Here is a 118,910-nt window from a genome sequence, read left to right as displayed (position 1 = left end):
TGTGTTTCTGTTCTGCACCTTGGGGGGGGGGTGCGGTTGGAAGGGTGCTGAGCAGAGGGAGTGATTTCCTGGGGCTCCAGAACAAGTCCACCTGGCCTTTTGTGGGGCAGGAAGGACGCTCTGGTAAGGGCACACACCTCGGCTTCCCCCATTGCCACACTCACAACGCAACCTTCCGGCCACAGCCCAGACCCTTGCCCTGCCGCACTCGCTTGGCCCCGGCAGCCTAGCACTTGACCCCTGGGCTTGCATGTATGTGGCTGGATCACTGCCCGTGGCAGCCCTAACTCATCCTGTGGCCAAGACGGAGCAAACTCACCGACTTACCAAACTTTGGGCCTGGCAGCCCCAAATTCTGCAGGGGCCAGGCAAGCAAACGCTTCGGCTGCAAGCAACTTCTCTGTTCTTACCGACAGGTTCTAATCCCAAAGAAGGACCCAAATTGGACTCAAACCATTCGTGTTGCTGCAGATTTATTAGCCACTGGTAGAAACCCAGCTGGGCCCATATGGGACACATGCGTAACTGGCACACATCTGGAGAAAACCTCCCACCTCTCGCCCCTCCCCTCGCACTCAGAGCCGTTCATTCCCAGAGTGTCCCGCTGTGAGCTATGTTAGTGGATCTGCCCCTTTGGGCTCCCTCTCCTGAGGCACAGCAGGACATGGAAACGTTGGCCAGAGGGCAACAGAAAGCCTAGGACCTATTCTACCAGGGGCTCCCCTCCTGCAGAACAAGGTGCAGGGCCAAGGAAGCAGCCTATGCACCGTGGAGGACATGTCTCACCCTTGCACGTGCAGGCTTCCCCATCTCCGGGAATTCCCAACATACTTTCTCTTTTAAAATGTATTTCTAAGTAATCTTTACACCCTATGTGGGGCTCAAACCCACAACCCCGGCACACTCCACCGACTGAGCCAGCCAAGTGCCCCCAACTCATACTATCACCTCCAAGAAATTCCAGGAGGTTTTTGCACAAAGCCAGATTTCTGGATTCAGATGATGGGGCAATGATAAGGCTAAGGGCCAACATTCATTCCTTCAAGACACATCTGGAAAGGACCAACTATGTGAAAGCTCATGCTGGGCACTGCGTGGGGTGTAGAGTTCAACATCTGGTCAGAAGCTTGGCAGGTAGACGGATGATCCCACCTTGATCCAAATGCCCCACCTCCTTCCCTCTGGGGGAAGCTATGGGTAGACTCTCTCCTGCGTGGAGGGATCTAACGTTAGGGCTGCTCCCCTGCAGGGTGAGAGGCAATCACACCAAAGCAGAAGTGTGGGTCCTTCCTCCATTAGGACACGCAGGCCAAGATGGCAGATGAGATGCATGGATGTTTCTAGACCCCAAAGTGCATGAGATCTCAAACAGAGGATTTGGGGGTGAGAAGGGGTAAGTTTGGAGGAGTCCCCATGGGTCTTGTTGATCCACATGAGAGGCTTTCAAGAAATGAGGACTTTCTTCTTGAGAGGCCAACAAGAATCAAGCCTGAAAACCAAATGGGTTGCAACACTTCCAGGGAAAAGGCTTCCAAGAGAGACAGTCACCCTCGGCGTGCTATCTGGAACCTTGGGGTCTCTTGGCGCTTATTGTTCAGGGCCCCCCGATGTCCCACCCCAGGGGGAGACGACAATGGGGGGGGGATGGGCTCAGGGCACCATGTTCCACCACTTGAAGGAGAAGGGCTGCCGGCGCACGTTGGTGCCGCAGTGCACCTCCCCGTGCAGCATGTGGTACGGGGTGAAGTCGTCGATGAAGGTGCAGTGGAGGCCCAACGGCTCCAGCAGGGACCGCACCTTCTCCTCCAGGCAGCAGCGGCCGTTGATGATGGGCCCAAAGGGCTTGGGGATGCCCAGGTGCTTCCCCAGCACCAACATGTTCACCTGCGAAGAATAGGGGTCCCGGGTCAGGGGCGACACTTCCTCATCGGCTCCATGTCAACACCTGCACCATACCTGGCCGGACCTGCGTCTGTCTTCCAGGCGACCCTGGAAACAGCTCCTCACTCTTGCACGCAGGGGAGAGGCACCGCGGTGGGGGAGAACTCTGGCCAGCTGTGCATTGCCAAGGGAGCAACCGCTGAGCTCCCAGGGACAGCTTATTTCCCCAGCGACCGCCCTCTTCACTGGTGGATCGTGGCCGCGGCCATGTTTGTACCGCAGAAGCCCAGCTTCCTACGTTGGAGCTGATTGGACCAGGGCAGACATCTGACCCACGCTGGACCAATCAGATTCTCTCTCTCTCTCGTGTTTGAAGATGACCCGAGTGGGCCGGCTGGGTAGATCTCTGCCTACCTCTGTATCTCTGTGTATGTTTATATTCCTCCCCAGGAACAGAGAAGCAAAGGAAGCCAAGCTGGGGCAAGGGAAGGGGGAGGGAGCGGATGATGGAGACGCAGAGATGAGAGATGGTCCCAGGCCCTCCTGAAGGCGCCACTGCAGCCATCCCTGCCCTCAGCTTTCATGGCATCCTTGCATTAGACCTCCTGCTCTGGCCGAAGCCGGCTCCCGTGGCCCCGTGTCTTGCAAGCACCAGAGGCACTTGCATAATTGCAAGCCTGCCTTAAACATGAAAGGAGGGAAAACTGAGTTTTGCAAATTGGGAAATCGAGGAGGGCGAAAGGTCAGCCAGAAAGGGGAAGGGAGATGGGGGAGATGAAGCAAGGGTGGTGTGGACAGGACCCCAGCGAGGCCCTGATGATGGGCGAGCTGAGTTCCTCTGTGGGGGGGGGGGGGTGTGGAGGTGGGTGGAGGCTGGAGGAGGGGAGTGACAGGAGGGGAGGGGAGCTGGATCATCTACAGCCACGCTACTCAAAGTGTGGTCCCCGGAGAGCAGCCTGAGCGCCACCTGGGTGCTGGTTAGAGGAGCAGCAGTGTCTCAGGCCCTGCCTCGGACCTGCTCAATCAGGACACATGGGGTGGGGCCCCAGCAGTCTACCTAGTCCAGAGGCAAAGCCCTCAGGACTCAACGGAAGACCACGGCTTCCACGAAGCCTTCTTGGATTGCCAGTCCTACCTCTCAGGCTGGAAGTGCTTTGTCCCACCTCTCAACTGCCACTTGGTTTTATTATACAAAAGACATCATTGGGATATGCCCTAAGAGAGGTGGAGAGAGTTTCTCTCTCACTAGATCAGACTCCCTCCTTGAAAGCAGCAAGCAGACTTAATCGTTTCTGTGTCTCTAACAGTGTACCCTAAATATATGGGGGATGGGGGTACAGCTGCGGGCTCAGAGAGAGAACACAAGGGACATCTGAGCTTTCAGCTGACCTGCACTGCGGGGCACACACGACCTCATGCGATCATTGGTTCACTCCACAAATATCATGTAGGTCCCTGGGGGAAGTGAAGGGCCCTTCCCTGATGGCCCCTGAACAAAGGGCTTCGCCAGTGAACATTCCATAGTGGCCAGGACAGTCAGCCAACTAGAGCCCTCCTGGGGCCCATCATGGGACCCCTGATTCTCTCTGCCACCCCCATCAGTCACCGTAATCCCAAACACGGCAGCAACCAAATGTCTTGCCCCTCTGGGGAGCAGAAGCGTGGAGCCTAATCTGATGAAACAGATTTAAGTCATGAACAGGGGCCTCACCAAGTCAGGGAAGAAGGCCACTGCCTTTCTCCTCTCAGTCTTGAAAAGCTGAGGGATGTCGATGATGTCCTGCTCGGTCAGGCCCAGCTCCCGCTTGAGTACCTCCCGGTTCCAGTCGATGCAGCTCTAAGGGGGGTGGGTAGAGTTGGAGAGACCTTGCCAGCGTGCGTCGGGGGGAACCCAAGAGGTCATGTCTGGTTAAGGAGACAGGCTTCCCAGTTGCCCGTAGACCAGCTCTCCACACAAAACGTACCTGTCCTTGGGTCCCACCCCTCACAGGCCCAGCCGACTTGCTGGGCCAGCTCCAGAGTTTTCCAGAGCGTTCCATCTTTGGCCCTCTTCCCTTCTCTAGATCTTTCATGCTTTAGGGGCTCTCCTTCAACCTCATGCTTGAAAATACCATCTAGACACAGACAACTCCCAAATGTCTGTGTCCCAGCCACTCTCTAGAGCTCTCTAGAGTTCTCTTTCCAGAACTCAGATTTACACATACAACCACCACTTGGCATCTTCGCCTGGATGTCTAATTGGCACATCAGATAGAACGCGTCCAAAGACAAACTCTTCATTTCTACTCCCCCCTCCAGGCGCCGCCCCCCCCCCCCGGGTCCTTCAGCTCTGTCATTGCAGCCAGCTGCTTGTGCCAGAAGCCATGCTGTCGTGCCAGTGACTCCTTTCCCCTCCGTTCACACCCATCTTCAACAGGTGCCACGGGCTCCACCTCTAGAATCTGTCCCCACTGTGACCTCTTCACATCCCCTCCACTGCATCCACCTGGTGACAGCCACCCCAACCACTGCCTGGCTTCCTAATTGGTCTCCTTGCTGCATCTGCTTTGGGGCCGCGTGGCAACCATCATAATGACCTCCAGCTGCGTTAGTAGACTTGACCAAGGGCCTTGCTGCCCCTCTGAAACCCTTCCTTTGTTCCCGCCCGAGGCCACACCTCCCTCCAGTTGCTAACAGCCAATGGCGAGTACAACAAGGACACTAAGGCAAACTATTTCTGGGAGACAGGGGACTCCTCTGCTGGCCAACAGCAGCTTGGGGAAACCTCCACGGCTTTGCTAAACTTGTCTGAGACTGCACGGCAGTACAGGATGTCCCCCTCAGCCTTCCTCCCCCCGCCCCCCCCCCCACACTCAGGGTCTGCTCTCCCAGGTCCCTCCAGCTCCCTTCCTCTTTCTCGGGGACAGGCACTGTCCCTAAAAGGATCTCTGCATGTTGAACCCCGTCTTGGCATTTGCTTCTTAGAAGAGAGTGTGTGGGTATTCTGTTTGTCCTTCCGGAACCCCTACGTACCCTTCTCCCCTGCTCTGTGCCTTGGGAGGCTGGTCCTTGGCAATCAGGGGCTCCCATGCCCTCTGGCTTCTGGTCGGATTCGGCCAATGGGGCACTGACAGGAGGTGGGGGTGATAGAGTGCAGTTGGGATATTTGCTCCTGCACCTACCTCACTGCCAGGTCACTGCAGGCTGGCCAGGATGGTCACAGCTCCTGTCTCACAGCCCTCTTTTCATGGTGACCCATCCCATCCCAGTTCCAGTACCCCCCCCCAACTAATTCCTTCAGGTCTAGGTGTCACCACAGCTCCCCTCCCCTTAGCCTGGGGACACTGCACAGTCCCTTACTGACTTCCTCCAATCCTGCCTGTGCCTTTGTAAATATTCCCTTGGTAAAGCTGTTCCACTGTTATCCAGCTTGAAGCATTTCCTGCCGGGATCTGATGTCACCCCACCCACCCCTGCTATGAAATATTGCTATATTGTCAACACAGCAGCGGAGAGATTCTTTCAAAGCATAAATCAGATCGGGTCCCTCCTCTGCCCAAATCCCCTGGCGGCCTCATATCTCTGAGCCATAGCCAAAGTCCTTGTGGTCCCCTCCATCACTTGATGACCCAGCCTCCCCTCACTCCACAACCGCCTGGCTTGTCCCCAGACAGTCCATGCCCCTGCATTCTACCTCAAGGCCATCGTGTGGGCTGTTCCCTCTGCCTGAATGCACGTCCTTCCCACATGCACACAGCTTACCCTTCATTTCTCCAGGGGCAGAGGAGGGACTGGAGCCCCTCTGTCTGGGCCAGTTCCAGCCTGGGCTTTCACAGACCCCGAGCCTCAGACTCTGTCCCCGTTGCTGTCCCCAGCCACACCCACCTTCCGCTCACAGCCCTTGGCCCTGTACCTGCACAAACTTGTTGTAGCTGATGAGGTTTGCATTGGAGAGGACCTGGTTGATGGAGACGGTGTTGATCTGCTTGTCACCTGTGAGGGAGAGACCGACACTAGACGACGGGCAGGAACAGTGCCAGCGGTGAGGGTCACCTGCTCTGGGAGGCGGCCGGGCAGAGGCCAAGTTCACAGCTACTGGTCTTGTGAGACCAGCTCTCTGGTCTTTCTGGACACTGGGTAGGCACCACCCAGCAGAGCTCAGCCTGGCCACTGAGCGAGCCTGGGCGTGGGAGGGGTGGGAGGGACAGGCGACCACAGCACCGTGCACTTTAGACCTTTCTTTGAGGGCACGGGAAGTGGTGATGACTTTTACTGGAAATGCCCACCTGCTCCAGGGCACTGGGTGGCGACTCCTTTCGCCAAGGGGCGGTAGCGGGGCCGGTCACCCACCTGCCCATCAGTGCCAGCCCCGATGGACACCACTGGACCCTGTCCCTGCCCTCCACAAGGCGACCGCCTGGCAAAGGGGCTTCCTGGAGGCCCAGCTTGGGGTCAGCCAGCTGGGGTCCGGTCCCAGCTCCGTCGCGTTCTTGCTGAGCCCCCTGGGCCAGTGACTTCCCCGACTTCCCCATGTTCTTGGGTATGTAGCGGGAGGGGACAGTAATCTGTGAGGTCAGCAGGGGAAAGGGCATGGAGCGTGGCCTGGGGCGTGGCACACGGGGGGGTGACTGACGAGCTGTGCTGGGCCTCCACGGCCACTGCTCCACAGGATGGGGCAGCACGGTGGCTGCGGGTGGCCTGACGGCTGTGAACGGCTGCCGTCTCCTTCCTAGCTGGGCGGCTGGAGTAACCGCTCGGCCCGTTCCTGGGTCTCGTTCACGGTCAGTGTGGTCCTTCCAGGAAAGATAAACGTGGTCTTGCCTCCACCTGGTACATAACACCTGGATTTGAGGCTTTTTAAGGTTTGGGCTCAGAGGCATTAACCATGGTCCCTGTGGGAACAACGGGGCGGGGAAGACTATTTCTTTCGTCTCACGGCTGGGGCTCCGGGGTGGTGGCGGGAAGGGGATGAGGATCTTAAAATGCAAAGAAAGGGACTGGAAAGTTCTACCTGAGCGCTTCTGAGTTCTGCAGAAGCTTTTCTCTTGGAGGTAGGTTTGGCCCAGGATATCATTTACCACCTACGAGGCCAAGAAAATCTATGATCCACCCCTGCCCCCCAGCCAAAGGTTTTTGCCCCGAGACCCCCAGGGACCCTGTCAGAGAGGAAGGCCCCTCTAGGAGCCACGTGGTCTTGGTGGGGAAAGGAATTTGAGCCAACAAGCTTACCCATCCACTGTGGCCCACGCCAGCAAGCTCTCCCAGAGCTCCTTCTAAGCAAAATGCAAATGCGGGGCCCTTTGCTCAAAGAGCAGAGGAAAAAAAGTATCACCAAAAGTACTAAAATATAACTTTGGCTTTCCTCCGCGGTCTCCCTCCTGCCCTAGCAGGTGGGGTGTTTTTTTTTTTTTTTTGTTATTGTTTTGTTTTTATCTTTATTTACTTTTGAGAGAGAGACAGAATATGAGCAGGGGAGGAGCAGAGAGGGAGACACAGAATCCGAAGCGGGCTCCAGGCTCCGAGCTGTCAGCACAGAGCCCGTCGCGGGGCTCGAACCCACGAACCGCGAGATCGTGACCTGAGCCGAAGTCGGACGCTTAACCGACTGAGCCACCCAGGCGCCCCGCGTGTCGGTTTTTTACTTGCTATCGGATGTGGCGCTCCCTCGGCTATGGGACGCCCGCGTGGTGGGCACGGACCCTCGCGGCAGCACTGGGAGCCCCACCTGGAACTTCACACGTGCTGCCACACATCCCAGCCCGTGAGCCACAGACGGAGCCAGACAGCTTCCCTTCCCACAGGCCCAACATCCCGAGCCATGGCCAACAGGTGCTCTCCAAGGGCCAGGGCAGCCTCTGCGTGGTGGACAGGAGGCTCACCCTTCCAAGCTGCCCACCACATCCCCTGTGGCACTGCTACTTCAGGACAGGGACAGTTAATGCCAGCACCCCCCTCCCAGATGCCAAGGGGTGTGTGCATCCAGGCCTGCCCACTCCCGGGCTCCTGCTGCAGCCATCAGTGGGCAGGGGCAGGGAGGGGGAGGCCCGGTAGGCCGGGGCTCCGGGGAGCGAGGGTGGGTACAGAGGGATCTCATCCCTGGGAGGCAGCAGGAGGATTCACACACAAGGCACAGATTATTAAGAATTTCAAGAGAGTGAGAGCAGAGCATTAAACCTTCTGCGGGGAGGGCCCTGTCCGGTGACACTGGTCACGCACCCACGAAGCTGGCCACATCTCCGCCCCAGCCCCGGGCAGTGGGGGCTGGTGGGGCAAGGCGCACCCAGGTTTAGGGGACGGCCCTGCTCTAGAATTTTCCATCCCTCTCTCAAGCCCGATGACGTGTCCTGCTTTAGGTGAGGGGGCAGGAAGGCTGGGCTGAGGGACACGGCCCTGGTGCTTACCGACAACCCCTTTGAACAGGAGGGCCCTGCCGTGGCCCCACTTCTGCTTCTCCTGGAAGAGCTTGAAGCAGGCGCCAGGACTGGCCAGGAGCATCCGGAAGCCCTGTGTGGAGAGGGCAGACGCGCCTGAGCTCCCCTGGCCTCCTGGAGCTCATCCTTTGACTCAGACACCCGGGGACAGGCCGGTAACCCCGCTCCTTACCTTCCCGTCGGGGGCAGGGACAAAGCTCAGAAACTCATCCACGTGGCCCACGGCCAACCAGTCCACAAAGAGCTCCACTGGGGGCTGCACCCTCTGCGCGTGGAGGAAGTCCCGCACCACCTGCGTGACCCGGCGGCCACTGGACCTGCGGCCCGAGGGGTTAAAAAGAGTTGTTTCACTTTAAAAAGTCTATGCAGAAATGGAATGAAAGAGTTCAAGGTTTCTGCAATATCTGAGCTTTTAAAATTGTATTTATTCTGAGAGAGAGAGAGAGAGAGAGTGCAGGGGAGGGGCGGAGAGAGAGAGAGAGAGTCCCGAGCAGACCACGCTGCCGACACAGAGCCCGACGCGGGGGCTCGAACTCATGAACCGTATGATCATGACCTGAGCCGGAGCCAAGAGCCGGACGTTTAGCCAACTGAGCCACCCAGGTGGCCCGCAAGGTCTGATTGTTGTTTTAAACAAAAAGACACGCACCGTTTTGTAAGCAGGAAAGACAACAAGCACGTATTCTTTCAATTCTGCTCGGGGTGAGCTCTTGTGCAGGGGCAGGACAGCTCGGTCCCAGTCACCCAGTGGGTGACCCACCAGGTCTTGCCATCCAGGCACATGCTCCGAGCCGCCCTCAGACCCACGCTCACGTTCTCCAAGAGCCTGATACTCAACCCTACCCCGTGCCCTCTGGCCAGGCGGCTCTTCTTTGAGTTTAACTTGGGTCTCTCTTGCTGGGGCCTCACCTTCCTGCACATCAGTGGGAAGAGAGGTGGACAAGGTCACCCCAAGAGGCCTCACAGCCCCGGCCTCTTATGCTCGCGAACGTAAACCCCGTTCTTCGTTTGTCCTTCTGCAGAAGTATCTACTGGCATGGCCCAAACTTCCTCTTTCCGTGGGATCCCGTGCTGAGGACAGTTAGTCCCCTCCAAAGCCTCTTGCTTCACCTGTTATTTGACCTCAAGTCTGTCCTAACTGCTTCGTTGAATTTGGTTGGCCCGATGTCTTGGTCAATGCCACAGCCAATAACCATTACCACATCATTCCTTTTCTTTCACATCCGTATCTCTGTCACATGTGGAACAACAAATAATCTGTTATTCTGTGTGTGTGTGTGTGTGTGTGTGTGTGTGTGGTATGACATCTCGTTTTCTTTTCTTTTCTTGCTTTTTTTTTTTTTTGGACATCTCGTTTTCCATGTCCTATTCCTTCCTTCTCCTGTTCTCAGGAAAATAACTGATAGTAGTCATTTACATCATAGTATGAACAAGCTCTTGAAATAGAATTTCCCCAGGACTGTTGAGACTTGAGGCTTCTTCTTCCATAACTATTAATTAATAGATTGTATTAGCAGTATCGTCTATTTTCAGAATCAGAAGACCTAAGTTACGTCCTAACTGTGCATTCTGTGTGGCCTGTACCAGGTCATTCACCCTCTCTGGGCTCACTCATGAAATGAAAAGGCTGGACTGAATGGTCTCTTCGGTCTACGCCCAGTTTGGCCTTTTCAAACTCCCCAGGGTGAAGCGTGGACAGTGTCTGGTGAACAGCCTGCTGTACCACCATCCCCACATGTAGAACTAGAATTTTATCTTTCCATTCTGGTTCTTTCCCAGGAACAGAATGGTCCCTCACCACCCCAGCCACCGTCGCCGCCCTCCACCCCAGGAACACCTCTCCCTGCTCCTCTCTCACCCAGGCAGGTTGCCCCCGATGAGGATCCGCCCCAGGGGGTACTCTTTCCCATTGGCCACCACTGGGGGGCTGACCTCCAGGTTCCCGAAGGAGTCCAGGCCACTCACAGAGCTGTCTTGTGGTTCCCGTGTCACATAGCCGAAATCTGGACCCTGGCGAGGGGAACGGAGTCAGGCCAGCGGTGGGGGTCACCAGAAAGAGCTTGAACCACCTTGCTGGGCTCTGAGCTCCTTGAGGATGGGGCAGGAAGTGGCTGCCCGTTCTTCAGATGGAAATACTGAGTCTAAGACTCAGTCTGACCTATTCAATATATTTTTTTAATGTTTTTATTTATTTTTGAGAGCTAGAGAGACAGAGCATGAGCTGGGGAGGGACAGAGGGAGAGGGAGACACAGAATCGGAAGCAGGCTCCAGGCTCTGAGCTGTCAGCACGGAGCCCGACACGGGGCTTGAACTCACGAACTGCGAGATCATGACCTGGGCCGAAGTCGGACGCTCAACCGACGGAGCCACCCAGGCGCCCCCTGAGCTGTTCAATATTTCACACACGCGCAGGGTCCTATGTTGGGAAACCTGTGAGGCCAGGGCTATAAGATCATTTTTGCTGATGAAGAAACTGAGACTCAGCGCGGGGAGGTGACTCATGAAAAGTCACATGCATATGAGTAACCGAGCCGGGTTGTTCTGATTGTAGAGCCTGTGTTCTTAACAACGGCACTGCCCGCCCCCCGCTCCCTTACCTAGGGCCGCCGGATTTAAGAAATAAAAATACGGGATGCCCAGTTACATTTGAATTTCCGATAAACAAATACACTTTTAGTATAACTAGGTCCCGTGCGATGCTTGGTACAAAAGGTTACTCGTTGCTTATCTGAAATTCAAATGTAACTGGGCATCTCTCGTATTTTTTTCTGGTCACTCCTGTCCCTAAAGAACGTGGTTCCCAGTGCAGCCCCCTAGACCCTATGCCCTACACCCCAGTGTGGCTCTTGGGTAATGTCCCTCGGCCCTCAGAGCCGGGCAGCAGCCTGCGGCCTGGACACTCACCAGGATCCTTTTGTAAGGGAAGTCCTGTAGTTCTCCATTCCTGGGGGAGTCAAAGACCACCGGGAAGGTCTTGTGTGGCGCCTCAACATAGCCCAGTTCCATCTCGTCCTGCGAACAAGAGAGACATCGTGTGGACAATCCGCGCTCGTTTGGCACCGAGAACCTTGGAGAAGACTGTTCGTGCGGGTCCTTCGTCTCAGGCCTGCCTTGCCCTTCGGGGTGAGGAGGGTAGGGGTGTATGATGCCTGCTGGCTGGAGGAGGGGCTGGAGGCTCAGAGAGGGCACGCTTTTGCTCCGGTCACACAGCAAGACAGGAGGGAATGAATGAGAAGGTGGATGTGACCCTGGGGGTGTCCCTGTGCCAGATCGGGGCAGAGTGGACACAGAGAGGAGCTCAGGGTGGCCCGACTTGGACAAATAAGTCACTGGACATCAGCCAGCACCTCTGGCCTCCACATGTAGTCGTGAAGGAAGGGCTGGCAGCTGGACAAGGCTGAGGGGACCCAAGGAGGTAGAGATCTGCCTCCTTCTCAGATCGCTCAACATTCAACCCAGTTCAATCCTAAGCCCTCTGGTCCTGGAGGCAGAGGTGGCTCAGCACCGATGAACTCTATATCCGATGAGAAGCTCACTGGTACGTACCTGGCCCTGCTCTAAGCTCCTTATAAATATTAATTCCAGGAATCCTCATCATACACCTGCACAGAGGCACTATTGTTACCCATGTGACAGATGAGGAAAGCGAGGACCAGAGAGGTCTAATTATTGTCCAAGGGCACACAGCTAGTCAGTGGCACAGCCGGGCTCCAAACCCAGCCCATCTTGCTCCAGACTCCTGCCCCGAGCTTCCACCTCACTGGAGGACCCTCCAGCCACGAAAGCTTCTGAGCTTGGCATTCAGGGTCTCCCGCTTCAGCGCCTCCCTTCACAGAACCTTGGCCCTGGCCCACAAGAGTGCCAGACATTCTTTCTCGTGCCTCCCCTCTCTGGGCCCTTGCACATGCTGGTCCTTGCAGAGGACCAGCATCGCGGAACCCCGGCATGGCCCTTACCAGCTCTGTGGCTCTGGGCATTTGCCCCCCGAGGGCTCCTCAGGTGGGTGACAGCAGGGAGGTATCAAGAAGGTGAAAAGGATACCACGCATGACCCCCCCATAAGCGCTTGATAAACGGCAGCACTCATTGCCCATCCAGTCCCGCCCAGGTGTCCCTCCTCCGGGAGGTCTTTATCCATCCCCCAGACAGAGGTGATGCCATCATCCCCCAAACCCTCTGGCACTTGGCCAACCCTGCCCCGCCCCCCACCCCACCCCCATCCCCGCTGCACCTTCAGCTACGGGAGCGGGGGCTTTGTTGCAATAATTCACCACATCAGGGCTTCTCAGCCGCAGCACAACTGACACTCAAGGCCGGATCATTCTTTCTTGTGTATTCCCTGCAGGATGCTTAGCAGCATCTCTGAGCTCCACCCACTAGAAGACAGTAGCACCTCCACCCTGGGTGTGACAGCCCCACATTTGCCCAGATGCTGCCAAATGTCCCTAGGGGGACAGAGCTGCCTCCCGTGGGGAACCACAGGACCAGGCTGCTGAGGGCAGGGAGTGTGTCCCACACCCCCGCCATCCCCTTCAGGGCCAGCCCCGTGCCTAGCCCACATCCTATGGGCGAATGGGAGTTCAATCTAGTGTCAGGGTGTGCCTGGGTCTCCGGAAAGTTCTGGAGAGAAGGAGAGAGCTCTAGGTCTAGAAGGAGAAAAAGGAGCGCCCTGGGGAGGACACTCACAGCCCCCAGGTCCTTCTAAGAATTCGTAAGTGACCTCCTCCCACCCCCGCTCGGGATACGCCAGCCTCAACCTCCAAGACGCTGTCCATGGTACCTGGATCCAGCGGTCATTGCGGTTCTCGTTCTGCGGGCAGATGGTCAGCTTGCAGCCAGCCTTCCTGGCCAGCTCCGCCACGGCGTCCACAAAACACGTGTTGTTCCCCACGCTGCAGACAAGCCCAGGGAGAGGGGCTCAGGACACAGCCAGGTCTGGAGACCAGAGGGGCCTCCGGGGTCAGAAGGACACCTGCTGCCCCACCCCACACACACACACACACACACACACACACTCACCGGCACACGTATACCTCCAGGGGCGGCAGGGTGCTGGGCGTCATAATCCAGGGCGCCACACGGAACACCACGGTGTCAGTGAAGATCGGGGACTCGGAGAAATCCTGCAGAGGGGGAGGAGCAGAAGGGGAAGAGCACCGGCCTTGGAATCCAGAGGCCCGGCTGAGTCAAGGACCACGTGGACCCTGGGCAAGCCACTGGCACCTCTTAGTTTCTAGAGAGGCACCGCGGGGTGGTGGAGAGGTCTGGGACCCTTCATGCCAGCGGAGCCCTTCCCCCCCAGGACGGAGCCCTGTCCCCCCCCACTCCTCCTTGGCCACCCCTACCTCGTTGGAGTCGTCCAGCAGGGTGACGTGGAAGGACACGAGCCCCGTGAAGCTGGCGTCAGGGAAGGAGAGCCCCTCCACGAAGAAGCGCTCCTCGTCACCGTGGAAGCGGGGCACCTCGTACGACACCTTGTTCTGGCCCAGCACGTGCCTGTAGGCCTCGCACGAGTCCTCGGGACCTGGGCGGGGACGGAAGGGATGGCCGTGACTCCCAGGTGGGCCCGCAGAGCACCAGGGGCGCAAGAAGAAGCCGCCGCGCCAACCTCCCCAAAGAGCCTCAAGCCAGACCGCAGCCCCCACCTCTGCCCTCCCGCCGGCAAAGGAGCGACAGGAGCTCGATACCCAGTGTGGGCACAGCCCGGGGAGAGGCCGTTCCTTTCTGAGATGGCTGTTCAGACCTTCCGCAGGACGATCTGGCAACCTCTCACAAAGTCCCGTCTACTCCTAAGCGAGCAACCCCGTGGCCAGGAGTTGACGGAAATCTATACGTACAAATACACGTACAAGGGCGTCCGCTGGTTCTTTATCCGGTCATTGAACTAATATTTACAGGGCACCTCCTCGGCACCGACAGGGCATGGTTCTAGACTCAGGAGCAAACCGGGAGCAAGGCCCGTGCCCTCGAGGCGCCTGTACTGTTGCAAAATCAGAACAACGGGATGTTCAGGGCACTGGATGTGTTATAGCACATCCACGCTTTGGAATACCACGCAGCTGTGGACAAGATCGAGGAGGAGCCGGATAAATACAGAAAGGGGTGTCGGGTATAGGATTCCGTGGGAGAAACCACTGGGGAAGCTGAAGACGTGCACGCCACGCACAGAGACAAGTGACGAAGAACACAGAGCGAATCGTTAACGATGAACACGTGTTAAGAGTCAGGTTTAGGGGTGAGGATAGGGAACTCTCATTTTTATTTAAAAAATTTTAGGGGCGCCTGGGTGGCGCAGTCGGTTAAGCGTCTGACTTCAGCCAGGTCACGATCTCGCGGTCCGTGAGTTCGAGCCCCGCGTCAGGCTCTGGGCTGATGGCTCGGAGCCTGGAGCCTGTTTCCGATTCTGTGTCTCCCTCTCTCTCTGCCCCTCCCCCGTTCATGCTCTGTCTCTCTCTGTCCCCAAAAAAAAAAAAAAAAAAAAAGTTGAAAAAAAAATAAGAAATTTTAATATTTATTTTTGAGAGGGGGGGGAGGGGCAGAGAGAGAGGGAGACACAGAATCCAAAGCAGGATCCAGGCTCCGAGCTGTCCGCACAGAGCCTGCCGCGGGGCTCGAACTCACAAACAGTGAGATCATAACCTGAGCCGAAGTCGGACGGGAGCTCAACCTACTGAGTCACCCAGGCGCCCCAGGGAACTCTCATTTTTTTAGCCACATACACTTCTATAGTGTTTGATCTTGTTAACAATGAGCATTTTATTACTTGCATGCGTGTGTATCTTTAAAAGATATTTTATGTCCTTGCTCGTACGGGTGATAAGAGCATCGTGGCTGTGTGAAGAAAGTCATTTTTTGGGGGGCACTTTTGGAAAGTCATTTTTTGGGGAGATGCACACTGAATTATGCAGGGGCACTAGCCATAGTGTCTAGGAGTGGCTTTAAAATACTTCAGCAGGGGCACCTGGGTGGCTCAGTCGGTTGAGCGTCTGACTTCGGCTCAGGTCACGATCTCACGGTCCGTGAGTTCGAGCCCCGCATCGGGCTCTGCGCTGACAGCTCGGAGCCTGGAGCCCGTTTCAGATTCTGTGTCTCCCTCTCTCTCTCTCTGCTCCTCCCCCGCTCACACTCTGTCTCTCTCTCTCTCTCTCCCCCTCTGCCCCTCTCCCCTGCTCATTCTCTTTCTCTCTCTCTCTCTCTCTCTCTCAAATAAACAAATAGGGATGCTTGGGAGGCTCAGTCAGTTAACTTCGGCTCAGGTCACGATCTCACAGTTCATGGGTTCGAGCCCCGCCTCAGGCTCCATGCTGACAGCTCAGAGCCTGAAGCCTGCTTTGGATTCTGCGTCTCCCTCTCTCTCCGCCCCTCCCCTGCTCACACTCTGTCTCTCTCTCTCTCTCTCAAAAATAAAACAAACATTGGGGCACCTGGGTGGCTCAGTCGGTTAAGCATCCGACTTCAGCTCAGCTCATGATCTCACAGTTCACGGGTTCGAGCCCTGCACTGGGCTCTGTGCTAACAACTCAGAGCCTGGAGCCTGCTTCTGATTCTGTGTCTCCCTCTCTCTCTGCCCCTCCCCATTCACGTTCTGTCTCTATCTCTCAAAAAATGAATATACATGAAAAGTAATAAAATAAAACAAAACACTTGAGCAAACAGGATCAACGGAGCGAGAGAGGCAAGACAGCGGTAATTGTCGAATCTGAGTGGTTGGCCTGTGGGGGTCCATTACTATTCTCTCTACTTTTGTGTATGTTTGAAAGTTTGGGTAATAAAAATTTCTGAACGTGCTTGAAATACATTTTTTAAATTGATCCATCCAATCAAATGGCCTTGGGCCACAGTTCACTGGGGACCCCAGCGGACCTGCTTTGAAGTTCCCACACCTGACTGTGCTTCATCTGACCCCCAAGGCAGGCTGGAAGCCAGAGCAGGGGCTGCCCTCCAGCCCAAGGTGGGGAAACTGAGGCCCCCCTCCCCAGCAGTGGGGGTGTGGGGGATGGGCATGAACTCACCGCAGGTGTGGAAGACCCGGGCCCACTTGGCATCATAGCTGGAGGTGTGGAGGATAAGTCTGTGGTCGTCAAAGAGGGCGGTGGGGCCTTGGGTCCGCAGGACCATGATTGACATGTCTTCCAGGTCTGTGGAGCCAGACAGGAGCGGCAGCTCAGGGGGCCTGTGACACTCTGTCTTCTCCTCCTGCCCACCGCGCCCCCTAAGGGCAGAGGGTGCCAGGACCCGGGTGTCCGAGCCCCAGCTCCGCCCACCCTGCGAAAACACTGGAAACCATGAAGACGCCTCCGTTTCCTCACCAGCCCAGAACTCTAGAAAGTGCAGAGGGGCCAGCCCAGTGCCTGGCACGTGACAGGTGAGAAGGTGTGGGGCAGGCAGGCCACCTGGCCGGGTGCAGGGGAGGGTTCTGGCCTCAGTGCCCCAGCCCGTCACTCCCTGCTGGCACGGACAGGCCCCTCCCTCCCTGAGCCTCAGCGCTCCCCTCTCTGAAACGAGGGACAGATGCGTCCACTTTCAGAGAGGCTGTGTGCACCCATGTGTAAGGCGCCTGGCCCGCACCCCAGGCAACCACCGAGGCCTTCCTCACGGGGCTGTGGCACGCAGCGTGGGACAGACTTGGAACTCGGGACGTCCTAAAATGCAGGCCAGGGATAGACGCCCGGCAGGGAGGCCGGCCTTGGGGGTCGGGAAGCTTCGGACCTGCCACAGGCGGGAATCCCGGCGGGGAGGCAGAGCGGTGACCCTGGGCTCCCCCTCACCTTGCAGGCAGTGCACGTGCTGGTCACAGTTGTCCTGGTCATAACAGTTCGCATCGTCCTTGTCACAGTTCACCAGCAAGATGGCTCCATAGCCACTGGGCCCCCAGACCCACTGCCGCTGTCCATAGCAAAGCATAGCTGCTGATGGGGCTCAGACCAGACCTGAGCCCCCACCCCGCAACTCCTAACCCCACCTCTTCCTCTTCACCCTCCCTGTGAGGGTAGGTCCACTCTCACTGAAGCGCTTCCTGCACCTGATGTGGCAATGGCTCCCTACTGCCCACACCCCCAAGTCCAAACCACGCAGTGGTCTTTCATGGCCAACTGTGATGTGTCCCCAGCCAACGTCCCCTTCCTCAACAGGCAACCTCCTGATTACAGATCCATTCCTGGCTCCAGGCCTTGGCTTCCACTATTCCCTCCACCTGGAATGCCCTCCCTCTTGCATTTACGGTCCACCTGGACCTCCTGCTTTGACCTCCCAAGGCATTGAGTGCCACCACAGTCCAGACCCAAGTCCTTGAACAGTTTCATTCTTGGCAGAGTTCCCTTCTCACCTAGATCAGAAGGTTGGCACGCCATGGCCTGTGGGTCCCAGCTGGCCCACTGCCTGTTTTTGCAAATAAAGCTTTATTGGAACAGTCACATCCCTTTGTTCTATGTTAACTATAGGTCTTTGACACTACAATGACAGAACCGAATAGTTGCAACAGAGACCCTTTGCAATGCCTAAAATATTTACTATCTCATGTTGCAGAAAAAGTTTGCTGACCCCTGACCTGGATTGAAATTCCCAAAGGACTTTTTGCCACAAAGCGAGGCCCAGCCCAGGCCTGGGCATCTATATAACTTGATACTTCTCGGTAACGTTTTTGTTCTCCTGGTAAAAAAAGATCCCCAGTCATGCCTGGCTCCCATTTGGCTCCCGTGACCTCAGCAGCAGCAGGGAGGCAAGGGGGATACCTGTCATGACCTCGCCCCTCTTAACCCAACCTAGGTCAACTCCAAACTCCAGGCCCCTTTCTGGGCCCAGATCGAGATGCCCTACCTTGTCCACGAAGCTCCTGTTCTGTCTGCCCTCACAGTTCAGGTCACAATCCAGAGCGATGTCTGCAAGGGGAGGGCGGAGATTAAGTTACTAGGGGGTGCCCAGGAGTCCAGCACAGGTCTGTGGCCTCTGTTTCTCAGCCTCAATCTCAGGACCCATCTAGAACTGGGCAAAGAAAGTCATTTCTAAGAAGACACTGTCCAGAGGTAGAAGCATCTGAAGTCCCTTTCCTTGAGCTGGGGAACGAGGCCTTGGGGAAGAAGGAGGGTAAGAGGAAAGGGCCAGGTCAAAGGGTGCCCCCCCTCCAGGAAGCCTTCCCCGACTCCTCCCTCTTCTGCATCCATACAGCCCTCACTGTCTGGGGCCCACCCTATACTGAGCCCAGGTTCTCCTGGACATTCTTGGTCTCTGTGAAGCTGGGGATGGGGCAGTGAGCCTGGTCGTTGGTGTTAGACGATGAAGATGTGAATCCAGGCTCTGGCACCTACTGGCTCTGTGGCCTCTCTGAACATCAGCTTTATCTTATACTCCCCAATCCCAGCCCCCATCCCACATTCTCAATGTTTCTCCCTAGAAAGCAGGGAGATCTTACAGCACAAATGGGGCATTCGAAGGAGAGAAAGAGAGAGAAGGAAAACTCGAAACGAGTTTTAAATATGCAAAAAGATACCCACCCACCATGCAACAGGTGGGTGAATCTCATAAACAGAGTGGAGGCGAAAGAAGCCCAACCCCAAAGAATATGTTCAATATGGTTCCATCCACGGAAAGCTCAAAGAGGCAAAAATAGACTATATTCCTTATATATACATATCCAAGTGAGAAAACCGTAAAGAAAAACATGGAAATACTTATCACAAGATAGTGGTTAGCTCCAGGGGAAGGAGGGAGTTATAATCAGATTTGGGGACTTCGGGGTGCCACTCATGTTCTAGTTCTTGACCAGGGTGATGGTTGTTCAAGTGTTTGCTCTGTAATTATTCGCCAGCTACACACGTGCACACGTGCACGTGCATCCACCCCCCCCCCCCCACACACACAGAGCTTTATGCACTTTTGTGCATGTATATTTTCCAGGGGATAAGGGTGTGGGTTTGGGGAGGGAGAGGCAGGGAGATACCCAACCTCAGTCCTAACTAAAGGAAGGCAAACTAAAGCCAAACAGGGTAACTAAGTTCTCAGCCCGGGCAAAATGGAAAAGGCTGACAATGCAGTGTTGGCGAAGGCAATCTCACATGCTGTTGGCAGCTGTGTGAGGTGAGATGGTCTGTTTGGAGAGCAGCTTGGCAGCCTCTACCAAAATTGACAAGCCCTAGTCCCAGCATAAACCCCCCAAATTTACAAGGCACATTCTGCTTCTAACAGCGCCTCCTGCAGACCGAGCATTTTCAACTTTCTTGCAAAGTGCTCTGCAGGGACTTGGACCCGCGCCAACTCCCACCCACCGTCAAGGAGCTCCCTGGTTCCATATCCTTGGCAACACTGAGTTAAGCATCTTTCCATCTGGGTTCTGATCACTGAGGCTTTCTCTTCTGCGAATTGCTTGTTCATATTTTTTTTGCCTGTTTCCATTAGGTTGTCTTTCTTTTTCTTAGGGATTGGAGTTCTCCGTAATCTATATGCACTGAATCAGCCATATGCTTTGCAAATTTCTTCTCTTGGTCCAGAGTTTGATTTCTTTTTCTTTTTTTCTTTTTTTTAAGTAAATTTAAGCCCAATGTGGGGCTTGAACTCATGACCCCAAGATCAAGAGTCTCATTCTCTACGGACTGAGCCAGCCAGGCGCCACCATAGTTTGACTTTTTACTTGTCCTCTGTTACATACAAGTTTTCAATTTTAATAGAGTCTAATGTATCAATCTTCTCCCTTATGGTCTGTGCCTTTGTTTTGCTTGTTAAAAAAACATCTCTCCTACCCTGAGGTTGGAAAGATATTCTCTTCTAAAAGCTTTACAATTTTGATTTTCATTTTAGGATTTTCATTCCATCTGAAATTTATTTTTGAGTATGGTGTGAAGTAGGGCTTCATGTCCTTTTTATTCACATGTGGTCACCATCTGAACACGGCTCTGTGTCCAAGTGCTCCTCTGTCCCACTGGTTTGCATTTAACCCTGCATCAATTTCATACTGCCTCAAGTACTATGGCTTGAACAAAGTCCTGATATCTGGTACCACGAATACCTCCACCTTGTTCTTTCTCAAAAATGTCTTGGCCACTCTTGCCCTTTGCTCGTTCATATGCCTTTTAGGATCAGCTCTATGAAGATCTATAAAAAAGTCATGTTGGAATTTGGGGGGCACCTGGGTGGCTCAGTTGGTTAAGCGTCCAACTTTGGCTCAGGTCATGACCTCGAGGTTCGTGGGTTCGAGCCCCGCATCGGGCTCTGTGCTGACAGCTCAGAGCCTGGAGCCTGCTTCCGATTCTGTGTCTCCCCCTCTCTCTGCCCTTTCCCTGCTCATTCATTCATTCTCTCTCTCTCTCTCTCTCTCTCTCTCTCTCTCTCTCTCTCAGAAATAAACATTAAAAAAAAAGTCATGTTGGAATTTTAATGGGCACATAATTGAGTTTAGATTGTTTGATACTGTTCCAGAGCTCTTACATCTGTTCTAATGTTTTGTTATACTCTTCTTTCCCCTCCCTTTTTGTTTCAGTTTAAGTAATTTTTGTTGCCCTATCTTCAAGTTCACTGATTCTCTCTTCGGCTGTGTCAGGTCTACCAACGAACTCACCAAAAACAATTTTTTAATCTCTGTTACCATGATTTTTAGTTCTAGCATTTCCATTTGACTCCTTTTTATAGTTTTTCTCTCTCTGTTGAAATTCCCCATCTATTCATTCACGTTACTCATCTTTGCCTCTAGAGCCTTTGACGCATTCATCAAAATGACTTCTCTTGTATGGAATTTATATATCAATCTGTGGATAATCAGCACAAAAAAATTTAAGGTGGAAAAAGCAAAGTCCAGTTCCATATCCACAGTATGCCTCCCTTTGCTTACAAAAAGGGGAATATACAGATATGTGTGCGTCCATTTGTATGAGCACAGCAGATCTCTGGAGGGATGCTAGGCTTGGGAATTAGAAGCCTTAGGTTGGAGGGAAGGAGGTTTACTTTTCAATATATACTCTTTTGTACCATTTGAGTTTTCTAAATGTACCTGTCGTGTTTTAATTTTTATTTATTTTTTATTTATTTTTTAACGTTTTTATTTATTTTTTGAGACAGAGAGAGACAGAGCATGAACGGAGGAGGGTCAGAGAGAGGGAGACACAGAATCCGAAACAGGCTCCAGTCTCTGAGCCGTCAGCACAGAGCCCGTCGCAGGGCTCGAACTCACAGACTGCGAGATCATGACCTGAGCTGAAGCTGGCCGCTCAACCGACTGAGCCACCCAGGCGCCCCTTAATTTTTAAAAGAAAATGAGTTGATTTTTATAAAAAGACTCTCGCTCAATGTCATTCCCAATCATTCTCACTCTCGGCCGAGGCCCCAGCATTCCCCCCAACTTACCAACACAGGTGAGGTAGAGCACCGCATAGGCCAGGGGAAGGGGTTCGTGGCTGGAGTGGTAGGAAATCTGAACCTGTAGAGAAATGGGCCCGGAGTCAAGCCAGCTGAAGCCAACAGCCCCCACCCCAAAGGACAGGTCTTGGGGAACCTAGCAAAGAAGAGAGGGAGTCTCGGGAACCTCTGTGCCCTGAAGTTGCGTTCACCAACCCAGCTCTTCCTTTAGCCTTCTCTGTGCCACTTATTCTTCCATGCCTTGGTTGGCCCATCTGTAAAATGGGAATCATCTGTGAGGGAGTCCCTGGAGACCTGGGTCCCGGTGCTACCAATGACTACCGTGTGATTTTTGGCAGGCCCCTCCTCCCCTTTGGATCTATGTCTTGCCATGTGCAAAATGAGGAGGTCTGACTGGGCAGGGTTTATGGATCCTCTCTTATCTGTGGGATTCAGACAGCCTTGGACTTGAGCCCAGCCCCTCTGGGTTCGGTGACCTTGGCCAAGGCCTTTCACCTTTCTGAGCTGTCTCGTTTCTTCATCTGCAGAACAGTGGCCATACGGGTCCCTACCATAGATGATCGTAGTGCCACTCAGAAACAATACACGTACAAGACTCGCCCCGTAGGTAGTGCCCAAGAAATGCCAGCTATTGTTAATAGCGGGCAGGTGGCATTGTGTGAGATGGTGCAGGGCTCTGGGCTCAGATTCTGAAGCACCACTTGTGAGTATCCCCGGAAGAGCCACTTGTCCTCAGGCCTCAATGTCCCCTGCTGTCAAGTGGGGATAATGATAGTTCCCACCCCAAAGGGTTGATTGCAGGGTGTGACCATCAAGGAAGGAAGGCGTGTGATGTGCTCAGCACAGCGCTTGGCCTGCAGCAAGGGCCCAGTAGCTAAAAGGCCAGGCTGACAATGGCTGAGGGTAACACAGTTCAAGGCCCATGAATCAAAGCCCCTTCCACCCACAGTCCTCCACTTGCACGTTCCTCCTGATGTGGGTCCCTCAGCTCAGCCAGAAGGTTCAGCCTCTTATAGAAGCCATTCACCCCTCAGTGCTGGGAGCCCCTAAATCCTGCAATTGCTGACCCCATGTGTCAAGCCAGAGCAACGATGCTGGCCTCAGCCATACAATTACCCGGCTCCAGGCCAAAGGTGCGGGAAGGGGAAGGACAGGACGCTCCGACCCTCCTCGATCCCTCTTGTCCTTTGCATCTACACAGCCCCCCAGCTCAGCCCCTCTTAGGCGCCCTCTCAGGCTGGCTGGTCCTCTGGCCCTGCCCCAGGGCCTCTGTCCTGACCCTCACCAACTCTGTTCCTCACTAGATCAGGCGCCTTCAGGTAAGCCGCGCCTCGTTCTCAGTTTCCTCGTCTGAAAAATGAGTTCCTTGAGTCCTGTCCACCTGCGTCACAGCGCTCAGCGGAGAGGCTCGTCTCCGATACACAAATGGGAAAAGACGTGGGGGTGATGAAGGGAAATTGCTGGCAGGTCTGTGTCGAATACTCGCTCTCTTACTGATGGGCTATGTGGCCCGGACAGAGTTACTCTGAACCTTGGTGGCCCCACCTGTGAAACGGGGATCAGACCCCGCCTCTCCGAGCTGTCGTGAGGGCTGGATGAGGTCATGGTGCCCAGTATGTGGCGTATGGTCAATGGTCTTAAAAGGATCCTTTCCTGAAACACTGCTCCTGACATGGGGTGGGAACCTGCCACTCTCGTGCCACAAGACCTGTCTCCCGTCACCCCTTTATGGGGGCATCAGCTGTGCCAAGCTCAAGGGCCATCCCATTTCTCCCATCTTTTATTCATTTTTTTAAAGTTTATTTATTTTAGAGAGAGAGTGAGAGCGAGGGGAGGAGGGACACAGAGAGAGAGAATCCTAAGCAGGCTCCCCACTGCTAGTCGGGAGCCCGAAGTAGGGCTCGGACTCACATATCGGGAGATCGTGACCTGAGCCGAAATCAAGAGTCAGACGCTTAACCAGCTGAGCCTCCCAGGCGTCCCTCTCGCATCTTGTAAATGCCCCCTGCCCCAGCCAGAGCACTGCCTACAGTCAGGGCTTGTTAAACTCGCCGTTGGTGGCTAAATGAGCCGAGAGGAGACGAAGGGAGGTTACGTGTCTCTGAGAAAGGGAATGGAGTCAGGAAAAGAATGGATTAGGAAAGATGAGGCACCCTGGAGAAGGGGGTCTCCCCAGGCGCCAGCATCCTCCTCCCATCTCTGCTCTCTCTTCCTTCATCCAGAGTGACAGAGATCACCTACTCAGCCCTCAGCCTGCAGGTAGGGAAACTGAGGCCCGACCCAGAAAAGCTGGGACATCTCCCCTCACAGGGGTCTCGGGAAACAAGAAAGGAAACCAACATTGGCTCGTGTTCTGCCCCAGACCAACACCAGGAGGAAGGTGCGGTGATCATTCCCATTTTACAGATGGGGAAACCGAGTCCCAGAGGGCTGATGTGACTTGCCAGGAGACACATAGCTTATGTCTGTAAGTCGCAGAGCTGCCTGGTTCCAGGGCCGGGTGCTTACCCATCATGCTACCCTGGCATCTGGGTAAGCAGAGGGTGCTGGCCCTTCTGGAGCTAGCTCAGCGCCCCACCCCCACCCCAGCCCAGGGACCTGCTCACATGGCTGTCATTGAGGTCATTGCTGGGCGAGTTCATGACCACGATGATCTCCAACCCCGTATCAACGTGCCACCGTCTGGCGTCTGCACGCTCCCGGCCCCTCTCCACACTAGGAGAGATGTAGACGTCCACACCGGGGGTCCCGTAGACCTCGAACATCTCTGTGCCCTCAGGTACCGACCTGGGAAAGACAAGAAGCCATGGGAAGGGCCAGAGGGGGCAATACTCGCTCAGATGCTTGAGCTTTGGCGCAAACTCTTGCTTCCTCCGGGAAGCCTTCCCTGACCACCCCAGGCCTCACATCCCCACAGCAAGTTCCTGGGAGTGAAGCCTGGACCCCACACAAGTGCATACACATTCCCACATTCTGTGTTTATTAACACTTCTCTCGGGAGCGTCTTTGCCTCCCAACAAAACTGCAAGCTCTTTGCAAGTTAGGACCAGTTGAATGCTTTATAATTCCCCGGTGCGGAGCTGGGCACAGGGAGCTCAGTGGACACCAGCCTGCAAACGGACCCCCTGCAATTCTGAGACCGTGGCTTTTAAGAAGATTAGTCTCCCTCCCCTCAGTCCCATTGCAGCCCTCTTTAGCAGGCAGGAAGATGCCCCTGGGCTCTTCTCCAGGGAAGGGCATCCAATTTTGTGCAGGGCCCGCTGTGTGCAGAACGTTGTTTCCTAGCTCCTTGTGTTCTTACAAGTCGGCCAAGTGAGTGGGTGGTATCATCTCTACTGGAAAGGTGAGAAAGTGAGGCTCAGAGAGATCAAGCCCAAGGTCGCACAGCAGCAAACGGCACGGGCACCTTTGCACTCAGGGCTCCAACACAGAGCCCGAATTCTTCCACGGCTCGGCAGGGTCACCGGGAAAACTTGGCCAGATCCAGTCAAGCAGGAGGGTCAAAAAGCCTATGTCGTCCGGCCCTGGGACGTGTTTCCCCCACTCCAGCTGGTCTGGCGGTCCTGTTCGAAATCATCCGTTCACCTTCTTACTGTCTATGGGGGGGTCTGGGGGCTCCCACTGTGCTCTGAAGCATTGCCAGGCTGTGGCAGATACATTCACTACCCTCCCCACCGTCCCGGAACCTTCGATCCCGCCAAGAAGTTAAGGACAGCACTGCCCAGGGCAGCCAGAGGGGGCTCAGGCTCATGAAGTCATTGGTCAGTGGGATCCCAGGTAGGGAGAGGCCACTGTGAGCCAGAGGGAACAGAGTGCTTCCTGGAGGAAGCAGCACATGGGAGCACGGGGGGATAGCAGTAGCTGACCCTTGTTGAGCTCTTGCTATACAGCCGGCCCTGCGGAAGGTCCTTACGTGCATGACATCGTGCAATCCTCTCAATAAACCCAGGAGACTGAGTACTATCACTGTCTCCCATTTGACAGATGGGGAAACTGAGGCTAAGTAACCTGTCCCAGGTCATGGAGCTAGTAAACGGCCGGACTGGGGTCCCAGCCCAGGCCTTCCGGCTCCTGAGCGCATATCCTCACATACCACCTCCCCAGGAGTAACGTCAGTAATCGTAGCCCCGGAGGCTGCACGGTTGCCAAGGCAGGTCTCGGCTAGGCTTTTCCAAACAGGATTTGAATCGCCACCGTGGCCCCGGGAGGAGGGCATGATTACTCTCACTTACATGTGACCGAACGGAGGCTCAGGATGGGCAAGAGACTTCCCCAAGGTTGCACAGCTGGCCGTTCAATTCCAGGCCCTTTCCTTGCCCTACTCCGCTTGGAGGAGAGCAGACCTGCCTCCAGATGCCCTCTTTGCTCCTCTACCGGCAGGAGCCGGCTACTTCCCAAGGTGGCTTTTTGAGAAAAAGAGAAACAAGGCGAGCCCAAGCTCTTCTTCATCAGGCGGGTCCAGTGCATGACCCTGCCAGGCGTCCTCACCAGCCGACACACCCGCTTCTCCTCCCAGGCAGGGCAGCTACGTTGAGCAAATAAAAATAGAGAACACCCAGGTAGACTGGAATTTCAGATGAGCAACAAATAATTGTTTTAGTAGGAGGATGGCCCGTGCGATATTTGGGATATGCTAAAAAAAATATATTAACTGCTTATCTGGATTTCAAACTTAACTAGGCATCCTGGATTTTATCTGATAACCATAGTTCCAAAGCCTGTAATTTCTGGGGCTGATGATGCCCTCTGCCCTGTGATGCCCCCGGGTGTGTGGGCCAGCCCGTCATGGGACATAGAGAAGCTGGACAGAGAGGCATAGGGGCACAGAGAGAGAGAGAGACAAAGAGATATGGAAAAACCCAGAAAAACGGGGAGCCACCAGGAGACACATGGAGACAGACCGGTGTGAAGGGACTCGGCCACCCCAGGATGTACCCTGAGCCCCACAGCCCGCGGTGCCTTGCCTCCAGCTCCCCGGGAGGCTCGTAAACTCTTTATGGAAATTCTCCTACCCGTCAGCTGCTGTTTGGACCCCAGGGGCCCACGAGCTGGAGCTGAGCACCTTTGATGGTCCTTCTGGTGTGGAACCCCACCCAGCTCCCCGGCCCCAGCCCCTGGGCTTGGGGTGTCTCAGCCCAGCCCCCTTGCACCTCCCTGGGTGGGGCACCAGGGGATCCCTGATGAAGATCCCTTCTGGCCCGGGGGGAAGAAGCTGGGAGCTCAGCGGTGCCAGGACCAGAGTCAAGAGTCAGGTCCTAGACCGGGCTGGGTCGCGTGTAAGCCAAGTGACTCTGAACAAATCACCTCGCCTCCCTATAAAGTGGGATAATGACACCGACTTGGTCGACCTTATGGGCAATTGCAAAGCTCAGACACGTTAATGGGAAGGGCTTGGAAAACCGCCCTCCCAGGACGGGGGAAGGGGTTCTTACAGTAAATTAGGAAGCAGGAAATGGGCAAATGGAGGCAGTTTGAGAGGGTGGGCTGGGGGTGGGGGGTGGTTCTGGGGACAGCCTCCTGGAGGGAGGCAGGGGAACCAAAGACAAGGAGGCGACGTGTCTGAGGGGAAGGCATTTTCCCGGTGGAGCCTTAGGAGGTCAAGGGTAAGTGCGGGCTGTGAGGAGCTCCTTTCATTTCATTCCTTTGTAACGAGGAGCCAGCGAAGGTTCTTGATCAGGAGGGACTAAGCCTGCAGTTGCTGAACGTTCAAATCCCAGGCCCACTACTCGCCAGGTGTGTGACCGTGAGGGAGAGGCCCGGCCTCCCCCTGCCTCAGCGTCTCCGTCTATAAAGCAGAGAAGATGAAAGGAGTCCGTGTGCATCCAAGATCAGCGGAAGTTGGGGGCGCCTGACCAATGCCTCACTTCACTCCGGAGAAACTGAGGCCCAAGAGAGAAGGGACTAGAAGGTAGGGCTCCAGACTCCTGGTCCAGTGCTCAGGCCCCATCAGGGAAGCTGTTAGGACGATCAAGGGGTGGCTGCTGGGAGAAGAGCCCGCATCGGACATGGGAGGGTCTGGATTTCCCATCGCACGGAGGACAGGAGGAGAAGCCAGAGGCTCACCCGGATGGAGTTCTTCCTCCGGTCGGGCCCCCTGCGCTGCCAGCACGCCGCTCTAGACAGTGCCCCAGCCCAGCCCTGGGGGCTTCGGGCTCGCCCCCGCCGAGGCCGTCCATGCCCAGAACATTCCAAGGCCTTTCCTCGCACACGGCGGTCCCGGCCAGCCCGAGGGCCCAACGACTCTGCCCGCACTGCCAGCCTGGAAGGTGGCGAATGGTGGGTAAAACGTTGTAGGGTGACCCGGGACCGGGGTGCTTCCTGGGGCACGGGACTTTCAGTGCTAAAATCTAGGTTTGGGGCAAACCGGGACAGCTGGTCAGCCTCACAGTGGCCAACCTCAGACCCACCCGTTGGAAATGCAGATTCCAGAACCAGAAATGCTGTAGGCAGGGCCCTGGGACCTGCGCTTTAAGCCATACTGATGCCCAGTGACGTCTGAGAACTATGGCTAAGGGTGGGCTGTGTCCCCACGCGTCGTGGGAATCACAGCGTGAGCCCACCCCCTCCTGGGAGTCAAGTCAGGTCTCCCTTGAGGCTCTGTGTCACCCCTTCAATGCTGAGGACACGGATGGTGACAGAGGCAGTCCCCACAGGCACACAACATCGGTACTATTATCCCCACTTTACAGATGAGGAAACAGGCTCAGAGATGACAGGAGATCTGCCCAACGTCACACAGCTGGTAGGTGACAGAGCGAGGACTCACAACCGACTCTGCCCCCCCCCCCCACCCCGCTCCCCTGCAAACCCAAGCCCATCCTCTCCTTTCATGGGCCCAGGAGCCTTGGCCTCTGCGAAAACAAAAGCAGACATTGCAGAGCCGAGAAACGGATGGGAGAGGTCTTTGGGGCTGGAAACAGGTGGACAAGATGACCGCCACGGTCCCCACTGACACGGCCCATGGGGGCAGAGGAGACCAAGGCTCGGACGGCTCAGACTCTGGTGGCGGCACCAGCTGCCTCACCCTGTTCAGCGGGGTCCCCAGATCCCACCTCCGACGGCCTCGCCACCACCAGGGTCAAGAAGACCACCTCCCCTCCTTAGTCCCAAGTCCGTGCCGCCCCTGGGGAATGGCGGCCACATGAACCCTCTTCCCAAAGCCCAGATGGTTAAGAGAGTCGATGATGCACCAGCCTCCCGGGGCCCGGCTCTGCCCGGGCAGGTCGGCACGCTCACCTAACACGAGCCAGTCAAAGGAGGAGAGCCGCTTTGTCAAACCAGGGGGGGCGCTCAGACGCCTCCACGAGTAGAGCTCGAAACCCACTGATCTGTGCCAGCCTCTTCGGGGCACATGTGGGGAAACTGAGGCCCAGGAAGGAGCAGAAAGTTGCTCAAGGTGACATCGCAAAGGGCGACAGAGCTAGGACGAAAACTCAGGGTACCTGGCCCCCGGGTGCCCTTTGCCTTTTCACTCCATTGAACTGCCTCTGCTGAGCCAGAGGTGACACGAGTTGTTGGCTGGTCCAACTAGGGCAGCGGTTTGCCACCCTGGCTGCACATTTATCCCCGGGGCACGACTCACCACACCCATGTGTCAGTCTTCCTTCCCTTTCCCCACCGCCCTCCCCCCACCCCCGCGCCGTGAAACCCTGCTCGGGAAAGCAAAGCCCCCTTATCGAGTCTGGGCCACCTCCAACTCAATGGAAGGCAAGAAGACAGAGTTTTGTCCATTGCCACAGACAGAGTGCCCCAGTGAGCGTTGCCTGTGTTCATCCTTCAAGGCTCTGGTTGGGACCCTTCCTCCGGGAAGCCTGCCCTGACCACTCAGTTTATGTTCATTCCTCTTGTCTCATCTCCCAGTTTGGTTCAGAGGTGGCTCCCTTGTCTATGGCAGGTCTGGGGACACTCGAGGCTGTCCAAAGGGCCAGGACAGAGCCTTAAAATGATGATGGTGATAGCGGTGGCAGTTACCATAAATGAATGTCCCCCACATGCCAGGCATCCCCAACATGCTCTACACACACGATCTCATCCCATCTCCCCACTCCCTTGAAGTGAAGGCCTAAGTGTTTGGGTTGCATCCTGGCTCGGCCGCTCCTCACAGGCTGTGTGACACGGGGCAAGTTACTTAACCTCTCTGTGCCTCCGTTTCCTCATCTCTGAAATGGGGATGATGATAGAGCATCCACCTGGCAGAATCGTGAGAATGAGTTACTATATATAAAGCGCTTGGGGCAGTGGCTGCTATGGAGCAGTCTGTAAGGATCTTCACTGATAATATTGTCTCCGTCCTCCGGAGGAGGCTACAGAGAGGTTAAGTGATGCTCCCCAAGTCAGACAGCTGCTAGGTCCCAGAGCCAGGGCTGAGCCAGCACACCCACCGCCCCTTCCCTCGTTGGCCCACGGTGTGGACACCCAGGAGGGCTGAGTCACAACCTCTCCAAGCCGGAAGGGACGTAGAGCTAAGCTGGTCCCGCTCCCCCTGCAAGACAGGAATCCGTCCGGGAGCGGTCCAGCCTCTGCAAGAACTCTGAAGGGACAGATTCTCAGAGAGCGGGGACCGCGCCTCCTTGCTCACCACTGTGTCCCCGTGCCCGGCCCACACCAGACGCCAAAGAAGTACTTGATGAATGTGTGAGCGAGTGAACTGACAGCTCTCCGCCTGTCCCCCAAGGTGGCCCAGGCATAGAGGCCCAAGAATCCTTCCTTTGAGGGTGCCCGAGGCTCTGCCTCGCACGCTGGGGCCGTCCCCCCCACGGCCTCCTCTCCGAACCCCAACACGGCCCGTCCATTCACAGAACCCCAAGACGCTGCTGCCTTTGCCTCCCGTGGCCCTGACTCGCCCCCCCTCCTCGAAGGAGGCCCTGCAGGGGAGGAGCCAGCCCTGGCCTTCCCAGAGCAGGTCAAACCGGGGGCACATCTGCCCGATGGGCATGAGGCTGCTGACACAGGTGAGTCACCCCCATGGGCACACGGCGCTGGAGGAGGGGGTGGCGCCAGGCAGCGTGGACGCCCATCCTCCCGTGTCACTCCTGACACGGCCCCTGTGGCTGTCCCTCCTCCAAATCCCCTTCCTAATTCTCACTCCCCACCCACACTCAACCAGGCTTCAGCTCCCGGTACCTAGCTGTGCTGGGCCTGCTCCGGACTTGGTTCCCTCCCCTGACCGGCCCCTCACCCCTTTACATCTAATGTCCTGGGACCGCCCCCGTCTCTGCTTTCAACTAAGTTCGCTCCAATTCGTACAGTCTTGTTCTGGGATACTGGTCCTCAACTGGGATCGGTTCCCTCCCACACACACACACACACACCGGGCACGTTTGGCAACGCCTGGAGACATTTTTCGCCATCGCAAGTCAAGGTGTGCTTCTGGCATCTAGTGAGTAGAAGCCAAGGGCGCTGCTCGACGGCTCACAGGGCAGGGTGGGAGACCTGAGACAAGGGAACAGTGACACGCTTCTGCCTTCTCCCCTCCCAGCCCCCTGACTACCTGTGTCCCCAGCTCAGCCTTGGAGCTGGGACCCCTGGAGACTCCCCAAAAGGCTCCCTGGGGGTTCCCAGAACCCAGGTCCTAAAACCTGCCCAAACTCTCCTTTTCTGCCTGAGAGAGAGAGAGAGAAGGTGGGGCCCCACCTCCAGCCACTGGCTCTAAGGACACGGCCATGGCACACAGTAGGAGCTTAACGTGTGGGCTCTGAATGGCTGGAGGAAACCAGATCCTTCCTCTCCAAGTGGCAGACAGCTAAAAGCATAAGACACTTGACCAAGGGGGTGGGGGGGGAGGGGGGTGTTAAATCCTGGCGTTGACGCTTAGTAACTGTTTGACTTGAGCAAATGGCTCGCCCTCGCTGTGCCGTAGTTTCCCCATCGGTCAAATGAGAAGCTAGTAACAAACGTAGCTCATGGGGTGTCGTGAAGGCTAGATTCGAGCGGCTAGATTCGAGCGTTAAAGTTCGAGAAGATTGCCAAGCTTAAAACAGTGCTCGGCACATAGGAAATGCTACGTAAGCATAAATGATTTCTTAAAAAATGACACTCGCTGTTTGCAGAGCTCCTAGGCTGGGGACCAGGACAAGGGGAATACACCTCTTCCTATTTGTATGTATCCAGCCTGCAGGGTCCTCCAACGTGCCCAGCACCCTCAAAGGCCCTTGGACCAGAGCTCAAACACTGCAAACCTCTCTGTCCCCCATGCAGTCTCCGACACTCAACTCCCCTGGCTTGGGGGAGGGAAGCCGAGCCAGGCCTGAGCCCCGAGGAAATCCTGCACAGCGCACCAGACCAGCCCAAGGGGCTCAGCACCAAGGGCCTGCAGACCCCCAGGCCTCTGGCTCTTACCCATAAATGTCCACGAGGGTCTCCACGCCAGCCACACACACGGCGCTGGTGGGATGCTCCAGGGACACACGCACAATCCTCTTCATTGACATGCTGGCCTTGGACCCGGACTTGAGCCACCAAAGCCAACACTGCCTCCCAGAGCCCTTGGCGAGTGGTTTAAAAGACCTTGGCCCCGCCTCTCCAGCCCGGGGTGCTAGCTCATTGGCTCCACTCCTGGAAGCCCAGCCCCTTCCCAGAGCTAGGAGCACAGGATTGGCCAGGAGGAAGCCATCGTTTGCATATGAACCTGTTGCTCCGCCCCCAGCACGGAGGCAGTTAGTTTCTCTAAGGGAGCGTGTCCCAACAGGCACCTGGCCGGGGCACCGGGGCACTGGGGGGGTTGGGGAAGGCAGAGACGTGGAGTATTGACCTGGGCCTCTTTCTCGACTTTCCACGCTCTTCCTCCTCACCCCCTTTCCTGCCTTTTCCGAGATGATACGGTTTAGAGGGGAGCTTCTCTACCCTGCTGGAGGAGCTGGTGCAAACGCAGATTCCCAGGCCCCGCCTCCAGGTCTGACAGCGCAGGTTAGGGGTGCGGCCTGACAACTGGATTTTTTGTATAAACACCCCAAAGCATTTTGAGAAACTGAGAAACACCGGCTTTTTTCTTACGAGCATGGAGCGTATTAGCAGGACTGGATTTCAGCCCTACGTCAACCACACATCCTTGCTGTGCGGCTGCGGACAAGTCACTTCATTGCTCTGTGCCTCACTTGTTGCTTCTGAAAATGGCTCTTGCGAGGCTTAAATGGACGACGTGGGTAGAGCTCTAGTGTGGAGCTTGGCGTTATTCTACTACCGACGTTGTCATTATTTTTACATGCCAAACACTTGTGGAAGGGGTGGGTGGTGAGGGTTAAATCCCTCTCTGGCCAGGAAGAGCTTAGAATGTGGGCGTAGGAAGGCTTATTTGTCAGGTGGGGAAACTGAGGCCAGAAGGGGCCATTCGGCCACCTGAAACAGCAGGAGCAAGGGCTCTGGGGAGAGGAGCCTTGGGTTCGGGTCCAGACTCCACCATGCACCGGCTCTGTGGCCTGGGGGGTGGGGGGAGGGTTACGTTCCCTCTTAAGCCTTGGTTTCCTCATCTGTGGAGAATGAGGCTGATCACTAGCCTGGTAGAGATAATGGCGGGGACACACCCTGCCCGGCCAGGCTCCAAAGGTGCTGAATAGAAACTTCCTCCCTTCTCTCTGGACATGCTGCCAGTCTGAGACAAGGCGGGGACCAGGACCTGCTCCCCAGGGTCCCCAGTGGGTGCACTCCTAGCAGTTCCCGGATCTCAGCGGGACTCTAAGCCTGGTGCTCTTGTACCCAAGAGTCTGGGAAGGACGTTCTCAAGGAAAGCTGTTGGGCTGCTGGCTTCAGTGACCACTTTACTTTTTCGGCTATAAAATGGCTTGCTGGCCAACTCACCTCTGGGCAAGAGTCAGGGCTCAGGAGGAAGCCCCAGTCTTCCTACCTGCTTATGAACCTAGTTGGGAAATAGATCCAGAAAGTGGAGGCTTCCCCCTGGCCCCTGGACCACTGTGCTGGGGGCCGGACCAGCCTCTGGCTCGGGGCCCTGTCTCTCCCTTTGGAAATAGACCCATGCCTTCACCTCCCCCCAGTTAATACCAGCGCTTAGAAACACATCTGGCATTCATTCAGACTAAAGTGTCAGTGGCTGATAGGCAGCATCTTTTTGCCTGAGTCCACAACAAAAGGTTGTTTTCAAAAGTGACTGAGTGAGTAAGTGAGCGACTGGCAAAGGGTACAATCGAGGTAGGAGCCAGCGTGTAGGATGCGAGGGATAATACTTTCAGGCCCCTGAGATCAGACCGCTGGGTAGCTTGGTAACTTGGGAGGCAGGAACGAAAGGCAATCATAGTAGCCTTTGGCCCTGGACACAGGTCCCACTGGAGAATCTCCCACCTCTGCCAATAGGGCCCAGCACACCTGTCCTCTGAGGGCTGGAAGAGATAGCCCAAGGAAGGGAGAAGAGGTGACGAGGTAGGACCCGCCCCTCGCCTGATGCCCATCTCAGCAGGGCAGTTGGCCTCAGAGCCATGGGCCTGTGCCAGCCATCCTGCTGAATCAGCCCGCCTGGCCGGCACTGGCCCCGGGGGTTGTCCCAGCCAGCAGAAGCTAAGCCAAGGAGCTGGCAGCTTGGTGGGGGGGGGGGGGGGTAGAACTAGGATAGGGCTCCCCTCCCCTCCCCACTCCTCCCCACAGCCCGACAAACAGAAGCTGAGGAGGCAGCCACTTGAAGAAACGCACGTTGACGTTTTTATTAATCAGGTAGGAGGCGATCTATCACCCGGAACATTCTCAGAGGGGACATCGGGCTCTCCGACAGCTCCAGAAGCAATTCCAGGGCTTCCCACGCTCAGCGCAGGTCCAGAAGGCTTGCTCCCCACCCTCCCCATCTCTCTGCAACCTCCCTCCACCCACAGCCTTTCCCTGGGGAACCTCAACCCTGGCCGCACGCCCGTGGGCCCCGAAGGGCCTCCTTGCCGTCTTGGCTCGGGCTGGGCTGTGGGTCATGGTTACGAGCAGAAAGTGCAAAGGTTAGACCAGGAGTTGGCACGTGGGGTCCCACAGAGTCTTCCGGAAGGGGAAGAACCCAGGTATACCCCCCCGCCCCCCGCCAGCCACCTGAAACCAGAGCAGCTCTGTCTTATCCATTTCACGCGTCGGGTGTCCACGGCAGCCTTGCCAAGTGTTCCGTGGCTAACAGAGTTTGACCGTGGCGGGCTGGCTCAGTCTCGGTCTTCCCAGGGGCCACTGAAAATCTAGGAGGCGGAGGCCCAGGGCTGATAGCCACCGCGATGGCCCCAGGGGCAATGGCGGGGAGAGGGCAGGCTGGCCACCTCGCGCCCCTGTGTGCCTGGGACAGGGGTCACCTCTCACCCGGCACTGGCCAAGCCCGTGCATGTCCCCGTGACCCCACCTGGGGCCAGGCTATTAACATCCCCTCACCCCCATGGCAGCTCTGTGCCCTGTATGGGAGGGGACACACGCCTGCCGTGGGGGTTTCCTCACAGGCGAAACCCAGGCTACGGGCAGGGTCTCCGGGTTCCTGAGAGCGACTGGGCGAGCCTTCCCTCCCACGGCCTGCAGGGCGAAGGGGAATAATTAAAGACTATTAAAGGAAATTAAACCCCACCCTCCGAGATAACCTAATGGCTCCCCCCCCCCACCCTCTTCTAACATCTGGGCTCCTATCCCCTGTGACATCTGGAACGGCCAGCCCCCTTCACATCCAGAGTCCAGAATCCGAAGCGGGGAGACCTAAGACACAGAGGCCAGGCCCCGCCGTTTGTCCTCATGCCTCGGCCCCCTCTACCATTCTGGCCTCCCGCCTGCCAGCCTTCCTCACGTGTGCCCTTCTGAGGCCTCTCTCTGGCCTCTCAGCGTTTCGGGGCGGAAGCAGCCAGCACTCGTAATTAAAGGCCTTCTAAACAGGTAACAAGCACCCTTCTGAGGACGGAGTCAGGTATTAAAGGGTTTTTGTTGCCTTTTCTTTTTAAAGCAGGCCCCCAGATGCTAGGTTTTCCCGTCCTTATTTGCCTCTATAAATATGGCTGAGGGGTGCTGGGAGGTCACATCTTGAGGGTCCCCTGCAGGAGAGGACAGCTGGTCGGGAAAAGAGGCTGCCTCGCCTCCCTGTGCCTGCCCTTACAAGAACCACAGATGGCCTGGACCCAGGCCCCTGCCTCTGAGCCCAGGCCCCATGGATGCCGTTCCCGGTGCAGACCCGCGAGAGGAATATCAGAACAGAGGGAGAGCGACTCAAAGTCGGGCACAGCTGCAGCCACGCACGGCTGCCCTTGAACGTGCTAAGGCCGTTGCTCTTTTCCAGAACCTCTGGGAGTGGTGGATCAGGAAGAGGGAGGGAGGAATGAGGACAGTCCCTCTCGGGCTGTGCAGGCCACTCCAGAGGTGAGGGTGTGGGCGTCTGTCGCTGCGTCCCGGGGCCTGCGGTGGCCAGCACGTTCGCAGGCACCCGAGGAGAAGCGCCCGAGGCTCCCCCACGAGGACGGGGGCCGGGTGGAAGTTCCTCGCCCCCTTCCCTGGTGGGGCTCCCTGGCAGGTGGGCAGAGGGGACGGCGGGTGGAGGGGGGCTCAGGGCACCATGTGCCACCACTTGAAGGAGAAGGGCCGCCGGCGCACGTTGGTGCCACAGTGGATCTCCCCCAGCAGCTCGTGGTAGGACAAATAGTCGTCGATGAAGATGCAGCGGAGGCCCAGCGGCTCCAGCAGGGACCGCACCTTCTCCTCCAGGCAGCAGCGGCCGTTGATGATGGGCCCGAAGGGCTTGGGGATGCCCAGGTGCTTGCCTAAGACCACCATGTTGACCTGTAGACGAGAGAAGGCAAGAGGGAGACAAGAGGGGACCCATCCCCAGGTCCGACCCACCCTCCCCAGCATGCCCGGGCCACCAGGACTGGCGCTGCCTCAAAAACTAGGGTCCATGAAGAGAAGAAATGGATTCACGGTTGGAAGAGAGGATTCATACCAGGTAGGGCTGCCAGTAACATGCATGGTAACTCTGTACGAATGAAAGTCACCCCTTCCTCCCACGCGGTCTTCCATCCATCAGAAAGTTGTCGGGACAATTCAGGGCAAGATTTTACCTTCCTCTGCCAGAAACCTTGTACAGCAGCTATCTACAAGGTCGATGGTGTGAATGTCTTTCTAGGTTTGGTGCACTTGTACAGTGCACAGCCTGCTTCACTCTCCCTGGAAGCCCTGATCGTCGTCATGGTTTACTGAACATCTCCTGCACGCCAGATACGTCATCACTATGCCTCACAGCCTCCCTGCGAGTCGGTGGCAGGGAAAGGTTAAGTGACATAATCCAGGCCACACAATCAGAGAATGCGGAGACTGAACTTTGACGTGGGGCCAACTCACGCCCAAACCCATGCTCTTCATATGCTGCCAGAGTGTGGCACGGTGGCTGCCTGGGGAGCTGAGGAGTTGGGACAAGGGGCTGGGAGCCCTTGGGGGTGCCTGTGTCTCCAGTGGCACGTCTGTTTCCCTGGCTGGGGGGCCCTAACACTGGGGAAGGGACGTCTCCCCGGGGCAGGGTATGGAAGTGTCTTAGAGAAAACCTCGGCCCCAGATGGGTGGCCAGAGGAGCTGTCCTTGGTGCTCAAAGGGGATACGCTGAACCTGCTGTCTGGAGGGGAGGGCTGGGTCATCTCAGCATGGGGTGGCCTGTCCTGGGCTCTGTGCCCTCACGCTCTCCATGTTCTGGCCCCTCACCCTCCAGACTGCCCTGCAGGGCCATCCACAGCTGGGATCAACATGACCCTGGAGGGTCCTCTGGGGTCAGTCCCATGGCCTCTGCCCTGAGCTACCCAGTTGCCCCCTAAGGAGCCAGAACGTGCTGGGTAGTAGTGGGACAAAGGGCAGGGAGGGGAGCCAGGTCCGTTTCTTCCCACATGAGGACTCAGGAGCCTGGAGGCCACTCACTTGCTGGATGACCTCAGGGGAGTCAACCACTCTCCTCTGAGGGCCCGTTTCTTCATCTGACAAACTGGTTAACTGAGTTCCCTGTGGGCTCTTCCAGTGAGGACACACCGGGCTCCTTCAGCAGGGTCTGGGTGGGAGCTGAGAGATTCCCACAGAGGGGGGCTTCCACCCGGTGTGGGCAAGGCCACCGCCCAGAGAGGGCCAGCCAAGGTCATGGGCTCTGGCCAGAACCAGAGCCAGGCCGCCCCCTCAGCGCCCCCCTGTCCAATGGGGCAGCCACTGGCCACACATGGCTGTCGAAATTTAAATTAAACAGAAGTATAAAGTTCATCCTTTGGCCACACTAGCCACATGTGAAGACCCCCATCACCACATGTGGCTTGGTGGCTCCCCTGTCCCATCGTGCAGATGGAGAACGTTTCCATCGTCCGAGAAAGTTCTCACAGGCAGCACCGCCTTGGAGGGTCGGTTCTCAACCAGGGCGATCTGGGCCCCAGGGCATTTTGGTTGTCACAGTGAGAGGAGAGCGGCTGACACCCAGCGGGCAGTGGACAGGGATGCCACCGCCATCCTGCGATGCACAGGACGGGGCCCCCACGACAAAGGAGTCAGGCCCAGACATCAGTAGAGCCGAGGTCCTGCCTTAGGGGCCTCTGCCAAGACCCCGCAGCGAGGAGTCAGGAGTGCAGGGTCCCAGCAGGGAAACGCTGCCCTGTCACCGTGCCTCCAATCAGGACCTCGGGACCCGCTCCCAACCCTTCGCTTGGCCGGTGCTGGTGCCGGGGTGGGGGGGGGGGACTCCAGTTACAGGCCCCAGGCTGAAGAGGGAGGGTCTCCCATCCTGGGGAACCAAGCCACGAGGGGCCAACAGCCTGACATCCCTTCCCAAAGGCGTTAATGGTTGTGCAGCCGATAGCATCACCAGGCCCCTCCCAGAGGCCACACGGGTGACATCACAGCTGTGCATCAACTGTCAGCTGCCTGACTTAATGACAGCCAGGGAGGCAGCCACCGTGGGCCCGCCTGCCCGCCTCAGGAGCCGCACCGAGGAGCAGCCGGTGGGGTGCGGAGCAGAGCAGGCGGCTGGGGCCCCCCGGGAGTGAGAGCTGGAAACACTGAAACCAAAACAGACTTCCTGTCTCGACTTGGGAGGGAAACAAAAAGCCCTCAGTGGTGGGGGCCGCCCTGGGCACTGACCCACGTTCAACAGCACCCCCGGCCTCCACCCACTGATGCCAGTAGCCACCTCCCTCCTTGTGGCAAGAAAAACAAAACAAGCAAGAAAACCTGGAAGGCAAAATCGCTCCGGTGGAGACCCCCCCCGGCGGAGATGTCCTGTACCCGCACAAAAAGCAAACACACACCGGGGCGCCCGGGTGGCTCAGTTAAGCGTCCAACTCTCGATTTCGACCCAGGTCGTGATCTCACAGTTCATGAGTCTGAGCCCCGCGTCGTGCCCTGTGCTGTGTCAGCACGAAGCCTGTTTGGGATTCTCTCTCTCTCTCTCTCTCTCTCTCTCTCTCTCTCTCTCTCTGCCCGTCCCCTGCTTGTGCTTGCTCTCCCGATCTCCCTCTCAAAGTAAATAAATAAACTTTAAAAAAAAAAAAAAAAAGGAAACACACACCTAGAGATCCGCCAGGCCCGCCCCGGTCTCTGTGCTTGTCTCTGCCCTCGGACAGGAAGCGCTTCTCCTCTGGAACCCCAAGTGACACCCTTGCGGACCCTGCCAGGGGGCCCCGGGGACAGGAAGTGCCCCGTCCTGCTTCTGTGCTCTCACCATGTCAGGGAAGAAGGCTTCCGCATGGGAGCCCTTCAGGAAGAAGAGCTGGGGGATGTCCACGATGTCCTGCTCGGTCAGGCCCAGCTCCCGCTTCAGCACCTCCCGGTTCCAGTCGATGCATTTCTGGGGGGGGCACGAGGAGAGGCAGCGGGCGCACCCAGTGAGCCAGGGAGGCTCTCACGCTCGCTGAACGCCGGCTGCGTGCCGGGCCCCGTGCAGAGCCCTCTCGCCCTCGTGCTCCTCAGGTCCTCCAACAGCTGGGTGCCACTGCCCACCCGCAGATGGGGAAACTGAGGCTCCGGTGACCTGCCCGAGGGCACAGAGCTAGGAAGCTGCACAGCTGGGATTTGGACCCAGGCAGCTTCTAGTTCCAAAAGTGTTTGTGGCCGCCCCCCCGCCCCATCCCAGCCACAGCGCGGCTCACACGTCTGTCCATCTCAGCCGTCTCGGAGAAGGTGCCAGGCTCCACGCAGGAGACGTGAGGGGCCTCTGCGCCAGGCCCTGCACCACGCCCATGGCGGGCGTCAGCCGGAGACCTCCTCCCACCCGGTCTCCTCCTTGCCAGATCCCCTTGACTCCCACCCACCCCCCCCCTCACCCCCACGGGGCCCCAATTTCTCATCTCACTCAGCTTCTCCGGAAACTCATCATTTCCCCCAGACCAGAGCTGGATCTCCCCTCACCAGACCGGGAGCTCCCTGGGGGCTCCTTTGTGCCTCCTCCATCAGACTGTGCGTTCACGGCCGAGACCTGGGGCTGAGCCCCGTACTCCCACTCCACCCCAGCGAGTCCTGGGGCTGCTTCTCCTGGGAGGACGGGGACCCCCCCAAGAGCAAGCAGCGTGGCCATATATCCTCACCTGTGCGTAGAGGCTGTCCCTCCTGAGGCGACTGTCGGCCAGCATCTCATTAATGCTTCTGTTCACTTGGTGTCTTAACCCTGCAAGAGAAGGAAGACAGTATGAGGGCTCAGGAAGGACCGCCCAGGGCTGCCTCCAGGGCCAGGGGGCTGAAGGATAGAGAAAGCCAGAGACCCAAGACCCTGCTGCGCCCAGGGTCTGACTGCCGGTACGGCCGGGAATTCCTGGTGATGGAGCCCAGACTCTTCGGGAAGGGACTCCCGACTCGGGGCCTAATGATCACGGTACAGCTGCCATTACTGAGCACCCGCCATGCTCTGGGCACCCTCCTAAATTATCGTTCATCTTTAAAACAACACCGGGTGGGGTAATTATCACCCCCCCCCCCATTCAGAGAAGAGGAAACTGAGGCCCTGAGAGGTTTAGAACGCGACCCTGATCTCCCAGCCATGAGTAGCGAGATCAAGATTTGAATTCAGGTCTCCAGTTCTCAGATGAGAACACTGAGGTCCGCGGTGGGGAAGGGGGAGGTGCTCAGGGGGGCCAGCCAGGTGCCGAGTAGGTCTGGCAAGCCCCAGAGGCAGGTCCCCAGAGGGGCCCCGACCACCCACCTGGCTTCCCACCCCTGCCACTCTCGAGCCCCCGGCCCTGCCACATCCCGGTGACAGCCCTGGGCACGCCACCCCTCTCTGAGCCTCTGGGGAAAGGGGTTAGGGGGCGGGGGCGAGATCCCGCGGGGTGTGCGCTGTGTCCAGTTGTCTTCCTCTCCTGGGGTGTGGCCAGGAGCCGCCCGCTCTTCCTGAGAACGTCACCTTCTGTGGGCGCCTGGGGCCATCCACCGGACTCTTGGCCTCCCGGCCTTGGCCCAGTAAAGGGACAGCGCTCATCGTTAGCTCCCAGGTGAGGGTGTTGGGAGAATTAGTGATGGCCGGTTCTGAGCTGAGGGATCCAAGCGAGGCGAAGGGCCCGTAAACAGAGCACAGCCATGAAAGGCATGAGAGGTGCTCAGGGCTGGCAATCAGAGGGCAGAGGCCCCACGCACGGGGTGACTGGGTCATCGGCACTCACCGTCAAACTGGGCCGCCTCCCCGTACCCCTCCTCTTTCTTCTGTTGGAACAGTTTGAGGCAAGCGATGGGGCTCGCCAGAAGCAGCCGGAAGCCCTGGCACAGAGGAAGGGAGAATGGCTCGGTGGACGGGTTCTCCCCCAGATGCAGGAGACCCCAAACTCGGGAGGAGGCCAGACCACGCAGGCGGCTCCCCTCTCCCGCTCAGTCCCACCCGCCAGCCACAAAGCACCCCCGGGCAGCATCCCCTAACCCCCCAAGCTGGTTCACACTCCTGGGGCCTTTGTCCAAGATAATCTCTTTGCCTGGATGCCCTTCCTCACTTGCCTTCCGGGGAACTCGGTCACTGGTCACTGGCAGGCCGCCCCTCCCGGGCTGCGTGCTCTCTGAGGTCTGGGCCCCTCTCTGTAAAGTGGTGGCAGCCGAGCGGTCCCAAGCCCTCTGTCTGGGTCTGGGTCTTACCCTACCAGTAGCTGTCCTTCCGAGCCTCAGTTTTCCCATCTATAAAATGGGGTCAGCGAGAAGCGTACCCGCCTCACGGAAGTGTCAGGAGATCAAATGAGTTAAAACACACGCACATCATAGATGCCGAATGTTACCAATTACTATCCGTGTCATTCCTGGGTCTAGGCTGAGAGGTTTGGATCAGGGCAAACACCCAGCAAGTGTGAGGATGGGTGTATGAGCAGGGGGGCCGACGAGTACCCTCCGGAGCTGAGCTCTGACCTCCTCCAGGAAGCCCCCTCTGATTAACACCGCCTGGTTCCCCGGGTGCCCAGACTCTGAGGTGACCACGGACACGGGCGGGGAGCTGATTTCAAGTGGCTTTGCCCTATCCCATCCCATCAGGTCGGGGAGGAGCAGAGGGGGCTCAGAGAGAAGGGACGCACCTTTTGGTCAGAGGTGGGCACAAAGCTCAGGAATTCGTCCACGTGGCCCACGGAGAGCCAATCGGAATAGAGCTCCACGGGCGCCTGCACCTGCTGGGCCTGGAGGAAGTCCCGCACCACCTTGGCCATTCGCCTCCCACCGGACCTGGCCCAGGAGGGAGACAGCAGGGTCACCAGTGCCTGCTGACTGCTGGCTCCCTGCAGGCCCCTCCTGAGCATCCCACCTCTGTGCAAGCCTCACGACAACCCTCTGAACGGGTCATCTTTGGGCCCCGGCCCCCAGGTGCTCCCAGCAACTCACTGTCCCTCCGGACCATCATTCCAGAGAGTTCATTCCCTCCTTACACCAAGGCTGGGAAGGCCCTGCCCGCTCCTGCCCACTAAAATGAGTCAAATGAGAGAGCTCCGCTTGTCAAAGACCCTCACTTCCCATCCCGGGACTCAGAGACATTGACTCTTTACCCAGGATGCCCAGTCTCTGGGTCAAAACATGACCAGCACCTGGTGAACCCCTCCCTTAGCCCAGAGTTTCCCAAAGTGTGGGGCCTGGACCACTCGGGGGGGCAGACTCGGGGGGGGGGGGCAGGCGGTGCTTGTTTACAAGGAGGGGTCTTGTGGCGTCTGAGGGGCTCAGTCAGTTAAGCATCAACTCAATTTTGGCTCAGGTCATAATCTCACTGTTCCGTGAGTTCGAGCCCCACATCGGCTTCCTCACGGATGGTGCAGAGCCTGCTTGGGATTCTCTCTCTGGCTCTCTCTCTCTCTCTCTAAATAAATAAATAAACTTTATTTTTTTAATTTTTTTAATGTGTATTTATTTTTGGTGGAGAGAATAGACAGAGTGTGAGCAGGCGAGGGGCAGAGAAAGGGAGACAGGATCGGAAGCGGGATCCAGGCTCTGGGCTGTCTGCACAGGGCCCGCCGCGGGGCTCGAACGCACCAACTGTGAGATCACGCCCTGAGCCGAAGTCGGACGCTTGACCGACTGAGCCACCCAGGCGCCCCTACATAAATAAACTTAAAAAAAAATAATAATGACTCATGCGCCAGAGAAGCCCTGTCGCCATCATTTTGTGTTCAACACGGTCTGTCTCGTCCCCAGCAGTTCCCGAAATGAGCTCTGGGTATTTGCAAACCACCCTTTACTAACAGAAGGAGGGGCTGGGGTGGCCTAGGACAGGGAGCGGGTCTCGGGAGCCGGGGTCCCAGAGCTGTGGGAGGAGTCGTTACCCAAAGCTGCCTGCGCCTGTGTGGAGCTCGACCCTGCCTCAGGCAAGGCCAGGTCCCCATTTCGCAGATGAGGCAGCTGAGGCCCCGGAAGTTCAAGGGGGTGACTTTTCCAAAGTCAGAACAATGCGTTGTATACTCTGGGCACTTTCCACCTGCCCCTGGCACAGGTAGCCATGAGGAAACACGCATACGTATGTATAGAGATTTCTTCTTTCAATATGTTTTACCAAAAAAGGCATCACATTCCTTGACCTTGCCTGCTTGTCATGGACAAGCTCCCCAGGCTGCATCGAATCTGGTGCCTTCTACCGTAAACAGAACACCATCCAGCCCCTCCCTCCTCCCCTTCTGCCACCGTCTGGCCCAGACACCCCCCTCCTCTAAATAATCTTAGCGGCTTGCCCCTTTCTCTGGTCTCTCTGCTTTCACCCTTTTGCTCCCCCGCAGTCTAAACGGATGGAGAGTTTTTAAATATGTCAGATCGTCTCCCTCCTCCGGACAAAACCCTCCCACCACTCCCCTCTCCCTCACTGTAAAAGCAAAGTCCTCAGGACAACCCGCACAGCCCCTACCCATCCCTACCACCTCCCTCGGTCCACCCTCCTCTTCTTCATCTGCTTCGTGCTGGCCATGCTGGCCTCCCGCTGCCCCTTGCACATACCAGGTACATTCCTGCCTCAGGGCCTTTGCACATGCCGTTCTCTGCACCAGGAATTGTCGCCCACTCCCCATCTGTCATGGCTCACTTCCATCTTTCCTCAGGTTTAACTCAAATGTCACCCTCTTTCTCTACGAGCCCTTTGAAAATTACAACCGTCCCTCAACCCCCTTCCCAGATTTATTTTTCTTCTTGGTATCAGCTGGCATATTTGATATCTCATTTATTGTCTGGCATCCCACCAGAATGTAAGCTCCGGGTGGGCTGGGATGTTGTCTATGTTCACTGCTGTATCCCCGGCACCTCTTACATAATAGAGGCTCAGCGAATGATTGTGAATGATGTGCTTCTGAACAGCTTTTTTCAAAATGCTTTAAAAAAAAAGTTTTTTTTTTTTTGAACAGCTGTGTAATAATCCCTGGTCTCTATCACTCAAATATGTCATAGACAAAGATGAGAAGGGAGACCTGACAAACAGTGACAAATGACAACGCTGATTTGACTTGGGGGATAAGAGTGTGGCAACTATGTCCTTGTATTTCTGTTATGTTGGTAGAGGGCCGGCAATTTAAAAGGAGTTCTTAAACACGGTGAGATGGTGGAGAAGCGCTGGACTCCAGAAACTTCTCATGGGCGCAGTGACAGGCATCAGAAACACATACGGTTGGGGAAGGGACAGAGCCCCGCGTTGTGCTGCCCTCTGCCTGGAGGCTGGTGGGGGCGGGGGTGATGGGACAGACCCGCTCTTCAAGTCACATCAAAGCCACCACTAGGGGGCAGAATTGCTCAAAGATGATTTTAACTATGGGGAGCCAAGCAGGCAGAGAACAGACCTAGGTGCTCAGAGAATGATTGTGACACTTACTGAGCACCTAGTGTGTGCCTGCCTGAGGCTCCTCCCACTAAGTATCTTGCTTAATCTCCATGATTCCTCTCTGATGTACGTACAAATAACAGGCCCAGGTCACGATCTGAACTCTGCCCCGCTAAGCTCTCGGAACTCATCTCCCATCAAGCCCCTCCTTGCTCATGCTCACTCTGTTCCAAACCCCAGGCCTCCTTGCTGCTCCTCTAATGTCTCCGCCACACTCCTGCCTCAGGGCCTTTGCACTGGCCATTGCCAGTCCTTTGCACGCTTTCCCCCCCAAATACCCCCATCTTTGACTCCCTCATTTCCTTCCGGACTTTATTTAAATGGCGATTTCTCACCAGGGCTTCCTTGATCTAACACACTATATTATCTACTTACTTGTTGAGTTTGCTTACTGTCCGTTTCTCCCTGTTAGAATGAATGCAGGCTGTCTGTTTGTTCACTGCCGAGGACAGAAAGAAGCCAAGACAGGAACACAGGACAGAGGGTTACTTTTGTTTGGAGTCCAGGGAGGAGACCTGGATCCTGACTATTCCACTAACTCGCTGTGCGGTCCTAGCTGGTCGCTGTCCCTCTCTGAGCCTCAGGACCCCTTCTGTTTACCAAGGACCTTGTTCCTGGTTTTCAATACAATGGTCAACGGACTGGCTCACAGCTGCACTGGAGGCCCCCACTGTCCCATCCCTAGTCCTTGCTCTGACCCTGGGAGCTTCTAGATTGTTTCTTTTATCTAGAGCTTCTAGATTGTTTCTTTTATCTAAGCCTGTGGGAAGTCTCAGTAAATATTTGCTGAATTGGCAAATGAATGCGTGAATGAGTGCACTCACTTCGCTTTTCTGAGCCTCAGCTTCCTCATCTGTAAAATGGGAATAACAATCGTCCCAGCCCCATAGGACGGCTCTAAGAATTAAATCGTAGTAGGTGATCGATAACTTCTGTCTGATAAGTTCCAACCTGCTTCAAAGCAGACCCACTGCTAGGGGCCCGGCTAAACAATACCTAAACTAGTGGGGGATTCTTTATCCCCACTAGTGCTGATTTTATAGCCAGCCCAGAGATTCTTAATGGACCCATTTCACAGACAAGGAAACTGAGGCATGGACTATAAACTAATGTGTTCATTTGATAAAGTATCTGCTGCACACTGATGTATATCCCTAGTATCTTCAACAGTGCCTGGCACATAGTAGGCATGAAATAAATTGCTCCAAATGAATTAACTGAGCACCTACTGTGTGCCGGGCACTATAGTAAGCACTGCTTAGGTGTATACCCAAAACCACATGGCTAGTATATACAGCAGGGTCAGGACTCGAACCCGAGTCCAACTGTGCTCCTTCCTCCTGGGTCCATCCCCGAAGTCCAGGATTCTACCCAGAGGCCCGGCATCCTCCTGCCTCCAGGGCTGTGGGCAGGATCACATCGCAGAGTGGTGTCTGAGCCTGAGTCACCGCCAAGGTGAGCACTCCTCTTGCTCTAGCCGACCTTAGCCCTGGGCCCCCGGCTACATGCCTGCGGTTGGTGCCAGGAAACCTCGCCTCACCTGATCCAGAGCCCTGGGGCCACCAGGGTCAGCACTAGGGGCTGGGTGACCTTCCTATGACTGCCTGGCTGCTCTAAATAGTCAGTCAGGGCTTGGGGACTTGGGGGAGGGGCAAGCTGGGCTCACCTGGTTTCCATGCCAACCCCACACAGACGAGAAGGTGGCTCCGGTGCCTGCAGCGGGCTTCATCTCCAGGCGGGAAACAGAGGACCCCACCAGGATCCCCGCACAGCTCACCCCATTCTGTGGTGGCCCGCAGCAAGGTGGGGACCCATTCAGCAGGATACTGTCACCTGTCTGAGCACTAAATCCTGGGCACCTTGTTTCCTGCCTGATGACAGCTGTCGGGGGGTGGGGCGGGAGGGGGCGGGCACCCACCAAGTCACCTCTGTCACCCGGGTCTCCTGACCAGCCACTCATTCACCGGTAGCCACAGGGTGACCCCGGGGCTTTTTAAGCTATTGCTAGAACATCAGCTATTTTGACCTCCTGCTGGGAGAGGTCAACCCGTCCGTCTCCCGCCTCTGCTCCAGCTGGCACATCACCTCCCCAGAACCCCAGTGTTTCTAAAGAAGCTGAAAATCTGGGATTTTATGGAAGGCCTCCCCACACATACGGAGTCGGTGACTAATTACACTCACGAAATACTAGGCAGGTCAAGAGACCGTGGGTCAGTCGTTTCTGAGTTTTCCCCCAAGATTCTATGACCTTTTAAATCTAACATTCCAGGACTCTGGGTCTTTGACTCCAGGACTGAGCGTGGGACTTAAGACCACCTCTGAGCCTGGAGACCCGTACTGGTGGTGAGGGAGCTACAGGTGGGCGCCACGGCGGTCCCCCGCGCCCTCCCACCCTCCGCCAGGGCCTCTCACTTGGGGAAGCTGCTGCCGATGAGGATCCGGCCCAGCGGGTACTCCTTGCCGCCCACCGTGACGGGCGGGCTGACGTCCAGGTTGCCGAAAGAGTCAAGGCTGGAGGCACCAGCGAATAGGATCTCCCGGGTTACATATCCAAAGTCGGGACCCTAGGGGAGGACCAGCAAGCCCCCCACCCCAGAAGGAGGGGTCAGTTGGGACAGGAAGCGACGGCTCTTGGCAGGGGTTGGGGCGGGGGGGGCGATTAACGTCCACAACAGAATAACTAGAAAATCCCCAAATGCTGAGAGATCAGGCACCACGCTTCAGAAAGAACGCACGGGCCGAAGAAGGAAGCCAGGGGGAAACGAGGCAAGACTTTGAAGCAAAAGATGATAAAAGATACAGCACACTAGAACTTGCAGGATGCTGGGGAAGGTGCACCTGCTGGGGAGCCACCCGTAGGTCCGTACGCATAGGTACGGAAGAGGAGAGGTCGGAAAAATCTTCGCTTCCGTTTGCAGCTGGGAAAAGAACAGCAAATGAGACCCAGAGAAAGTGGAAGGGGGGACAGGGCAAAGATGAGGGCAGGGTGCCTGGGTGGCTCAGTGGGTTAAGCGTCCGACTTCAGCTCGGGTCGTGATCTCTAGGTTCGTGAGTTCGAGCCCCGCGTCGGGCTCTGTGCTGACAGCTCAGAGCCCGGAGCCTGTTTCAGATTCTGTGTCTCCCTCTCTCTCTGTCCCTCCCTGGCTTGCTCTCTCTGTCTCTCTCTCAAAACTAAATAAACATTTTTTTAAATTGTATAAAAAAAAAAAAAAAGATGAGGGCAGGGATCAGTGGAGGAAGCCCTGGCCAGGTGAAGCCTGGGGTTGGGGTCAAGCCCTTGGTCGATTCAGAGTCACCCCACAGGGCTCATTGTCACCTGTGCTGGGACTGGTCTCTTGGCCCCTCTAGCCTGAGGTAAATGCCCCTGCTCTGTGTGCCCACAAGTTCCCAGGCATCTCCCTCCCAGCCCCCACCCTAACACGGGCATTGTCCTGGCGGTGGGGGTATGGGAGCTGGTAAACAGGCTGCAGGCCTCGGGCCCACCTCGAAAGGCAGTTCAGCCTGGAAGTAGGGGTATGGAGACAGCCCCTCTGGTTTTGCACCTTGGTGCCATAGCTGGGTGGCATGGGGTCCATTACCTAACCTCTCTGAGCCTCAGGAAAGAGGGAATAAAGACAGCAGCTAGCCACAGGAGTGTGGATTGGATGAGTGACCGTGTAAAGTCAGGGCCGCACGGTTGCTGGGGCTGCTCTTGTCCCCAGCCTGCGCAGAAGAGGCCGCATGGGGCCTGGCACGCAGTAGGTGTCCAGAAAAAGTGTGTTACCCCAAAAGAGGCCCCACCTCGTAAAAGCAAGAGTCATGAGGGCTCACTACTGGTGCATTTCCCCCATGAGGCGGTCTCCCCAGGACTGACCCCTCTGTCGACTCCCCAGTGGGGGAGAAGGGTTCCCCAGGACGACTTTGCTGGCCTGCCCCACCCAGAAGGGGGAGGAGGATTTGCATGTTGTTTGCATGCTATTTGCATGTTCCGTCCCAGTCCCCCCACTGACTCCCCGTTTCCCCACCATTTGTGTCCTTTTGGCCCCCCTAAAGGACCAGGACCAGGGAAGACTGATTACAGGGTCCTATTACAGAGCCACCCAAGGGACCTCCCCTCTGCCCTTTGCCACATACCAGGATCCGCTTGTAAGGGAAATGCTTCAGGCCTCTGTCTCGGGGGGAGTCAAAGACCACTGGGAAGGCCTTGTGAGGGGCCTCGGTGTAGCCAAACTCCATCTCGTCCTAGGAGGGGAGAGGAAGAGATCACAGTGGTATCCCCAGCGTCGTTTTCCTGACACGGTGAGCCCTGCCCCCAGACTTCGCCCAGGGCGGTGCCACAGATTTCCCCCAAGACCTGGGGGCACGGGGGCCAGGGATGGAGGTGAGGCCTCTTGGGACCCCAACTGGGAGAGGACTCTGTCTGGGACCCGAGCATTCGAGGGAACAGGAGAGACTGGAGTGACACAGGCAGTGGGGAAGTGTTTCCGGAAGCTGCCTGCACCTCGCCCCGCCCCCCACCCCCCTGCCCTGACCGAGTCCTGGCTTCTCTAGGGAGACCAAAGCTGTGCAGGCTCCATTTCCCAAAGTCGGGGTGAAGGACAGGGGCTCAGGCCTCCCAGGCCACCCCTGCTCTTTCCCCGGGCCTGCTCCCGTACCCACCTGGATCCAGCGGTCATTTCGATTTTCAATCTGAGGGCAGATGATCAGCTTGCAGTTGGCTTTCAATGCTAGGTCAGACATGTCTTCCAGAAATTTCTTATTTGAGCCATGGGAGTCTACCACACTGCAAAACCCAGGGAGAGGGGAACGTAATAGTGACCTCTGGCGGTGGCCTGGGTCCAGTCGGCACTGGGCCCCATGTGGCCCCTGGGTTTCGGGGTTCGAACACAGCCCCCGCCCTAGGGAAGGCAGGTGATGTCCCCACATCATATCCGGTGGTAGGTGCAAGGGGCGGGGCAAGCCCAGGTGGGTGGAGTGCAAAGGCACCCAGGCGGGTGGAGCCCAAAGGCACCCAGGTGGGTGGAGCCCAAAGGCGGGCCACCAAAACCAGGTGACAGCCATGGAGGAGGTGGCCCCGGGGACTGGGTTAAGGTGGCAGCCAGGGGGCAGGGAGCCCCCTCTACTCCTGCCCCTTTGGCCTACGCAAAGGAACCAGGGTGGGGTTCGTGAGCAAACGGAAAGAAAGAATTCCCCTCCAAACACCCACAGAGCAAACCTGTTTCTCTACACCGTCCCGGCCTTGTGACTTATGTTCCAAGTCAGCTGCGGCCCTTCCCACTAGTCTGACCTCTGACGCAGGGGCCTTGAGTAGCCTCGCCCGTCAAGGCCCACCTGTCCATGAGGGGACTGATGAGGATTCTGGGCCACACAGGACTAGGATCCCAGGCTGGGCCAGGGCTCACGGCAGACACCAGCAGCTGGGTCCCATGTTCTCCTCAGCCCCACAGCACCCCACGCCAGAGCGAGGCTAGGACTCCCACAACCTCCAGCTGCCTGAACAGGGCCTGGTCTCACTGCCCGGACTAAGTCTGAGCTGTTCCAGGGCTGCTACAGACAGGACAGGGTAGAGGCAGGGGTGCTGAAGCTTGAGCCGGTGACCTCAGCTGGGGGCCTTAACCGACCGGCCCAAGCCAGCCTGCTGCTATCCCGTACCCAGCCTGCGCCCGTGGGTGCCCTCGGTGAATCCATCCAGTGAGTGAGGGCCCAGCCCTGGACACGGCATTCTGTTCCTGTCTCTACCGGTCCAGAGATGGTGGGATTGCGCAGGAAGGTGAGGCCTTACCTGCACGCGTACAGCTCCAGGGGGGGCTGGGTGTTGGGGGTCATGATCCAGGGGGCCACGCGGAAGGCCACGGTGTCTGTGAAGAGGGGCACCTCAGGCAGAGTCTAGGGGGCGAAATGAGGACTAAGTGGGCCCTGCGGGGAGCCCCATCAGGCCTCAAGATCCCCCAGCCCCCAGCCAGCCCGGCCCCGGAGACTCCAGACTGGTCCCCCAAACCCTCAGCCCCCATCCCAGCCACCGGCACGGTACCTACCCCCGTGTCCACCAGGCTGACACTGAGGGAGACCAGCCCCAAGAAATCAACGTCGGGGAAGGCGAGTCCCTCCACAAAGAAGCTGATCTTCCGCTCCCCTGGCTGCCGCTCAACTTCGTAGGACAGACGCTGAGGTCCCAGTACCTGCTTGTAGTCCTCAAGGGAAGTCCCACCTAGGGGGAGCCAGAGTCAGGGGCCAGTGCTGGGACAAAGGATGGGAGGAAGGACACCAGAGGCCCGGAATCCAGGGCCGAGCCGACTACACCTTCGTGTTAGATCTACTTGGCCGCTCCTCTCTAGCTCGGCCACGCGCAAGCTGTGTGACCTTGGCTCAGTGACTCAACCTCTCTGAGCCTCCGTTCCTCGCCTGTAAAATGGCTGGCAGCATCTCTTGGGATCAGCGTAAGCTTTAAGTCAGATACGGGGATAAAAGCAGGCACCACAACAGGTGCAAAATACCCAAATGCTCATCAATGGAGGAATGGGTGAACAAAATATAGTATGTCCACACAATGGTATGTTTTCCACCCATAAAAAGGAACGAGGCGCTGACACCTGCTACGATGCGGGCGAACCTTGAAAATATTATGCTGAGTGAAAGGCCAGACGCAAAAGGCCACATACTGGATGACTCCGTCGACAGGAAATGTCCAACATCGGTAGATCCGTAGGGACAGAAAGTGGCTAGATCAATGGCTGCCTAGGACTGGAGGCAGGGGAGGGGGAGTGACAGCTGAGAAGTATGAGGTTTTCCCTGGGGGGTGATGACACTGTCTAGGAACTGGATGGGGGTGGTGTTCGCACAGCAGTGAGGACGTGTCAAGGGCCGCTGAATTATCCACTTTCAAATGGTTAATTTTGTACGACGTGAATTTCACCTTCATTTATTTCTGTATTTTTACTTTTTTTTTTCATGTTTATTCATTTGTGAGAGAGAGAGAGAGAGAGAGAGAGGGAGACAGAGCACGAGCATGGGAGGGACAGAGAGAGACAGAGAGGAGGACACAGAATCCGAAGCAGGCTCCAGGCTCTGAGCTGTCAGCACAGAGCCCGACGCGGGGCTCGAACTCACAAACCGCGAGATCGTGACCTGAGCCGAAGTCGGACGCTCAACCGACTGGGCCAGCCAGACACCACCACCCCCCCCCCCCCGCCCAGCCCCTGCCTTCATTTATTTTTAAAAGTGCCTGGCCCACAGTACTTCTGTCCTGTGCCCCTCTGTCCCCCCCGAAGGTGTCTGGGAAATGTCACCCTGGCATGCTCTCATTCACAGCAGGAAAGGCTATCGGGTTGACTGACTGAGACTCTGCTCATGTTCCGGTATCACGGTGTTTCCGAGCGGGGCGTCTGCCTGAACTTCCACCAGGGGGACACGAGGAGGAACGTTCGGGCTCCCTCCAGGCTCATTCAGCCACAACAACAAGTTCTGGGTCAGTTTGAACAGAGGACAGTAAGGAGGAAGAGGGAAGGGAAGAGGAGAGACCTCTTGCCATTTATAAAAAGGAGTAAAGGCAGCTCAGGGTTCAGTTCACCCAGCCTGGACGGAGCTCACCCCGTGCTGACCGACCAGAGGAGGGGCTCTGGAGACCTGGGTTTGACGCCCGCTCCACCCCAGTCGGCTGGGTGACCTGGAGACGGTGGATGCGTGCGCCTGAGCCTCAGTTGGCCCCCTCTGTAAAACGGGACTCGTGTCGGACCCTCCTTCTTAGGTAACACGCGGCGAGCCGCTGGAGAGGCTGTTCATCAGCGGTAGAGAGCGTTATGGAAGATGCCGGGAGGGAGCGGGGATAGGGGTCAGAGAAGAAAAGAGCTTGGGAAGCAGAGAACGAGTGGAGCAGGGGGGAGAGCAGCCCCACCGGGCCACTCACCCCTAGCGCAGAAGACCCCCACTCTTCTGGCATCAGGAAACGGCACATTCAAGACCAGCTTGTGGCTGTCGAAGAGGCTGTCTGGGCCGTCGCAGCTCAGCACCATGGGGGACATGTCCTGCAGGTCTGGAGAGAGTGGTACCTGGAGACCACTCTCCCTGCACCCCACCCACACGCTCCCCCCTCCACCCCGCAAGCCTCCACCACCCCACGCCACTACCCTGGACAACCCCCCCCCCCCCCGCCACGCACACACACACCCCGGTCACACACCATCCAGTGTTGCCAGCTGGCTGTTGGTGAGGTCGGGCCCCGCGGACACGACACTGTCCCGGTCACAGTTCACCAGCAGGACAGCCCCATAGCCCTCAGGGCCCCAGCGCCAGGTTTTCTGTGGCAAAACAAGAGACTGGGGGGTCAGCGGGACCCGGATGGCCTGGGAAGGGGCTCTGGAGCTGGCTGCTTCTTTGAAATGGAGACTGCTGTATTCTGGGTTTGCTTAAAGATTTAAAGAGGCATCGTAGATGTGGGCACTGGAGTTTCAGGTGTCTAGACCCAGATCCACCCCACTCTTGTATAGTGAACAACCTGGGCAACCATACCCAGGGGCCTCACCCGGCCATCACACTGGAGGAGGAAGGGTGGTGTCGCCATATCCAGAAACAACCTCCACCAACCTGCTGAGCTTTGGCCCTGACTGGGGGACAGAGGCTACCTCACCCTGACCTTGATGGGGCTGGACAATCCCAGGGGAACTTTCTCCGTCTCAGCACTCTCCTGGGCCCTGTTGCATAGACATCTCTGGCACCTACCCTCAGTCCTGCAGGCCCTGCAAAGAGGTCTAAGCTGCGGTGGGAAAGATAGCTGGAGCCCCGCCTCTGGTCGCAGCTCTCCCTGACACACCTCCACTTAATGCCCACCAGACCCCACAAGGCACGGCTCACTTGCCCCATTTCACAGAGAAGGAAAGAAACGCTCTGGGAAATGAGCCTTAAGTCCCATAGGTCAGATTCAAACTCCTATGGGGGACTTCAGAGGGCCATTGCTAACCCATATGGCACTCTTGTCCACCTTTCTGGGTAAATGTTGCCCTGTGCTTGGGCACTAGACATGACTTGTGTCATAGCCCCACTCACCCGCTTAGCCAAGCAACCTTGTGCAGTGAACAACCTGCGCAGCCATCCATGGCTACCCTTCCCCATCTTGTCCTCAAAGCCTGTCCCTGTGGCCCAGGCTTTCTCTCTAGGGTCTTTCCCTATAAACTATACCTTCTACCCTTCCAGGATGGCTTCCAGATACTTGCCCTGCGGTAATGTCTCGAACTCACGCCACCCTCCTCCTCACTCTCTGGGGTCTAACTGAGGCTGTCGCCCCAGCCTCCTCTGTCAGAAGCCTTCAGTCAGTCACTCAGCGACCTTTTATGAAGCACCTACCACGTTTGGGGGTCCAAATACAGCCAAGGAAATAGAAGGCACATCCAGCAAAAGACCCAATCCCAACTCCAAAGTGGCACAAGAGAGGCTCAGAGAGGGTCTCACGGGAGTCACGCAGCATGTCGATCGCACGGTGGAAGTGACACCCACCCGCGCCCGTTTGGCAGGTCCCCACATGGGTTCCCTACACTCTCGGCTACCACAGACCCTAGGACCCACCACCCCCAGGTTTGCCTGTCGACCGCTCCATCTGGGGGAGCCAGGAGACTGTCACCTTGTCGTCGTGGTTCCTCTTCACCTTGCCCGTGCGACCCGTGTCGACGTCCAGGGACACGTCTGAAAAGGGATGGAGTGGGGCTGCGAGGGGCTCACCCGGTCCCGTCGTCAGACCCATGACATCCCGGCCGAGGCAAGCTTCACTCATGAGACCCAGGAAGCCCTGCTCTGGGGACCATACCCAACGCCTGGGAGGCCGGGGGGCCGTGTGGCCGCGCCCCCTGGTTCTGGATGATATTGGAGGGACCCAGTCTCGGGCTCTTGAAGTGCATGCTCCGGGCGGCCCTGACTCTGGCAGTTGGGACGAGGCCCGGGTTCTAGGTGCTGGCTCTGCGGTCCTCGGAGCCTGCTGCCCGGGCTCTGGCCGAGGGCGGCTCGTGGCTCAGGGTATCTTGGGATTTCCGACAGCGTGACATGTGGGAGAAAGGCCTCCAGAGAAAGGAGCCCTATGGTGGGTCTAGCTGGTGACCTGTGGGCAGTGCAGTTTCTAGATTCTGGTGGCCCTAAGTCTTGCTGGGTCTCCGTCCCTGAGGTTCTAGAACGAATGGAAGGCCTCTGAAGAAGCTCCTTGCTGGTGGAGGAAGATGGCCATGGGCCTTGCACTGAGGGGTTCCCCTAAGGCCCTCGGGGGGCAACATGGAGGGGGGAGGGGATATAGGGGGGGGGCAGTACTTACCGACAGCGGTAAGGTAAAGCACGCTGTGGCCCAGGGTGCCAGCCTCCTGCCGCCCGAAGTAGGAGACCTTCACCTGTGGGGACATCGTCAGCCCTGAGCCAGCACGGCCACCCCTTCAGAGGTGGCAGTGGCAGAGGGAGTAGGAGGGACGGTCCTGCTTAGAGGTGGGGACCCCTGGGCACCCCAAGACGCTCCCCGCCGCAGAAGGTCCAAGATTCACAGTCTCCCGGCTTGGACTCAGGGCTGCCTTCCCTGCTAGAGAGGCTGTGCCTGGCTCCCCGGTCCAGGGCCGGGCTGAAGAAGCAAGCAGGGCCCGGCCGTGCGGGGCGCATCCCAGAGGGAGCAACGAGACCCTCGGGAATCCGTGGAGACGTCAAAGAGGACGAGGGCGGGAAGGGGCCGCCGACACCATTGATGGAGGCAAGTTACTCGGCCTGTCTAGCCTTCTGTGTCTTCATCTGGAAAATGGGACATCTCCCCAATAAAAGCCAATGGTCACGGCTTCTCCCATGGCCCGGAATGCACGCCAAGTGCTCCACCAGGGGGTCCAGGCCCCCAACATGGCCCCAGGAGTCCAGGCCCATTCACAGTGGGGCCACTCCGGCCCCCTCCCCCCACCCCTGCGGGCATGCAGCTAGGAAGCAGAGGAGGTAGGATTTGAACCCTTGGCAGGCTCCAGGGCCCCTGCTCTGGAGGGGGAGAACAGCCGCACAGCCTCTGCCTCTTGCCTGCCGGGGGAGAAAGGGCCAAGTCAGTGACCCAGTGGGTCGCCGTGCGTGCCGTGGGTGCCCGGGGGTGAGTGACGAGGGCGTGAAGGAGAGAAGCCTTCCTTCCCCCTTCGCTACGGGGACACACACACATCCAGGAAGGCACCTGCGTCTGCGGGCACGCGCGCATGCGCGGGCCCGCGGTGTTGCTGCGGGGTCCCGCCCGCTACGGGGGCTTGTTTCCGGGTCTGTGTGTAGGCCGGGCACGGGGCTTAGTGGGGAGGTGCTTGTGAACTTGAGCGGACGCGCAGGCGGGCCGTTTTTATGGGCGTATCCATCCGCGCGTGTACGTGTGACGTTGCCGTGCCGGGGTGTGCTTGCGTGTGCGGGGTGTCTGTGGAGCTGTATCGGCACGCGTTGCGTGGATGGAGGTGTCAGAGGGTGATACGTGGGTGGGGTTGAGCTTGGGTGGGGGTTGGGAGATGCAGCCTCTGACTGTGGAGACGAGGGCGGGGAGGGGGGTGGGGCGCTTACCTTGAGATCATGTAAGGCCTTACTGGCCGCGTCCACGGATACGGTCACATCCACGTTGGCGTCCAGGGGCCAGCGGGTCTTGCCTGTGGGCACTGTCACCCGTGCTGGGTCATAGATCACGAACACCTCCACTCCGGGGCTCCCGGAGACCCCGAAGGTCTCGGCACCCTTGGGCACATCACTGATAGAAAGGAGAGAGGGCAGTTTCCGGCGGACTCGGGACGGAGGCCTCAGCAGGGTAGTGGGGGCTGGGGCAGCCAAGCGACACAAGCCTCAGCACCCCCTAACCTGCCACTGGCCAGGAGACCAGCCCAGCTGTGCATCAGGCAGCCTGGACTCCATCCCAGCTCCCCACTGATTCCCCAGGACCCCGCCCTGGACACCTTGTCCTCTGGCCTCAGTCTCCCCGACCGTAACCTGAGGGGTTGGAGCAGAGCATTGGCTCTAGTGACAGGGCCCCTTCAGCGGACCCCAGGTGGAATCCAAGGGGCAGCGGGGCATGGAGCTGAGCCACGGTTTTAACCCCCGCACGCTGACAGTGGTCCCGGAGGCTCCAGAGAGCGGAGACCACCAACCTCTGGAGTCCCCACCCCCCACCCCAAGGCTTCCCGTTCTGATACTTGCAAATTCTCCAACCCAATAGGGAACCCACTTGGCCATCCACCTCTCACCACCTGACGGCCGGGCAGCCTCCTCACTGGTCTCCCTGGCCCCACCCATGCCCCCTCTGTTCCACACACAGCACACTTGAGCAGACTGTGCTGTTCCTTCGCTCAAAAGCCGTGGCTCCTGTCCCACAGTAGCTTACCAGGCTCCCTGTGATGTGCCCCCTGCCACCTCCCTGACCTTCTCCTCCCCCACTCTGCTCCCCCTCATCCTCTCTGCTCCAGCCACATTGACCTCCCTGCTGGTCCATGAAGCTGCCAGTCTGTCCTGCCTCAGGGCCTTTGCACTGACTGTTTCCTCTGCATAGGATGCTCTTCCCCCAGATATCCACAGGGCTCATTCCCTTACCCTCTTCAGGGTTCTGCTTAAAGGTCGCCTTCTCAGTGAGCCCCCCCATCACTCCATTTAATGCTGCAACTTGCCCCCACCTTCTCCCCCTCCACCCTATCCCTCTCACTCCGCTCTGATAGCTAGGCCCCAGGGTTCCATGAGGCTCTTGGCCATGTGGAGTCCATACCCTAGAGGGGAAGTTGAACAACAGAACTATGCGTCAGTGTTTCTCTGTCCCCCTACATGTCAGGGCTCTTCCCTGCCGTTCCCCAGGACAGAGCCATCAGCCTCAAGGCTCAAGGTCAAGTCCACTTGCAGACGTCTACCTGTCTGCAAAGATGCTGGGCCAGAGGGGTCCTGCCTCTATCCTTTCCTGGGCTGCTGAGAACCCAGCCAGATATTAAACCCTCTGGAGAAACCAGACACCCCTCCGAAACCACCACCACGGTCACCTGCGCCCATCAAACTGCTTCCATTGACAATGTTGATGGGGGTTGTGGTTATAAGAACCCCAAGTCCCACTCAGTGCCTGGCTCCCTGATGCTCAGCACGGCCCTGCAAAGCAGTTATCACTCTCCTCATTTCTCAGAGGCAGCCGGGACAGAGAAGAGACTGGAGCCCTGCAGGCCGCTGGCCAGACCCGCCCCCGCCACCCCCACTCGTCCCCATGAGCCATGGTACCTTCGGGAACCCCCATCTCGCACGCCCTTCGTCCTCGTTTAAACAGTTAGCACGGGAACCCAAGTACCGCCTGATGTTCACCCTCTGATCTGACCCCGCCTCCCATCTGCCCCCACTCCCAGACCATCCCATGTGCCACCAGGTGTGCGGGGGGGTGGGGGGGTGAGGGGGGCTCATCTCATCTCAGAGTGTTTCCTTGACCTTCCTGCTGCCTCAGAAACCTGCTCCCCACAGTGGGCAGCGTCCCCTTGCAGCCCTCTCAACGGTGGCCAGTTCCCCCTCACTCCCCCCGACTGGGCCCAGAGGTGGGTGGGGGTCCTGTGTGCTCTTTCTTCCCTGTCACTTCCAGATCGTTGTCACTCTGCCCTCATTCCTGGAGGGGGCCGACGTCTGCCACTACCTACAATTTCAGAAGCCAGGTGGGTGATGGGCCGGCACCGGGCGTCCCAGTGCCTGACCTCCTTCCCCAGCGACCCTGTCCTCCACCCTCTCCCAGGGCAGACCCTAGACTTTGTCATCACTGAGAACTGCGCCCACCACAGACTCCCCTACCAGCAGCCCGGGGATTCCTCCTGCTCACCTGCCAGCTCCCTCCCCTAACACACCAACCCCATGAAGCCCCCAGCTCCGCAGCCACTGAAGGTGCCATCCCCCCTGGGCAGCCCAGGGCTGCCTGTTCTCCCTCCCCTTCGCAGGCTTAGAGTCCCTAGCCTGTGTCACAGTCACTCCCCGGTACCGCTTGACTCTCTGCGCGCCTTGCTCTCCATCCGACTGCCTAAGCACCGCCCCAGCCCCCATCAAACTGCCTCCCTCCCCACTGTGCACCTGCACCCACACAGTTGGCTGCAGCCCACCCAGATTCACCATCACTGTCCTCAAGGGACCCTTGTCACTGCCCAGCAGCCTTACAACATTTCTGGGGGCTGGATAGCCTGGGAGGGAGGGGCTAGGGTGTCAGGCCGATTTTGGGGTTCCATCTCCAGAGTTCCGGCTCTGAGCCCTGGGGCCAGGCTTTGGGGCCTGGGCTCTGCGTTCTGACGTCCGAGTGGAACCTGGGTGTGGCCCTAGAATGACCTGGTGCTCAAGATGGGGACAGGACTGGGCTGCCCCAAATTTCTCCCCCCGCTTCTTGCCTATGACCCATCTGCCTGAGGTGGCGGGGCCTTCGTCTCTTCAGCTCCCTTCCTTTACAGGAAAACGCCTCAGAAGTTGAGTGTGCTTGCTGTCCGACTCTGTCTCCCTGTGGTCCCTGTGACCTGCCACTAATCAGGGACATAAATGTGGATTGATGTTTTCATTTGTGTCCAAGAAGAAAATGGAAGGAGGGGCGCCTGGGAGGCTCAGTCAGTTGAGCGTCCAACTTCGGCTCGGGTCATGATCTCACGGTTCACGGGATCGAGCCCCGCATCGGGCTCTGTGCTGACGGCTCGGAGCCCGGAGCCCGCTTCGGATTCTGCGTCTCCCTCTCTCTCTGCCCCTCCCCCACTCATGCTCTGTCTCTCTCTGTCTCAAAAACAAATAAACATTAAAAAAAGAAGAAGAAGAAAATGGAAGGGAAGCAGTGAAAACTTTCACTCCGTCGGTGCCTCAGGCAACCTCTTTGCTGAGTTAGCTAATGCTGGACTAACAGCTTCCCCACCCCCCCCACCCCCGCCTTTTTGTGCTAATCTCAACCTAACACACCTTTAAAGTTAATCTGCATTGATCTCCTTTCCTTCATCAATAAAGCAATAAATGTGAGTCCTGGTTTGTAGCCTTTGCCAATTTCTGTGGTACAGAGGCTTCCAGCAACAGCCACATTCAAGTTGCCAATGTCACATCAACGAATTCAGAGTTGCAAAGAAATACACGATCACACCTGGTGTGCAACTAGTTCTCCCGGACGGACGGACGGAGGTGAATGATGTCGGAGCATAGATCGCAGTAGAGTCCAGTAACATCGTAAGGAAGCAGTGCGTTTTGAGTTGTTACCGTTGTTTTAAATATAATTTATTTGATTGCAAACACATAGAGTTTCATTTTAAATACTGTCATGGCTGTGTTTAGCAGCAGGCTGGTAAACTTCCTAAAAATGGGCAATGAGGTGCTCTTAGGGAAGGACCCTGCATGCTAAAAATAGGCCCTGTTCACCTCTCTCCTAGCCTTCTCCAAAGGAACTCACAGCCCTTACCAGGTGGCGTGCCCTGGGGAAAAGGAAATAATCAGACTTTTCTGGTTTTAGTAGACACTGGCTCCGAACTGAGGCTAATTCCAAGAGACCCACATGTCACGGCCACCTGCCAGTCAGAGCAGAGGCTTTTAGCAGGCAGGTGATCGATGGGGTTAGCTCAGGTCCAGCTCCCAGTGGGTCTAGTGGGTCTCCAAACCCATTCTATTGGGAGGTGGGGGTTATCCCCAAACCCATTCTATTGGCGGGGGGTTATCCCCCAGATCTGGAACACGTAATTGGAGTAGACACCCAACGACAGGCAGGGCCACCTTACAGACATTCCTATGAGTGTGTCCCAGGGGGCTCCAGCCCACCTGGCCCCAGGGCTTGGTGCTCAGTCCTCTCTGGTGACACTCATCCCCTTGATGATCTCCACCTGCCACACTGAGATGCTTAGAAACCCCACTTTCCATCTCCAGACCCTTATAGCAAACTGTTTTTTGAACATCTCCCTTAGGTGAGTAACAGACATTTTAAATTTAATGTGTCTGTATATAAGCATAAAGGGAACAATCCAGCAAAAAGATACAATTTTAAATATTTATGCACCCAACATGAGAGCACCCAAATACATGCAGCAGCTAATAACCAACATAAAGAAGGTAATTGATGGTAACACAATAATAGTAGGGGACTTTCACACCCCTCTTACACCAATGGACACATCATCCAAATAGAAAATCAACAAGGCAACAGTGGCTTTGGATGACCATTGGACCAGATGGGTCTAACAGATATATTTGGAACATTCCATCTTAAAAGAGCAGAATACGCATTCTTCTCAAGTACACATGGAACATTCCCCAGAATAAATCACATGTTAGGCCACAAAACAAGCCTCAACAAATTCAGAAAGACTGTAGTCATACCATACATCTTTTCTGATCACAACACTATGAAACTAAAAATCAACCACAAGAAAAAATCTGGAAAGAACACAAATACTTGGAGGTTACATAACACGCTTCTAAACAAAGAATGTTTCAATGAATGAAACAAGAAATCAAAGAGGAAATTAAAAAGAAATACCTAGAGACAAATGAAAATGAAAACACAACCGTCCAAAATCTTCAGAATGCAGCAAGAGTGGTTGTAAGAGGGAAGTTTATGGCAGTACAAGCCTCACTCAAGAAGCAAGAGAAATCTCAACTAAACAATGTAACCTTACACCTAAAGGACCTAGAAACTAAAAAACAAACAAAACTCAAAAAACCGGTAGAAGGAAGGTAATGATAAAGATCAGAGCCAAAACAAACGAAGTAGAAACTAAAATAACAATTGAACACATCGATGAAACCAGGAGCTGGCTCTTTGAAAAGATCAACAAAATTGATAAACCTTTAGCCAGACCTAAAAGAGAGAGAGAGAAAACTCAAATAAACAAAATCAGAAACAAAGAGGAGAAATAACAAGGGACACAACAGAAATACAAAGGATTATAAGAGAATATGATGAAAAATTATGTGCCAACAGACTGGACAACCTAGAAGAAACGGATGAATTCCTAGAGATATACAACCTACCAAAAATGAAACAGGAAGAGACAGAAAAATCGAACAGAACAATAGCCAGCAATGAAATTGAATCAGTAATAATAAAATAAAATAAAGCTCCCAACAAACAAAAGTCCAGGATCAGATGGCTTCACAAGTGAATTCTACCAAACATTCAAAGAAAAGCCAATACCCGTTCTACACAAGAGAAAGGGAAAAAACCAAATTATCGTTTCAAGAGAAGCAGAAAAGGCATCTGACAAAGTTCAACATCCATTTGTGACAAAACCCCTCAACATGTAGGTTTAGAGTTAACATACGCCAACGTAATAAAGGCCTTAAATAGAAACCCACAGCTAGGATCATACCCTGTGGGGAAAAACTGAGAGCCTTTTCCCTAAGGTCAGAAACCAGACGAGGACGTCACTCTCACCACTTTTATTCAACATAGCACTGGAAGTCCTAACCACAGCAACCAAGCAACAAAAAGAAAAAAGCATCCATATTGGTAAAGAAGAAGTAAAATTGTCATGATCCTCAGACGACATGATACCATATATTTAAAACCCTAAAGGCTCCACCAAAAAACTACCAGAGCTGATAAATGCATTCAGTAAGGTTGCAGGATACGAAATCAATATACAGAAATCGGTTGCATTTTTAGACGCTAATAATGAAGCAGCAGAAAGAGAAATTAAGAAAACAATTCCATTGACAATTGCACCAAAAATAATAAAATACCTAGGAAGAAACTTAACCAGGGAGGTGAAAGACCTGTAGTCTGTTAACTATAAAACACTGATGAAAGAAATTAAAGATGACACAACCAAATGAAAAGATATTCCGTGCAGCTGAATTGGAAGAACAAATCTTGTTTAAATGTCCATACTTTCCAAAGCAACCTACGGATTTAATACAATCCAAAGTACCAAAGCATTTTTCACACAATAGAACAAATAATCCTAAAATCTGTATGGAACCACAGAAGACCCTGAATAGCCAAAACGATTCTGAAAAAGAAGCACAAAATTAGAAGTATCAAAATTCAAGATATCAAGATATACTACCAAGCTATAGTAATCAAAACGGTGTGGAACTGGCACAAAAAGAAACCCGTTGATCAATGCAACAGAATAGAGAATCCAGAGGGGCGCCTGGGTGGCTCAGTTGGTTGGGCGTCTGACTTTGGCTCAGGTCATGATCTCGCGGTTTGTGGGTTCGAGCCCCGCGTCGGGCTCTGTGCTGACAGCTCAGAGCCTGGAGCCTGCTTCGGATGCTGTGTCTCCCTCTTTCTCTGTTCCTCCCCTGCTCGTTCTCTGTCTCTCTCTGTCTCTCAGAAATAAAATAAACATTAAAAAAAATAAAAAAAAGAATAGAGAATCCAGAAAAAAAAAACCCACAATTATATAGTCAATTAAACTTCAACAAAGGAGGCAAAAATATGCACTGGGGGAAAAGACAGTCTCTTCGACAAATGGTATTGGGAAAACTGGACAGCAACATGCAAAAGAATAAAACTGGACTACTTTCTTACACCATCCACAAAAATAAAATCAAAATGGGCTAAGGACCTAAATGTGAGACCTGAAACAATAAAATTCCTAGAAGAGAACATAGGCAGTCATTTCTCTGACATCGGCCATAGCTGCATTTTTCTAGATATGTCTCACGAGGCAAGGGAAACAAAAGCAAAAATCGGCTCTTTGACTACAGCAACATAAAATACTTCTGCACAGCAAAGGAAGCAATCAACAAAACTAAGAGACAACCTACTGAATGGGAGAAGATGGTTGCAAATGACATATCTGATAAAGGGTTAGTATCCAAAATATGTAAAGAACTTATACAACTCAACCCCCCAAAAAACCAACAATCCAATCAAAAATGGGCGGGAGACATGAACAGACATTTCTCCAAGAAAGACATCCAGATGGCCAACAGACAGGTGAAAAGATGCTCCACATCACTCATCATCGGGGAAATGCAAATCAAAACTACAGTGAGAGAAGCTCCTGGGTGGCTCCGTCAGTGGATGTCCAACTCTTGATTGTGGCTCAGGGCATGATCTCAGGGTTGTGGGATCGAGCCCTGCATTGAGCCCTGAGCTGAGCACGGAGCCTGCTTAAGATTCTCTCTCTCCCTCTCTCTCTTCCCCTCGCCTTCTCACTCTCTAAGAGAAAGAAAGAAAGAAAGAAAGAAAGAAAGAAAGAAAGAAAGAAAGAAAGAAAGAAAGAAGGAAGGAAGGAAGGAAGGAAGGAAGGAAGAAACAGTAAGATACCACCTCACACCTATCAGAATGGCTAAAATCAAAAACACAAGAAATAACAACAAGGACTGGCAAGGATGTGAATGCGAACTTTTTGCGTTTTGGTGGGAACGCAAACTGGGGCAGCCACTCTGGAAAACGGTACGGAGGTGAGTCAAAAAAAACTAAAAATAGAATTACCATAGGATCCCGTCATCCCCCTATTGAGTGTTTACCCAAGCAACACGAAAACGCGAATTTGAAAAGATACGTGCGCTGTCGCAGCGTTATTTACCAATCGCCAAATTATGGAAGGAGCCCAAGCGTCTATCACTAGACGAACAGTCAAGAAGACGTGCTAGCGACACGTGTCGTATACGCATGCGCACAGTGGAATATTAGTCAGCCATAAGAAAGGACACAAATCTTGCCGTATGCGAACGTGGCTGGATCTAGAAAGCACAACGCCAAGGAACATAAGGGCGGATACCAAACGATTTCAGTCGTGGTGGAATTTAAGAAACAAAACAGAGGAACAAAGGAAAAAAGAGAGAGAGAAAGCGAAAAAACAGACTCTGCACAAAAAGCCTGATGGCTACCAGAGGGGAGGTTACCCATGGGGGGATGGGGGAAATAGCGGATGGGACGGAGAACATACTTATCGTACGGAGCGCTGACGGGCGTACAGAATTGTTGGGTCGCTGTATCGTGCACCTGGAACTAGCCAACACTGCGTGTTAACTATACTGGAATAATTAAAAGAAGGGGAAAAAAGACCTCCTACTCTAGAAAACGATAATAATATAAATAAATAAGTAAATCAATGTGAAGCGTCCAAAACCGAACTCCTACTTCCCCACCCCCGCCCCGTCCAAACGTGCCCAACACCTTGCACTGCCTCTCCGTCCTCAAGTTCATCCTGGGGTGCCCCCCCTCCCCCCTTCCCTCCCACTCACACCCAGCACCCCAGCAGACCCTAACGCCTCCGCGTCCACATCATCTCCAAAGCTGACACTCTCACCTCCGCCACAGCTAACGCCCTGGTGCGGACCACCAATTGCTTTCACGCGGATTTTGTAAAATGGCTGGTCTCCTGCCGCCCTCGGTCTGTTTTCGACACGCTTTTTTTTTTTTTTTTTTTTTAAGTGCCATGGTGTCCCTCCTGCTCTAAGCCTTCCACAGAGCCTCTGTGGTCTGCCCCCACCTGGCTTCCTGGCCATGTGACTCCTCTCCCCCTCCCACGAACCCACCTCCTTGCTCCCCCTCCGGCATGCTCGGCGCACTCCCACCCCAGGCCCTTTGCACCTGCAGTTCTCGTTAATCACAATGTTCGGCTCGCAGATATCCACCGGGGCCTCGCTCCCTCAGCTCCTTCTCCGAGAGGTCGTCTCTGCCCAATTTAGGACAGTGCGATAGAGAGGACACCACGAACCCCATGCTCCCTAGCCCCGTGACCCAACGTCATTGTCCCCGACATCTGCTCATTTTGACATATTTGCTTCTTGCCTGCCCCTCCCGTTTCTCCCTCTAGAATGCAGCCGTTTCCCACACCCCCCCACCCCACTTGACTCTCTCTAATGCTGCTGTCACCTGAGCATCCAGCTCAGCGCCTGGCCTGGAGCGGAAGCACAATGAGCCCTTGTGTTCGGGATAAACCCCGGAACCCAAGACTGCCCTGGATTTGAATCCAAACCTCCTGGCCCCAGAGCCTGGGCCCGCTGATCCCGAGAGCGAGTAGGCATGAGCCCCGGGCCCCCAGCTGGCGGCAGAAAGGTTCCCGGCTCGTGGGAGCCTTTCAAGGGGAGCGGGGTTCCGGGGGGCCAGTCCCCGGCTTTGGGCAAAAGTTGACATTTCCACGTCACGGCCCTGGCGCAAAGCTCCCTTATTTGGAGTAAGAAATAATAGAAACAGCGAGGACAACAACGGGGGTAAAAGAAGAGGGGCGCAGAGCGGACCTTCCGAGCCCAGCCTGCTCCTCGCCCCCCACCTTGCTCAGTCACTGCGTCTCAGCTCGCAGTCTCCGGGGTGCCGGGAGTCCGGGCTCGGCTTGTCTCCTCCCTGCAGGCGGCAGATGAGTCCCTAAACGGCCGCCTCTGCAGGTCTCCCCTGCCCTGTGCCCACCCACCCGCCTTCCAGGTTCCGTCACTCACGTACATCCAGGCAACTTCCCGTGCCTGGGCTGCCTCTCGGGATGGAAAAGGTGTTAAAGAGCCAAGGCTATCCCACCAGGAGCTTCGCAGACTGGGAGGGGGAGGGAGAGGAAGGGAACCCCCGGAGGGGCTGCTGTTTCTCCCTGGTGCCCACGCTGGGCAGGTGACGCCAGGCAGGCACTTGCCGCCTCAGATTCTCATTCGATGCCATCCGCCACCCACGAACCCGAGCCCCGGGCCTCGATGAGAGGGTTCGCAGCGCCCTTTCCTCGTCGCTCAGGCTCCCGGATCTGCGGGCGGGGCCGTGGATGCAGGGCGGCTCTTGGGGGTGTCGCCAGCGGGCGTGGGAGGTTGTGGCGAGCTCCGGGCCCACCCGGGGCAGCGGCAGGAGCCTCTCAGGTCACACCTACCCGCCTGCTTGCCTCCAGGGGAGTCTCACCCCGCAGCCCCCAGATCCAGCCCAAACTCACAGTCAGGTGAGGTCATGGGTTTGAAAGCACCCCTTAGATCAGAGGGTCTGAGTCATTACCATACATGTAACCACTGTTGTCTTTATCATCATTTCCGGGGCCCTGCCCTTGCCCTCTGCTTCCCCAGCGCCCTCCTCCTGTCTCTGCAGGGGTGGGGGATGAGGACGGGGAAGGGGGAGGAGAAACCTTCTGCGTGCTTGAAGACCCGTTTCAAATGCCACCTCTTTGGTGGAGGGAATTGTGGGCTCTGTGCGGAGCGTGGTGGGCGCCCTCAAACCTGGTCACTCAACTGCCCTGGGCCTCTATTTTCCCCCTCTGTGAAATGGGCTTAATCCAAAGAGCTACTCCCTAGGGCTGTTGGAGGGATTCCATGAGATGATGCATTTAGAGCGCTTGGCACACCGTGGGTGCTTAAGAGGGATGAGGTTGCCCTTGTCACCGTTACCTTTGCTCCCCCCAGAGCCCCCTACCAGCCCAGGCCACTCGGGCCAGATCCCGGCGTCCTCTCCTTCGTGTTCCCACGGGGCTGGTTCACACCTGCCCTGGGGTCCGTTCACGGTTCGTCTGTGTCGCCCAGAGCAGCGTCCTGCCTGACTCACCCTGCACGTCCCCGCACCCCACGCCCCAGCCCGGGCCCGGGGGACCAGGTTAATAAAGAGGCTGTAAGGAGAACAGAGTAGATTCCTAGAGAATCTCGCAGAAGGAGGCGCAGAGGGTGGGACGAGGAATTTCAAGTCAACGGGCAATTCCCCGCCAGGCCCACCTGCTCTGGCAAGGCGTGTGCCCACCCACCTGGTAGGGCATAAGGGTGGCATGTGCCACAGGTAATACTGAGGTGGGGTGGATCGGGGGTGGCATTTTCAAGCACCTACCATGGGCCAGGCACGTGCTCAGTGTTTGACACTCATGATCTCATCCATCCTCGCAACAACCCTCCCCAGTACGTGCTGCTGTCCTCATTTAGCAGATGAAAAAACCTCAGAGAGGTTAAGTAACTTTCCCAGGGTCACACAGCTGGCAAAGGGAGGAGGGAGCAGCAGGTTTGTCTTCTCTCTTATGCTGTCCTGGCTGACGTTAAAAGGAACTCGGGTGCCCTGAGCACGTCCCCAGCGGGGACCGGAAGGATGAGATCGCTGGGGAAGATACGGGAAGGGAAAAGGAAAATGTTGAAACTTCGCAACATGAGCTCCTCGGTATGGTTCCTCGGCAGTGGACAGGCGAGGCCTAGGGCAGCATGTGGGGCACTGAGTCAGGAAAGTCATGTCCCCTCCTCCCACACACGCACCTGAACTTTACAGGGGTGAGGTCAGTGAAGGCCAAGAGGGCAGCACCCGGGAACTCCTGGCTCCTGCCTGCCCTAAAACAATGAGCCTGTGAAGTATCTGCATAAGCCTTGGGTCAGAAAGGGATCTCGGAGATCATCTTGGCCCGCCTCCTGCCCGTGGTAGGGCTCTGTGCTTGAACACTTCTTATGACAGACAACTCACTCTCTCACACCCCTTTGTGTTTTGACAGCTCAGGTAATTAGAAAGCTTTTCCTTTTGCTTAGCTGCACCCTGCCTCCCAGAAGCTTCCTCCCACTGGGGTTCAGCAGGCCACACCTTCTTCTCTCAACTACTCAGAAATTGACTGCCTGACCTCTAAGGACAGGAGAAACACGGCAATCCTGGACAAGTCTCTCCCGTGCCCTCCGTCATTCTTGCCACTTGGACTTCACCAGCCCCCGGGGATAGAGTTCGGAGGTTTGGGGCCCCTCTTCCCAGCCTAGGGTCCGGGCGGGAGGGCAGAGTGGTGCTGACCTGGTCTCGGGGGATGGGAGCATCGTGGCAAAGGACCAGTGCGCCCTGGAGGGTGGCCCAGGGCCCGGTGCTGGGGAGAGGCAAGGGCAGGAGGGGAGAATAATGCAGAATTGGAGGGAAAGGCTGAAAACCAAGCCAGCGGGCAGCTCTCGAGCAGACCAGGCCAGGCAAGCCTCACGCCCGGCCAGCCACCTGCCCACTGGATGCCCCCAAGGTGCCACCTTCCAGACACCTTAGACTTGAAGTTTTCTAGACTGAAGCCACAAGAGATGCCATAGGGCCAGCCAGCAGGATCCAGCAAGTCCCTTCTGACGCGGCCAGCTCTGTGAGTGCTTCTGCTGGGAGCCAAGAGTCCCACAGAGCTGGCCGGCCCCCACGGGCTCCAGTCCTAAAGGACGGCAGCTCGCCAGGGGCGCACGGAGCTTCCTGCGAGTGCTGCGGGCTGCTCGGCCTCAACACGCATTCCCTGAGCACCTGCTGGGCACGGGGAGGGCGGAGATGGCTCACCCCAGCCCTGCACGGGGGGGGGGGGGGGGTCCACACGGGGCAGGTGATCCACAGTCTGCACCACACTTTGACCCTGTTCTAATTCCATCCCCACGGCCCCCCGCCTGCTGAGCTGCTCTCTTCATTTGACAGAAGACGTCTTGAAATTCAAAGGGACCCAGCGCAAGAGCTGAGACTGGACCCCACTCGGGGCCTGACTCCAAAGCTCAGCCTCCGCCTCGACCGCCACTCCGCCCCTCGAACTGACCCAGCAACACAGAAGATTCCCAGCTGACGAAGCTTTTGGGGGTCGAACTCAGAGAATTTAGGGTCGGGCACACCTGGATTCAAATCCCAGCTCCAGCACGGGAGGGCCATGTGACTTGGGGCAAGTCTCCCGACCTCTCTGTACCGCGGTTTCTTTGTCTGCAAAGTGGGGATCGTAGTTGCCCGCGTCTCACAGGCTTGCTGTGACATTTCACTGACTACAGTCCTGCCCACGGCCGTTACCGTCACAAAGAGCGTGGGGAACAGGCGGATCCTGGAGAGAGGGCTGGTGGCTCAGAGGATCCTGGTACCTCCCTTCACTCGCCCACTTGACCAAAACTGTGGATTGTTAACATCCACATCCTGAAGTCCTTTTTGCCCTCAGACTAGGATGGGAGCCCCTCACCGGCGGGTACGGGCTGGATGGATCGCCTCCAGAGTCAAGGTCGGCGTGGAGCTGTTCAGTAACATCTGTTAAATGACCGCTGTGCGCCGTGGGGTAAAAGGCCACAGAGAGTCCTTCAACTTCCCGACCCTGGTGCGGCTTTCTCCTTGGACCTCCCGGGGTGCTGGCAGTGGCTGACAGAGGTCGGGGAGGGCAATGACTGGCACCTTATAGACCCCACATCACGGGCAGGCATTTTCTCCTAAATCTAGGGTGCGGCCCAGGCCTCCCAGCAGAGGCAAACCAGGGGCAAACCTCCCCGCGAGAGAGCCTTGAATGGGGAGTCAGCCGTGAGTTACTGCTTCCCTGTCCCCTGCAGGCCCCCCGTGTGCGGAAGGAAAAGCAAGTGTGGCTGAGCTTATGCGTGTTGTGGACTGTGGAATTCCTCATCTGTAAAACGGGGCCCAAATTCGCAGGTCACAGCAACAAAAAACGTTACCCCCATCTAGCGTGGGCGAAACAGGCGCGGAGCTCCCCGAGGGGCCGCTGTCCTAGGCTGGGTGGCGATTTGCCAGTTCCTTCGAGCCCCACATCCTACCCACCACACCTTCGAGCATCAGGGCCACCTGACAGAGCTGAACAGCTGCTTAGCAGCCCCAAGAGAAGGGAGTGGATGCTTCTCTGGACGGAGCAAAGCTGAGGACATGTCGCAAGGAGACCATTTGGGGGGGGGGGGTCAAGAGGAATCGACCTCACACATGAGCAACACCCCCATTCCTTGTGTCTCAAGTGTCCTCTCGGGGTCCCCGGCTGGTCCGCCCACCAAGAAAGGAAGGGCAGGGACTGGGAGGTGAAGAATGAGAATGGAATTCCAGGGCCAAAAATGATGGGAGGGGCGGGGAGGGGAGGGCAGAGTGGCTGATAGGGAGGGTCCCGAAGTCTCAAACGGCAGGTGGCCAGGGAGACCAGGGAGGCAGGGGCACCTGTAGGGTTAAGGAGTGGCTGACCTCAGAGGTCCACCCAGATGCCAGCATTTTCTGTTCCAAGAAATCACCCCCCACCCTTGTCCAGACAGCACGACACGCCGGCCCGTCACCCCTCCGTGGAACACAGGGAGGACCCTGGCCTCACATTCTCTAGACACCTCACACTTAAACTGTAAGATTACTTCTAATAAAGGAATGCCGTGTGGCACAGGATGCAGCCAGGAGGAGAGAAGGTCCTCAGCCGGCTTTTAAACCCAGGTCCCAGCCCGGCTCTCGGAGCCTGTCAGTCATGACGAATTAGTGTCTGCATCAATCCTGTAATTATCCCATGAGCAGCACAATTATGCTTCATTGTACTTCTGTGCAAGTTAAAAGCATCAATTTACTCCATGTAAACATTAAGAATATATAGATATATATACATATATATATACACATATATATATGCATATATATATGTGTATATATATATGTATATATATCTATATATTCATTCCACCACAAGTTTCAGAACTCTGTTCTGGTGCTTTCCTTCTTTGAAATACACAGAACCACAGGAAAAAGCAGCCAGCAGCCTGGGGCCTCACGCTGGCTCATCAGAGAGGCCCTGCAGAGTGCCCCCTCCCTGCACACCTCCAATCCTACCCGTCCGATAGGAAGCGTATATTTTGCTTTGATGCTTTTGTGCAGGGCTCGGGGAGGCTCGGGGAGGCTTGGGAGAGATCCAGGAGAATGTCTCTGTCCCCCAGCCAGCCAGCCTTCTCCTCCATTCCAGAAAATAAACATTCATTATGGCCTCTGGGCAGACAAAGAGACCAGACCGCACCAGGCATGGATTCCCCACACTGCCCACCCCCTCTTGTTTGGCCTGAGTCCTCCAGGGGTCACTTCTGAGCAAGGACAAGGACCACCAGGGTAGTCTAACCAGACCTGGAGGGTCAGGGTGGTGAGCTAGCCCGCTGGGGGGGGTCGGGGGGGGGGGTTGGGTCAGGGCAGTGAGCTAGTCCATTGGAGGGAAGGGAAGGGGACAGCATCTGTAGCACATGCTAAGGCAGGGTGTTCTTTTCTTTAACGTTTGATTTCTTTTTGAGACAGCAAATCCGAACAAAGTGGGCACTGCTCTGAGAGCACCAAGCCCGATGTAGGGCTCGAGCTCACGAACCAACTGCGAGATCACGACCCGAGACGAAGCCGGACATTCGGTCCGCCGAACCACCCAGGCGCCCCTGAGTCACGGGATTTCTAAAGCTTCCTTGGGCCGGGGCGCACAATTACCTCGAACACAAATATTTCTCCAAATAACCAGTCCACGCAGCACCGGGGGGAATTAATCACTTCCCATGACGTCACCCCACATGCCCATCGCCACTGGCCCTGCCAGAGGGCTTAGCTCCTGGGCTGCCCTGGCGACTGAAACACCCCCTCTTCGGAATGGCTTTCCCCCTTGGACCAGTAAGGCTAAGTAGAAACCCCTTGCTTTTGGCCTCAGCCGGAGCCAGACAACTGGCAATGGGGCAGAGGAGCCCCAAGTTCATCATGGGGTGGAGTCCCCTCCTCCTGATCAGCCCAGGCCCTGGGGGACCTTCAGGCTTCTTCTTCAAACCTTCCCAGGCTGACAGTCCCATGGCCCTTCTCCGTCTATCACAGACCCCATGGGCAGGAAGCCCTGCCTTCAGTCTACTTTTCAGCCAGCTTGCTGCAGAATAAACTTTTGTTTTCTAGTTTCGAGACTCTCGGTGGCTATGTCCCTGGTCGCCACCCGTGCCCCGGTGAAGGCTCCTGAAAGGCTTTTTGGTGGGGGGGCTCTCAAAACGCTCACTCAGGAGCACCCCCTCCCAGAGTCAACCAGAGGCACAGCAGCGCGGGCCAGGCTGGGCAGCTTCCTCCTGCCCCACGGCTGGGCCAGCGCCCAAATCTGAGGGTGCCGAGATGCTTGGTGATCCCGAAGGGGGTCCCCAGACAGCACTGCCCTCCGCTCCCACCACACATGCCCCGATCTGTCCTCTGCTCTTGCCGCCCTCTGAGACGTGATGGCAGGGGGAACCCAAGTCCGTCCAGCCCCGCAATCTGCGCACTCGACCTCCACGCTGAACTCAAGAGGGGCTCGGCTCACCTTGTCGGGGCTCGGATGAGGACATGAGGCCCAGCGAGGGCCAGTGACTTGGCCCCCTGCCAGATAGCACGCGAGCATCAGAGCCAGGACCAGAACCCGCGTCTTCTGGCTCCCAGTAAAATGCCTCTGGCCTTAGTCAGCAGCACTACGTGCGGCCTAAGTTTCTGAAATGACCTTCCATCTCCTCCAGCAGGGATGGAGACCATAGACAGTGTCAGAGCTGGAAAAGCCCCACACCCGAGGTCCCCAAGTCCAGCTCCCTCAGTGACCAGGTTCTTGTCCTCTATTAACTCCTTGAATCATCCCTCTGACACTCCCCTCCTGATCCCAATCACCCGGGCTGGCCTCCAAGGGTCGAGATGCCACACACCCCACACCTCCTTTCAGACATACGGGTCGTGGGCAAGAAACAGAAGGCGGAATTCGGGACGACCCGGTCTTGAGCCCCAGGTCATTCCGCCGTTGCACACGAGTTCCGCTCGGACATCAGAACGCACCGCCCGGGGCCCAGAGCTGGAACCCTTAACCACAGGCTTGAGGCCAGAGACCTGACCCAGGTGCCCAGGAGACAGAGCCCCAGGGTGGGCCTGATACCCTAGCTCCTCCCTCCCAGACTCTCCATCCCACTCCCCCTACTCTGCCGTCAGAGCAACCTCCTACGAGCACCCTCCAGCATGTTCGATCTGTCCACCGGGCACCCACCCCCCTTGCCTTGGGGTCCTCCGGGGTGGCCCGGCCCAATGCAGCCAGGTGGCTGCCTCTATGTTCTCACCTGTGAACGTCCACGTACGTCTCGACTCCCACCACACACACGGCATAGGTGGGCTTCTTCAGGGATAGCTGCACCGCTCTCTGCGGGGCCATCCTGCGCCCCTGGCTCCCGGCCTCGTCGCGCCCGGTCACCCCAGCTCCTCTCCTGGGCACCAAGTCACCAGGAAGGAGCGCACATTCTGATGGGTCGGTGATTTCCTCCTCCCTTTTAATTTCACCCTGTGACCTGATTAGCTGCCTAAGCCGAGTCCCCACCTCCTGGCTCCGTGCCCAGCCCTCCTCACTCAGGCTACCAATCCAGGAGGCCGGGAGAGGAGGCACCGAGGTCCCGCAGAGAGATGGGGGGAAATGGAGGGACCCCGAGGGAGGAGGGCTCAGCGGTCAGCGGGAGCTCCCCATCAGCCCCGCGTCTCTCGTTCTCCAGCTTTGCCTCTGTTCTGAGACTCCTGGCTCTGAGGGCCGACCAAGTACCGGGTGGAGATCTTATCTCACGCGCTAAGAGATCAGGTAGCATATACAAAGCATAGGGCAGTCAGACCTCCGGGGCTCGAGTCCCCTTACAACCTAGAGCCCCTTACAACCTATGCTCTCGGGCAGTTACCCCACCTCTCAAGACTCTGTTTCCCGGCGCCGAAGACGGTAGTTATACCTGTTCCCTTCGACTGGTTCGGATTCTCCAGAGATGGCAGAAGCCTCCCCCTCCCCCCGCCACCGCCGGCGGGCACCCCTGGCCAGCCCGTGGGGAGGGCCCCTCAGAGGGAGCTCAGGGCAGTGGGCTGGGGACGGCTGATTCGTTTTTCAAAATCCCTTCTTTGCAGCTCCAGCAGGTGCCCCTCCTGCCTGTTGTCAGGGTGTTTGTGGAATCTCAGTGGACAAGCATTCGCTGAGCACCTACTCCGTGTTGGGCCCCCCTTTAGGTGATGGGGATGCAGCTAAGAGTGAAACAGACCGCACACCCTGCCCTGACAGTGTTTGTATTCTGGAAGACACGATTAAGAGTTGAGTCGCCGGTGGCTCGGTCCCAGGGGCGGGGGAGGATGGCTGGCGGACTGGACCTGGGCGTGAGAGAAAGAGGGGAGTCTGGGATGACAGGAGTGCTTCGGGCCGCAGCCGCTGGAAGGATAGAGCTGTCATAGAAACATGGGGAGGGCTGGGGGTGGGCAGGGCAGGCAGGGGGCTCGGCCGGCCCATGTTGGACCAGTTAGACAGGAAGTGTCTATTAGGCCTCCAGGGGAAGCAATGCTTTACGAGTAACGTGCTCCCTCCATACTGGGCATCGAGGAGGAGGAGGAAGAGGAAGAGAATTCCCTTGAGAAGCACGGGACACCCCCTTGGCCACAGCGTCCCCTCGTTCCCGGCAGCCATCGCACAAGGCAGAATAAGGACGCACAACCAGAAGCCCCACCGTCCACAGGCCTGGGTGAAAGGGTGGCAGAGAGAGAGAGGGAGAAAGGAGGAACACGCTTGCCTGGGGGATGCCAGTCAGATGGGGCAGGAGGGGGACACAACCCCTGCTCCAGGAACCCCCGGCCTGACTAGGAAGATAGGAAGCATTAAAATGGCACGTTTTTCTTAAGTTTATTTATTTATTTTTGAGAGAGACAGAGACAGCGCACGAGCAAGGGAGGGATGGAGAGAGAGGGAAAGAGAGAGAATCCCAAGCAGGCTCAGTGCTGCCAGCACAGAGACCAACGTGGGGCTCAAACTCACAAAACCATGAGATCGTGACCTGAGCTGAAACCAAGAGTCAGAGGTTCAACCGATTGAACCACCCAGGTGCCCCTCAAACATTTATTTGTTCAGTTTGATTTTGAAGACCTTCCTGAAATGTCTTTCTTTTTTTATCATTTTTATGTTTATTTATTTTTGAGAGCAAGAGAGAGCACAAGCAGGGGAGGGGCAGAGAGAGAGAGGGAGACACAAATCCGAAGCAGGTTCCAGGCTCTGAGCTGTCAGCACAGAGCCCAATGCAAGGCTCGAACTCATGGGCCTCAAGATCATGACCTGAGCCAAAGTCAGACACTTAACCAACTGAGCCACACCCAGGCACCCCTGAAACATCTTTCTTTATTGCCAACATATCTGATTACAAATGTTCTTAATCTGCAAAGTTCTTTATACCCAATGGCACCAACACAGAGTCTAGGTTTACTCTGTGGACACAGGACCTAGCAACACAGCACAGGGGTTTCCAGGGGGTCACAATGGTTTCCACCCCACCCCCACCCCCACTCATCAGAACATGAGTCACTTTGTTCATATGTAATGTAATGTGGGGTGTAAAAAACAGGTTCCCAAAAAGCACATAGGTATATACCCATTAGAGAAGGATGGATGGATGGATGGATGGATGGATGAGTGGATGGACGGATGGACAGATGGACGGATGGACAGATGGATGGATGGATGGATGAGTGGATGGACGGATGGACTGATGAATGGATGGATGTATGGACGGATGGATGGATGGGTGAGTGGATGGATGGATGAATGGGTTGATGGATGGATGGATGGATGGGTGGATGGATGGGTGGATGGATGGATGAATGGATGGATGAGTAGATGACTGGATGGATAGATGGATGGATGGATGGATGGATGGATGAGTGGATGAGTGGATGGATGGGTAGATGGGTTGGTGGATGGATAGATGGTGGATGGATGAATGGATGGATGGATGGATGGATGGGTGGATGGATGGATGAGTGGATGGATGGATGGATGGATGAACAGATGGATGGGAAAGAGAGAGAAAGGGAAGAAGGCAGGTTGTTGCATAAGGAGCTATTTGCAAAAATGACAAAGATCATGGTGACAGTGATAAGGAGATGCTAGCAAACACCTGCCTGGCACTCACCATGTACAGGCACTGTTCTCAGCCCCTTCCATGTATTCACTCGCCTAATGCTCACAATAATATTAGGTGGCAGGTACCAACTAAGCTGAGAATCCCAAGTTCAAATGGACCACAGCATGGGTGTACAGGATGTGCCTTTTTCAGGTTGTGGGCAGGGCAGGAGCCCGGGCAGGTCAGGGTGTCTTTTTTTTTTTTTAATTTTTTTTTTTAACGTTTATTTATTTTTGAGACAGAGAGAGACAGAGCATGAACGGGGGAGGGTCAGAGAGAGGGAGACACAGAATCCGAAACAGGCTCCAACTCTGAGCTGTCAGCACAGAGCCCAACGCAGGGCTTGAACTCACGGACCGTGAGATCATGACCTGAGCCGAAGTCGGCCGCTCAATCGACTGAGCCACCCAGGCGCCCCATGGTCAGGGTGTCTTAAAGGAAATGTTCTCACAGCCAGAGGAAAGAGGGAGGGAATAGAAGAGAGGTGGCAGAGAGACTGAGAGGAACATCAGTGCATTTCCATTTTACAGATGAAGAAACCGAGGCACAGAGAAGTTAAGGGACCTTCTCAAGGTCTGAACCTAGAAAGCAGCAGAGCCAAGATTCGAGCCCACACCATCTGACCCTGGGTTGGCTTTTAACTGTTGACTGGGTCCCTGGGAGATAGAATATCTCTGATTTGGGGTGTGTTTTTTTACCTTCTTCCTTATGCTTCTGTGTATTATTTGAAAGTTTTGGTAAGCAAATATTTTTACTATTGGAAAAAAATGAAGTCTCTCTTGGGTGCCTGAGTGGCTCAGTTAGTAGGTCATCTGACACTTGATCTTAGGATCATGAGTTGTGACCCCACATTGGGCATGGAGCCTACTTAAAAAAAAAAATGAAGTCTCTCTTTAAGAAAATATAAAAGGAGTTTCCTGCTCTTGGCTTCCCTGCCTACCTTTGGCTCTTTGCTCGTTGTCTCCTTCCCTCCTTTCCCGGGCTTTTAGAACATTTCCTTTAAGACACCATGACCTGCCCGGGACCCTGCCCTGCCCACAACCTGCAAAAGGTACATCCTGTTCACCTATGCTGTGGTCTATTTGAACTTGGGATTTCAGGCTTGATTGGTCAAATTTGGGAGGAGCAGGGGTGGGGGAGCTGAATGACCTCATTGGGTCAGGAAATGAGACACAGTGAAGCAGGGTAGAGGGGCAGAGGAGAAGGGGTGCTGTTTGAGTAGGCTGATCAGGGAAGAGCTCGCTGGAGAAAGGATATTGGAGCAGAGACCTGAAGAGGAGACCCTCAGGGACCCTCAGGGCTCTTCCAGCCTCGGGCAACCTAGGATTCCATTAACCCAGGAGCCCCCACCTCCCATCCCCCCTTTCACAAAACGGGGTTGTTGAGCTAGAGCAGGGCTTCCAGACTCAGATGCCTTCGGGGGTCTGGCGGGTAACGTAAGTGTGAGAAGAGCCAGGAGCATCGCAACAGAGCAAGTGGCAACTGGCGAAGGGAATAAAACCCGCTTTGCCCAGTGCATTAAAATTCAGTATTTCTTGGGGCGCCTGGGTGGCGCAGTCGGTTAAGCGTCCGACTTCAGCCAGGTCACGATCTCGCGGTCCGTGAGTTCGAGCCCCGCGTCAGGCTCTGGGCTGATGGCTCGGAGCCTGGAGCCTGTTTCCGATTCTGTGTCTCCCTCTCTCTCTGCCCCTCCCCCGTTCATGCTCTGTCTCTCTCTGTCCCAAAAATAAATAAAAAATGTTGAAAAAAAAGTTTTTCTTAAAATTCAGTATTTCTTAAAAACAGAACACTATAGGTCAAGCAAAACCCATTTGTAAGTCAGACCTGTCCCCTTGGGCTATTGTTTGAGACCCCAACATGGACTTATTTAAAAAACTGGTGAAGGGGCACCTGGGCGGCTCGGTTGGTTACGCGTCCGACTCTTGGTTTTGGCTCAGGTCATGATCTCGTGGTTCGTGAGATCAAGCCCTGCATCAGGCTCTGTGCTGATGGCTCAGAGCCTGCTTGGGATTCTCTCTCTCCTTTTTTCTCTCTGCCCCTACCCTGCTTGCTTGCTCTCTCTCTCTAAGTAAATAAATAAACTTAAAAAAATAAAAAATAGATAAAAACTGGTGAATAAGGAGGGTGGTGGAAGGAAAAAGTCAGGCTGGGGAAGTCACTTGATGCCCAGGAGGGTAAAGCTACCTGGCCCCAGGTAAGCCTTGGCATCATTGGGGCAAGGAATCTGTCTGCCTCAAGCCTGGTGAGAAGTCAGAATGGGTTCTGGACTGCTCCCATATGCTTACTGATACCAGGTGTGGGCTCTTCTCCTCGGGGGACCCCTCTCCCAGCCCCCACACACCACCTGCGCCTGAGCTTACCTAGGATAGCCGTCAGGGGAGGTGGCAGGGGGTGACGGGGCTAACAGAGCCCAGTTCTCTGGACCCCCTGCCTGCGGCCTTTCTCTGCTCCCGGCATCCCTGAGTGCCACAGGGTCAGTTCTGCCTGCCTTCCAGGATTCTCCCATTTCAAGCTGGAAGGGCTTCTGAGAGCCCCTTAATTTTCCAGCTGGGGAAACCAAGGCTCAGAGAAGGGCGATGACAGACGGGAAACAACAACTGTGGAGTCACAGGAGGCCAAGTCTGGATCCAAGGTTTTCATTCATTCATTGAAGAAAACATCTCCTGGGCTCTTCTGTCTACATTGCTGTTCTGAGCATCAGAGCGGTCACCATCAACTCCTTATATTGACTCACCCCTCTGGGGTCTTCCAGGGTACCCCAACCGCCTCTCCCACCCCGGGCACCCAGGACAGGATCCTGGACCCCCTGTGGGCCTCAGGGGCTCTGACTCAACTCGCGCAAGAAAGCAGGGGACCCACCGATACTGCACAGCCAGAGAGCCTGGGGCCAGTGGCTCTAATAGCAGGAAGCGGCAAGGGCCATGAGTCACCCAACTCAATCCACACATCCCCTCAGAGCCGGAAACACAGGCCCAGGTCTCTGCCGGGCACCACGGACCTTCAGGAATCACTGACTCCCTCCTCGGCTCTGGGACGTCCCAGGCTCCGTGGGGCAGCGTCAGAGGCTTTAATGGCATCACGTGCAGGACTGGGCTGGGCACGTACAGGCCCAGGGGGCTTGTGGTCAGGTGGAGTCAGCCCCACCCCCACAAGTGGCCGACTCAGCAGCCCCCCAGGCACATCACCTCCTTCTCTGCCCCCAGCTGGCTTTGTCCCATCTCAGCAAATGGTGTGGCCTCCAGCCCAGGTGCCAAGCCAGAGACCCAGGCAACCTCTCTGGTCTTCCCCTCCCTCGTCCCCAATATCCAGTCATCCCACCTGACTCATCAGCTCTAACTCCCAAACCCCTTTGGCCCCCTGCACCTTGACTCTCACCCCCACCCCCACCCTGGTCCCGGCCACCGAGTCTGGGCCAAGACCTGAGCAGCCCCCCGCTCCCCCAGTCCCCAGGCTCACTACACCCCACACCACAGGTAGCAGTGACCTGTCTGAAACAGGTATCTGATCTGGCCTTCCCCCTGACAAGGCTGCTCCAGCCTCCCGAGGCTCCCAAGTAAAGGAGGGTGGCTGGATGGGAGACGGACCCTTCTGTGGTTCCAGTCTGGGCTCCCGTCTGGGCTCAGCCATTTCTTAGATTTCAGAGCCCTGGGCAAATGATTAAACTCTTTGGAGGCATAGTGCTCTAATGTGGAAAGCCTAGAATAATGTAGAAATTTTAAATGATGTATGTAAAGTGCCTGGGATATAGTTGATCATCAAGAAATAGAAACTGAGCCTGGTGTTCAAGGCCCCCCCAGAACAGGTCCCTGACAACCCCTTCTTCACTCAGTGCCGGACTCCTGTTCTCGCCCCCACCAACTGCCTGCCCTGGGGCTTTGCTCCCTGCCCTGGGGGGTCTCCATAAACCTCTGTCCATCCCCAGCCCTCCTGCCTTCCCCTACAACTGCCCCCCAGACTCAACACTTCCACATCTTTCCTGGACTTTAAAAAAATTTTTCTTAATCTTTATTTATTTCTGGGAGAGAGAGAGAGAAACAAAGCACAAATGGGACAGGAACAGAGAGAGAGGGGGAGACACAGAATCCAAAGCAGGCTCCAGGCTCCGTGCTGTCAGCACAGAGCCCGACGCGGGGCTCCAGCTCACGAACCGTGAGATCATGACCTGAGCCAAAGTTGGAGGCTTAACCGACTGGGCCACCCGGGGCACCCGGATGTCTTTCCTGGATTTTTATCCCATGTCCTAATAGAAAGAATTTGGGCCAGCTTACAAAATACACCCTGAATAAGATTAATTTTTAAATGAGAAAATTAAGTCAGAGAGTAGGGGAAGAAAGTAAAAACACAGGAATGGACACCTACTGTGCTTAGTAGATCTAGCTGAAGACAAAGAGGCCCAGAGAGGGAGAGCAACTTGCCTCAAAATACACAGCCTCGTGAAGTAGAAGACAGGGAATCAACCCCAGAGTTAGAAGCTTGGATTCTCAGGCTGCCTGATAGGGTTCCTTAAAAATCTCTTCTTTCCTGGGTCTCCCGGGCGGCTCAGTCGATTAAGCGTTCGGCTTCGGCTCAGGTCATGATCTCCCGGTTCGTGGGTTCGAGCCCCGCGTGGGGCTCTGTGCTATCAGCCCGGAACCTGCTTCAGATCCTCTGTCCCCCTTGGGCACCTACCATGGGCCAGGCCACGAGTAGAGGACCGAAACCTGACCGCATCCCGCCTTATAGGAGAGCACGGTTAATGGGGAATGCGGGCGTATGAACGCTTTGTCACAAGGAAGTTTTCCAAGAGCCACGACAGGGAAATGTGCTGAGGCCCGGGGACACACGCAAGGAGAGAAAGATAGTAATGATCGCAGCCTGCGTTTTTTGAGCACTATCTTTCATTCTTGTATCCGACCTAGGCAGCGAACTGCTGGGAGAGGGGGCAATCTAGTCTGAGGGAGCTTCAGGACACGTCCCTTGCTCAGGAGGGTGGAAACGGAGCCGCGGCCCCACCGGGGGACTCAGAGCGTGTGTGTTAATTGCCACAGTCTTCTGTCGTCGGCGCTTCCAGGCTGCAGGGCCTGCTGGCCTCACCCCTCCTGTCGCATCACACGCACCCCCAACTTCTGCCCTGGGGAGGCAAGACTGTCCTGTGTCTGACACAGAGACCAGACAGCAGGACTCAAGAGACACCCAGTCCAAGATGCCTCACACCATTAAGGCCATGTGAGCCCCGGTCACCCAACTCTCTCTGGCACCTTCACACCCTGGAACCTTCCATGACATGGGCCCTGGCCATCTGGCCCCCGCTGGCCTTGGTCTGACTTGAGCCCTGGGGCTGGGGGACAGCCTGGGGGCAGATGCCCACCTCAGAGAGGGCCCTGATGGCTGGGGTGGGGGTGTGGGGGCACAGAGACTCCTAAAAAGTCAGGGAAAGAAGAGGCTTTAGAGATAAGCTGGAAGTTTCAGGGGGTTACATTTAAAACAGACAAAAGAGACACTCAGGACCAAGTGAGGTGGGGGCCCAAAGCCCACCTGCTCACCCTTGCCCCCTCCCCCAGCCCTTGAGAAGGAGCCTAGGGCTCCACAGATCCTCTCCGAAAGCCAACGGCCTGTCACCAATAATAAGCCCAGAGAGGGCCAGCAATTTTTCCAAGGTCACACAGCTCATCCTGTTTCTCCCACACAGGGAAAGAAGAAGGAGGGTGTAGGGAGGTCAGCAGTCGGTCAGGCTGTACAACAGTGGACAGAGCGTGGGTCCAGAGGGCAGGTCCAGCCCTGGACCATCATTCACTGGCTGGGTGACCAAGCTTGACCCTTCTAGGACTGCTTTGGCCTCATCTGCAAAATGGGGCTTGTTACATGCGCATTTGGTCCAAGAGCTGGGCTTTCCAACACGTTGCCCTTGACACCTCCCAGGTGGTGGCTGTGCTTATCCCCACTGTGCAGATGAAGAAACTGAGGTCATGTTTACAGAGCACTCAGTACGGTCTGGGCCCCTGGCGGGCACTCTACATATCAGTTCCCCCGCTGGCCCCTCGACGTCCACTTCCTCCAGGAAGCCGTCCCCGCATGCCTCTGGCCCCCAGGGAATGTTCTGTTGTCTAAGGAGCAGCCCCAGGCTCTGCTCCTGGAAACCACCTGTTTTAACCCCATTTTTCTCATCACTCTAGCAAGACTACATCTTTCCGAGGGCAGGGATGGGGAGTGGCCAGGCCTTCAGCTCTGGGGGATCAGGAAGCCGGCTCGAATGAAATCAGTCGACCAAGGCGGTAAAGGAGATCTCGGCCACCCACCCGCAGCCAGTCGGCGGCAGCAGCCAAGTTCTCCAGGCAGGGGGTCCGGCCACCCCTTGACAAGCCCTTGCGCCTCTCGACCCTGTGGGAGCCCAGCAGCGTCTAAGGGGCTGAGCTCCAGCTTTCTCCCCACGCCAGCCTGGCCAGGCAGTCCTCCGGAGAGGAGAGGTGGAGGGAGAGGGGACAGAGAGGTGCACAGAGACAGGAAGAAACCGGGAGAGACAGAGACAAAGGAAGCCCCACAGAGAACAAACGGACAGAAGAAAGACACGGAGAACGGCAGGGACAAAGACAGACAAACTGCAAGACAGAGGGAGGGACAGAAACCAGGGAGAATAAAAGGCAGACACGGATGGAAAAGCAGAAAGAGCTGGGGCCAGGCAGACGAGAGCCCAGGAGCTCCGTGAGACCCAGAGCACAGAGGGTCCCCCTCTCAACTCCCTGCTTCCCCCAGGGGCTCCCTTCCCCAAGCCTCCTGCTCCCGCACTCAGACATGTACCCATCACCTATTTAGCACCTGCCCTGGGTCCTGTGGCCACACGATCCCACCCCACCCCACCCCCCACCACCACTGCGACCTCCCAGGTAGTGGCCGTGTTTATCCCCACTGCGCAGATGAAGAAACTGAGGCTGGGAGCCATCAGGTTACTCAGTCAATAAAACTGGATCCACCACTGCCAGGGTAAAGGAGGAAGTGCAAGGGGCAGAGAGACTGAGGCCCAGCGAGGGGAAGTGATTGGCTCTGGGTCACACAGCAGCCGGCCACAGAGCCAAAGGTAAAAGCCGGGCCCTCTGGAGCTTTGCCTGCTTACAAAGAAGACACAATAAATCTCACTAAGTCTTCAGCCAGCGGGACCCAGGTCTTATTAGATGGCCCGTCGCCAACACCCTAGAGGCTGTCAACACACCCCTGCCACATCCTTCTTGCGTCTCTCCTGCTATCGTTTCTGGGAAGTGCAGCTCAGGAACCCCCAGACTTGTCATCTCTGCCAGGAACCAGGATCTGGGCATCTCCACCACCACCCCCCCACCCCCTTCCGACTCAGACTGCCACACAGAACTGGCAAGAGACAGGGAGGCTGTTCCTAACTTTTGCTGACATCAGCTAAGCGTGTCCTCAGGCTCCCCACCGGGTCCCGATGGGTCCAGCCGTAACACGCAAAACCAGGGCAGAACCCAGGGGAGCGAGGTCAGCAGGTGAGCACATGTTCACCCACTGGGACTTGCAGCGTCAGGGAAACTTCTAGAAGCAGTACTCACTGCAAAGGATATAAAGACCCAGCCCAGAAAACAAACACAGGGGAACCTTGTTTGTTTGTTTGTTTTTTTCACCCCACCTGGGTTCTGAAGAAATTCTCCTTAATAAAATGTTTGTAAAGAAAATCCTATCAGCTTGGTGAGAGGCGTTGGCCTCTTAACAGCTCTTTCTTTCCCCTTCTGAACGGCTGTCTCCCCCGGAGGGGAGCTCTCAGGAGGGCAGGGGCACAGCACAGGCCTGGGCACAGCACAGGCCTCGGCACCAACAGGGCCTGGCCGGTCATCACCAACATTCCTGGAACGACCCATGGCTGAGTGCAGAAGATACTCATTATCTGTCTATCCGACAAAAGGCCCACATCCGGGATACATTAAAAATGGCCTAGGGGCGCCTGGGTGGCTCAGTCGGTTAAGCGTCTGACTTCGGCTCAGGTCACGATCTCACGGTCCGTGAGTTCGAGCCCCACGTCGGGCTCTGTGCTGACAGCTCGGAGCCTGGAGCCTGTTTCAGATTCTGTGTCTCCCGCTCTTTCTCTGCCTCTCCCCCGTTTGTGCTCAGTCTCTCTCTCTCTCTCAAAAATAAATAAACAGGGGCGCCTGGGTGGCTCAGTCGGTTAAGCGGCCGACTTCGGCTCAGGTCACGATCTCGCCGTCCGTGAGTTCGAGCCCCGCGTCGGGCTCTGGGCTGACGGCTCAGAGCCTGGAGCCTGCTTCCGATTCTGTGTCTCCCTCTCTCTCTGACCCTCCCCCATTCATGCTGTGTCTCTCTCTGTCTCAAAAATAAACAAAGGTTAAAAAAAATTAAAAAAAAAATGGCCTATAATCCACACGAAAAATAGAAACCACCAGCCCTGCGTAGTAAGCCGAGTAGGACACTCAACATTCACGGGCCACAGATGCCAAGCGGGAACCTTCGGGGAGAGTCCGTGCTCACAGCTGGCTTCCCCGGCTGGGACCCCTGGGCCCCTCGGGGGCCTGCTTCCACAGGGGCCTTTACTCGGGGGTCTATTTTGCAAAGTCTCATGGAAAGAGGGGCCCGGTTACAGAGCCAGAGAACAAAGGGTAAGAGGGGAGGAGGATGGGGGACCCCCGGAGCAAAGGTAAGGGGAGCAGGAAGTCTCCCCTGATGGCCCCCCCTCCCCCCAGTCACCCAGCTCAGTGCTAACAGTGGGGTGTGCGGGGAGATGGGCGGGGAGGCTCCCCAAGAGTGCAACTGCATGAAGCAGGCAGGCAGGGTGGAAGAGGCACCGGGCCAGGCGTCAGGAGCCCTGGGATCCGGGGCCAACACGCCGCGTGCAGACTGGCAGGTGGCTTCGGGCACCGTCTCCGTGGCCTCGGTCCTTACGTCTGTACCAGGAGAGGAAGGGGTAGCTGATCCTCGGAGCGCCCCCGGCACTGACCCTGCGAGCTGGTGAGGCACGCGCCTCCTGCTACCCCTCCCCCACCGGCTCCCCAACAGCATCCCAGGGCCCCCAGCCCCAGCGACGCCCCCAGGGAAGCCACAGTGAGGCCGGTCAGGGCTTGGCCGAGTCTGAGAGCCAACCGGCCCCAACGCGGGCCTGGAGGACCCAGCCTGACCCCGGCCCCCTGGCCTGAGAGTGCCTGGTGACAACGTGGCCTGGCAGGGCGGGCACCTCGTTCGTTCTGAGCCACCGCTCAGCTTTAGCGTGCACTTCCTGCTCCCTGTGCTTCCTATTTCCCCCGAGTCCCCACGCGGCCTCTTTCTCCCTGACGTCCAGTGCTGCTCCCCAAGGGCCAGCCACGCACACAGCAGCCGCCCACAACACAGCCCTCCTGCGTGCTGGCTGTGAAGGAGCCCCCGGTCTGAAGGGGTAGGCACAGCCCGCACTCTGTGGGGTCCCCAGACCGAGTGTAGAGCCAAACTGCCTGTCCGACAGGAGTGTCGTCTCCAATGGGGGAGACACAACCCCTACCCTTGGGAAGCTTCCGATCGGATAGGGAGGCACAGCCTCTGACCGTAGGGATCAGCTAGTCTGATGGGGGAAACACAGCTCCTACCTTGTAAGAGATAAGAGTTAAGCAAAGCTCCTCTCTCTTTATCAAGCCTTCCGATCTAAAGGGGGAGGCACAGTTCTGTCCCAGAGGAATCTCCAGTTCGATGGAGGAGCCCTAAGGAAAGTCTTCCTGGCTGTGAAAGGGACCCGTTCTACCACGAACGTCATTCTTAAACCCCACATTTACTCAACTTGTGGCAAAGAGCGTTCACATATATACCGTCTTCCTTGACGTGCTTCCTTGACGTGCTTAATGTGTTACCACCACCCGGAAGCAAGGCCAGCCAGGGACTGGCCTCCCTGTTTGACAGATGAAGAAACTGTGGCCCAAGAAGGAGAAGCGGCAGGGCCAAGGTCACACAGGAAGACAGGATTAGAGCCCAAGTTTATCTCCAGAGGGAAGGAGGGGAGGAAGGAGGCAAGAAAGAGGGATGGGCGCCTAAGGGAGCTGATGTTCCCATACCCTTGGCCCAGAAGGCCGGGCAGCTAAACGCCCCGTAACCAGTGCCCCTGTGACGGCTGACTCAGGGGCGCCCAGAGCTGGTCTTTCTCAATCCTATTTGGGAAACATCTTTTATTCACGAGAGGCCTGCCGTCCCGCCAGGCATTTATGAGCCTGGTTTATTGGTCTGGCCCAGGGAGCCTGGGGCACGGCTTCTGTGTGAGCCAAGGCTGGGCAGGGGCTGGAAATCGTCAATGGTCAGAGCCAGAGGGTCCCCAGGGCTGAGTTAGCCCCACTCCTGCCTTTTACAGAAGGGAACAGTGAGGACCAGAGGAAGGGCAAGGACTTGCCCAAGGTCACAGAGCGCCTCAGCAGCACGGCTCGGCCCCCTAACCCTTGTCGGGCGCTCTCCCAGCCTGGGGCCAGGTAGAACAGGTCTGCACCTCAACCTGTCCTTGTGGGAACAGCCCAGGTGGCAGAAAGATCTTCTGTATTGGGGATATTTGGGGATTGGCTTGGGGCTGAACCCCCTTCCCCACCCCTGGCTCTGTACTCCCCCAGAGTATCCCCTGAGGAGGCCGACCCAGGTTCTGGCCGTGGTAGGGATTTGCCGAGGTTTGGGTGGGGCATAGGATCACGTCGTCCCTCCCTCCAGCCCCCCACCATCAGCCACCAGGATCCCCTAGGGAGGAGAAGAGAAAGCCAGGGAACATGCTATTCATGGAGCGGCTCTGGTGCACCAGCCCAGAGAGAGCCCTGGAACATGAGCTCATCACAACCGTTGTCAGGCTGGGCCCGTTTACGAGAGGAACCGGAGGTTCACAGATGTTGAGACACTTCACCCAAGGTCATGCAGCACCTGTGCGGGGAGCTGGAATGCCAGCCCGGCTGTCTGCCTCTGAAGCCCACGCTCTAGCTCTCCTTTGTACCCGCAGCCTCGGGAAGGGTTCCAGGGGCTGCCCGCCTCCTCTGAGCTGTCTACCTCACAGGATAGAGGTCCCGTGGAGGCAGGGTTCTAGCCGTGGCCCACAGCTGACCTTGCCGCCTCCCGCCGCATGCCACAGCCTTGGCCTGGAGCTTCCTGAGCAAACCTAAACTCCCTGCAGGGAGCAATGGGGCAGGCCTAGCCACAGCTGACCTTGGGGTATGTTTGACCCCACGGGGATCCCCAGGCCGGTGCCAGGCAGCACGAGGGGCCCCGCTGAAGAGGGTTCGTGGCCACACTCAAGTTCATACAGCTCCAAGCCTGGGATGGGAGTTCAGAGGCTCAGGTCCCAGTTGGTCCTGCTGTGTGACCTTGGGCATTTTGCTGGCCTCCTCTGAGCCTCAGTTTCCAGATGCTGTTCGCTGACAGTCTGCGATGCATGAGTCCGCACATGCCTGATGGGGCTCAAAGGTTCAGGCAGGACCGCTGCTGAGCAATGGTGCTTAGGAAGGGACCGGGCCAACAGGAGGGGTGAGTTCCCAGACTGTCCCTCTCTGGTAGGACTCTGCCATCCCTCACGAGCTGCGGCATGAGCAACTCTACGAGGGTGGAGGGTGGCTTGGTGGGAAGTCACGTGCAGGAAGACACGGCGGGTGTCTATGTCTTGTGTCACAGCTCAGCGGGGTGCTGGAGGCCGGCTCCGCAGAGTCGACGGGGCACCTCTCTTCCACCTCTGCCCTCCGCGATGTCTCACGGGGAGCTTGAAACCGGCCCTGGGGGAACAGTTATACCGTGGAAATTGGTTAAGTGCGACCAGCAGGGAGTTTGGCTTGGGTGAGGGTGTGTTTTGTTGGTCTGGAAAGCCAATCGTGTAAAGCATTCACCAGCACGCCACGGGTTGTATGGAGAAGTTATATTTTTCTAGAGATGTGTCCATTACGTCTAAGCCTTCACATTTGTCGGCAGACATTTTTCCTTTCATGTAAATTTAATTTTCGCCACGAAAGAAAGATAAATTGGGCTTCGTCAAAATTTAAACCGTTTGTGCCTCAAAGGACGATATCCAGAAAGCGAAAGGCAATCGAGAGAATGGGGGGAAATATTTCCAAACTGCCATCTAACAAGGGTCTAACATTCGGAACATATCAAGAATTCTTACAGCTCAACAGTGAAAAGACAACCCGATTACAAAACGGACACAGGATTTTTGTCTTTAAGTTTATGTATTTATTTTGAGAAGGAGAGACAGCGGGCGCGAACAGGGGAGAGGCAGAGAGAGAGAATCCCAAGCAAGCTCCGCGTTGTCAGCATGGAGCCCAACATGGGGCTCGATCCCACAAACCGTGAGATCATGACCTGAGACGAAATCGAGAGTCGGACGCTCAACCGACTGAGCCACCCAGGCGCCCCCTACACAATGGACGAAGGATTTAAATGACATTTGTCCAAAGGAGACATCCAGGTGGCCAACAGACATGAAAAGACGCTCAGCATCACGAGTCAGTAGGGTGAGAGAGCACCTCACACCCACCAGAATGGCCACTATGAAAAACACAGATGCGGCGCCTGGGTGGCCCCGTCGGCTGAGCGTCCGACTTCGGCTCAGGTCACGATCTCGAGGTTCGTGGGTTCGAGCCCCGCGTCGGGCTCTGTGCTGCCGGCTCGGAGCCTGGAGCCCACTTCGGATGCTGTGTCTCCCTCTCTCTCTGCCCCTCCCCTGCTCGTGCTCTGTCTCTGTCTCTCAAAAATAAATAAACATTAAAAATATATATTAAAAAAAAAACCAGATAATGACAAGTGTTGGCAAAGATGGGGAGACACCAGAGCCTTTAGACAGCTGGTGGGGATGTAAAATGGTGTAGCTGCTTTGGAAGTCAGCTGGGCAGCCATAGGGTGATTTGACGGTTCTGCGATCACCCCAGGAAGGGGCTCCCGCCCTGGGGGCTTCCGTCAGAGAGGAAGCAGAGGCACCTCCCTGGAGGCCTGAGCTGCTTGCGTGTTTGCAAGTGGGACGGAGAAGCTCCCAGAAGCAAAGACCCGTTGTAGCTGAGCCCACTGGTTTCCAGATGTTGTCTTCCAACTATTGTTTGGTTCCTGATTTCCGTTGCAATTTCCTTTGACCGACAAGTTATTGAAAGGGCCGTGTTTGAAAATTTCCAAACGAACGGGTTTTTCTCACTCTCCTTCCTGAGCTCTAAGTTAATTGCAGTAGAGTCAGATGCGGTCTGGATGATACGATTTATCCCGATTCTGTTGAGACTTGCCTTATGGGCAGTGTTCACATGGCCAGTTTTCACTTACATTCCTGGGCTTGAGAAGAATATGCGTTTGTCCGTGATTAAGTTTCAGAGCCTCAGATCTGTTGAGCGGATGGAGACTTATTTGTGTTTATCAAACTTTCTTTTTTTTATTTATTTTTGAGAGAAAGAGAGAGGCAGAGAGAGAGGGAGACACAAATCCGAAGCAGGTTCCAGGCTCTGAGCTGTCAGCACAGAGCCCAACACGGGGCTCGAACTCATGAACCAAGAGATCATGACCTGAGCCGAAGTCGGACACTCAACCAACTGAGCCACCCAGGGGCCCCCTGCGCTTGTCAAACTTTCTATTGGCTACTGATTCTTCATCCGCCTCATCAATTAGTGAGATATGTTAAAATCCCCCCCCCATTCATAGATCTGTCCAGTTCTCAGAGTTCCATCCACTTTGCCTTCATATATTTTTGTGACTTTTGTGTTTTTATATGTGTGAGATTTTGGGGCGCCTGGGTGGCTCAGTCGGTTAAGCGTCCGACTTCAGCTCGAGTCATGATCTCGTGGTTCATGAGTTTGAGCCCCGCATCCGGCTCTGTACTGATAGCTCAGAGCCTGGAGCCTACTTCGGATTCTGTGGCTCCCTCTCTCTCTGCCCTTCCCCGCTCATGCTCTGTCTCTCAAAAATAAATAGACATTAAAAAAAAATTTTCTATATGTGTGATATTTTAACTGTTTTAGATTTTTGTGTGTAATTAGGGCTTCCTGAAATGGACTGAGAAATGACCACCCCTCTTCCATTTTCTGGAAGAGATTGTGTAGAATTGCCGTTAATTCTTTCAACGCGCGGTAGGATTCTCCAGCGAAACCATCTGGGACAGATTTCTTTTTGAGGCGTCTCTAAATTATGAATTCAATGTCTCTAATAGGTATAGAACTAACTTACCTATTTCACACCAGGCGAATTTTAGCTGTTTGTGTTTTCTGAGAAAGTGGTCCATTTCACCTAAGTTCTCAAACTTGTGTGTAGAGCTGTTTGTATTTTTCCCTTATTATCCCTTTAATATTTGCAGGATCTCTATTGATATCCCTGGCTTCACTCCCGGTGTTGACAATACGTGCTTTTTCTCTTTTTCCTCCGTCAGTGTCCCTAGACATTCGTCAATGTATTTATTTATTTATTTTTTTAATGTTCGCTTTTGAGAGACAGAGTGAGAATGGGGGAGGGGCAGAGAGAGGGAGGCACAGAATCAGAAGCAGGCTCCAGGCTCCCAGCTGTCTCAGCACAGAGCCCGACACGGGGCTGGAACCCACAAACCACGAGATCATGACCTGAGCCGAAGTCAGTTGCTTAACTGACTGAGTCACCCAGGCGCCCCAAGACATTTGTCGATTTTATCGATCTCCTCAAAGAACCAGCTTTTTGTTCCATTGATTTTCTCTGTTGTTCTCCTGTTTTGACTGCATTGATTTTTTGCTCTTATCTTTATTATTTTCTTCCCTCTGCTTGCTTTGGCTTTTCTTTTGCCCTTCTTTTCCCAACTTCTTACAGTGGGAGCTTGGAATATTGATTTGAGACTTCTACATTTCCTTTCTAAATGAGCATTGAGTGTAGATTTCGCTCTCGGCACTGTGTTCACTGTGCCCCATACATTTTGATATGACGTATTCCAATTCTCATTCAGCTCCGTGTATTCTTTACTTCTCTTGAGACTTCCTCTTTGACCCACGGATCACTGACAGGTGTATTTTTTAGTCTCCAGGAGTTAGGGGGTTTTCCTGTTACCTTCTGGGATTCATTTTTATTTTAATTCCATTCTGGTCAGGGAATACGCATGGTATGATCTCAACTCTTTTCCATTTTGCTGCTGGGATGATCCTGAAGACGGTTCTGTCTGTGGTGTTCAGCTGGAGGAGAGTGGTTTATTATCTAAGAGGGTCCTGTGTTCCCCAACTCCCTCCTTTCCGGTGCTTTGGCTCAAGAAGATAGACTTTTGTGGGACTTTTTTTTTTGTCTGTGCCTGTTGATATTTCTGGGTTACTACCTTCTCTGGTATCCAGTCTGGGATATACAAAAGAAAGGCAAAAAGTTGGGGCACCTGGGTGGCTCAGTTGGCTGAGCATCTGACTTCGGCTCAGGTCACGATCTCACGGTTCGTGAGTTCGAGCCCCGCGTTGGGCTCTGTGCTGACAGCTCGGAGCCTGGAGCCTGCTTCGGATTCTGTGTCTCCCTCTCTCTCTGCCCCTCCCCGCACACGCTGTCTCTCTCTCTCAAAAATAAATTTTTGAAAACATTTAAAAAAAGAAGAAAGGCAACAAGAAAAGCCAGGAAACCCAGCTTTATATATTTTGAACTCATGTCAGAACTGTTCCAGCTTTCCAGTGTGCTGAACCTTTTAACATGATGTGGCAAGCCCCTTCATTCTCTATTTATTTATGTATAATTATTCTGTTATTATAAACAATCACAGTGTTGTTTCCTCATAATGGTTTATCCACAATTATTAAAGCCACACCAGTTTCCTCTAGGTTGACATTTCTTTTCATCTGTCTCTTTTCTCTTCTTCTACTCTTCGAACTTTCTGTGATTTAATACCAGGGGGTTTCTTTTAGTACAAAGTTGTGCTTTTTCATCCACTCGGACTATATATGCCTTTAAAATGGATAATATATTGGGCGCCTGGGTGGCTCAGTCACTTAAACATCTGACTTCGGCTCAGGTCATGATCTCATGGTTCGTGAGTTTGAGTCCCACATCGGGCGAGCTCGAGCCCCGCTTCGGGTGAGCCCCACTTTTCTCTCTCTCTCTCTCCCCCTTGTGGGATTCTGTCTCTCTCTGCCTCTCGTTCACTTGTGCCCCCCCCCAAAAAAAGTAGATAGTATAGTCTACTTCCAAGTATTGTCACTGCTGACTCATCGGTTTTGTACATTCGAATATTCAAGTCCCTGCTATGAGCCAGGCACCGTTCTAGGGTCTGATATATGGCAGTGAATCCAGGGAGCCAGAATCCAAGCCCTAGGAGACAACAAACACATGACTAACACATATATTGTCCAGGGATGAGAATTCCAAGGAGCTTATGTAGATACTCTGCCCTCAAGGAGGTACAGCCTAATTATGGGCGGCACATAATGACTTTCTTCCAATGCGCAGAGCATGGAAAGGGGGAAGAAAGAGTGACTTCACAATGGGGTATATATTTTCCAGGGCCGCCGTATCAAAGTACCACAAACTGACTGTCTCAAATTCTGGAGGCTGGAATTTTGAGATTGGCACATCCACAGGGTGGGTTCCTTCTGGTTCTTTCTGGTTGGTTCCAGTCATATTGGATTGGGGCCCAGCTAATAACCTCATTTTGACTTGCTTCTGTCTGTGAAGACCCTAGCTCCAGATCAGGGGGTTAGGACTGCAGCATATGGATTTAGGGAGTGGGGTGGTACACAATTCAACCCACAGCAGGTGGAGGAAACTGACCAACACACGCTCAGCCAGGTGATCAAGGTTAACGCCAACAGCAGTAAGGCACAGTGCTCAACACCATAGAGCAGGGCCAGGCTGCTGTTTTGTACTGGGGTCAGGAAGCCTCTCTGGCCGAGTGACATTTGAGTAGGGACCTGAAGGAAGCAAGGGAACAAGCAGTGGGGATGTCTAGGGGATCTGAGTGCTGGGAAGGGGAACAGAATGTGCAAAGCCAGGAGCTTGGTTAGCACATCCAAGGACCTCCTGGGAGGCCAGTGTGGCCAGGAGGTGGAGGAAGAGGGACAGGGTGCTAGGAGATGAGGTCAGAAAGTGGAAGATAGATTCGTGTTGACCTTGAAGGCAGAAGGAAGGGTCTCACGCATCCGCATGAGATTAGGAATCACAGGAAGGGTTTAGTTGGAGGAGACATGATTTGGCCCAGTTTCTACCACGATCCCTCTGACCGCCTTGCTGACCACAGATCATGGCAAGCAAGGGTGAAGCAGACAGACCGGTCAGAGACAGCAGTAATAATCCCGATGAGAACCCAGCAGTGGAGCAGGTAAAAAGTGGTCAGATTGAAACTGTTTTTTGGAGGCAGATCCGACAGGTTCACCAATGGATCACATGTGGGCTGTGGGAGAAAGAGAGGGGCCAACGGTGACTCCAGGTTTAGGTGTGAGCCACCGGAAGCCTGGGGCTGCCACTGACTGAAAGGGGGGCTCCGGGGGAGGGGCAGGCTTGCGGGGCTGGAAATCCGGAGGCCGGTTTTGCAGGTGTTGACAGTGAGGTGCCACTTAAGCCTCCAAGAGGTGATACGTGGGGCACAGATAGTCCTGCTGGGGCTCAGAGGCCTGGATGGGCTGGAGGTGGCAGTGTGGGGAGTTGTTGGGCTAGTTCAAAGCCAGGGCCCTGGCTGAGCGCTCCTGGGAGTGTAGACAGGAGAGAGGAGGCTCCAGGCCAGTGCCCTGCAGTCCTCTGACAACCAGAGTTTGGGGAGAACAAAAGAGCCTGAAAAGGAGCAGCCAGGGAGGTAGGAGTGGGTGTGTCCGGGAGAGAGGGTGTCTCAGGAAGGGGCACGATCGGTTGTGTGAAACGCGGCACATGAGTCTAAGAAAAGGACTAAAGGGGCGCCTGGGTGGCTCAGTCGGTTGAGCGTCCAACTTTGGCTCAAGTCATGATGTCACGGTTCCTGAGATCGAGCCCCGCATCGGGCTTGCAGCCGTCAGCACGGAGCCTGCTTTGGATCCTCAGATCCTCTGTCCCTGCCACTCTCTGCCCCTTCCCCCGTCACCCTCTTTATCTCAAAAATAAATAAACATTTAGAAAGACAGACAGACAGGCAGAAAGAAAGAAAGAAAATGAAAGAGGAAGAAAGAAAGAGAATGAAAGAGAATGAAAGAAAGAAAGAAAGAAAGAGAAAGAAAGAAAGAAAGAGAATGAAAGAAAGAGAGAGAAAGAAAAAAGAAAGAGAAAGAAAGAAAGAGAAAGAAAGGAAGAAAGAAAGAGAATGAAAGAAAAAGAGAGAAAGAAAGAAAGAGAGAAAGAGAAAGAAAGAAAGAGAAAGAAATAAAGAGGGAGAATGAAAAAGAATGAAAGAAAGAAAGAGAATGAAAGAAAGAAAGAGAAAGAAAAAAGAAAGAGAAAGAAAGAAAGAAAGAAAGAAAGAAAAGGACTAAAGATTGACCCCAGCCAGACCTCCCAACTTTTTCCATATCATGGCGCACAGAGAAAACACCAGTGTGGGTCTGGCCACAGGGAACAGACAAGGCTGCTCAGGGACAGACAGAACGTGACAGACTCAGCATCTCCGGCCACCCTGGGCCCTGCCCGATGCCCCACGAGCTGAATGAACCCACATCTGGGCATCCAGGACCCTTCCCTGCACGGCACCCCAGTCGAGAAGCTCTGGATGACCGGGCTCAGCCACAGGGACGTTGTTGGTCACCCTGACCGGAGCTGGGACAGTGGGGCATCTTTTAACGTTTATTTATTTATTTTGAGAGAGAGCAAGAGACAGAGAGAGTGCAGGAGGGGCAGAGAGAGAGGGAGACAGAGGATTCCAAGCAGGCTCTGCACTGTGGGCGCAGAGCCTAACATGGGGCTCGAACTCACGAACCATGAGATCACGACCTGAGCCGAAATCAAGAGTCAGATGCTTGACCCACTGAGTCACCCAGGCACCCCACCTTTTTTCCCTTTAAACTGAGTTTGCTCCTCATTCCGTTTTCCCCCTCCATTTAGACGTTATATCCTCTGTCTGTCTCCTTTCAGTAGTTGTCCGGAAGCAGAGGTCGGCAAACGTGTCCTACGAAGTGCCCAGTAGTAAAAATTCCAGGCTTCACGGGCCATACCGTCTGTGAAGCAATCGCTCGACTCTGCTTCGGTAGGTAGCGTGAAAACGGCCACAAACGAGACCTCAAGGAAGGGGCGTGGCTGTGTTCCAATAAAACTTTATGTATAAAAACAGGCACAGAGCCTAATTTGGCCCAAGGGCCCCGGTTTGCAGACCTCTGTCCTAAACGCATGTGCATTAAGTCACGTTCCTGCAAAACAGCAAAGCCACCTTAGACAACGTTAAACCCCGTCACCACCCGCCCCCCCAGACTTAACGTGCTACCGTTGTCTGGTGTTTTCACCGTATTTTTTCAAGCCCTCAGAAAAAAAAGACATTACTACCACTAATTATAGATTCGGTGTTTAATTAGATTCAGCCACATGTCTGGAGTGTTTATTACTCACAGATCAGACTTCCCGTCTCAGATTGTGCTCTGGCTTCCTGAAGCACATCCTTTACCATCCCCTCTAAACGTGTCTTGTTGGGAACTACACTCGCAGCTTTTCTTGATCCGAAACAGCCTGAAACTCCCTCTCACGCCACAGAAATAGCTTTTGTGAAGCATCCGGTTCTGGTGGAGAGAGCTGTTTTTCCCCTGCGCTTTCTGGCTCCCGCGGCCTCTGGCTTCCAATGTCTCCGATCAAAGGTCAGCTCTTAGCTATCAGCCTACCTTCGGGTCTACTCTTTATCCTTCCTATTCCAAAATTTCAATGTAATCGTCGAGATGGGTATTTCTTTTTTCTTTTTTATGTTTATTTATTTTGAGAGAGAGAGAACACAAGCAGGGGAGGGGCAGAGAGAGAGAGAGAGAGAGAGAATCCCAAGCCTGCAGAGCACCGAGCCTGACGCGGGGCTCAATCCCGTCAATGGAGATCGTGACCTGAGCCACAATCAAGAGTCATACCCTTAACCGACTGAGCCACCCAGGTGCCCCAAGATGTGCCTTTCTTTTTCTTTTTCCTGCTTGGGTTTCTGAGTTTGAGGATTCATCTCTCCTTAGTTCTGGAAAATTCTCAGCCTTTATCCCTTTGAAAAACGTTCCTCCCTTTCTAGAATGCCGCGTCCGTTTGTCTTAGATGTTTTCACGTCTTCCTTCGCGTCTCCTCACCTCCTCTTTACAACTGCCGTCTCGTTGCCCTTCTGTGCCGTGATCTGGGTGTTTGCGTAGCAATCGCTTGGTTGATCGAGTCTCTTTTCAGTGATGAATCTACTGTGCAACCTCTCTGTTGTATTTTCTATTTTGATTTTATGTATCTCATCTCCAGAAGCTCAGCTTAAGTCTTTTTCAAACTGCCTGTTTGTTGCTTTTATTAAATTAACTTTACTGAAGTATAATTTACCAAGGTGTAGTTATGCTGTATAATTTGCGTACAGTAAAAGCGTCAATCTGGAGTGCACGGTCTGATGAGTTTTGACAACAATCAATCAGGGTGTAGAACGTTTCCATGATCCAAAAAAAAAAAAAAAAAAAAGTGGCCGCCGATGTGCATTCTGCCACCATAGATTAGCTTTTGCCTCTTCGCCAAGTTCATAATGAGCCACCCTGGGTGGCTCAGTCGGTTGAGCGTCCAACTCTTGATTTTGGCTCAGGTCATGATCCCAGGGTGGTGAGATCGAGCCCCGAGTCGGGCTCTGTGCTGGGTTTGGAACCTGCTTAAGATCCTCTCTCTCTCTCTCTCTCTCATTCTCTCCCCCACCCCCCACTCATGCTCTCTCCCTCTCTTTAAAATAAAAATAAATAAAAGCTCCTAAAATGAAATTGTACAGTTTGTCGCTGCATCTAGCTTCTCCCTCCCCACGTAGTGTTTTGGGGATGAACTCAGGTAGTTGAAGGCGTCTGTCGCTCATTCCTTTTTATTTCTAGGTAGCATTCTGATTCAACCATCTGCCTCTGGATGGACGTTTGTGCTGTTTCCAGTTTGGGGCTATTAGAAGCTGTCATGAGCATTCACACACAAATCTTTTTCCAGGACATATGTTTTCATCTCTCTTTGGCAAATACCTACAATATTATAAGAAACCATGCCTGGTCACTCTTAATAGTCTCTTGTTCTGTGTTCATACTGTCTGTACTTTCTTTTATTTGTTTAAATTATTCGGCGCCTTTATTTCCTCACAGGAATGCTCTCATTCCCATGCCTGACGTATTTACAGATCTGATTCTGCTGCTTTTCGTGTCTATTAGAAACTTGCTCACGGAATCTTGGGGGTTTGTGCGTTTTTTAAAATATGTCATTGTGAGCTCTTGATCATTAGGACTCTATCCGTGGGACTTTTATGAGGTTTTGATTGATAGGTTTTCCTCCAGAAAGGATGTTAGTTTGCTTTTGCTGGATACCCGGAGTATAATTCACCAGGAACTATTTTAATTCTCAGCTTGAGGTTTCTGGACCAAGCGAGAAGTAGGAATTCGGGCTCTGGTCTCCCCTGAAGGCTGGCTCTGGGAAGGGTTTCTCCCCCACTCCGTCCTGAGTCAAAGCCAAGGCCAACACTTTTCCTACCATCTTTGGAAGACAGATACTTTTCAAGCTTACCCCTTCACTGAAGATATTGCCTGCAGAAGTTCTGACTTTACGGGGGACCTCAGATCCCCCTTTCTACATGGTCAGGTCTAGGGCTATGTCTCCTGTCTCATGTGTATGTGTTAATTTTTTTTAATGTTTATTTATTTTTGAGAGAGAGAGAGAGAGACAGAGTGTGAGCAGGGGAGGTGCAGAAAGAGAAGGAGACACAGAATCTGAAGCAGGCTCCAGGCTCTGAGCTGTCAGCACAGAGCCCGACGCGGGGCTAAAACTCATGGACCGTGAGATCATGACCTGGGCTGAAGTCGGACACTCAACCGACTGAGCCACCCAGGCGCCCCTCACGTGTATGTGTTAAAAGCAAAGGTCCCCATTGTTGGCACAGCCAATTTGGAAAACAGTTTGCAGTTACTTATAAAGTCTAGCATGTGCGGATCATACAACCCGGCGATCTCGCTCTCGGTTCTTTACCCCAGTGAAGTGGAAAACCTACATTCCCACCATAACCTGTACGTGAGTGGATGTAACAGCTTTATCCGTAAGCACTAAAAACAGCAAACAACCCAGATGTCCTTCAACAAGCGAATGGACTGACAAAATGTGGTGCGTCCACACCATGACATAAACTAGCGCCCCACACAGCAACATGGTCAACCTTGAACGCTTTATGCTAAAAAGGAGCCAGCCACAAAAGGTGACCTACTCTATGGTTCCATTTATATGACATCCTGCAAAAGGCAAAACTGTAGGGGCAGAAAACAGATCAGTGTTTGGCAAGGGCTGGAGATGAGAAAATAGGTTGACTAGAGAGGGACACAGGGAGATTTGAGAAGAGAGAAAACTTCTGGATCTTGACCGTAGTGCTGGGTATAGAACTACGGTTGACTTTGAATGACACAGTTTGAACCGCACGGGTCCACTTAAAAAAATGTTTTTAATGTTTATTTTTGAAAAAGAGAGAGAGCACGAGATGGGGAGGGGCAGAGAGAGAGGGAAACACACAGAATCCAAACCAGGCTGCAGGTTCTGAGCTATCAGCACAGAGCCCAGTGAGGGGTGCGAACCCACGGACCACGAGCTCATGACCTGAGCCAGAGGCGGATGCTCAACGGACTGAGCCACCCAGGCGCCCTGCCTCTTATACTTGGATTTCTTTTCGATAAATACAGGACAGTACTGCAGACGTATTTTCTTTTCCCTATGATTTTCTTAACATTTTCTTTCCTCTAGCTTACTTTACCGTAAGGACGCGGTATACAATACATATAACATACAAAACGTGCATTAATGGACTGTTCCGTTATCAGTAAAGCTTTCGGTCAACAGCGGGCTGCTGAGTTTGGGGAGTCAGAAGTTATGTGGGGATTTTCGACGGCATGGTGAAGGAGGGATTGTCGGCATCCCTGACCCCCAGGTCGTTCAAGGGTCGGCCGTACACGCATTTGTCAAAATTCAAGGAACTTTCCACTAAAAGGGGCAAATTTTACTCTCTGTAAATTTGGTTTCGATTGCAAAACCCGCAAACGCTAGTTTACAGGCATCTTTTCAGGGAGCTGCCCGTGCAGGGTAGTTCATGTCATTGTATGGACGTACCACATTTTGTCGATCCGTTCGCTTGTTGAAGGACAGGTGGGTTGTTTGCAGTGTTTAGTGATTATGAACAAAGCTGTTATATACATTCGCGTGCAGGTTATGGCGTGAGTGCAGGTTTTCCATTTCACTGGGGTAAAGAGCTGGGAGTGAGATCGTCAGGTTCTATAGTACACAAACCTCTTGATGGGCATATGCATTCTTTAGTTTTCATCTGTTTTTGCTTATTTTTTGCTTTCGAGTGTTTCTTTTGGTTTCTTGCCAGCTCGGCCATGCATTTTAAAACATTCTTTTGGAGTTTTTGTCCAGAGTTGCAGCCTGAGGAGGGAGATACTGTCTTTGTCCTCAAAGGGTTCCTAGTCCAACGGAGGAAGACAGAACTGGCCGGCAAGGAAGAACCCCCCGTCCCAAGCATCCACAGAGAGGCGCTCCCCTCGGGGCACTTCGGGGCTTCCTGGGCCTGCACGATCACGAACCTTTTTCATCATGACAGTAATGGCTGTAATTAACTGACATCAAAATGTGAGGCTCCGTAGGTAGCCGGCCGGGCTCACAGCCAGGGAGGGGGCACTGTGTGACTCACGCTGCTGCCCGGGGTGGGGGGAGGGGCAGCGAGACAGGCCGGAGAGGCAGGTGGCCTGACCAGGCTCCAGAGAAGGACCTGGAAATGCACAGACATTGCCTCACACAGAAGGGCATCATGAAGGTACAGAACTCTGAGGATGGGCCTGACTCAGTCCTACTCAGCATCCAGAGGGTTCTAGGGCCTGTGTTGCTTCCCTCTTTGATTTGAAGGAAATAAATGCCCCCTCTTTGATTTCACTGGCTGTTTTTATTGCTAATGCAGACTTAACTTTTTAATTTTTTTTTTTTTAAGTAAGCTCTAAGACCAGCGTGGGGTTTGAACTCAAAACCCTGAGATCAAGAGTCGCATGTTCCACTGACTGAGCCCGCCAGGCGCTCCTCCCTGGCAACTCTAAGTGCCGAGTGCTCCCCAGGGTCAGACGTGTGAGCCAAACCCTTCACCAGCATTACCGCGCAGAATCCTTCTGTGCCTGTTTCTTTTTTTTAATAATTCTTTGTAATGTTTATTTATTTTTTGAGAGAGGGACAAGAGAGCGGGGGAGGAGCAGAGAGAGGGAGACATAGGATCCGAAGCGGGCTCTGTGCTGACAGCAGTGAGTGAGATTCGGGGCTCGAACCCATGAACCCTGAGATCACGACCTGAGCCAAAGGCAGACGCTCAGCTGACAGTCACCCAGGCGCTCCTGTGCCTCTGTGGCAACAGTACCTGTCTCGCGGAGTGACTGAGGATTCAGTTGGCCACCAGGTGCAAAGCACTTGGCAGGGGACTGTCACTCAACGAATGCCGGCCGTGGTTATCACCTCCCCCCTTAAACAGAGCAGGACACTGAGGCCTCATGCTGTTGAGGGACTTGCCCAAGGCCACACAGCTACCAGGTTGCATAATTGGGTACCCCTGGCTCTAAAACTTCACGGGACAACCCCCCCGGAGCAAGGTCACAGCTAGACAGAAATTTCTAACCCTCCAGTGGCACTGCCTTTAAAATATTCCAAGGAGAGGGGCACCTGGATAGCTCAGTCGGTTAAGCGTCCGACTTCGGCTCAGGTCACGATCTCACGGTTCATGGGTTCGAGCCCCGCGTCGGGCTCTGTGCTGCCAGCTCAGAGCCTGGAGCCTGCTTCAGATTCTGTGTCTGCCTCTCTCTCTGCCCCTCCCCAGCTCTCTCTCTCTCTCTCTCTCTCTCTCTCTCTCTCAAAAATAAATAAACATTAAAAAGAATTTTTTTTTAATTTTTTTTTAACATTTATTTATTTTTGAGACAGAGAGAGACAGAGCATGAATGGGGGAGGGGCAGAGAGAGAGGGAGACACAGAATCCGAAGCAGGCTCCAGGCTCTGAGCCATCAGCCCAGAGCCTGACGCAGGGCTCGAACTCACGGACCGCGAGATCGTGACCTGAGCCGAAGTCGGACGCTCAACCGACTGAGCCACCCAGGCGCCCCTAAAGAGAATTTTTAAAAAATATCCGGAGTAGGGCAAAATGACGCCCCTGAGCCCTTTCCACCCAGCTCTGAGTCTCTCTGCCCTGTCCTCATCACCACTTGAAACGTTTACTGAGCACCTACTGTGTGACTGGTCCTGAGCTGGTCACTGGGAACAAAGATGGCCAGGTCACAGCAGTGCCTTGGGGGTTCTGTCGGGGGGAGGCAGCCGAGCCAACGGATGACGGTGATGGTGGGGATGATGGGTCCAGTTTGTCAAGGGCTCACCGGGTGCCCAACACCGTGCTGAACACTTGACACGCATTAACTCACTAATCCTCGTTACAGCCCTATGAGGTAACAGTAATTATTTTAATAATGGGTAACATTTACTACTTACTAAATGCCAGGCACTGATGTACATGCTTTACAAGTGTTAACCCATCTGAGGCTGGTACTATTATCGCCCCTGTTTTACTGGGGAGGAAACTGAGGCACTGAGATGTTTAATAACTTGCTCGGGGTCACACAGCCGGTAACTGGCAGAGCAAAATGCGTTTGCTTTGGTGAAGGAAGGCGGGGGGTGCCTGTGGGGCATAGAGAGAAAGGAATCGGTTCCTCCTGGGCAGATCAAGGAAGGCTTCACAGAGGAGGCGACTTTGAAGCCAAGTCTTAAGGGATTAGCAGGGGTTCACCAGGGGGACGTGGGGGAAAGGGCATTCGAGGCCAAGGACAGTGGAGCAAAGGCCTCAGAAGCAGGGTGTGGTTTGGGGACAGGGTGGGGTTCAGAAGAGCTAGGGGGTTGGGTAGGGCTGCAGGCCCCTGGTCGCTTCCCTGAACGGCTAAACCTTTAACCTTTCGAGGTGTGGAAGCGTCAGAACTTCCTTAAACAGGCCCAATCAGCAGCCTCCTCCTGCCCTCAGAGGACTGTGGGCCCTGCCACCCCAACGCTGTTCCTCTCCAGCACCATGACCTCTGCACCTGTCCCCCTGCCCAAATGCCCTCCACTCTCCCAACCGCCTGTCCGCGGCCCGTTTCTCCCTAGGGCTTTGCTCCGGGACCCCCTCCTCCAGAAAGCCCTCCTGGATCACTCTAACCCAGGGCGAGTCTTCATCCTAAATGCCAAGATGCTTATCATGGCCGAAATTATGGACTCCCAGCTTGCTTCTTACCAGTCCTGTCTTCTCAGCTGGAATATAAGATCCTTAAGAGCCAAGACCACATGCTATAATTAAGCATACAAGGTAGATGCCGTTTTCTGAATGCTGTGTCCTGTGCCCCACGGCATGACCATATGAGGCTGTGTTCTGAGCTCACTTAGTCCTCAGGGCCAGCTCGCAGCCTGAGGAAACCGAGGCTCAGAGAGGTGAGGGGATTTCTCCACGGCCACACCATCAGGATCTGACCCTAAGCGTGCCTGACTCCAAGTTCCCGATAAGCAGCTGCCTCCTGCGTCTCACCAAGATCACCCCCTCCCCACGGTAGAGAGTCAGAGACTGATCCAAAGGCTGATCTAACCCCAGGAGGCACCCTCTACGTGAGGTCCTGCCTCGCCTCTGTTCTTTCAGATGGGGCGTTCCCGAAGGGTCGGTCGCTGGCTGCCCTCCTAGTCACTGCTGGGGGCACTGGCCAACAATAACACTGAGGTCTGGGTGGCCCACCAGTCCCGGGAGGCAGAGCCTGAGACTCGGCAGTTCTGAGCAGTTCCATCAGATACCGGCTCAGACTCACCCTAAAAAGCCAAGGGCAGGAATCTGAATCAAGGCCTGAAAGAAACCGGCAGGGTGGCAAACTAAGTTGCTGTCACTCAGTCCTGCCAAACTGCAGCCAGATGATAACAGTCACCGTCAACACGCACTGGGCACTCCCCCTGTGCCAGGCGTGGGCTGAGCCCCTCACAGACATTTCTGATCTCTCCTGCCAAATACCTAAAGAAAGTCAGCCCCATGACCATCCCCACCGTACACATGAGGATGCTTTCATGCATTTATTCCACTAGCCAGTCACTGTATTTATTTGAAAAACATATGTATATATATATCGAACCCACTGGCAGAGAGGGAAACTGAAAGAAGTTTTCCGGAAAGGAAAGAAGCGGCCCAGGGCCACACAGCACGTCCAGGAGATGGCGGAGCCAGCCGGCCCACGCCCCGACAGGGGCAGCTCCCGAGTCAGCAGATTCCTCAGCGGGTCGTGTGGCTTCTTCATGAGGCCCCATCATGCCCTCGTGACTGGCACCCGGCTGCTTGTTACAGAGGCTCGAACAGACGGGGGAGGGGGAGGGCAGGAGAAACTGGCCTGGGCCTGGGCCTCCAGCCAGCTCCCTGCTCAGCTTTTCCCCTCCCTTGGCTCCCCTCCCACCGCGTTTCTTCTTTCCTGGGGCCCTGGCATCCGGGTTCCCCACTGCGGACAGCAAGGGCTGGGCCTGAGCCCCCCACGTTATGCTGGCATCTCCTCTCAGGCAGGGGCTGTGTCTCCCGTCTCCACACCAGGAGCTTCCCCAGGACCCCCCTCTCAGACTAGCAGTTCTGCCCAGAGAGAAGCTGGGCCTGCCCGTCAAAGTAGGGGCCTCTCCAGGGTGGCCCTGTGTCTCCCCCATGCCCTGGGGACTCCCTGGACCCCTGCTCCGGGACACTGGCCAGCCTGGCCCTGGCAAACCTATCCTCTCTCTTGGGGTCTGTTCAGTAGCTTCAGGGCCTCATCCTGACGAAGGCCTCGTGGTGAGGGACAACGTCCAGACTCACACTGCCCCGGGTTTGCGACCCACGTTGCCACCTCCCAGCCCTGGGACCGAGGCAATTTACTTAACCTCCCCGAACCTCTCTTGCCTCATTTACAAAATAGACAGTGACAGCCGCCTGCCTTGTGGGGTGGGTACCAAGTCAATGGCATAATGTCGGTCAAGTGCTTAACGCGGGCCCGGCACATGGCGAGCGGGGCGCAAACGGACCCTGTCATCATTGTAATAAGAATCACGAGACGAGCACACCCTCACGGTGCCCAGCGCAAAACCGTTTACAAAACACTTTCATCCTTGGCGGCCCGGGAGGGAGCCTTGAAGGAGCCCCTGCGCTGACGTGCAGAGGCGCCCTGCCTGGAGTCACTGAGCCCGTCCTCCAGGCCCTGGCCTTGAAGTCCCGGCAGAGTCAGTGCTACCCATTTAAGTGTTCGCTAATATAATTTACTGAGCAACTACTACGTGCCGGGTGTTTCACTTAAAACATCACGTTCAGGGGGCGCCTGGGTGGCTCAGTCGGTTAAGCACCTGACTTCGGCTCAGGCCATGATCTCACGGTTCGTGGATTTGAGCCCCACATTGGGTTCTCTGCTGTCAATGCAGAGCCCAGTTTGAATCCTCTGCCTTTCTCTCTCTCTCTCTCTCTCTGCCCCCCCCCCCCACCGCTGGTTCTCTCTCTCTCAAAACTAAATAAACTTTTAAAAAATCCCATTCAATCCTCAGAACAATATTATTTCAAGTTTACAAATCCAGGGAACAGGCTTAGAGTCACTCCCGGGGAAGCAGACTCTGAGAAGGAGATTTGGACGCAGGAGTTAGCTGAGGGCTGCTCTCAGGATCGATCCCTGCAGGGTGGTGGGGGAAAGGGAGCCAGGCTGGGTGGAGGGAGAAGTTGGGGCCGAGGTGTATTCACAACAGAGACCTCCGCCAACCCCACAGGAGGCTCTGCAGCTGGAATGTTCAGAGATGTCCTCCACTGAGGCGGGGGGTGGGGGTGGGGGGCTCTGTACCCCCACCCTGGTGAGTTGCTGCACATGGGCTGCCCCAGGAAAGGGGCACGGCCTTGGGCAAAGTAGCTCCTTCCCGCTAAGGCCAGTTCCGGGAGAGGGACTCACCCGAGGACTCTCAGCCACCAAGAGTCCTGGAAGCTGGGGCACATGTGTCTTGTCTCGCGGGGAGGGGGAGCGTCTGGCCAGCACACAACAGCATCCCCCACAGAGAGTTTCAATGACTTGCCCTAAGTTTCCCAGCCAGAAAGTAGCAAACTTAAACGCAGTATTTAAACCCAGATCAGACCCTCATTCTTCCTTCTACATCACACTGCCTCCCGTCAGGCAAGGAAGGAAAAAAAAACACGTAAAAATGGAATCAGCAGTACAGGGCAGAATGATTTCACCAACGACGGAAGAAACAGAGGAATACTGGAAACCCTCCAGGTGGCCGACGGCTAGACGCCCCTCCCCCAGATCCACTCGCTCCTTTTAAGAGTAGACACATGGCTGCCGAGGAAAGACTCCATTTCCCAGCATCCCCTGCAGCCGCCGTGACCATGTGATGTCCCAGGGGATGCCCCAGTCACGTGACGGGAAGTGAGGCGTGCCAACTTTTGGATCGTGCCCTTACAATGAGAAGAAAGAAAGAAATCTGCCCTCCCTTTCCCGTTCTCCCTTCCCACCCGAGAGAAGGCAGATGTGAGGGAAGGACCTGGGCAGCCAGATGAGATCATAAGGTGGAAGCCAAGGATCGGGGCGGGTGGAGCAACAAGTCAGAAGGAGCCTGGGCTCCGAAATGTCTGTCAGCTCCGACATCGGTCCCAGACCGCGTATGTCCTGCCCGTTCCTGGAAGCCACTGCTTTTCTGGCCGCTGTTACAGCGACGAAACCTGTGTGCCCAGGTGGCCCCATCAAGAGGAAACCTCTATTAACCTTGGATGTCTCTCCTTCGATTCTTTTTCCTGCATATATCGATATAGTCATGAACACTCACCTGTTCGCACGGGCGTGTGCGTTGAAATACGCACGGAGCGGAGCGAGGGCCTTCCCAGGACACAAAGTCACAGACGCAAGCAACATTTTGTTTTTCTGCAACTGAAGGTACTTTACGTCTCAAGCTCCTTGTTCCCTGCCGGTGGGAACCTACCCCAGCCAGTGGGTAACTTGAGTCATTTCAGAATGATTTCAGCCAATTAGGACTTGCCGGCTTTGAGCAAATTAGAGTGCATTCCGTCAATTTAGGGTTCTTCCTCCCCATTCCTCATTCCTTCCTCCTTCCTCAGTAGCATTTAAGTAGCATACAGTTCATAACTTAACTGTAGCGTTGTAATACTGAGACCAGGGCCGGGGTCATCCGGCATTTGGGTAGAATCCAAAGTGGGCATCGTGCCACGGGGCTCACGGCCATCCTGAGGGATCTGCATCCCTGTCTGGTTTTCAGCTGTGGGGGGTCTCAGCTGCCCTGACCCAGGGCCACCTTGCCATGACCCCACAGTGCCGCTGCACACCGTCCTTGGAAGTTCCCGCTGCCCTGCACCTCATCTGAGGTCAGAGACCTCGGGGCGCTGCCTGGAAACCCTCCCTTCATCACTGCTTCCCAATTCATGCCCTGTCTGTTCTCGATCCCCTAACTTCTGTAGTCGCCGTGCCCTCTGAGCCCCTCTCACGGCGTCAGGGGGACTCCAGTCTGTCACCTGTCTTCTGAATCTCTCTGCCTCTTGTACGGTTTGGGGGCAAGTGGCCTCCGGGAATGCAGGAGGGTCAAGGGGTTGAAAGGAAGTCACTGAAGGACAGACTCTCTTCTAAAAGATGCTGCCAACCGGGGCACCTGGTGGCTCAGTCCGTTGAATGTCCCACATCAGCTCCAGTCATGATCTCACGGTTCGTGGGTTCAAGCCCCACATCAGGCTCTGTGAGCGCAGAGCCCGCTTCAGATCCTCTGTCCCCCTCTCTCCACCCCTCCCTCCCCTGTGCTCTCTCCAAAATAAACAAACATTAACACACACACACACACACACACACACACACACACACACACGTGCTGCCACCCCCTCCCCCACGCACTCTTGCTGGCACAGAGGACAAAATCGTGAGAAAACACGCTCCCTGGCAAGTCTGAGTTGAAAAGTGATTCAGAAAAGTTGGACTCTGAATGTGAAGATGTTTGAGGAATATCCTAACCAATTCACTCATGTTTCATTAATATTTTCCTTGGAAAGCATCCACAGGACTGATTTATAGTGAAGAATGTTGTCTAAAAAGTAAAATATAATATAACCTCAGAGTAAGGAAGCACCGTGTCCTGGCCGGCCGCCTTCTTTCTTTCTTTACGGGACATAAAATATTGGTGTTGGGCAATTGATGGTCTTAGATTTGATGAACTTTGGTGGTTTCTAATAATATCCCCGTTCTGCAGATGAGGAAACAGGCCAAGAGAGGTGAAGTCAAGGGCATGCAGCTAGGAAACGGGGGCAATGGGACTTGAACAGAAGCAGTCTGCATCCTAACCATGAGGCCGTCCTGTCTCTGTGGGCCGTCCTTCCCTTTCCCCTGTCGAATTTGATCCTCATGGTTTTTCTTGGAAAAAAATGTTTTAATGTTTATTTTTGAGAGAGAGAGAGACAGAGAGAGAGAGAGAGAGAGAGAGAGAGAGAGAGAGAGAATGCAAATGGGAGAGGGGCAGAGAGAAGGAGACACAGAATCAGAAGCAGGCTCCAGGCTCTGAGCTGTCAGCACAGAGCCCGACGCGGGGCTCGAACCCACGGACCGTGAGATCATGACCTGGGCTGAAATCGGAGGCTCAACCGACCGAGCCACCCAGGTGCCCCTATCCTCATGGTCTTGTCGTTCACAAACATCGCCTAAAAAAGACAAGGACCAAGGCGAGAACTGTTCCTGTTTTACAGTTCAGGAAACTGAGGCCACCTGGGGGAAAGTGACTTGGCCCTGGGGACCCATCTAGGGACAAGTGGAGCTAGGTGTCCTCTGGGGAGGCCCCAACCCTGTCCAGCGATACTTCCGACACTCACAGACCCCTCCCCCCCCGAGACACACACACACACACACACACACACACACACAAAACACACACACAAATGTGCCTCCACACACACCTAAACACAGAGCAGAGCGGGTCTGACCTCCTCCCAGTGGCTTCGTCCCAGAACACAAAAATCATTACCCTGCGCTGGTGCTCTGCCTTCCTCTCTAGGCAGCTTTGCCCGAGGGGAAAGTGGACCGTCAAAGCGGTGATCAATTCTCTGCCCCAATTACCGATGGCAATTTGAGGAGGGCCCGTCGGCTCCCGGAGCCAGGAAGGACAACATCAAATGTGGCTCCTAAATTCACCAGAAGGAAGTCTGGCCCATTAACCAGAAGTAGCTACTGTGGGGCGGGAGAGGCCCAGGGTCACACCGTAGAGTGCCGGAGGCTCCAGGTCCCAGCTCCCCCACCGTGTGGCCTTGGGAAAGTCCCCACCCACCTGACATTGGCACCCCTAAAAAATGCTAACAACAGCTTCTTACACCTCGAAAACTCTGGGCCCTTTGGGTTAGGGACCCCATCTAGCTTGCCCATCAGTAGATCCCCAGCAAGGCACTTGGCACACAGAGGTGCTTAATAAAGGATTGTTGAATGCTTGGATGGCCACCCCTCTCTATTTACACACTTTTACAAACGGCCTCTCCCTTAATTTCATGATGCTGGGGTTCATTTCCCTATTTTATAGATAAGGAAACTAAGGCTTACAGAGGCAGGGACAAAGTACGAGCTTGTGATGTTAGCTTCCAAGTGCCAATTCTCCCTGGCTCTATCCTCGGTGACCTTCATTTTCTCCTCTCCCCCATTTCTTTTTCATTTGAACGCCACCCTCCCAACCCCCACACATATACACACAAACCTAAGAGCCATGGTATCCATAGTTATAAATGTGCCCATTACTCCGAAAGAGCAGAGGTGTGTGTCCTCACAAAGAGGACACGATGATGACTGGAAGGGCCACACCATGGATTCCCCAGCATCCATTCTCCCTACCTAACGGAACCCCAAGTTTGCCAACCTGGTACTCTAAGAGAAACTGACCTCACCTCCAGCGCCAGAGGCAGGCACCAATTGGCTTAAGTCAATGTCTCATCCTTGGAACCGTAGCTATTGACTGGGAGACGGTCAGATGACCCAAGGCAGGCCGACTAGAGCCAACAAACCCATTCCAGAACCTTTTTGAAGTACCACAGAACTTTCTCTTCACTACTGAATTTGAATCTAGAAATCCAGAGTCCCAGAAATTTCTTCAGCCCTCTTAGGAACATACAGGGAGAATGTGACTGAGAATAGAGCTACAGAACTGAGCAGATATGAGCTGCTGGATCAAGCTATACCTGAAGGTTAGACTACTTCTGGCTTTTTTAGTGTCATGAGCCAATAAATTCCCTTTATTGATTGGGTTGGGCTTTCTACAAACCCACTGTAGCTGCTGAAAAGTATCCTAACAAATCGAAATAGCTTCAATAATATCTCCACAAGAAATACACTGCTTTTATAGGGCTCTCACGACCCACTTGATATTAAGGTAGACGGTAGGAGAGCAGGAGGGGGGACGTGGCTACTCATCCTCCAGCTCCATCCACACTGCCACAGTTTTTGCTAAATAAAACCTCATGGTTATACTCCACGAGGCAAATCGAGGGCGAAGTCCCAGAGGCAGCTTGGTTGGCACAGAGGCGGAGCTAAAGCACCTGCCGTGGAGGACACTGGTCGGGGCCGGGCCAGTCCTCCCACCACATCTCTCACCAACAAGGTCCTGTCTCTCACCAGCCTTGGTAGAAAGACTGACTCTTCACGGGCAGCAGTGACCCTGGGGGTTCCAATGCCTCCATCCTACTTTTGGCATTTCTGTCCTCCAACTAAGGGTATCTACTGAGCACCTGTCTGTTGAGACTTCTTTGTTTCTAAAGTGATTTATGCACTTAGAAGGCTCCTGAAAGCTTTGAGCAAACCTTCACCCAGTCAACAGAAGTTAGAACCAGAGGGCAGAGGACCACGGTAGGAGAGGTCGCTGGGATTTGGCGCCTGGGGGGTTGGGTTCAAGGCCTAGCTCTGCCACTCCTAGGCTGTGTGGCTTTGGACAGATCACTTAGCCTCTCTGTTCTAGGCAAAATCATGTCCCTCCCGAACAGGCCCACATCCTAACCCTGGAACCCACAAACAGTGGCAGAAGGGGCTGTACAGATGTGATCAAAGTTAAGGATTTTGAGATAAAGGGTTAATCCTGGATTATCTGCGTGGGCTCATCTAATGACAGGAATCTTTAGAGGAGGGCCTTTCCTCGCTGGGGTCAGAAGGAGGCATGACTGCAGAAGAAGGGTCATGGAGCTGGAGCTCTGACTCTGGAGCCGGAGGAAGGGGGCTGTGAGCCAATGAACGTGAGCAGCCTCTAGAAACTGGAAAAAGCAAGGAAATGATTCTCCCCCAGAGCTTCCTGAAGGGAATGCAGCCCTGTTGATGCTTTGATTTTAGCCCAGTGAGGCTCACATCAGAATTCTGACCTCCAGAACTATAAAATAATAAATGTGTATGGCTCGGCCACCAACGTTGTGGCAATTTGTTACAGCAGCCGTAGGAAACCAATACGGACACTGGGCCTCAGTTTCCCCATTTGGGAAATAGGTGACGGCACCACCCTCCCTGGACTCCTGGGAGAACTACAAGTTGAGAGCCCAGCCCTAAAGTCACAAAGTCCAGGGTTCGAATCCAGGCTTACATGGGGTCTCACTCCTCCCGAGCGGGCAGGGCAAGGGCTCACCCCGAACCTCTCCCCAAGCTCTCTTTTGGGCCTTTGATCTTGAGCCAGCTCACCTGGTCAGGCCAAAGCAGAAAGGATTAAGGGAGAGTCTTGGGAGGGGCCGGAAGAAACAGGGGCAGGTCCTGGCCCAGATGCCGGATGCAGCCAGGGTGTTGGGGGCAGGGAAGAGGCTCAGCTTCTGACTGTGGGACCCCCAGAAAGGCAGTTAGCCTAAACCTCACTCACCCCATCTGGGAAATGGGGAAGAAGAGTTCTAGAAATAGCCGGCTCCCGTTCATATGCATGTTTTTTTTCCCCTACCCCACCTCCCCTCCCTCTCCTTCCTTCCCTCCCTCCTTCCACCCTGTGCTCTGATTAATACTCTCTCCCAGAAGCAAGCAAAGGAGAACCTCTGACCCCACTTGAGTCCAGACCCAGGTTAGCCTCCCTTCTCCCCACGAGGCATTCACTGCTCTTTGTCCCCAGAGACTTAATAAGAGGAGACAGTGTCACACAGCAGGGCAGAAAGGTAAAGCCAAATCCCAGGTCAGCCGCCTGCCAGCTGGGTGAACTTGAACCAATGACTTCATCTCCCTGAGCCTTCATTTCCTCACCAGAAAAATAGGCATAATAAGAGTGCCTATCTCACTCAGAGCTGTTTATTGAGCACTAAATGAATAACCATGTGAAGTATGTAGCAAGGATTAGAAACATAGTAAGTACTTAATAAAGGCTATCATTAAATTCCCTTTATAGATGTAAATAAAGGAATTAAAGATTTTATATGTACATATAAAAAAAACAAATTCTCTTTAAGCTCCCCTTCCTCCTCCCCACCCCCCAGCAACAAGGGTGGGGTCCGCCCGGACTAGAGGAACGCTTCTTTTTTTTTTTTTTTTTAATGTTTATTTATGTTTGACAGAGAGAGAGACAGAGCACGAGTGGGAGAGGGGCAGAGAGAGAGAGGGAGACACAGCACCCAAAGCAGGCTCCAAGCTCTAAGCTGTCAGCACAGAGCCCCAAGCGGGGCTCGAACTCACGGACCACGAGATCATGCTCTGAGCGGAAGTCGTGTGCTTAACCGACTGAGCCATCCAGGAGTCCCTGGCGGAGCGCTTCTGAATGAAGTACTGTGTGTGAGGCCCTAAGGGCGGTGCAAATCGGAAGACACGGGCCCTTTCCCTGCCGGGGGACAGGGAGAGGAGACAGGGGTCTCTGGAAGGAGGGAGGGGAGTCATACCCCAGAGGGGCAGGCACTAGGGCCGGGAGCTGCTTTCTGGGGAAGGGGGAGCAGACAGCAAGGGCCAGATGTAGGAGCCTCTTAGGTTCCACTGGCCTTAACGGACTGGAGGGAGTCCTTCCTCTGTACCAGCCACTGTTCCGTTGTTCTGTTTTGTTTGGGGGGCGGGGGGGAGGGGGGGGAGGGGGGTAGGGCTGTTAGTCTTTTTCATTTTTCAGTTGCTTGACCCTCACAACAGCTCTCTAAAAGCACAGTTATTCTCCACATTCACAGAGGAGGAAACTGCCCCCCTGAGTGTCCTGCCCAAACTTAGCAGGTGGTAGGAGGCAGACAGGGTCTGCTCTCCGCGCTCGCTCGGCCCCGCAGACTTCAGAGCGCGCTGGAATCTCCTGCGGATCCCGGTACAAAGCAGGCGGCTGGCCCGGCACGTCCGACTGGGGGTCCAGCCTCTGCATTTCCATCAGGCGCGCCGGAGACGAGGGGCTTGCTGGTCCACGGACCACACGCAGCTTCCACGCTCTACATGGGCTCTTAATAAGTGCTCGCTGACGAGTGTAACCACGGACCCGTAAGGAAACTGGACCTTGGGGGGGTGTGACTGGTCAAGTCACGGAGCCCGCCAACCGCAAAGGCGGGATTTGAACCCAGGGCTCACGATCGATCGCGCCAGCACACCGGGCTGCCACGAAACGGAAGGAAGCCTGGGACCACCGAAAAGTGGCTCGCAGATTTCCGTGAGGAGCCAGGCTGGGCGGGACTGGGGTGCGGGTGGGGGGGGGGGGTCTGTGCGGCGGGACCCCAAGGCAGAGACGCCTGCAGATCCCTGTAGGGCTGGGGGTGGGGCGGGTGGGGCTCGCTCAAAGACTTGGCGAACCCACCCCCCCACCCCCGCCAGCCAATGGGCTCTGGCGTTTCTTCAGCGCCCCCTCGACAGAGTGAGACCAAGCCTGTGATTGGAGGAGGGCGTGGCCCTTCCCTGGGCGCGCCCCGGGGGCGGGGGCTCGGGCCGCGAAGGTGCCGCTTAGTCACTAAAGTGCTGGCCGTCCGCCCTAATCCCGGGCTAATGCCTCGCTAAACCCTCGCTGCCGGCTCGCTCCCGGGCCGGGCTAGGCGGTCACGGGTCAGGGCCCGGCCGGGCGCGCCTCTCTCGCCCCGCACACGCCACACGGTTCGCCCCTTCCCGCCCCTAGGCCCCCATCAGCAACACCTCCCCACCCCCCCTCCGTGCATTACACCTCAGGCCAGAACAGCCCCCGCCCCTGCAGTTCTTCTGGTCCAGGCCGACATCCCCGAGTCACAGATGGGGAAACTGAGGCCCAGCAGGAAGGAACTTGGCCAAGGCCAGCAGAACTGGACTTCCTCGTGGAAACCCTGGTCAGCGACTGTCATTGCCTGTTGCTGTCTACACTGAACTCCGGCCCTTACGCTCAGGCCAGGCCCTTGTACACAATAGGTGCTGCGTGAACCTGGGGCCTTCGGGGTCATTCCAGAACTCCACATTGAACTGGATGGAGAAAAAGACGAGGCCGTGGCCTGAAGACTTAGTGGGAGAGGTGGAAGGATGGCATATTCTGGAAGGAGTGGAGTAGACCAGTGAATGTGCCCATTTTATACGAGTATTTGCTAGGAATGTGGACACTAGTGTCCTTGGAACCTCAATTTGCTGGGCTTGCTTGCTTGCTTTTTCCCTTCCACTTTGTAAAATGGAAGCTCCTATTTGCATATCTCATTTAAACCTTTGAGCTGGAGATTATGTTATTCTTCTTTTAAGATGAGGAAACTACATGGAATCAGAGAAGTTAGGTCACTTTCCCAAGGCCACACAGCTGGAAAGAGATAGAGCTGATGTCTGAAACCAGGTCTGTGCTCTTTTTCGAACTGAAATGAAATGAAAAGTCTGTTGAGGGCTTTCAGACCTGAGGTTCTGTGGCTCTACTGTTAATATTTAAGTTTTCCCATTGATCTTTTTGAAAAGTCCAGAGTCAGGTCTCCTGCAGCCTGACGCCTGAATCTGTTCTAGCCTTTCTGCCCAGGTCAGCCCACAGCTGCCAGGAAAAGGCATTAATCCAGTTCCCCCTCTGGGGGCTGTTTTTTTTTGTTTTTTTTGTTTTTTTTTTGTTTTTTTTTAACGTCTTTATTTTATTTTTGAGACAGAGAGAGACAGAGCATGAACAGGGGAGGGGCAGAGAGAGAGGGAGACACAGAATCGGAGCAGTCTCCAGGCTCTGAGCCATCAGCCCAGAGCCCGACGCGGGGCTCGAACTCGCGGACCACGAGATCGTGACCTGAGCCGAAGTCAGACGTTTTAACCGACTGGGCCACCCAGGCGCCCCTGGGGGCTGTTCTTTGATAGAAAGACTCCCTGGAAACATGCAACCTTCTGTGCACCAAGCACTGGCCACTTGTCCAGTTTTAACAGAACACAAACTTGAGGCTCAAGCACTGGGTGACTGATCTCACACAAGCCGGTTCCACAGACTGTCCCCGACACTGTGTGACAAACACTGTCCTGGGACAACAGAACAACAGATAAGATTCTTCCACTCTCTGTTCCGCAGTCTTCCCATCTGTAAACCAGCAGCACGTGACGAGGTCAGAGATGGCAAGAAATACAGTGTACAGGCCCCTTCCCAGCCTTCTAGCACCCGGAACAGACCCTGCGAACTGATCGCAGCACACTTTCCGGCTGAACACATCTCAGCCTCAAATACACAACTCCCAGCAGCCACCAAGCACCAAGGATAGCGGTCCCGGGAAAGATGAAACCCTTTGCCCTCCCTGGACTAAGGTAGCTCCGACTCTCCCCAGCTCTGCCATTCAGCTCAGGGCCTTCCAATTCCCCCGGAGTCCCCATCCCTGCGGTTTCTCTGCTCCTGGAAAGAGTACTCCCCTATGAGAGGTGAGACGACCAGGCCAGGCCAGAGAGCCACAGGGCAGAGCCTCCCTCTGCCTCTTTCCTTGTCATGCAGAGAAACGAGACTTGACCAGCCCCCCCAAAGACCTGCTGCCTCAAGCAGCACCTCCCAGCAGGGCTGCTTCCCAGCCCTCTGCAGGGAGGAGGCTGGGCACTCAGTCACACGCCAGCCACCTCCCCACCAAGACCACCTCGGCTCAGGCCAAGGTCGGGAAGGGAAAGAGGTTTCAGTGGCCCCATCTATGTTGTGTTGCTGCGGTTGGAGGGGGAAAAAACCCAAAAACACTTCAAGGCAACCTGGCTATACGTGTAGGAGACAACATCCCTCATGACCTTGTAACATGAGACCACTTAATCAGGCTGCATGTTTGTGAGTGTTGCCATAGATGGGAGAGAAAGAAATAGAAAATGTATTTCAAGAAACTATGCCACGTGGCATTCAGGGCTCAGTTCTTGGGTACGAACCCAACTGAGCGGTGCCGGCATGAATAAAGTTGCTTCCTGGAAGCAAAAGCCTCGCTGTCAGGGCTCTCGGTGCACGAATCTCCAAGCCTCTGCGCCCGCACCTCCCTCTCTCTCACTGCCCTGCCCCTTGTCTGTCCAATAAACGCCTATTCTCTTTATTCCCTCCAGCCCTTTCCGATGTCCTCTCCTTTGGGAAGCCTTTCTTGCCCCCCTCTAGGCAGCCACCCGCTTCGTGGGTATGATGTGTGTGGCTCCTTGCACACACGCGTGCACACACACACATTTCCCCTAGCCACTGTCGTGATTTCTGTACTTGTCTCTCTCCCTTTCCGGACCGTGAGCCCCTCGAAGGCAGAACTATTTTGTCAGGGCCAAGGTGCAGAGAGGGAACTCAGTGAACATTTGTGGACCTGTCGGTCCCACCAAAGCCTACTACCCAAAAAGTTTAAAACACCCCAAGCTGACGAGCCAGGGACAAACATCATTATCCCCAATTTGCGAGTGAGTCAGCTCAGGCAAAGAGACATGCCAAAAAGTCACCGGCTCGTGCCATTCGCTAAGTCAGGGCAAGGATCTGGGAGCCCAAGCTCTTCAGCATTCCAAGGAGGGGACACGGTCCCTCCCTCTGATTCTGCACATGAGTTGGCAAACCCTAAGTGTCCATTAGTGGGGTTTGTGGGGGTTGTCTCACTCTGTATATTCTTATTTGGAGGCTGGAGCAGTGAATCTAAGTGGTTAGAGCCCACGCTACCACCGTCAAAAGTTTACAGCACTTTCAGCAAAAACTTTTTTTTCTTTTTTTTTCACGTTGAACGAGCACTTTCTTTTTTTTTTTTTAATATAATTTATCATCAAGGTGGCTAACATACACCGTATAGAGGGTGCTCTTGGTATTGGGGGTAGATTCCCGTGATGTACCGTTTACCCACAACACCCCGGGCGCATCCCAACAAGTGCCCCCCTCAGTGCCCCTCACCCATGGTCCCCTCTCCCCCGCCTCCCCCATCAACCCTCAGTTTGTTCTCTGTATCTAAGAGTCTCTGAGGGTCTGCCTCCCTCTCTGTTTTAAGATCGCGAAAGACGGAGTGATAACATCCTTAACAAGCCAAGAGCTCTTACGAATAAAGAAGATAATAACGCAGGAGAAAAATAGTAAAAATCAGGAAGAGGCAAGCCACATAATTTAAAATCAACTCAACAATTATTGAGCAAACCACTGTAGGTCAGGCACTGTGTAGACACTGGGGGGACAGGGTGAACAAGACCAAGATCGTTCCACTCTTGGAACGATCCGGTGGGGGGGCAACAAGCATCGGGCAGAGGATGATCCGTGGCAGCCGCACAGCCTTCTCCACAAAGTCCAGACCTTGGCCCACAGATTTTGTAGAGCGAGGGGACACACAGAAGGGCAGGCGGTGAGATCAGAGGGTTCCCACGCACCTGACAGCCAAGCCTTCATTAGATCCTGTGGCCCCATCTCTGTGCCAGGAAGGGGAAAGACTAGGTTATCTCTAACAGACGCATGGGAGGCCAAAGCAAGCCTCCCCCATCCCAGCCTCGGCAGGCATTCCTAGGGTATGTACATTAATCTCCAAGGGCCCCAGAACACACAGCCCCAAGAGAGGTCGTCGAGTGATCGTGAACAAGATGGCGGGCCAAAGATGGAGTCAGTGTTGACAGCACGGAAGGGTCAGGGGGAGAAGCCCTCCAGGGGAGGGGCCGATGAGGTAGGGCAAGGTCTCCAAGCGGGAATGAGCTCGAGTGTTCAAGAAGCCAAAAGGATGCTGGGGGGGGGGGGGGGCCGCCTGGGTGGCTCCTTCGGCTGAGCGTCCGACTTCGGCTCAGGTCATGACCTCGCGGTTTGTGAGTTCGAGCCGCGAGTCGGGCTCTGCGCTGACAGCACGGAGCCTGCTTGGGATTCTCTCTCTCCCTGCCCCTCCCCGACTCTCAGTCTCTCTCTCTCTTTCTCTCTCAAAAATAAATAAATACACTTAAAAAAATAAATAAAAGATCACTTTGGGTGCTGTGCGGAGAGTTGGCAAAAGTGGGGCCAGGGCGGGAGGAGAGGGTCCAGCTAGGAGGCACTCACACTGCACAGGAGGACCGATGACGCCGTGGAGGCATGGGGGGCAGGGAAGGCGCAAGGACTCAGGATGTCTGGGGAGTAACTGACAGGATTTGCTAATAGGACCCGGGGACGTGAGAAAGAGGAGTGAAAGATACCGCATATATTTTGCCTTAAATACTGGGTAGATGGTGCTACGTTTTCTTCGAAGGAAGAAATGGCAGAAAGGGGGAGACAGAAGTTTTGGGTTTGTTTGTTTTGTTTTAAGATGTTATTTAAGCAATCTCTACGCCCAACGTGGGGCTCGAACGCACAACCCCAAGATCAAGAGTTGCATGCCCCACTGACGGAGCCAGCCAGATGCTTTAGAAGCTTTAAATAATGGCAATAGCTCACACTTCCTGAGCTTTGCCTCTGTGCCTGGCGTGCTTCACGTCAGGGATTCCCAACTTTGGCACGATTGATCATTCTTGGTCCTGGGGCCATCTTGTTGTATACTAAAGAATGTTTAGCAACATCCCTGGCCTCGACAGACACACACACACACACACACAGAAGGACAACCCAAACTGTCTCCAAACACTGCCAAATGGCCCCTGGGGTGGGGCGGGGTGGGGGGGGTGCGGGGAAATCACTCCTATTTAACACTGCTACACATGGACTGTCCCACAATAATCCCCACAGGCACCCCCATGAGGTTGGTTCCATTATCATCTCCATTTCACAGATGAGGAAACTATGGCCCAGGTTGGTTAAAGAAACCAATTCGAAGTCATGAGATCTTTTTTTGGCCAAGTTGGGCTTGAGGCTCCACTGGCCATCCATGAACAGACAAGCAGGCAGGCGTATGGCCATGACTGGGGTCCAGGGAGGCAAATAGGCTGGAGGGGAGCTGCCATTGGGAGTCACTGGTGTCCGGCTAGGATTTACACCAGGGGACTGGAGGAGGTCACCAAAGGAGACTGTAACGTCCCCTCTCTTCTCATGATGGACGTTACTCCTGCTTTCTCCGCCCTCTCCTGGGCCACCAGTTTCTTCCCCTTTTCCGAGTGTCCCCATAAACAAACACAAGGAGTGTCACCCTCCTCATAAGCTGCCCTCCAGGTCCTGCCCCATTTCTCCGCTGCCCTTCCTAGCAATACTCCTGAAAGAGTGGGGATGGCCTGTCTCTCCAAAGCATCACCTCCCCTGCTCCCCCCCCCCCCACCCACTGCGGTTAGGCTCCCATCTGAATACGCCACTGCCACCGTGGCCTCCATGCCACCAACTCCAGGGGTCGCTCCTCTGTCCTCATATCACCGGCCCTCTCAGCTGGCCTCTCTCCTTCCTGAAGCACTTTCTTCCCCTGGCTTCCTCCACGCCATGCTCTCTGGCCTTCCTTCGAGCTCTCTGTTCCTCCTCCA

The 118,910-nt window shown here is 55.1% G+C and overlaps 2 protein-coding genes across 2 annotated transcripts; both read right to left on the bottom strand.

Moving 5' to 3' along the window:
* Positions 1-474: 474 nt before the first annotated feature.
* On the bottom strand, positions 475-32,125 carry PADI3 (peptidyl arginine deiminase 3). Its single transcript, XM_042996654.1, has 16 exons — positions 31,971-32,125; positions 24,239-24,419; positions 21,621-21,693; positions 18,108-18,169; positions 17,060-17,177; positions 16,304-16,429; positions 13,637-13,815; positions 13,311-13,414; positions 13,072-13,183; positions 11,197-11,304; positions 10,150-10,301; positions 8,464-8,608; positions 8,262-8,364; positions 5,774-5,853; positions 3,593-3,718; positions 475-1,884 (listed from the first exon to the last, which is right to left on the bottom strand). Exons 1-16 carry the CDS (start codon positions 32,060-32,062, stop codon positions 1,651-1,653), a joined length of 1,995 nt encoding a protein of 664 aa, XP_042852588.1. The 5' UTR covers positions 32,063-32,125; the 3' UTR covers positions 475-1,650.
* Positions 32,126-35,215: 3,090 nt separating this feature from the next.
* PADI1 (peptidyl arginine deiminase 1) lies at positions 35,216-73,481 on the bottom strand. The gene is made up of 16 exons (XM_042996200.1): positions 73,390-73,481; positions 56,338-56,518; positions 55,097-55,169; positions 54,419-54,480; positions 52,985-53,102; positions 52,712-52,837; positions 50,844-51,016; positions 50,591-50,694; positions 49,468-49,591; positions 48,943-49,050; positions 47,242-47,393; positions 42,068-42,212; positions 41,180-41,273; positions 40,112-40,191; positions 39,250-39,375; positions 35,216-36,350 (listed from the first exon to the last, which is right to left on the bottom strand). The coding sequence occupies exons 1-16, from the start codon at positions 73,479-73,481 to the stop codon at positions 36,117-36,119; spliced, it is 1,992 nt and encodes a 663-aa protein (XP_042852134.1). The 3' UTR covers positions 35,216-36,116.
* Between the last annotated feature and the right edge of the window lie 45,429 nt (positions 73,482-118,910).

Source organism: Panthera tigris, chromosome C1, assembly GCF_018350195.1.
Source record: "Panthera tigris isolate Pti1 chromosome C1, P.tigris_Pti1_mat1.1, whole genome shotgun sequence".
Classification (NCBI taxonomy): Eukaryota; Metazoa; Chordata; class Mammalia; order Carnivora; family Felidae; genus Panthera; species Panthera tigris.
Note: the sequence above shows the minus strand (reverse complement) of the source record. Positions and strands in the feature narration are given on the sequence as shown.

Excerpts from the sequence above, each read along its gene's own strand:
- PADI3 (XM_042996654.1), bottom strand. The coding sequence starts at position 32,062 with ATGTCAATGAAGAGGATTGTGCGTGTGTCCCTGGAGCATCCCACCAGC. Across the intron at positions 24,420-31,970 it reads ACCCTCGTGGACATTTATGG|GTCGGTACCTGAGGGCACAG; the intron begins GTAAGAGCCAGA and ends TGTCTTTCCCAG. Across the intron at positions 21,694-24,238 it reads ATGACCTCAATGACAGCCAT|GTTCAGATTTCCTACCACTC; the intron begins GTGAGCAGGTCC and ends ATTTCTCTACAG.
- PADI1 (XM_042996200.1), bottom strand. The coding sequence starts at position 73,481 with ATGGCCCCGCAGAGAGCGGTGCAGCTATCCCTGAAGAAGCCCACCTAT. Across the intron at positions 42,213-47,241 it reads ATCGGCAGCAGCTTCCCCAA|GTCCGGTGGGAGGCGAATGG; the intron begins GTGAGAGGCCCT and ends CTCCTGGGCCAG. Across the intron at positions 36,351-39,249 it reads AAGCCTTCTTCCCTGACATG|GTCAACATGGTGGTCTTAGG; the intron begins GTGAGAGCACAG and ends TCTCGTCTACAG.